General features: G+C 31.5%; 2 protein-coding genes across 7 annotated transcripts; one reads left to right on the forward strand and one right to left on the reverse strand.

Annotated features, from left to right (window-relative positions):
- Positions 1–7,561: 7,561 nt before the first annotated feature.
- Positions 7,562–14,442, forward strand: LOC139516932 (uncharacterized). Its single transcript, XM_071307405.1, has 3 exons — positions 7,562–9,025; positions 13,742–13,803; positions 14,224–14,442. The coding sequence occupies exon 1, from the start codon at positions 7,686–7,688 to the stop codon at positions 9,012–9,014; it is 1,329 nt and encodes a 442-aa protein (XP_071163506.1). The 5' UTR covers positions 7,562–7,685; the 3' UTR covers positions 9,015–9,025; positions 13,742–13,803; positions 14,224–14,442.
- Positions 14,443–33,457: 19,015 nt separating this feature from the next.
- LOC139514400 (anaphase-promoting complex subunit 1-like) lies at positions 33,458–120,306 on the reverse strand. Of its 6 annotated transcripts, none has more exons than XM_071303580.1 (55): positions 120,109–120,306; positions 116,531–116,735; positions 115,694–115,861; positions 115,293–115,365; positions 114,925–115,019; positions 114,256–114,335; positions 113,899–113,978; positions 111,867–112,012; positions 111,272–111,510; positions 110,732–110,950; positions 110,117–110,215; positions 109,660–109,750; positions 108,601–108,666; positions 107,768–107,920; positions 107,298–107,414; positions 106,822–106,882; positions 106,386–106,573; positions 106,007–106,081; positions 105,030–105,221; positions 103,139–103,209; positions 101,828–101,919; positions 100,783–100,931; positions 100,290–100,368; positions 99,225–99,242; positions 96,775–96,891; positions 96,118–96,240; positions 95,632–95,768; positions 95,279–95,385; positions 94,033–94,110; positions 93,362–93,451; positions 92,467–92,575; positions 91,894–92,034; positions 91,331–91,380; positions 90,643–90,827; positions 90,147–90,238; positions 89,521–89,607; positions 89,019–89,066; positions 88,453–88,535; positions 88,053–88,131; positions 82,607–82,681; positions 82,037–82,119; positions 80,873–80,963; positions 79,440–79,553; positions 78,670–78,818; positions 75,727–75,813; positions 75,318–75,435; positions 74,746–74,823; positions 74,143–74,210; positions 73,398–73,473; positions 72,877–72,939; positions 70,778–70,858; positions 49,822–49,917; positions 48,267–48,456; positions 38,107–38,238; positions 33,458–33,965 (listed from the first exon to the last, which is right to left on the reverse strand). In XM_071303580.1, the coding sequence occupies exons 2-55, from the start codon at positions 116,693–116,695 to the stop codon at positions 33,871–33,873; spliced, it is 5,838 nt and encodes a 1,945-aa protein (XP_071159681.1). In that variant the 5' UTR covers positions 116,696–116,735; positions 120,109–120,306; the 3' UTR covers positions 33,458–33,870. The 6 variants fall into 6 exon arrangements, with proteins under 6 accessions (XP_071159681.1, XP_071159682.1, XP_071159683.1 ...); XM_071303581.1 differs by lacking the exon at positions 113,899–113,978 and adding an exon at positions 113,711–113,790 and having other exon boundaries at positions 120,109–120,278; XM_071303582.1 differs by lacking the exon at positions 99,225–99,242.
- Between the last annotated feature and the right edge of the window lie 1,590 nt (positions 120,307–121,896).

Here is a 121,896-nt window from a genome sequence, read left to right on the forward strand (position 1 = left end):
GAAAAAAAATTTTGGAGGAAAAAAAAATTCAGTTTGGACTTGTAATATTTTTCAAAATTTGAATATCGAAAAAGGAAAAAGGAAAAAGGAACCAACTTGTGTCTGGTCATTATTACATCAAATTTAAGTTTTGAAAAAGAAAGAAAAACCTCGAATTTGAAGGAAGGTAATATATGATAATGTGTTTGTTTTATACATTTAAAACTACTCGAACAGGACCAAAAAGGGAATTTGAAAATCTTTGAATAAAATTCTTATAATTGTGCTGACTAGATATTTTTACATTCAACCTGGCATCTCAAAAAGTCAGAACTGTATCAAACTTTCTTTGCATGGTAAGGTTGTTGCCTATTTTCCGGATTTATTTTCAAAATACTATTGCCGGGGCTTACCTACACAATAATAATTTTACGTTGATTGGTTTTTAATCGCATTTATTTATTTGCGTTTTCAAGATATACATCATTTTTAACCTACCGAATTTTGTTGGTTAATGATTATTAATAGAAAGACCAGACAGAGGCGAAAGTTATCAAATGTATCCTTCATCTTGAATTCGAAAACAAACTGATATCGATATGGCCTAAACGAAAAAGATCAAAGACGAATACCATGATACAAAACACAACATTGAAATCGAAAGCCTGACCAACATAAACCTTACTTACAACAAACCCCGCCTAAAAAGAAAATAATTTGGTGAATGAAGAATAGGGTTTAATTTTCTGGATTCGCTATTTTCAATACAATGCCATGCAAAAACAAAGAAAAATAAAAACCAGCACAAACGAAAAGATACAAAAATGTACAAATAAGAAATGTAAAAAAACCAATGTTCTTACTAGAATCTTAATACTATTTAATTGCGTACTAGACACACATATAGATACAACAATAAGCAATCAATATTTGTACATGTACTACATATAATGCAGTTCGTCCTTGTATATGAAATGAAAAGAGCTTTTAAGTATATGTTAATAAGCCAATGAATATGTAAATATCTTAAACTTTTTATTATATAAAAATTTGGATATTTTATAGAAATTGCTTACATTTTTTAAGAATCAAACACAATTATCAAGAAATCGTATTCTCCATTGATAAATGTTACTACAGAATCCCTCTAAGATCTTATGTTACTTTATATTAAAATTGAGAATGGTAATGGGGAATATGTCAAAGAGACAACAACCGGACCAAAGAGCAGACAACAACCGAGTGCCACCAATAGGTCATCAACGCAGCGAGAGAAAAAACGCATCCGGAGGTAGTCCTCAGCTGGTCCCCAGATCAGTGAAAATGGACGTCACATAAGACTCCAAAACATATAAAGGAATTAAAATAAAACAATATACAATACTAACAAAGTCAAGAGTCGCCTTGCTTGGGACAGGTGCAAAAATGCGGCGGGTTTTAATATGTTTTGTGAGATCTCAACCCTCTACCTATACATCTAGTCAATGTAGAATAAAGAAACCCATAGCAATACGCACAGTAAAACTCAGTTTAAAAGAAGTCATAGTCTGATGTCAGAAAAAGTAACAAAAGAAACTAAGCAAAATGACAATTAACTGTTACAAAGATTTGACAATAGTCATATTTGCCAAACAAAACTCCATGTTATATCATTAATAAGATTAAGAAGGTTTCTTTATAATAATTATTTGATGAATACAGGTTTTTTTTTCATTATTCATACTTAGTACCTTGGTTTTTTTTTCTATACATCTTGAAATGAATCAATAAAAAGAAAAAGAATAAAAACCCAGAAACAAGACAAGAAATTTATCTCAGTGCTTGTTTCACCAGTCAACGAACTAAACTTTTATCCATCGAAAGACTAAAACCATAATTATAACAATAACAATTGATAAATACATACATAAAGAAAAAAAGTAAAGAGATAATGAACTATTATCAATGAATAATGCTGCATTATACATTTGCAAATAAACGAAGTTTGTGAGAGAACTAAAAATCAATATTCTTTTTAAGCCGATTTCTAATAAATGAATTCAAGATTTTTGTCAAATCGATATGATACAAATGTACATATATAAGCAATTTTATTTATACTATTGGTAAATTGATAATGCATTCTTCGTTAATGGTGGAACTTTATAGTGTTCGTTTCCAAATTACGATATTTTGATTGTGAATTCTTTTGACGGGTGATGAATTCATAGCAGGAGACATTTATCCTGTCGACAAATCCTTTTTGGGTGCAAGAATTATATTTCAAACTTTCAAGTTAATTAGTCACTTTCAGACGATTGGACGATACCATCCATAACCGAATATGTCCTCGTTTTCGTAATAGACAAACTTTTTAACAGTAATATTTATTTTTCTGTTTCCTCTATGATGATTGTCATAAAGCTATTATAAAAAGCTTTAGTAACAATTAAACGAAGAGGAAGTTTAAACGGAAATGACTTCTTTTGTGACACCATCATCCCTTTCCTACTATAGTTATACAAATGAACGATTTTTTTCATTAACTGATTTCTCTTTGAAAAAATATTTGAATAATTGATTTAAATGGTAAAAGTTATCTAAGAGAGAGGAAACTGAATTTGTTTGCAAAACTTGTATCTGCATTACAGCGTATCTTTTCGACTGTCCGTTCATATTTCTCAGGAATGTTAACTGTTGAAATCAAAACTCTTAGGTGCTGGTATTTAAACTGTTTCAATTAAGCCGTTTTATAAGTATAACTCATTTAAAAACTACGAATAAGGTAACCGATATCGTCCTCCTGAGGAGTAGGGTATTTGAAAGCAATACGACGAACTTTGATTTTTTCTCACATCTTTTAATCTTTGGTCGTATATGTATCCTATAAAGTCCTTTTGGTGTTTAAACGTTGTGTTTTTTTCTTTTTAATGTTAATCACTTTGAAGTAGCTTACACATATAAGGTTGACAAATAGTAAGTCAAAGAAGATTACAAGTATGAAAAAGTAATTAACAAATAGTATGTTCACAAAATATATCATTTCCCTAAGCACAAAAAGGTTTATTGCTCTTTCTTGAAGTATCAACAAATTTCTATAAGCTATATTCTATTGTCTCATTATTGTGACTTGAATTCAATATTTAGCCTACATTATGGAGATAAATATATCCTGTATCACTAACATACTGTGTAATAATTGTAATTTCCCGCGTTTTAATATAATTATCACTCAAAACAAGCAGATTTGCTGTTGAATTATTAACCCCAAGATAGTTGTGCATATAAATGTTTAATCGATTTGTTAGAACAGATAAGTTTACTCTAGGTTCATTCAAGATTACAAACAAAATTGTTAATGATTCATATGTTGAACTACTACTGTCAAGTTTACTTTATGTGAGTACATTACATCATTCGATGACAAATAACTAAAAGGATATCTTCATTAAGAAATTATGAGTAAGAAAGTCATTCAGCAAACTGTGCTTCGGGGCATAATTCAATAAATACTTTTTTTTTCTACGTTCCCATTTTTGAACAACTACACTCTTTTGAATTCACAGGCATACTTAATTTGCCCTTAATAAGGTCCCTTTCTGTTTTGCAGCTCAAAATGGTGTCAACCTTCTTAATCTCTGTTCTTGTTTTTGTCCTTCCCGACTAAATGCGCATGGCGGTAGTTAACGTTTATGGCCATATAGAGCATGTATATAAATATTTCATTTTGACGAAATTGAAAATTTTAAGTATCTCTTTAAGAATTGAAACTCAGTTTGGAAAAAATAATTGCTCAACAGTTCTTTTAAAACTGTTTCAAGTCTTCTGTTTTCTTATATAACAGCTAACTTTTGACATTTCCATTTTTTTCATATTGATGGATTACCAGATTTCATTTCTTTTTAATTTGACGAATACATGATATCAGTTTTAATTTTGTCTTTAATACAAATAAATGAAAAGAGATTACTAATTCCTTAACTGTTTTTTTTTCAATTAAAGGTTGGTAATATCTCGATTCTTTTTTATGCTATGTCATCGGATATCTGGTCTCTCATTGACAATTGAACCACATCTTCTAATTTTTATATGTATCAATGGTTTTAAAGGATGCTATTGATACTTTTAACGTACTTAAAAAGGTTTATAAGCACTACAAAAAATAGATGTGGATGATTTATAATAAAAAAAGTAAAATGACAAAAATGCTGAACTCCCGAGGAAAATTCAAAACGGAAAGTCCATTATCAAATGGCAAAATCAAAAGCTAAAACACATCAATCAAATGGATAACAACTGTCATATTCCTAACTTGTAATAGGCATTTTCTTCTGTAGAAAACGGTGGATTAAACCTGGCTTATATAACTAGCTAAACCACTCACTTGTATGACAGTCACATTAAATTGCGTTATATTGAAAACGACGTGTGAACAAAAAAAAACCCACATAGTTTGGAAAAATGTAAAAAATAACGGTATAGCAGTCAACATTGTGTTATAATGTTAATATCTATAAAAACAAACAAATATGTAACAAAGAAGCAAAAAAGGTGTTACGTTTGCGCATTACCATTATATTTGCGCAAAAAAAATCATTATGAGTTCGCGCAGGTTTTGATTACATTTGTACGCAATTATTTGACAGGTACACTCAGGTAAATACAGGTTATAATACTTATTTATTCTTTAATTTATTCAAATATTTACAAGTACAAACACCCCTTCTGATAGTCTTAGTTCTCTGCTTACCAACGAAAATTCGAACTAGGAATTTGAGGCAGGATAAGTCTGTTTTATTATGCACAAGTACTAAATACTAGAAACATAAACAGATAAAAATGTTAAATGTTAAAAACATAACTAATCTAAAAGGTAAAGAAAAGTACTGATAGTAAAGGAGGGGCGAAAAATACCAAAGGGACAGTAAAACTTATAGGTGAAAATAAACTGAAAACGCCATGACTTTAAATGTCGGTACGTGCAGACAATGCATCTGCCAAACTATCACCAACTGTTGTAGGATCAAGAAATGTCAACCCAAAATATTTTGTCAACCACAATCCAATTTCGCATTCTTGGTTAGTATACTGAACACATAGCCCAAGTTTCTGAATTTTGCGCCATCAATTTTAGCAATAATGGGATTTATCATGAATTCTATATTGTAATTTAAATTAACAAATATTTTTAAAATTAATAATTTATAGTCAGATCTAATATGGCAATTAACAAAGAATAGTCATTTATATCTTTCTGTAAGAATATTTATATTAACTTCATGTTTTACCCTGTGCTTACCTGTAAAAAAAATACACGCAATTGTAATCAAAAGCTGCGCGCAAACGCAAGTTTTTTTTTATCCCCAAATGCACGCAAACGTAATGCACCCTAAAAAGGCATACATGCAAATGTACAGTACTTGTCGTTTGTTTATGAAATTTATACGTGTTTCTCTGTTTTTTTATACAGATTAGACCGTTGGTTTTCCCGTTTGAATGGTTTTACACTAGTAATTTTGGGGCCCTTAATAGCTTGTTGTTCGGTGTGAGCCAGGGCTCCGTGCTGAAGGCCGTACATTGACCTATAATGGTTTACTTTAATAAATTATTATTTGGATGGAGAGTTGTCTCATTGGCACTCACACCACATTTTCGTATATCTATAAAGTACCTTAGCTAAAATTAAGGACAGGAATACAAAATTTGTGCATAGCACAATCAAAAGATGACGGGATGTATGAGGACAGAGCCACATCATATGTATCAAATAAACACAAAAAGGCATTTTGACAAAGCCCATTAGCAAAAATTAAAGACAAGAATACAAATGACCCCAACTATCCACCATGACGATAATATAAACAACTAAATATAACCGGACGGCTTTCAATAAAGAGTAAAACCTATACCATAAGGTGGCTTTAAACGGACCAGGCATAAAAAGGTGAAACAATCCGAAAGAGAAAACTAACAGTAAAGTATATACAAACAAGAATGTGTCCTCAGTACACGAATGCCCCACTCGCACTATCATTTTCTATGTTCAGTGGACCGTGAAATTGGGGTAAAATCTCTAATTTGGCATTAAAATTAGAAAGATCATATCATAGGGAACATGTGTACCAAGTTTGAAGTCGATTGGACTTCAACTTCATCAAAAACTACCTCGACCAAAAACTTTAACCTGAAGCGGGACAGACGGACGAACGAACGAACGGACGGACGAACGAACAAACGGACGAACGAACGAACGGACGAACGGACGCACAGACCAGAAAACATAATGCCCCTCTACTATCGTAGGTGGGGCATAAAAATAACAAATGAAAAACAAATATTGTAGATATTACCCAACGATAAATAAGGCAACAGTAGTATACCGCTGTTCAAAACTCATAAATCCATGGACAAAAAACAAAATCGGGATAACAAACTAAAACCGAGGGAAACGCATTAAATATAAGAGGAGAACAACGACATAACACTAAAATGTAACACACATAGACAAAATCCCACGAGAATAATATATATAACATCGAAACCAAATACATGAATTTGGGATAGACAAGTACCGTGACACGTCTTATCGCAATGAATTGCTGAATTGTAATCTCCAGACTTAAGGTTAATATTACACAGGAAGAAGATATTAAGGAATCAATCAAAATCCACAAGTCTAATAAACAAAAGCAACAACATGATTTACAAGTATAACAACCTAAAGTTAGACATGTAAGTAATAGTTCACAAGAAACTATAGATTGTATCCAGTTCAATTCATAGGTCGATACAAGTTACTGTTGAGAAGAAAGCAGTTTTTCCTCCATTTAAGACCTCCACTATCTTTATAGGACGAAATCGTGGCTACAACATGTGGAACATTTCTATGGTCATCTGGAACACATATATGCTATTGGTTAACAAAATCTTGATGGCGTCCAAAAAACATTCAATGATATCTTTCATCATAACCACATGTATCCTTGATCAGTTAACTTCATTGTAAGCAGCAACTCTTAAACGAGACATTTTGATAGGAACGCAAGCGCTAGAATAATAATTATTTACAATGAAACAAGACCACTCGCAAATTTGTCTAAAAACAATATGATACACGTTGTATTATTTTCTAAATACATTTAGGGTTAGACGTAGTCTGTTACTGGATTTGGTATGCAAATATTCATTTTCTTAGTTGTGATGTATAACATCTTTCACAACAACATGATGCTCTAAATCGGCTGTTTATAATGATATCTTAAAATAAAAATGTAAAGGATATTTTTGAAGGAGCTAATTTGAAAATGCATTTTCTCTTAAAATTCCATATTATGTCATTGTAAATAATATTTTTAGACTTGATGGCCATTGATAGCTCGTGGTATCTTTCCTCTTTTTTTTTAAACAAATGTTAAATAATTTGTATGGAAAAATGGAAAAATGCTTTTATACAAAGGTTTCATTGTTAAAATGTCTTAACATGTATGAGTAAGACCATTTATTCGAATTCACCATTTTTATGATTATACGTCAGAAAAGCTCATAAGATATAACATTGCAATTGCCTTCATTTATGAACTCTAATCGAGCTGTTTAAAGTAAAACCACTCAGGTGAGAAAAACAGCTCACCTGTGTACTATATAAACATGCGTGTTACTTAAATACTCGCTTTCAATTTTAGCTCGCAGTCGAGATGTTCGGTAAGATTTAATGTTGAAAAAATAATATGGCTCAAACTCAATTAAACTCGCCCAGTTCTAGAGGGAAACATACTCCTTCTCGAGATTTGTTAGAAGATTTAGACTACTTGTCTGATGTTCTATCTCAAGATGAAGTTGAACTGTTTGACGATGGTCAGTTTAGTGACCTTAGTGACTTTGAACATACCAATGAGGGTGATGTTTCTAATGCCGATGAGGGCAATACTTATATGGGCAATTCAAGTGCCACAAAAGACAAACACAATGCCAAACAGGGCAAACAAAGTGCCAATAAGGGCAAACTTAGTGCCAATAAGGGCAAATTGAGTGCCAATAAGGGCAAAACTCATCCACAATCAGACGATGGGGCGTCTGGGTTAGATGGTGAAAGTGACGAGAGGGCCACACGTAACTGGTTGCCGGATAAAAGAAATCCAGTCGAATCATCTTCTTCCGGTAAACGAAAACATGTGGAGGTGAACACAGATTCTGGTGATGAATCGGAACAGGAGACCGAGAATTCCTCCTCGGATAGTGGGGAAAGTTCAGATAATGATAATCTTTTTGATCCGTCTGAAATTTTGAAGAAAGGTACCAAGGTACCGGGTAAAATTTCAAAATACATTGAGAAGTATGCCAATCAGGGCATCACAAAGAATGTTAGGTTAGAAGTCACAAAGAACTGTAACATACCTATAAGTAAAAAGCTCGCTTCCAAAGAAACGGATAGATATATAAAGAAACTATTTCGTAAGAAATTTAATCAAACTTTGAATGCCAAGAAAGAACGTTCTATTATTAACTCTGAAAACAGAATTTTAGATGCTACTGGTCCCTTAGCAATTTTATGGACAGAAGCAGAGAAAGCTAAGAAACGTGATCGTGGCTTGAATCCAGTAGATGTCATTGACATTGTACAGAGAGCATTAGTTTTGATTGGGAACGCTCACTATGTATACTTAACTGATCGTCGTAGGTCTATGCTTGGTAGAGTATTACCAGAATGTTTAGATTTATTAACGGATAAAGATGGCAAGAAAGCGTTGTTAAAAAGCTCTAATGAACTATTTTGCCGTAAGTTCAGAAAATTGCTCACCGAAGAAAGCAAAGACAACAGGGAATTGTTTAGCTTGCTGCAAACAGTACGCCGTTCCAAAAACAAAGCATCTAGATTTGGAAATGGTAACTTCAGTGGTGGTCATGGAAATGGTGGCCGTGGCAATAACCAGTATTTTCGGCTCGAGCCCCCAAACAACCAGAATCAGCAGTTTGGGGGCCGAGGCAGGGGCAGAGGCAGAGGTCAGTCAAGATCGACACCAGGGATCCCAAGGAAGGGGTTCAATCCCAAGAATTAGGCATACAACAGGTAAAGGTTCAAGAATTAGATTTTTTCCCCATTTCAACAGACCGTTTTGCTCATTTTCCTGTAGGGGGGAGAACAAAACTTTTTGTCCAGAACTGGGGTTGTTTGACATCAGATCCTTGGGTCTTAGATACAGTTCAGGGTCTAAAACTAGAATTCTGTCAAATACCGCCAAGACAAATTCAGTGCCCAAAACTATTTTTCGACAAAGAGAAAACAGCATTGATCAATCAAGAAATTCTATCATTGTTAGACAAAAAAGCAATATGTCAGGTATCCCAAAGTCAGAGGTATTTTCTAAGTCATCTTTTCTTGGTCGAGAAAAAAGGGGGAGGACACCGTCCTGTAATAAATTTAAAGCAGTTGAACAATTATTTGATATACAATCATTTCAAAATGGAAGGGATTCATTCGGTAAAAGATTTAATCCAAAAATCAGACTGGATGATAAAAATAGATCTGACGGATGCATATTTGACCGTCCCAGTGTTAAAACAACATCAAAAATATGTCCAGTTTCAATGGCAGGGAAAGACCTATCAATTTCAGGTACTTTCCTTTGGAATTTCAGTCGCCCCACTAGTATTCACAAAATTAATTAAAGTCCCATCAAGTTTTCTAAGACGACTGGGTATACGTCTAGTGGTTTACTTGGACGATATCTTAATATTGAACCAATCAAAAGAGAAATGTCAGTTAGAAGCACAACTTACAGTAAGGCTTCTTCAAAGTTTAGGATTTCTAATAAACGAAAAGAAATCAATTTTTGTCCCATCTCAACAAATGCTTTTTCTAGGATTTCTAGTGAACTCGGTAGATATGAGTCTGTCCCTTCCAACCCCAAAAATTCAAAAAATACAAAAATTATGCAAGGAGGTAAAAAATTCAGTAAAAATTAAAAACCAATTGTTCAGAGAACCATTGATGGTCTTTCCACCACTTACAACATATTTTGATGTGAAAATATTAAAAATTCAGTTGATATGTCAGTTCCTATGACTTTATGATGTCTAAATATGAATTTGGAGCAAAGGTCAAAATCTAGAACGTCCAATTAACCTATGACCTTGACCTCAATTTCAAGGTCATAGACTAAGGATCTCAAACCTAAAGACACTAGTTCCTTAATATGTATGGTTCATGAGTAATATCACTTTACGCATAATTCTAAACATAAGAGGGGCGAAAACTCCCATTTATTGTCTACGCACCCTTTCAACCAAAATTTATAAGTTACCACATGTCGCAACTAACAATTTAGTAAAAATAATTTGTCGATAAGTTATACGGCTTTTGAAAATGAGTGAAAATCAGCCAAAATCAAAATTTATAATATGACCTTGACCTTTGACCTTGACCTTATTTTCATTTTTTTGGACCAAGGACCTCAAATCAAAAGACCCTAGGTCTCTATCACTTATGGTTTACCAGTTAGAAATGCAAATTCTTATATCAAACATAAAAGGGGGGATAACTCTCATATGGAATCCATATACGGCTTCGGTCAAAATAAAACAGAACATCCTGAGGATATAACGAGCAATTTGGAAAAATAAATTTGTCGGTTTCTTATACGGTTGCGAAGCCTTAGAGATAACAAGAGAAACAGTGTTCGGGGAGATAACTCTTATTTGGGAAAGTATTCGGTAAAAACGAGTTGGTTTCAAAAGCGTATAAACTGTTCGATATCATATTTCAAAAATCTAATCGACAACTTGCGAAACAAAAAAACAGCGAAGGAAAAAAATTAGGCGGAAGAAAAAAAAAAAAATAATAATAATAATAATAATTAAAAACCAATTGTTCAGAGAACAATTGAAGGTCTTTCAACTAATAAAGATCTATTTTGATATGAAAATATTAAAATTCAGTTGAAAATGTCAGTTCCTATGGCTTTATGATGTATAAATATGAATTTAAAGCAAAGGTCAAAATCTAGAACGTCCAATTAACCTTTGACCTTGACCTCAATTTGAAGGTCATAGACTAAACATCTCGAATCAAAAGACACTAGTTCCTTAATATGTATGGTTCATGAGTAATATCACTTTACGCATAGTTCTAAATATAAGAGGGGCCAAAACTCCCATTTATTGTCTACGCACCCTTGCAACCAAAATTTATAAGTTACGACATGTCGCAACAAACAATTTAGTAAAAATAATTTGTCAATATCTTATAAGGTTAATGAAAATAAGTGAAAATAAGCCAAAATCAAAATTTAGAATTTGACCTTGACCTTTGACCTTGACCTAATTTTCATTTTTTTGGACCAAGGATCTTAAATCAAAAGACCCTAGGTCTCTATCACTTATGGTTCACCAGTAAGAAATGCATCTCACTTATATCATATACAAAAGGGGGGATACCTCTCATATGGAGTCTCCGGATAGCTTCGGTCAAAATAAAACACAACATCCTGAGAATATAACGAGCAATCTGGAAAAATAAATTTGTCGGTTTCTTATACGGTTGCGAAGCCTTAGAGATAACAAGAAAAACAGTGTTCGGGGAGATAACTCTTATTTGGGAAAGTATTCGGTTAAGCAGAGTTGGTTTCAAAAGCGTATAAACTGTTCGATATCATATACCATATATCTAAGCGACATCTTGCGAAACAAAAAAACAGCGAAGGTAAAAAAAGTTGGCGGAAGAAAAAAAAAATAATAATAATAATAATAATAATCAGAACAAAACCTATAGGTCTTTCAACTGAAAGGTTGAAAGACCTAATAATAATCAGAAGAAATCCAATAGGTCTTTCCACGGAAAAGTGGAAAGACCTAATAACAGTGAAAAAACTATCAGAATTAATAGGAAATCTGACAGCTTCAATTCAAGCAATTTTTCCAGCCCCACTACATTACAGACATTTACAAGTAGAAAAAAATCAAAGGCTCAACCAGACTCTCAGTTACAATTCAGAACTAGTCCTATCTCAAAAAGCTCAAAACGAATTAAACTGGTGGATACACCAGTTAATTCATTGGAATGGGAGGTCTCTAATTTCCATCCAACCATCTGTAATCATCCAAACAGATGCAAGCAATGTGGGATGGGGAGCAGTAATGAACAAAGTATCAATAGGGGGTCCTTGGTTACAATCAGAAAAAAAGTTTCCATATAAATGCCCTAGAATTAATAGCAGTCAAATCTTTCTTAAAAGACAGACACAATTTACAGGTGTTGATTCAGACGGACAACATAACAACAATGACTTATATCAACAAAATGGGAGGGACTGTGTCCAAAGTTTGCAACAAACTAGCCCTAGAGCTTTGGACATGGTGTCTCCAGAAAGACATAGTGCTAAAAGCAGATTTCATCCCAGGTCGAGAGAATCTAATTGCAGATTGGGAGTCCAGACATCATTCAGACTCCAGCAATTGGAAACTTCATTCAAAGGTTTTCAATTCTTTAATGAAGCAGACAATGACCTGCAACATAGATCTTTTCGCAGATCGGTCCAACAATCAACTTCAAACATACATAAGCTGGCTTCCCGATCCAGGAGCATTAGCGTTCAATGCTCTCCTACATCCTTGGACGAGTTTCAAGGCTTACGCCTTCCCCCCCTTTCTGCTTGATAGCTCAATGTCTGAAAAAAATAAAAGCAGAGAACTGTAGTTCTGATAACTCCTGCTTGGATGGCACAGCCATGGTATGCAATATTGCTGGAAATGTCAATACAACATCCAATTCTGTTGCCGACATTTCCAGGTCTACTACAGTCGTATCAAGGGGAACCTCTCCCAATGATTCAAAACAAATCGCTTCAACTAGTCGGGTGGCTTGTCTCAGGAGATCATATCAAACAATGTCAATATCAGAGGAAGTTAAAAAACTTTTGCTCAGCTCCTGGGGGAAAGGAACTCAGAAATCTTACGATTCGGCCTGGAATAAGTGGGTTAGCTGGTGTTTGGAACGGGAAGTTGATCCCTTTTCAGCACCTCTAACTGCTGTTCTAGACTTCTTGGCATGGGTGTTTCAAAAGGGTTTTCAATACAGAACAGTTAATGTCCATAGATCTGCAATATCCTCTATTCTTCCTCATATTGATGGGTAACCAGTGGGACAGACACAATTAGTTAAGAAATTAATGAAGGGCATTTTGAGGGAAAATCCACCTTTACCTAAATATCAAGAAATGTTGGACATTGATATTGTTCTGAAGTTTCTCCTTTCTCAATCTGTTAACCCTGATTTGGATCTTAAAACATTAACCAAGAAATTAACAATTCTTTTAGCGATAGCTGCTCCGAAAAGATCTTCTGAAATTGCTAGACTTGATATAAGATTCATGCAAATAAACAATGAAGGGGCTAAATTTCAGCTCCCAGGTTTATCAAAAACTCAATCTGATTGTAATTCAAAAGAAATATTTTATCCGAAATTTGAGGACAATCTTAAATTATGTGTAGTTGATTGTTTACAAGCTTATTTGAAACGTTCTGTAGATTTTCGAGAGGTGGATATGTCTAAGCCAAATTCATTACTTAGAACTTTAGTTAAGCCACATAAAGGGGCCTCGTCTAATACTATAGCTAACTGGATTAAGGATATTATGAAGTTAGCCGGTATTGATACAACTAAGTTTAAGGCTCATTCAACTAGAGGGTCCTCAACTAGTAAAGCTAAAGGTCAAGGAGTTTCTATATCAGAGATTTTGAAAATAGCTGATTAGTCAAATGCTTTAACTTTTAAAAAATTCTATTTCAGACCATTGCAGGAGGATAGTTCAAATGATCAGTTTTCAAAGAAAGTCTTGAGTTTACCTTCAGGTATGTTAATAATTATGTTTAACGCTTTGAACGCGCAATGTTATATCTTATGAGTTTTTCTGACGTATAATTATAGATTTCATGAGGACGCGAAGCGTCCAATATGAAATATAGATTATACTAAGAAAATGATTAAGATATAACATTGCAATTTCCCTCCCACCCAATACCCATTTAGATAATATTTGACGTGGATTAGTACAAAGAGTCAATGTATAAGAGACTACTCATGACCAGAACTATATAAAATTATATACAAGATACACTATATATCATATATATATACACACACACACACACACACACACACACACAAATCAAGATCCTTATATGAAATTGTGTAGTAATGATGATGTAACAATTGAATTGATAATATTAATTATGAAGAACAAGTTTATTATCATTCAACTTTATTTTCAGATACATCATCCATGGAGTCCTAGCAGTCAGAGAGATTGTGGTGATTGACTTTTGAACTGTAATTTTACCCATGCGGGATATAATGTGGAAGAAACACTATGTTAAATTTCTTGTCAACAGAACTTTTATAGATTGCAATAGAGACATGCTAAAGTTTTGCAATACATTTTTTATATGTTAAAGATATATATTGTTGACATATTAAATGGTGAAACAGTATTCTTTTTATTAATCATATATAAGAGGAAAGGAAATTTGTACCAGCACTGGTAGTAGCAGCATAATTATACATTTCTTGTTTCAATATCTATGGTTTAGAGTTGTCATGGCTTATTATTGTTTTTGGTACATGTATGTTGATGTTTATAAAGGAGATCCTTATGTTTAGAAGTTCTGCTCGCAATTGAAAGCGAGTATTTAAGTGACACGCATGTTTATATAGTACACAGGTGAGCTGTTTTTCTCACCTGAGTGGTTTTACTTTAAACAGCTCGATTAGAGTTCATAAATGAAGGCAATTGCAATGTTATATCTTAATCATTTTCTTAGTATAATCTATATTTCATATTGGACGCTTCGCGTCCTCATGAAATCTATAATTTTGCTCTCATTGCATCGTTGTTTAACTTACGAAAAAAACGTCGTTTTAATAACTGCAAAGTTTTGTTTAAGAACATAGATTTCACATTGTATTTTGAAATCTGAGAATGTCGACAAAAATTTGATTTTAAGGAAATTACTGAATTGTATTGTGTTCCTTTTGTGAAACCGTACCGAATTAAAGGGTCATAAAATTGTCGTGATGTTAAACTGTAAGAAAGACATTTATAGATTTTTATTATTCCCTTTTAACCAATTTTGTATCACACCCTGAATGCCTTAATGTTCATATATTCCGCAAGACATTATTGTTTACTTGTCAATGAAATAAACATTGAAAACCGACCAAAATCTCTTAATATGTGAAGTCCGATATCAATCCAATTTCTATCTATCTCAGGCAAACTTAACATAAAGAGAGTTATGATATTCTTTTTTTGTCCCTTTTGGTTATAGACTCACCGCCGTATTCGTGAGCTAAAACTTTTTGATTTATCTCGTCTTTTTATTATTTTGTTGTTAATCCCCATCTTCTACATAGAATACTCTGAAAGAAATTCAAACAAACATAATTATGTGTATTGGTTTACAATATCTCCATACAGCTCTTTATTTATGACTGGCAAGCTGAAAACAAGATTTCTGCAATATTAAAAGTATTTTTAGATATTTTATTCCCATACGATGTTTTATATCAATTGTACAAATCATCTTTATGTGACGAAATGGATACCTTTTACTTTGGTGGGTGTCATTTTAGTTTACTTTTTATTCTTATTCAATCATAGTTTTTGCCTTAGTGCCAGATATTGTCCCCAACAGACATCCCACACGCTGACATTTGTATGTTCAGTTTCGTTTTGTTTCTCGACAACTGAAAATAAACACCTTTTCCTTTACATATCATTCGGTTATGAAATGTCATTTCTCTCTGAGAAATGTTGTCATTGACTCTTTGCTATACTTTCGACATTTAAACACTTTCATTAAAATACAATTAACATCTGTTTGATTATAAAATGAAAATTAAAGCATATTATTTTATATTACCGGAATACTTTTTGTTCAAAATGTTTTTTAAAGTCCACATTGATAAAAGAACGCTAATTGTACTAATGCCATTTCGTATTTTGAAATCTAAAATTACACAATCTGTATCTAAATGAAATAATCTTATCGTTCAGTATTTTTGTACTTTTAATCGTACAGAACAAAATAGTATACTAATATGTATATTAATTTTATATTATCTCACTAAAAGTGTATAATATCTTTATGTTCAGTTGCAATTTGTATAAAGCTCAGTTTTGATATCAGATTGCCACATTTAAAGGTTCCATTGATCATTCTAAAAGAGTTCGAAACAATGTTTTCACAGAAGATAACCTTAGACAAACAAATCTCAATAGCACGTTTTATTACAAAACATAGATGTAAAAATGGCTTGATAGATTAGCCTAATCAGAACAAATTGTCATAGAAATATGTCTTGTCATTGCTTTATCTTTATTTCTGTTGGGAATTGTTCGGCTGCTACTTGCTAATAATTCTTATTTTGTCTGACAGTGCTTCCATTCCTATTTATTTTTTCTGGAAGTCAGGTAAAATTGATTTATGTATTTTCCTTACTTAGGTATTCCTTTTTTCTTCACTTCTATGTTAAAATTAAACTGACCAATTTATTTAAGAAAACGTCTGAAGTATTCAACAAAAAACAAGATAAACTTGACAGATAATATTAGGATCTAAACAATGAAATAAAAATTGCAGAGACTACGCTGAAGTACTATAGTCAAACAATGTACTCCAATGTTAAGGTCAATGATATATATGGAAACATATTGACGTTAAATACTTCGCTTTTCGATAGAAACTGGTACTCTGAATATCATTTTGGGAGGGGAAAAAAGTATGAGATTTGAACATCTGTAAATAATTGTTGCCTCAATTTGTGTTCTGATGATAACCTTTTCCCGAAAGTACATCTTTTAAATCATCGTTAAGAGAGACAGATTATTTTTCATACGAGAGAGCACATCTTAGAACAAGTCAGTTTTGATAATCAGATCTGATTTCATTCACTGTGTTTAATGTATTTAAATATCTATATGAACAATCTGTCAATGTTGCTACTATGAATGACCACAGAAGTCAAAACAATGATTTAAATAAGATTTAAAGACGAATTATCGTCCAAACGAAACTATTTTATTTCCGCAATATACCTTATTGCGTTAGAATTTCATATATCATTACGTCACAAACTTGTTTATCTTACGATAACGAGGCAAACTTTATTTCCTGAAAAGTAGATATCAGAATTAATTAATTCTAGATTTAGATAATCAAATAGGAGTCATCTATAGTTATTTTCTAATACGTCTTTCTTCAAAATCTTGTCTACAAATCTAAAGTACATTCGTCATTCTTAGTACAAGGTGATTTGCTAAAATACAAAACAACTCAAAAGTATATCTTCTTTTACGACGAAGGTGCGTCTTATGACGTAACGCATTGTTTCCAATCTATTTTAAATGGAAGACATTATTTTGGTACTTTTTTTCAAAATATTCTTTTATCTCAATTTTTTATTGCGGTCTTCAATATGATACGGATTGTTGTGGAAATTGAAAGCATAAATGCTGAATTTCAAACCGGTTACATCCAGTTTTGTCGAAACTAGATTATTGCCTCTATATTTCACATCAAGAAGTATTATCTTCAATTTTCCTTCATTAATGCACAAATTTTAAACATGTGTTGTGCATAATTTATTACCAGAATTTATTAGCCATCATCACTTCGGTCTTACTTCTCTCAGGTTAAAATGGGCCCCATCCATATTTGGGAAGTTTGGAACTTAATTTTCAAATGGTCTTTAACTTCGCATTTGGTATGATCTTCAACGTTTTTATTCGAGTCTTATGTTACCCGGATTGTGAGTAAAATCGATTTATGACTAATGTACATCGGCATAGTACTATTGTCTTTACCTATGTAGACAAAAGGCGCTTCTGCCTTAACAAAAAATTATCCTGGTATCTATTTTTAGTTTAAAAAAAGAATGTGAAATGATATACATTTGAACTTATATTAGATATGATCTTATAACTTTCTCGAACGTTTTTGAAGATTTATGGAATTTTTTGCAAGAACAAAATCAAATTCCTGATGATTCAGTGATGATACTGAAATATGAGTAGGATGAACAGAGAGTTTCAACCTGTGGTAGAGCGTTTAACTCAAGTCGTGTTTCTTAGGAAAGTGACCCTGGTGAAGAATTGTTGGTATACATTAATTAAGTCATTACTTCATGTTTGCGTATCCATCTCCAGTTTACAGGTTTATTGATCGGAAAGACAGGAAATACCACCTTAATTAGACACTTATGGTTTACAGCTACATGTAGCAACGTCTCATGAGCTAGATCTAACCTTCCGAACATTGACAATTACGCCGAAAGTTTACCAAACGTAATAACTTGCCAAAGGAATCTTATCATCCTCGAATAACTTTATTGCAGACCATTTATCCTGAATTAATATACTTGAAGCGTTTATATGTTTAGAGATAAAGAATAAGTAAGTAAATAACCAAATACATTTATACCATATGAAAATGCAGTAGAGAGCGACATAATTTATGTATGCTGTTGTATGTTGGCGTTTGTTTTTGTTGCACTTCAGTGTTTCTGTTGTTCCACTTTTCTCTTATAGTTGATGTGTTTCCATCGGTTTTAGTTTGAAACCCGGATTTGTTTTCTCTCAATCGATTTATGAATTTTGAGCAACGGTATACTACATGTGTACTTTATTTACCCATCTACAAAAGATAATCAACAGTAACGCTAGCGCTCTGTCCAGCTTTTAATATTAAGATCACATTAAAACTTCAAGGTTATAGTTCTGTTTTTTTTTGTTCATTGGTATATTTTGTCTTGGAATGAGTTCGGGGATACATTATTTCAGATATATTCGGAACTCACGATAATGAAATTGAATTCAGTAGGCCCAAAATAGTATTGATTAAACTTCATTATAAAAAAAAAGTTGCTGTGCTAAGATATTTAATGAGACAATAACTCACTCAAGACAAGAGACAAGGGTGTTAACAATTATAGGTCTTGTTTGGCCTTCAACAAGTAGAAACATTCATATAATTATGAATGTTCGAGAATGAATAATAAGGGAACCAAACATAAACAAACAATAGCTAACAAGGTTAACAAAACCATCATTTATAGACTTTGTAGAAGGACGCCGAAAACTCAATGCTGCTTTAAAAGGATATGCCAAAAAAACAAAGAAGTATAAAATTAACATTAGCATAGCAGCACATACTGTAATGTTATTCTATTGTCTGTTGTCCCAATAATGTTACAAAAGTTATATAAAAAAAAGATATAGAAGGAAATCTCAGCAGTTCTCTTCATTAAATCCTTTATTACAGCAATGCATCACTTTAAATCTAGTTAAAATACAGATCACCGACAACTGGCAGATAGATATGCTACAAATATGTGTTGATTTAAAGTTTGTAGGAGTCAACAGATCAGAAAATACTTCAAATTGTTTTTTGTTTTCTTATTATTGACAAATAAATCTACCTAGAGTATTTAGCTTAAACTGTAAAAAGTGCCCCACCTAAACTGTACAAGGCTTCTTTTGTATATTTTGCAATTTGCTCATTAATACACCCATTTTTGACAATTGATGTTTCAAGATTACGTGTCTTAAAGAATATAAATCTTTATTGTACGGAGATTGTTGATAAATATAGCGAAATGCGATTAAGTAATGCCTTTAATTAAAAAATAATTAAGCGACAGACTCTCTTATTTCAATCGTTGTAGGAACCAAGTAATCCTATAAGTTCTTAATGTATAACGCGTTGCTTTTTTTAAACACTATGCAATATCTTTGTTCTTGGTATTCCATCTATCTTTTTCACATAATGAGAGTGTGTGTATGAAATTCATGAATATACATCAAAACCATATTTCATTTCAGACATAGTTGTTCTTTAATATGTGTTATGTTGTTCACCTCTGTCACGTCCGGTTTTTTTTTCTCCAGAAAACATTATAGACTTATTTGTAATGAATCCTTTGTAAATCTGTTAGTTTTTGAATCAAATTTAAATATTATCAATCCTTTTTAAATAATAGGAAAAATATCTATAATTTACGAGCGTTACCGATTTAAAAGTCAAATATCCGTGAGAATATTTTTTCTTACAAAGAAAAAATATTTTGCACTGAAATTTTACATACCAAAAGGTAATGAACGTAAACACAGTAACTGTTTAATGCATTTAGAAAAATAAAGGAAGACATAAGGTACGTATTTCCGCTTATTTCAATGCACTCATTTCGAAAAACTACCTTAATGACTTTGAAATGCTTGCTAATGTATAAACACATGACTGACCATGTTAAATCACATTTATTGACCCTAGTGCTTATTTTAGCTGCAACATGTTGTACTGAGCTGTATTACGAAATGGTTTTCTGCCAATAAAAGAGAAAGAAGTGAAACGTAACTAAAATGATTACAGAAACTAGTAAGTATTTATCGGAAAGTTGTTTCGTCAAGGGATACTTTATGGTTGACAGGCGTGAAAAAATGAGTATAGATGATTATTATGTGAGAGTTTTCCGAATAAAAGCCTTCGTTTATTAAGAATGGTTGTCGGATCTGCCAGAATACATTTGATTACGTATTCTTCATCACGAGCACGTGGGGATAAAATGACAATTTATTACAAGGAATTGAATTACAAAAGATTTATATAAAAATGAAGATAGTCAGTTTTATTTATCTTTATTCCCCGATTTTCTAAATATTCCTTTAATTGGATAACAAAAAAATATGAAATTTAGTAGAACATACAAATGATTGATTTTGTTTGCAAATAATGTGCGACCATCAAAAGTGATTATAAAAATATCTAGGGTTTTGCGGTTTTCTGCTCATTTATTTGTACAACTGCAAGAAAATGAAAATAACAACTGAAACATTTCGTGCGTCGAAAGAAATAGAGGTGAAAGATACCAAGCGACATCATATCTCATAATTCGAGAATAACCTGACAACGCCATAATACTATTCAAATGCGCACTTAAATAGCCGATTTCAATCATATTACTTCCAATGGAATCATTGCGCTAAAATAAAATCAGTCCGACAGCTAAATTGGGAATCACGGTTAATCAAACTAAACGTATGATATGTAATATTTAGATGATTTCATATAAATAACATTTGATCATCATCCAACTTTCTTATATGTTCCCAAATCACGCACATTTATGAAGAGATGTCTACACTTTTCTTATCTAATGTAAATCAATCGACCAATGATATTCCCGATGGAAAATTACAAAAAGTGTTTCATAACTTCAAAAGCATCGATCAAAACAAATCCGTACAGGAAGGTTTCCCATGTGACTTTTGGTCAGATTAGATATACTGGATAACAGACAGTATAAAGGGTAAATAGAAATATACAATTATTGAAGATGACGTGTTAAATTTGGCAAAAGTGATGTCTTTCAATATCACCTTGGATGTTTTGATATATTTTGTCTTAATTGAAAAAGGCACAATGTCAAAACTATCAGTCATCTTTATTTACATATATATTAAGATATTTTTTTTAGAGTTCCAGGCACTGTCGTTTAACTGGATTGTCATTTAACGTGAAAACAAATGACAATAGCAATTTATTTGTATGAATTGATGATCAAGACAAACTCCATGTGTAACCTGTTTATTATGATTACCTTGGTTATAAATAAGTATACATCAAAACACATACTACACAGTTTTAATTTCAGCCATTCGGAATTCAACTTTTCGTCATTTTTGAGGTGAGAAAACAAATAGTGTCTCTCCTCTCGATAGCCAAGCTTCCTCGGTGGTTCACTGTTTAACCAAGCATCCCGAGTATATGATAACAAAAATCAAATCAAAGTGCAACGTTAATATTCATAGAATTTGAAGACTACCCACCTACACTTTCTGCTCATATTATGAATTAAGGTGACAAAGTTTATTGATGTTCAAATCGATTAGGAAGAGAGAAATCGAGGTAACAATTAGAAACTAAAGGAACTATTAAAGGAGAGATAATTAATGCGTCTACAAGGTCACGGCTAGTAATCTACACACGCAGAACATTTGGTTCTGCAATGAAAACCGTGAGAGGATTTTCCGGTTGTGCTTGAGTGGAGCAATTGTCACCGCTTCAAAAGGTATATACATTTCTAAATCACAATTTTCTTATTCGACTGATCAAAATATTGAAAATCGGAGAATGCTATGCTGTGGTGAATACTTTTACGAAGAGATAGATGTATCATTTCTTGTTGTACGTGGAGTTGAACTATAAAATCAGTTGCCGCACGAGATTTTGCCTAGAAAAGTGACATTTAAATTTTGAAATGGTTCTAATTACAGACCGTCAAGTTCAAATTTACTTTTTATTCGGTCAATGGGTATGAATGTCGATTTGGGCGGCGTGTACGCTGTCCTGTGTTGATCGACATCTTAATATTTTTATCATGTCATGCGTGAGGGGATCGGTTCTGATTGAGGACATCGTGAATGCGTGAGGGGACGTGAAATCATAATATTATATCCAAACTATGAGTCTTTGAAAGTTGCCTAAATGTGGTCAGATTGTTCATGAAAAAACACATTTGTGTGCATAAACAAAATTAATGAGATAGAATTTTGAAATACATTGTAGGAAGATAGGTTTAACGAACAACAAAAGGAAAAAAATTGTCAACGATTTGTTTCTAGCTACAAAAAAAAGTTGAAAAATTTCATATCAGCCCATCAGCCCAGTAAATATTTTTTACGAAAAGAGTTAACTCCCCTTATATTGCGTATTTAAAAAAAAATGGATTGCAAAAACACAAATTTTGATATTTATGTGAATATTTTGATTTATACAATACATCACAAAGTTTTCTGTATATGAATTAACAGTCTAACCTTAAATAAATTGCAAATATGTCTCCAATAAAGGCAACAGTAGTAAACCGCTGTTCGAAATTCATAAATTGATTGAGAAAAACAAATTCGGACTACAAACTAAAACTTAGGGATACACATCAAATATCAGAGGAAAACTACGACACAACATTAAACTTTAACACACACAGAAACGAATTACAATTTAACAATGGCCATTTTCCTGACTTGGCACAGGGCATTTTAAGAAAAAATGGTGGGATGAAACCGGTTTTGTGGCATGCCAAACCTCCTGATTCTATGGCAATGATAAATATATCATTTAAAGACAACATTACATGACAGGACTACAATACAAGTAAATGAATGAACATATAGGACAGAGAAACACTCCAGTTATAGCTAACAAAAGGTACCAGGTTTCTAAAAAAAACTTATACGACAGACGCGTCTTTCGTCCACACAAGGCTTACCAGTGACGCTCTGATGAAAAAAGTTCGAAAGCCAAGACAAGTACATTGAGAAACAAAAGTTCCAAAAAGTTGTGCCTAATACGGCTAGGGTATCTGCCTGGAATAAGAACATCCTTGTTATTTCGAATAATTCATAATTTTGCAACCAGTGATGTTTTATAAAATGACTATATAATAGATATTCATGATAAAATCGAAGTGGTGACTAACTTCACAATTAAAACGGATACATAAAACAACCTTAACCAGCACATAAAAATTCACAGCCGATTTAGCCAAAACCATCAACGCACAAAGTGACGTCACATGAATTTCTTAAACAATATCCCAAAAATAGGATAGACAGAATTCAGGATAAGATTTGCAATACTGATATAACATTTAACAATGAAAATTACAATATTAATTAATATCAAATTGTGGTAGTAAACTATACCGATTATTTGCCCAAATTCACAAATTTGAAGACATATTTGAAATTTATTGGTTAGACTTTTATTCATAAAAAGAAAACTTGGTGATTTATTGTTATTTCAAAATTCTATATCATAATTTTATCTATGCACAAATTTTTTTTTTCATAAACAATCTGACCATATTAAGGCAACTTTCAACGACTAATAGCTTGTATATAAAGATGCGATTTCAAGTCCCCTTACGCATCCACGATGTCCTCAATCAGAACTGATCCCCTCACGCATGCCAAACTGAAAATATGAGGTTTTTAGATTTGTTCAGATGTCTATCAACACCTGACAGCGTCCACGCCGCCCAAAACAACATTCATACCCATTAACCGAATAAAAAGTAAATTTTAACTTGTAGGTCTGTTAATAGAACCATTTCAAAATCTAAATGTCACCTTTTTAGGCAAATTCTCGTGGGGCAACTGATTTTGTAGGAGTTCAACTCCACGTACAACAGTAAATGATACATGAATCTCTTCGTTAAAGTATTCACCACAGCATAGCATTCTCCGATTTTCAATATTTTGATCAGTCGAATAAGAAAATTGCGATTTAGAAATGTACATACCATTTGAAGCGGTGACAATTACTCCACTCAAGCACAACCGGAAAATGCTCTCACGGTTTTCTTTGCAGGACCAAATGTTGTGCGTGTGTAGATTACCAGCCGTGAAGGTCTTGGTCTTGTCATTCAAATTCACACTCAGTAAAACTGTCACAATAGGTAAAATTACAGATCAGACTACAATAGTAGTATCTGACGATGTAAGACTGAGAACACTAATAATATAATTTAATGTAATTTTTACCCGAACAAATATTCAGTGGAAAAAAACTGTGACATGATTACCGTGCAACATATTGCGAGACAAGTATTGCTGTCCTATTTTCAATATAGTTATCAACTTAACACAAACTGCAATACATCAAACTACTTTAGAATATTTTCAGTATGTTCAAATATTGGTCATAGGTAGTATCTTTATATCTTTATATCTCAATCACCAATATTGTTAACATTTCTAAAGTTGTTGCTTGTTATATATTTCTTGCAGGAAAGGAATATATATATTCGATATATAATGCATAAAGTGCCAAATTAAATGACTAATCCAGCATCATAAAACAATATTGCGAAACTTTCATTTGGTATGCTGTGCCCATATTTTCACTATTTTACCTATTATGTCTGTTTTGTTCACACATCGTTGTAAATATAAAGGATTTGATGCGACTTCATACAAGTGAGAGGTTTAGTGTTATAAAACCAGTTTCAATCCACCATTTTCTATATTTGAAAATGCCTGTACCAAGTCAGGAATATGACAGTTGTTGTCCATTCGTTTGATGTGTTTTATCATTTAATTTGGAACTTTCTGTTTTGAATTTCCCTCGGAGGTCAGTATTTTTGTGATTTTACCTTTTTCAAATGTTCAAGTTTTCGCCATGGCAACGGAGACGGGATTTCTATTACATTCAGAAGAGTACAAAAAGGTACAAAGGGTCTTTTGTTACAATTTGACCGAGGAAGAGGACATATGACGTCGTACTGATATGTGCAAAAGACTAGACCATCGAGTCGCGATCTTTCCTGTTTTACACTAAGATCATATTTTTCATACGAAAATAGGTTTAAGAACTCGTGAAATTGAATATCGTTTGATTCTCATGGATTATTTTAAATAGTAATAATAAACTTCCCATAGGCATGTTTATTATCATAATGAAATTACATAATGAAAGGTTATATCAAACAATATCAAGTTCTCGCTCGTTATGAAACCAATTATTATTTTAACATGTCAATTCATATTGTTTTTAATTGTACTTTTATGGTAATCCTTGGCTTTAACTGATACTTTCATCATGGTCTTATGTTCTCATTTTCAAACGCGTCGATTGTAACCAGGTGAATGTGACCTGTATATATACGTAAGAACGCTGTTTGTGATTTCATCAGTATGACAAAATTTAGTTTCTTTTTAGTGTTATATTTAAAATTGCCATAAAAGTGCGAGAGATTAAGCTAGCCACAAAACCAGGTTCAACCCACCTCTTTATCTTAAAACGTCCTGTACCAAGTAGAAAACGGCAGTTGTTATGTTATAGTTCGTTTCTGTACATTGCATGTCATTTGTTTTTTGTTCACTTCATTGTTCCTGTTGTAACGTTGGTTTCGTGTTTTAGTTGATATGTTTCCCTCGGTTTAAGTTTGTAATCCGGATTTGTTTGTTTTTTTCTCAATCGATTTATGACTTTCAACTACTGTTGTCTTTACTTTTTTGACCAGTTGATAATATGAAAGTTGCATAGCAAGCATTAGATGCTTTCATCTTATTTAGTGGTTGTAAACGAGTTCGTATTGCTTCGAGTAAAAGCTATAATAAACGTAGTCTCTTTGTTATCCATTTAACTTACTTTCTGTTTTTGATAATTTCTGGTTTGTTCATTGTCAGCTTTAATCTAATTATTTTAATTTTGATTAACAATTGGTAAGATGTCTCATGCCTACTATTTAGAAACTAACATATAAACAGTTGTATCAAGTAAGCTAAGCATATTGCTGTTTTGATTATCTTTAACTATAGAAACTCGTATTTGTTTAGTTATTACACCCGTTTCTGTGGCTTTCTTCAACCACTAGATTGATGTGTTTCGTTAGACATACATTACACAAGCTGTTATTGTGGTTCTTACTTCAGAGTTTTATAGCATAACTTCTCTAGCTCGTTTTACTCAGACCAGAATATGTGTCTATTATTCCGTTACACTGCGTAGGTGGGTATTTTATGACAGAAAACGTAATATTTAGTCGCAATAATCTTGAAATATTTCTAAACATGATTTTATTTCGACTTAGGCGATTTTGCACTGGCAAAAAAATACGAAGTTGACGGCAAAGTATGTGTCTACTCCATAATATTCATTTCGTTTAATATCACTATACATTAACGGAGGTCCCGCAAACTGCAATTTTTTTCTACTGTGTTGTCTTACTTCAAAGGGTAATTTGTTGATAATAATGGGTAAAAGTTATGTCCTGTATGTGTCCCGTGTCTGACCCATAGCTTCCTTACTTCTAATGTAGAATTTCGAATGGTCGTAAAAACTTCGAAAGCTTATCAGCTGATTTCTGGGTGATTGAATATTTATAATGACTGCATGTTTGCATCTATAATTGTATAATTGTATAATGTTAACCGATTATGTCTTTGAACAAATTTAATGATTCATCTTAATTTCAATCTGTAAGAATGAAATGTGCAATAATTCCTAATTCCTCATGTGCTTGCTGTGCTTTAAAATGATATAGGTTGATTATATAAAAGAGGGACGAAAGATACCAAAGGGACAGTCAAACTCATACATCTAAAACAAACTGACAACGCCATGGCTAAAAATGAAAAAGACAAACAGAAAAACAATAGTACACACGACACAACATAGAAAACTAAAGAATAAACAACACGAACCCCACCAAAAACTATGGGTGATCTCAGGTGCTCCGGAAGGGTAAGCAGATCCTGCTCCACATGTGGCACCCGTCGTGTTGCTTATGTGATTACAAATCCGGTAAATAGTCTAATTCGGTAGGTCATATTCATGAAAGGGAAGGGGATTGTAGTTACGACGTAAGGAACATATCCGATATCATTTGTGAAACGGTTATTCCATAACGGTCAACCAACTCGTGATGGCGTCCGTAAAATTTACGAAGGGATGATTTCAACTTCACCATTTGGAACTCTTGGTTTAATAGCTTCCTTATGATTATATGTTGTGTCAAGTGTACTATTGTTTGTCTGTTTGTCTTTTTCTTTTTTAGCCATGGTGTTGTCAGTTTATTTTCGATTTATGAGTTTGACTGTCCCTCTGATATCTTTCGTTCCTCTTTTGGTAGTATAAGTTTTGAAAGGCAATTACTGTACTTATTGGCTGCCGGAAATGCTCTTTTTTTCGTGTTAAATTTAACACTGGCTTGGACTAACAGATTTCCAAAGGACTGTGTGGTGGATGAATTTTCAATGTTTTTTTTAATGTGAAAGTTGTAGAATTTTGCGATTATTCAATCTAATAGGACTGTAACGAATATTTTGAGTCTTCGTCTCAATCAATAATTTCATTTTCCGCTTCTTTCGAATTAAGAATATTACCTGCTACATACTCAAAAAATCTTTTCCCACAAGTTTTCCTGATATTTTCCTGACTTCTTGATTCGGACATCAAATTCCGTGTGCGCATTTGTTAATTTTGTCTAATTCGCAAAATAGTTTGAAAGCAGCGCTTCTGCTTCAAGATCTAGCTGATTCAATTTTTCAAGATCATGGTAATGGCACCATAAAAGACATATTGGCTGAATTATTCACATCTTCATTAATAAATCGGTTTCCTTCTTTTTCATTGAAAATAAGTTCAGTGCATTTCATGTATGTATAAAAAAAAGAAGATGTGGTATGTTTGTCAATGAGACAACTCTCCGCAAGAGACCAAAATGACACAGAAATTAACAACTATAGGTTACCGTACGGCCTTCAACAATGAGCAAAGCTCATACCGCATAGTCAGCATGCGCCTGTTCAAATTAAGGAGCCTGTAATACAGTAGTTGTCATTTATTCACGTCTGTTATAGTTGATTTTCTTTAATTGTTTTGGTATGAATAAGACCGTTTATTTTCTCGTTTAAACTGTTTTAAAGTTTTCATGTTAGGTTTTATAAAGCCGATTATAAGGTAATCTTTTTCTAAAGAAGGTATCAAGACCTTGTTGATAAATATTCTGTATGAACTTCCCAAATACACGATGGTCTTGATGTATAGATTCTGGATACTGGTGTTGTTAATCATCTTAATTACGTGTTATAGTGTTCTTTTGTTAGTCTTTGTGAATATTTCTTTTGAACCTTGATCGGTTTTTGGTGATATCCATTCGACGTGACTGTACATGTGCATCCCGTCATTGTGTTTTTGTATTCTTGTCCTTCATTTTTGTTAATGGGCTTTGACTATATGCCTTTGTGTGTTTCTTTGATACAAATGACGTTGCTTGGTACTTATACATTCCGTCATTGTGTTATTATTTTTATAGTTTTTTGTATTCTTGTCTAAATGTGCTTTGTCTATCAGCCTTTCTGTGTTTCTTTGATACATATGACGTGACATCCCGTCATTGTGTTATTGTGCCATTGTAATTTTTTGTATTCTTGTCTTTCATTTTTGCTAAAGTTCTTTATCTATATGCCTTTTTGTGTTTCTTTGTTCTTATAGTGATAATAAATATTACAATGTTGACTGCTGTACCTCTGTTTTTTAACATATTTATACTTATGTAGACGAAATACACGTCTGGCGTATTAAATTATAAACCTACTAGCATGTCGTAATGTTCTATAATTGTATTGGTAATTTGTGTATTTCTGTGTCCTGAAATTATTTGTATTGAAGTCCTGCCATGTAATGTTGACATTTCACAAAACCACCATATTTTCTTAAAATGTCCAGGACCAAGTCAGGAAAATAGCAATTGTTATCTTATAGTTCATTTCTGTGTGTGTTGCATTATCGTTTGTTTTTAGTTGCGTTTTAGTGTTTCTGTTGTTTCATTGTTTTCCTCTTATGGGGGTGGTAAAGGGTTATTTTCGTGCAACGTTTTCGGCCTTTTTATTTCACGTATTTTCGTGTTTTGACGTTTTATTTCTCGTTTTCTCGTGTTTGCCTCGATTTGCGTGCTTCGTGTTTCCTTATTTATTTTCCGTGTTTCGTGTCGGTGTTCTCGTGCATGCCACGAATTTGATTAAAAAGTCAGTGTGTTGTAATACCTTCTGAAACCAGTGTAAACTTATAGAAATTGATGTATATTGTTACCATTCTACTTTTGCAATATAATCCATCTAATTGCTATGAATACAATTTTTTTATCAAATAAGATGCAATTTAAGTAGCGGACGCTAAAAGATGACTGCAAGGTCTTCATCTTCATTACTTATAGCTGCATGATCTCCAAGAACGGCTGAGTATAACTTCTGGTACTTGTTTCCTTAATATTTACGATCTTATTTATCGTGCTTCGTTTTTCCCGATTTTTAATTTTCGTGCTACGTTTTTGCGTTTTTAATTTCACGTGTTTCCGTGTTCAGTACCCCCTCTCTTATATTTGATGTGTTTCCCTAAGTTTTAGTTTGTAACCTGGATTTGTTTTCTCCCAATCGATCAATGACTTTCGAACAGCGGAATACTACTGTTGCCTTTATTTACCTATTATGTCTGTTTGTTTTGTTCATACATCGTTGTCAATTTAATGGAATTTTAGGCGACTGTCATACAAGTTAGAGGTTTAGCTAGCTTTAAAACAAGGTTTTATCAACCATTTTCTACATAGATAATGCCTCTAACAATGCAAGTATGACAGTTGTTATTCATTCGTTTGATGTGTTTAGAGATTTTTTTCCATTTGATTAAGGACTTTCCGTTTTGAATTTTCCTCTGAGTTCAGTATTATTTGTGATTTTACTTTTTACTAACCACTCTATTGTTAATCTCATACCAAGTATATGCGTTTGAGCTTTTGATTGTGCCATTTAATAAAAGAGTTTCCGTACACTTATCTAATTAACCAATTGCTTACCGTACCTGAAATCAGACATAGAAAAAGAAACTTTGACCAATTAACTATTCATCACTGGAACTATAGCGTTCGAGGTCTACAAGCTGTAAAACACGAATTCTAATCAATAAGAAAACAACTGCTTATATTACCTTGTGTGGGATAGGGTACCATTTGACGTCGTTTAAACACAGACACTCGTCATAATTACTGCCTACAGTTTCTTTAATATCTATTACTGAAATGAACATGTAAACAGTTCTGCATGGTAACTCTCGACATTACCTTTCTTGTATAGCACATAAAAAATGATTACTTACCAATTAATCGCCATTTTATGGGTACCAATAACTACAAGTCACTGGTGCTTTCAACTTTTCTCAGAATTATGTCTTTCTAATCCGATTTCTTAAGAATAATACGAGGAGAAGAAAAATCATATGGGATTTAGATTCATTAGATGGAGAAAAACCTTGATCTTAAAAAGGTCAGATTGGACTTAATTTCTATTGACAGTTTCGTTTAGACTTTTAAAATGATGTCCTTGTGTTCAATAAGTAACGGGCACAAAGAGTTTTAAGGCCAAACATTAAAGCCGATTTCATCTCAAATAACTAGCACGGTGCTTTTGAGAGGAATGTCCCAAGGGAAATATTTCAAAATTGGTAAAACGCTTTTGGAAACGACTTGAATAATACTACAGATGGCAGATGATAAAACAACAAATAGTTAAGTGGTGGTCATGGCTAAAGTTGCCATTTGATTAGGGAATTTCCGTTTTAAATTTTTCTCAGAGTTTAGTATTTTTGTGATTTTACTCTTTTTTGTATGCTTTAGTTTTATACATTTATATTTTCATGGAATAAGTAAGATTTACCTCTTTTTCGTTATTTACTTGATAGAAGAAAATGAGCGAAAAAAATAAATTAAAGAAAGAAGAGTTAATGCGTCAGATACAGATAAACTCCTTATATATTTATATTCCATGTCAGAACTTGGCATGCAAAATAGAATTAAGAATCCATTGGAATTTTCCAGTTTTCAACAGATAATTGCTGCTCGCTATGTACAATGATTTTAAAAATCAGGAGTTACGAATGCTATATCATTCTTGTGTTCAGTCAATAGTTAAAACAAGAAGTGACTCTGCAATACCTCTGTCATGTTCTTAATAGTAAGGCAATGATTGAATTAAGGTGGTAACTAACACTACAGGGAGATAACTCTGTAAAATCAGCTAAACGTTTTAATTAAGTTGTGTTGTTAAGGGAATATCAAGCTTCTCAATGATCAAAATAAGTGTTTGTCAAACTGCTATATAACCAGTGTAATTTTTCTGATAAAACGGTTGGTTCAAATTTTTTGGAATTTTTATATTTTTGTAAAAGGTCAAAGTAAATACTTTGTCAAAATTTTAAGAAAATTAAACGAGCCAAATTAATTTAAGTTAAAGTGTTGGGTACCACCTTAAATAAATTATGTATACTTTAAAAAAAAAATCATACAAGTTGTGGGTTCAGCGAGCTATAAAAAAGAACAGTTTATTGCCTTTATTTAAGTCACCATTTTCTTTGAACCATGCCTGTACCAAGTTTGTAGTACGGCATGTTTTCACTTGTTCCATTGATTAAGATTGTTTGATTTATGGATTACCCCTTTTGGGATTTGTCTTTGAGTTCAGTACTTTTGATATACTTTATTTTCTTTCACATGTAATTAACATTTCTCTGAACAAGTTTTATGTGTAAAGTTTATTGTGTTTCGTCAATGAGAGTTCAACCAAACACTTCAACCAAAGGTTTGAACAGTAATCTAAAATATCAACAAACAACGTAGTACATTTAAAACATGCTTTGAAAGAATTTTTAAATTTCAGTATGTATTACTTACTACTAAAATTGTCAAAAAGAATGTTCTAGTACATGTCTATTGTACTTTCCCAACCATTTATAGTACACCTGTTAAAGATACATCCCGAAAAGCGCTTTGGACAAAAGAAATTTAATAGGCACCAATTTAATAACAAATCAGAAAACTCGCTAATAATTTTCTTCAGATTATACAAAAGTAATTTAATTCCTTACTTTACCAAATGTTTCCTATTCCTATGTCATATTAACTGAGTGTGTATTTGCATTGCGGCTAATGCATGCAAACCAGATGACGATTATGGGGTCGACTCATCTCTTTAATTCAAGACTTTCCCTCAGCAGTGTTTGTCACTTTGAATTATCCAAGGATTTGTATAGTTACTAGACTTGATTTATCTTGTTCATAGATTAATAAGATAGAAACATCAGTAAAATACTGTTGCCTTAACTGTTAATAAGATGCGATAGACAGCACTGAAGATACCAAGGTGCAATACAAAATAAAGTAAAGACATACAAGTTTTGCAGTATTATAAATATCATAAGGTCACAAAGGAAACTTGGACTTTTGAGTTAGCTAAGGGACTTCATTTTTGAACAGTAAAAGTCAAAACCATAAAAGCGGATGTATCCTGTATTTTCTGGTACATGACAACTGCTTCTATATTTTTTTGTTCATTATTCTATTTTTTTCTGTTTTCTGTTTTTTTTTGTTTTCTGTTTTAGTATTTTTTCCTGTTTTGGATAGTTTTACCTTTTTTCTTCTGTCATTTTGTTTTGGTATTGAATGATATTGTGCTTGTTACTTACATATATTCACTTAATTTCTGATCCTGTTTTAAATTTCTACCTTCAGTTCTCCTTGTTCAGTATATCATTGATATTTCCTTTTTTTTTTTTAATATTTCTTCCTTTGTAAAGTATTTCAATTTGTCTTTATCTAATTTTTCTTTTTTCCTAGTATAATATTTCTCTGACTTTGTTCAATATTTGGAATCTCATTTCTTCTATTTGCATTTGTTATTTTGTTGAACATTATTTCTACTTTCTTTGTTCAGTTTTTGTTAACTCTTTTTTCTTCCTCATAATTTTATAATTTTTTTTTTGTATGGAAAAAGAAAAGATATGCAATCCTAAGAAATGAAAATAAAATGTTCATAATGCATAACAATTCATCTCAAGAATTCTTTTACAACTGTTTTTCATCTTGACAGTTGCAGGTAGGTATACAATAATGTTGTTTTATATGGTTTTTTTCTTGTCTGTTTCTTTCAATATAACATTAGATTTTCAGAACCATTTGTTTCATCAATTTCTTGACATCATTTATTTATGCAACATTTGATAAACTTTTTGCATTTTTGTTTTGATAACTCATATAAATATACTAAAATTTCCTTCTTCTTTTTCACTTCTTTGTTTCTCTTATAACATCAGTTGTTAATAGACCATTCTGTCTGATGAAAACATATGGTATAACTCAGTAATACTTAAGTGGTGATGACATGGTAGGAATACTTATTTTTCAATGCTTAAATTTGCTGCCATTATTAGTTTCAATAGGTCATTAACCGTTTCAATACAATCTTGATAGGTTATTTTCAACTTCTTTTACTTTAAATCCATGTTAACAATGAATACAGCACCATAGTATCACACAGCAGCTTTCCATGCAGTCAGAATTCTCTTTAATGTAGACACTGACAAATATGGCAAGTTTGAACACAATACTGGTAGGGTTGGAGAACCTGCAAGTATTAAAATATTTAAAGTTTCAGTAGATTTTACAGATATCAGTCATGGTTGCACTCACTTTATCAAACCCCTAATCTGTTTTCCGTCATGACATTGAAAAACATCTATTTTAGGTATATGATAAAGTGTATATTATGATAAAGGCTCTTTCTATACTACACATCATATCAACTCTCAACCAATATTATCCTTTGTGTTGAACTCTTGGGATTATATTGATGTCTCAGATTGATAAATATGTAATATTGAAAAAGCCATATAATATTCTCTATGTATCAACAGACTGATCAAAAGGTGATTTAAAGCATATAGTCTTGCTATTTCTGTTTTTTCTAATACAGTTCAAACATAACAAACAGAAATCTCATCACCTTATTGCAATCTGTGTCATCGACTGGTGATATGTAATTGAAAACCAAACGTAATTAATGCAGCTACGACTTAATACGAGGCAGGCATTACCTGTGAAATGGGGACAAGTCTGTATGGTTTTTTGAAAAAAATCAAACAAGTTAAAAAGAGAAACGGAAATACCGTAACGTTTCTGATTTTGGTTCTGTTGTTAGGGATTTAGTTGTGACGTTATGACGTCATATTCAATGTAAACAAAGAAACGCTGTCATTAGGTAACGTCTTTTTTATTGAGTTCCTTTCTTAGACTGATAAATATACATTTTATTCAAAGTCTCATGCAAACAAGACCGCAAATGGAAGTAGATTTCTGCGCATATCCGGAAATTCAAAAACGCAACATTCCGGATCCGACATTTTTTGGAACGATTAGTTCATTAGTACAATAAAAAAATTCGGGAAAATTTCCCAATTTTTTTTTTTTTTTTTTTTATTGAATTTTCTACTGTGATAGGGGACTTCGTCCCCATATTATTAAATTTTTAAAACAACAGGCTCTAAAGAAAATGAATCTCCCATCTAGTAATAAAGTACCATTATGATATCTATTTTACTTTTATTTTGATCTGTTATATTTCTTATTTCTAACCATATTTAATGTGAATTCCTTCATGTTCTGCTATTTACATGTAAGATTGTTCAACTGTATACAAATCTAGAATGTTCTATTGTATACAATGTTTGAATACTCCACTGTATTAAAATGCAGAGTTTACCATTGTTCTTAACAAAAGTCTAAAGTTTTGAATATATTTGACAGTGACTATGTACCAAAGATCTGCTATCAATCTCAAAGTAAAAAAAGAACCAAAATAACTAAAACTGAACAAAGACAAACAAGCATGTTAACATCTCGCAGCCCAGGGTTAACTTAGTTTTTTTGAGTACTCAACATCCCCCCTTTTTTCATCTTGATCTATCGAAAAATTAAAGAAACAGATAAATGTATAATAGTGCTATTTTTTTGGTTGTACGTCATCAAATAAATTTATATTATGCAGCATTTTTTTCCAGTATTCCTACTGGGCAAGAAACTATGAGGGAATTTTTTTAATCTGTGTTATAAATCATTTTTAATAATGTTATCGTAACAATCTATTCTGTTTTTTGTGATGATTGAATATTGTTCCTGTTATAGAGTTTTCCACCTGGAATTACATAGTCTTGATTTATTTTTCTATTGGAACACATTGTATTGGGACATTTTATTGTTCTTCATAAAGCAATGACTTTTACTGCGATGTGTTGTATCTGTTTATTAAATTGGATTTGAAAATATGCATAAATCAGTCAATTGTTTGTGCCAAATATGCTAGCATGCTTCAAACCTTTGAGAATCAAACGGACCCAAAAGAGGGTGAAAACATAATGTTTATCTAATTAAATATGAATAGTTAGATATGGAAAAATCATATAGCAGACAAATACAATAATTAATAAATTTCCTTAAATAATTTTTTAGCATAAAATCAATAACAAAAAAATTAAACTGTTTCTGGAAGATTATTTTTTTATCAACTTCTGGTTTTAATGATATAAAGAGCTATTTCATACCAATATTCATTGAAATGTTTTATCACACAAGTCATCATAATGTAAAGCGAAAAGTTGTTAGGAAAAAACAAAGACAAATCAAGCTGGATTGACTTGTAATTACAATGTGTGTTCATTCCACTAGGTACAGCCATAAAACAACAATTTGCTATCAATTTGACAGAATTTTGATTACTGTTAAATGATAAATATTTTTATCAGGCATTCTGCTCTATTGGTTTAATTGTTGATCACATGATAAGTTATGTTTTATTTGGTTAATTGTGATTTTTTTATTTATGTGTAGGTATTATAGGGTGGGTGTTGGTTCATGTTGAATGATTACAGTTCAGTTAAATGTCACTTTATATCAGATTTTGTAACTTCAAAATTACAAACCAAGTTGAATCTCTTCATTGATTTTGAGATGATTTGCAATGGTTTTTCAATATTCATAACATATGATTTGAAGATATAGTAACTAAACTTAAGAGAAACAAGAATGTGTCCCCAGTACACGAATGCCCCACTCGCACTATCATTTTCTATGTTCAGTGGACCGTGAAATTGGGGTAAACCCTCTAATTTGGCATTAAAATTAAAAAGATCATATCATAGGGAACATTTATACTAAGTTTGAAGTCGATTGGACTTCAACTTCATCAAAAACTACCTTGACCAAAAACTTTAACCTGAAGCGGGACAGATGGACGAACGAACAGACGGACGGACGAACGGACGCACAGACCAGAAAACATAATGCCCCTCTACTATCGTAGGTGGGGCATAAAAAAATATGTTTAGGATGTTTCATTTTGGGGCATCACATGAATTGAAGGAAAAATGAATTAGAAATTAAACTATTAAGACAAACTTAATTAATTTAATATATACATGCATAATATTTTTTGAAATAAGCATGAATGTGAAATCATGGTTTTTAACCATCAGTTTTTGGAATACATTCAGGAGTACTTAAGGTCAACCCCATTTTGCTTTATTTAAAATGAGCATCCCTTTAAAATTTTGGCCCAAGGATACACCTGAGCCTGGCTAACCATCATCTGATGGCATGCCTTATAACATTCCTAATAAACTAATATATTTGCATTGTCCCCTGCTCTGCAGATATTTTATCTATCCAGGGCCGGGGCAGTAACTAACTAAAAAAACATCTTTTTTTGTTGTTCTTTAAAACAATCTATAAATAAAAAGCGTGTGCTGGGGACAAAAAAAATTATGAAAAGGCCATTTTCCATATATTTAATATTTCCACGGGTCATAAGTCTTTTCGAAAAAGACTATTGTCCACCTAAATAAAATTTGTCCGAGATAGCGCTATTATTAACCTATAGTATAAGTTTTATGGCAAGAATTTACCTGTGAGAGGCTGACAAGGTCATTTTCCATAGATTTTATATTTCCAAGGGGCATAAATCTTTTAAAATTAAAGAACCTTAGTGAGCACACTCACATACCCCACGTCCCTACATTGTCACTGGAGAAATAAAATTACTGTAAGAAAAAAAAATTGAATCATAATTTCCTGTCGATATGCACATCTCCATAGTATGTCCTAATTATCTAAAAGGTTTTATGAAATTCTGCTTCGTTGCATGGGGTATAAAAAGTGATTGACCACCATTATAGAACTTGTCCAAGATATTGACGATATTAAGGTATAGTACAAGTTTTATAAAAATCAGGCAAGAATTGTACCCGTGAGAGGGCTGACAAGGTCATTTTCCATAAATTTAATATTTTCAAGGGGCATAAATCTTTTTAAAAAAGTGAAAGGCACCCATTATAGAACTTATCAAAAATATTGCTGATATTAAGCTATAGTATAAGTTTTATAGCAAGAATTGTACCCATGAAAGTGTTAACAAAACCAGATGGATACACTGACTATTTTTATCTTTCTTTTGAACTAATATGGTATACATAATTGTTTAGGGGATTTTCTTTAAAGACCTATTGGTGGCTTTGGGCTGTTTTAGCTCTTTGGTCTAGTTGTAAGCTCTTTGACACATTCCCGGTTTCCATTATCTATTATATTCAAAAAGTTAACAAAGAATCCCCAAAGGGAAAATACTGAGACAATGGACAAAACTTGACAGAAATATATCCCTGTCTTTTGAGCCAGTGAGATCAGATTAAGCTTGTATTGGTTGTAATGTTTGTACTCACCTTCTACGATTATATTTGAGATATTTGTTGGGGTTGGAATATCAAACCAGGTCAGATATGGGGTCAACTGTAAAAGTTCATAACCTTTTAAAACTTCTCCTTGTAAATATTTAACCAGCAATTCCATGTGATCTGAAAAATATTTGAAAAAGTAGTAACTGGAGTGAAGAAATTATCGCAATGTTTTTATTATTGCGAAAAATGCGACAGAGTTATAATTGGAATAATTTAAACTCACATATTGAACAGGATTTTTCTTAATATTGCAAAAATTCAAATTGCATTTTAGTCTAAAATAACAAAATCACAATAATAAATGCTCGCAATAGTCTCTGAATTAATAGTAGAAGTGGAGTAAAGAAATATTCTAATAATTCAGCTGAAGATTTTGATTAATTTTTATCACACTTGTTTGATTAGTTTTGGAAGTGCTATTTAATTGTATTTTCATTACAATTATAGAGAACAATGAACTTAAAACAATTATAAAGCAAAACTGCTTCTGTACCAATTACCAAACTCAAACATAATGAAGAATTGCTATTTCAAGAATTGGAAAATGGCCAATTAATAAGGTTAACTAGGCCTGTCATTTTTTCTTTTGTATAAATGACAAACAAAGAACAAATATAAACTTAAAGTAATCACAATTAATGATACCATGTCAAAGAATAAGAGAAACGTCAAGAAATTGGACGATTCATCTATCAAACAGATGAATCGAGTCTGAGAATAACACCTGGTATACCATGTGATACAATAAAAGTACAAGACCCTTATATAACATGCTGACATAGGTACTGACATATGACATTCTTTTACTCAATTATTTGATTTCCAGGGGAGTATTCTTCCTTGGTCTCATAATAATATAATATGCTATAATGAGAACACGTTTCTTCCCAATTTACCAAGTTAACATTTCATTCTAAAAATAAATAAACAGGGAAGGCATCACAAATAAAATTAATAGATACAAATTTAAATCGATCAACTTTTCAAATATTTGAAGATAGAAAAACCAATTATTTTCCAGGGAAATCATCCATTTCCTATCTGCACATAAAACCACAGTAACCAGTGTAATTAAAAAGTACAACAACAAGGAATAACGTTCATCAATTCCCTCTTTAGTCCAACTTTAAAATAGCTGACTCTTTGTAGCTTATAACTTAATTACTAGTCCTTTTATCAGGCATTTTAGTTATAAAAAAAAAGATATTAGTTTAAGTCATCTGCTATCTCTATTTATTATTAAATCGAAAACATGCAATAAACTGCATCACAAAGTAATAATAAAGTTTCATGTGATTAGGTATTATATAAAATGGTTCATTAAAGATACTATAAAATACCTAACGGTTTACTGAAAATATTTATCAGAATATTATATAACATTTTGATTTACAGATAATTCCTAATTTCCCCAAAGCTGACTGCCATAAAATACTTCTGCTCCATTTGCAATTTTGAAAATATGAATAGCTGGAAAATTTATAATAAAGTTGTTTATTAAGATTAACAAAATAAAAAAAAGATTAAAGTTATAAATATTTAGTGCAAAAGTACTAAAAATCTATATGTATTAACTAAATGAATCTGAAATCAATATCCTTCATTGTCAAAACAATATATTTATTGTCACTTTGCATTCATTTTTTTTCTTAATAAGACCTATATAATTCACTAGGTCTTCATCAAAAATATATATTTTATGCAAAATTTAATGTACACTAGCAGTAATCATAATTGTGAAACTAAGACACTTTCTTTAGATTGTTTTTGCATTTAATTCCTTTATTAATTATGAAACAAGGACATGTATCTAAAGTTTAAATGAAGTGGATGTAAGCAATCATAGGCAACCATACAGCCTTCTACAATGAGCAAAACCCATACTGTATAGTGGCCTATTAAAAGCCCACACATTATTATTTTCTAACAAAACAATTTACTAATACAAGTTATACGGTATAATAGACCATTGGACCTTATGGTTACAAATTAGGAATTTTAACAAATATTTCTGTGGATCATTTTTTAATGCTTTTAGATGTTTCATAAAATATTTTTAATGAATTGTTCTTCTAGGCTCTCACAAAACCCCAAAGAAACATTATTCATTTTTCAATTTTATATAATTACATTAAATGTATGTTTCATTATAATACATTATTCTGTTCGACTAACTGCACTTCTTGCGTTATTCCTTAATCAATTGCATTACACAACAAAATTTATCATTCATGATGATACGAGGTCCCACATTAAAGTACACAGGTGAATTAAATAAAAACTTGATAAAAATCATGTTTTCATGATCCTAGCTAACAAATGTATTTATAAGTATTGAATGCTTCTTTTTGTAACTTCATAGGGTTGTAAAAGCGTTGACCGTGCGCACATTTTTAGAACTAGAGGCTCTTAAGAGACTGTGTCGCTCACCTTGGTCTATGTGCATATTAAACAAAGGACACAGATGGATTCATGACAAAATTGTGTTTTGGTGATGGTGATGCATTTAAAGTTCTTACTTTACTGCACGTTCTTGCTACTTACAATTATCTCTATCTATAATGATCTTTGCCCATTAGTAACAGAGGAAATTATTTTGTTTAAACATATTTATTTATAGTGGATTGGGAAACAAGTTTTGCAACTTATATTAATCCCTTTCCACTTTGCAGGTGCGAGTGCTGCCTTGTAGCGGCATTAGCCTACTATTTTTCGAAATCTACAAGGATGTCTTTAACGTGCAAGAGATATGGCTCTCTCTTAACACGGGTAAGCCATTTATCTTCCCCTTCCGACGGACTATCGTTGTTTCCTCAAGACCATACTCCCAGATGGTGTCAAGGGAGAGCCGAAAATTGAGTTCCGGAAATTTTCATCCCAAACAGAAATTGAACCAGGAACCTTTGTGTTAGTAGTCCGATGCACTAACCACTACACCACGTCTCTCTCTAGATGTGTCAAAGCAACACGAATGGCCCCATCTCAAAATTTCAAGAGCCAGTGTCGCTCACCTTGGTCCTATGTGCATATTTAACAAAGGACACAGATGGATTCATGACAAAATTGTGTTTTGGTGATGGTGATGCATTTGAAGTTCTTACTTTACTGCACGTTCTTGCTACTTACAATTATCTCTATCTATAATGATCTTTGCCCATTAGTAACAGAGGAAATTATTTTGTTTAAACATATTTATTTATAGTGGATTGGGAAACAAGTTTTGCAACTTATATTAATCCCTTTCCACTTTGCGGGTGCGAGTGCTGCCTTGTAGCGGCATTAGCCTACTATTTTTCAATATCTACAAAGGTGTCTTTAACGTGCAAGAGATATGGCTCTCTCTTAACACGGGTAAGCCATTTATCTTCCGCTTCTGACGGACTATCATCGTTTCCTCAAGACCATACTCCCAGATGGTGTCAAGGGAGAGCCGAAAATTGAGTTCCTGAAATTTTCATCCCAAACAGAAATCGAACCAGGAACCTTTGTGTTAGTAGTCCGATGCACTAACCACTACACCACGTCTCTCTCTAGATGTGTCAAAGCAATACGAATGGCCCCATCTCAAAATTTCAAAAAATCTGCAATTTCAATAACACATGTGGACACAAACATGATGGTAGTCTCACATGTCAAAAATCAGCTGAAAATCTGGAGGCGTATAGAAAAAAGGTCTGTATAACTGTGATTTTCAACAATTTTCAAAGTTGTTAACCCTTAGTTTTGGCAAAAATTAGCGGAGCAAAACAAATTTTAAACTTGATCTGCAACTCATCATAGTCATCAAAAAGTCTGTATAAATGCGATTTTTCAAAAAATTATCAAAGTCCAAAGCCAAAATTACAGCAAAAAATAGTCGATTGAATCAAAACATAAACTTGATCTATAACTCATCATGGGTAACTCACATACCAAAAATCAGCCAAATATCTGAAAGCGTTTAGAAAAAAAGTCTGTATAACTGTGATTTTCAACAATTTATCAAAGTCCATAGCCTGTAATTTCGGCAAAAATTAGCCAAGTACAACAAAACTTTAACTCATCTTGATTAACTCACATGCCAAAAATTATCCCAATATCTGAAAGCGTTTAGAAAAAAAGTCTGTATAACTGAGCTTTTTAACAATTTATCAAAGTCCAAAGCCCATAATTTCGGTAAAAATTAGCGGAGCGGAATGAAACTTAAACTTAATCTGTAACTTATCATGGTTAATTCACATACAAAAAATCAGCCCAATATGTAAAGGCGTTTAGAAAAAAACCTCTGTATAATGGTTTGTTGCGGAATGATGGAATGACGGAATTACGGAATTTTGGGATTACAGAATTACGGAATTACAGAATTTCGGAATTTTAGAATCTCAGACAAGGATAAAACTATATGGCACCAACAACTTTGTTGCAGGGCCATAAAAATTTACAAAAATTTACCAAATTAATGAAAATTGTTAAAAATTGACTATAAAGGGCAATTACTCCTTATGGGGTCAACTGACCATTTTGGTCATGCTGACTTATTTGTAGATTTTACTTTACTGAACATTATTGCTGTTTTCAGTTTATCCCTATCTATAATAGTATTCAAGATATTAACCAAAAACAGCAAAATTTCTTTAAAAATTACTAATTGGGGGGCAGCAAACCAACAACCAGTTGTCCATTTTTTATGAAAATTTCAAAGCAGATAGATATTGACTGGATAAACAATTTAACGTCAGATTTTCTCTGAATGCTTTGGTTTCAGAGGTATAAGCCAAAATCTACAGTTTACCCCTATGTTCTATTTTTAGCCATGGCGGCCATCTTGGTTGGTTGGCTGGGTCACCGCACACATTTTTTAAACTAGATACCCCAATGATGATTGTGGCCAAGTTTAGTTAAAGTTGGCCATGCAGTTTCAGAGGAGAAGATTTTTGTAAAAGATTACAAAAAAAATGAAAAATTGGTAAAAAATTACTATAAAGGGCAATAACTTCTTAAGGATCAACTGATCTTTTTGGTCATGTTGACTTATTTGTAGATCTTACTTTGCTGAACATTATTGCTATTACAGTTCATCTCTATCTATAATAGGATTCAAGATAATAACCAAAAACGACAAAATTTCTTTAAAATTACCAATTTAGGGGCTGCAACCCAACAACCGGTTGTCCGATTCATCTGAAAATTTTGTAAAAGTAAACAACGACGGACAACGGATGCCAAGTGATGAGAAAAGCTCACTTGGACCTTTGGGCCAGGTGGGCTAAAAATGTACTTCGCTCAACGCTTTTACACCCCAATGAAGTTACAAAAAGAAGCATTCAATTCTTAAATAATTTTTAAATTCTGCGGTTTATCCACTGGTTATAATTCAATTACCACAACATTTCAATTCTACTAACAGAAACTGAATGTGATTAGTTATACTTTCATGTCTTGAAAATAGTTCTAAGATAAGATTTCATGTCTTTTTATTCAGAAATTTCAATCATATAGAGCATTTAACCCTTAAACTAGTAAGTGTGTATATGACACAGATGCCTCAACCACACTATCCTTTTCTATGTTCAATGGTTCTTGAAATTGGGGTTAAAACTCATAATATAGGGAACATGTAATTGGACTTGAAATTCATCAAACTAAAAACTTAAACCTGAAGCGTGACAGATAGGTGAACTGACAGACAAACGATTAAATGCATAGACCGAAGAACATAAGGCCCCAAGGGCATAAATAGAAAATAAACCAGCATTCTGAGAGTATTGCATGGCAACACATAGTCCCTTACTGGTTAAAGATTATTTGTACTGGAACAAAATGCCAACTTGATGTACAAATTGTCATAGTGTTATAACTATATAAGATAATCATTAAGCAAGACGAAAAAAAAGTGTGAAAAACTAATTATTTTTAAGTGTGAATGTTTCAAGTCCACAAGGACCACAATTCTGCACAAAAGCATCAAACCAAAACAAAATTCAAACTTGCTCTGAAACCTGTCATAAAACTTTATACGATTTATAAAATAAATATCTTAAAGCATGACGAAACTAGAGGGTCCAAGGACCCTGTGTCGCTCACCTGATATTTTTATTTACAATTGTTACATGATAAATGCAACTGTTGTACTGTCGTTTAGTTTCAGAGATATAATACTAAAAAGTGCATTTGAAACCTATGCTTTATTTCAGCCATGTGGGCAGGCAGGGTCATCATACACAGTGGTCCCTGGATATCCTAGTGGTGATTTAAACCAAGTTTGTTTAAATTCAACAGTTGTTTAAGGGGAGAATTTTTGTAAAATTTATCTAACAAGAAATGCAAAGTAATGAGAAAGTTGTGAAGTAGTTTTGTTGTTGCGCAACACCCCCCCCCCCCCCACTTTGCCAAAAAAAACAAAAAGGTAATAAAAAATTATCATATAAGGGCAATCTATCCTATTAATGATTTCTGCAAAATTCAGTTGATTGTGCAAGGGTTGTATAGCCAGCTGAGGTCGTTAAAAACTCTCTTTCTTTTGTTGTTGCAGATAGATCTTGACCTGATAAGCAATTTTACCACATGTCAGATTTGCTCTAAATGCTTTGGTTTTTGAGTGATAAGCCAAAAACTGCATTTTACCCCTATGTTCTATTTTTAGCCATGGCGGCCATCTTGATTGGTTGGCCGGGTCACCGGACACAATTTTTAAACTAGATACCCCAATGATGATTGTGGCCAAGTTTGGTTTAATTTGGTCCAGTTGTTTCAAAGGAGAAGATTTTTGTAAAAGATAACTAAGATTTACGAAAAATGGTTAAAAATTGACTATAAAGGGCAATAACTCCTAAAGGGGTCAACAGACCATTTTGGTCATGCTGACTTATTTGTAGATCTTACTTAGCTGAACATTTTTGCTGTTTACAGTTTATCTCTATCTATAATAATATTCAAGATAATAACCAAAAACAGCAAAATTTCCTTAAAATTACCAATTCAGGGGCAGCAACCTATCAACGAGTTGTCCGATTCATCTCAAAATTTCAGGGCAGATAGATCTTGACCTGATAAACAATTTTACTACATGTCAGATTTGCTCTAAATGCTTCGGTTTTTGAGTGATAAGCCAAAAACTGCATTTTACCCCCTATGTTCTATTTTTAGCCATGGCGGCCATCTTGGTTGGTTGGCCGGATCACCGGACACAATTTTTAATTTAGATACCCTAATGATGATTGTGGCCAAGTTTGGTTTAATTTGGTCCAGTATTTTCAGAGGAGAAGATTTTTGTAAAAGATAACTAAGATTTACGAAAAATGGTTAAAAATTGACTATAAAGGGCAATAACTTCTAAAGAGGTCAACAGACCATTTTGGTCAGGTTGACTTATTTGTAGATCTTACTTTGTTGAACATTTTTGCTGTTCACAGTTTATCTCTATCTATAATAATATTCAAGATAATAACCAAAAACAGCAAAATTTTCTCAAAATTACCAATTCAGGGGCAGCAACCTACCAACGGGTTGTCTGATTCATCTGAAAATTTCAGGGCAGATAGATCTTAACCTGATGAACAATTTTACCCCATGTCAGATTTGCTCTAAATGCTTTGGTTTTTGAGTTATAAGCCAAAAACTGCATTTTACCCCTATGTTCTATTTTTAGCCATGGCGGCCATCTTGGTTGGTTGGGCGGGTCACCGGACACAATTTTTAAACTAGATACCCCAATGATGATTGTGGCCAAGTTTGGTTTAATTTGGTCCAGTAGTTTCAGAGGAGAAGATTTTTGTAAAAGTTAACGACGGACGACGACGGACGACGGACGACGGACGCCAAGTGATGAGAAAAGCTCACTTGGCCCTTCGGGCCAGGTGAGCTAAAAAGTGTGGAAAACTGAACTTTTCTAAGTCAAAGGACCATTACTCTGCACAAAATCATTAACTGGAATCAAATTTGAACTTGATCTATAACTATTCATGATAAAACAAAGCAACAATTATTAAATCAATATCTTTAACCATGACAAAAAAAAGTGCAGAAAACTGATCATTTGAGTGAATTTTTTATATAAGTCCAAGGACCATAACTCTGCACAAAATCATCAGACCTGAACAAAATTCTAACTTAATCTGTAACTTGTCATGATAAAACAAATGTACCAATCATCAAATCAATATTTTCAAGCATGACAAAGAAAAGTGTGGAAATCTAATTAGTTTGGTGTTAAGGACCATAACTCGGCACAAAATCATTAGACCGGTACAGATTCAAACTTGATCTGAAATTGGATAAAATGCGTGCTAGACGGTGTTCCTGGAAACAACACACCAACGTTTTGCTTTTTGGTCAAGGTGACACAAAAAACAATCCAAATTTAATAACAGTGACCTTGAACTTTGACCTTTTGACCCCAATAGCTATAAGCTTCATCTTTTTAAAATTTTTCATTGGTATTAGTTTCTGTTCAATAATTGAAGAAATCTCAAAATATTATCCAAAAAGCCTTTTTATAATGAATTCGTTAATGAATTCGTTGAAGCTTTCTAGTAATTCCAAGGTATTGATAGACATCTATTTGTAAGTGAGAAAACAAATCTATCTACCAGATCAATTTTGAATACTTGTTTCATTATAGATATTTGACATCTGCAGAGGTAGAAATGAGAGAGTATTTTATTTCTTTTATCATTTCTTTGGAACGTGACAAATAGTCTTTACTTGATGAAGATTATATAACATAGTCATTTGTTTAACATCAATTTACGATATTAAATTTATCCGTTCAGTGTACATTTCCTAATCATAAAAACGATACACAATTACTTTATGAAATTGTATGACGTTAGATATAGTAATCATTTTTTGTTATTTACACGATGACTGTGTTGGGCCATGCCAGACAACAATTATCATGGCTCCTTAACCCCAGTGACTATTCCTACTGATGCATTTAGACATACGATCTTACAGTAATCAATTACTTCTTACATAATACAAATATAATCATACGATTCATTTGATTTCTGACACGCTTCAAAGATCAACTGTTTTAAAAAGTCATAACTATCATGCAATATAATTTATCAACATTCTATATCGCAAATAAACATTTATTCTTTCTCTTGCGAATGATACTTGTTGCAATTAAAAGATGTTTTTTTGCTTTGCTAGGAACAGTGATCATAAATATCAATTGACACTTTATCAAATAAAAATATATTAATAGCAAAGACCATCAAGCTTTGAAGAAATAGTAAAATAAACAAAATATGGGAGTTTTAATAACACTAATTACACAATCACGAAATCTTAATTAACGTAAAATTTATAGAACCAAGGTACTTGGGAGTTAACGTCCAAAATCACAACATAAATCTATCATAGAAGAGTACACACCACCTAATGGAGACAGACTTATTTAAACATTATTACTCATAATTAGCCATTGTAATTGTATGAAGCCTAACATAAATAAATATCTATAAAGATTACTTGTACTTAGCCCAAAGAAAATCCATACAAATGTATAACTTTAATACTGTAAGTGCAATATAAGTTGTTTTTGCATCATAGGCGAAAGATAAAAAGATTAAAATAATTTCAAGCGTTATTAGAAAAAAAAACCTGCAAATTTATAGGTGAGGTATGATGGTTCTATAGAAGTAATTGCTTGTCATAATTATTTCTGAGCAGGAAGGAAACAATAATAGATTTAGTGTTAATATCTTTTAGTGTTTTAGAAAAATAATCAAATTTTCATTTCACACCTACTTGTTATATGCTAGTTCATTGATTTCCCTGTCAGAGTCATTTTACTTTAGCTTACAAATTCTATATGATAGAATTTCAAAGATGAATATTGCATTAACAATATCTAACCTGCTTGCTTGAACAATCACCTTAGAAATTGCCCTGCAATCCCACTGGAATTCATTAAAATCACATTGGAAATTGTCCAGAAATTCCACTGGGATTTCATTGAATCCCACTGGGATTTAAAAAATATCACTGAGATATCACAGAGATTCCACTGGAATTCCGAAGTGGGATTTGTATGGGATTCCAGTGGAATTTCACTGACCATTTTTAGAATGGTAACCTGTAAGCTGTTTGTCAAGAACATTTTTCTAGTTTATGTGATAGAATTTTTAAAGATAAACATCCCATTAACAATATCTAACCTGATTGCCATTTGTCTAGAACATTTTCTAGTTTGGCTTTTAGAGACAACAGAAACTCCATCTTTAACAGCTGATTTTTGTGGTCTACATCCTGACTGAGTATCTGATGGTTACTTCTATAGTACGCAAGAGCAAGCTTCAGTTGTGTTACACCCTCCGACTTCAAATCAAAATCTGGTTTGTCTAAAATCTAAAATAAATTAAATAAATGTAACACCATCTGCTCTACAGTCAAAGTTTTTTTTGTCTAGAATCTTAATTAAATAAATAAATCAACGAGCCTTGAGAACAAATGTATCATTTTCTGTATTTAATTTAAAAAGAGAATTAGAAGATGATATATCATTGCCAATAAAACAACTATCTGTTACAGACAAAATGAAAAAGATGTGAACAATAACAGGTCATTATATGACCTTCAACAATGATCAAAACAAATACAGTATATTTAGCACAACATAGGCCATTGGATGACAAAATGTAAAAATTTAAAAGGGAAAACCAACAACCTGATATACACAAACAATAAACAAAAAACAGTTTTGGCAGACAACAACTATAACTTTCAATTTAGAAACTTACAGATGACAGGTCATGTATTAGTTTAAATAAAATAAGTCCTGAAAATTTTTTTTCTTTCATAAAAAAAATTAGATCCTGAAACTCAAATTCCTCAAATGAAACACAGATAAATCAAAGGAAAGTAAACAAAACCATGACATTGAACTAGAATGAAATTATTTTCCATTACTAACCAATTTTTACATAGCTCTTAAAAAGTAATCAATAATGAAAAAAAAATGGTTCCAGTTCAATTCAGTTCAGTTGGCAGATTTATGCTGTATGACATATTTAATTTCCATTTTTGATAAACATGGGGAATACATTTTGATTTATGACGTACCTTTATGTCGCAAGGTTCAGATAATGAAAAATCAACTAGACACATTTGAAACTAAGGGATAATCTTACTTATACAGTCAGAAATCCCAGGAACAACCAAGGTGTCTTTAGTAGTGTAAAGATTAAGATGGACTCATTTCTCTATTTTTCTTTTTTACATATTTTTTTAATCTTTTGGGGAAATATTTAACAAAATGCTCTTCCATCAATATGTTATATTTATGTAGTCAGTAATATGTTAAGTTAAGTGATCCTGAAAAAATAAAAACAAAATGCAACTTGAAATTAAGTTCTTCCCCTGGCAGCCATTTTTTTAAATCTAGCTGGAATAAATGTGGAATTCATAAAGAACCTACATTTTTTAACATTGATAAGAAACATCTTAACCAAATTTGTCAACAATAAGCAAAAAAAAATACAACACAAGCGAAATTAATGTCTCAAAATAATAATTTGATATTCACTTCCTACAAATAAAGTTACACTGTTCTAAGACTTATATATCCCAAGGTGTTCTAATGATTGTCACTGCCAACTATTCAATTTTCATAACAAATTAAATTCAAATTTTCTTCTCTCAAAGGGAATCTATTTCAATTTCATCTTACACAATATCTAGAAGTTTTTTCTCAACTGATAGTAAAAGTTTTACCTGATTAAGTCCCAGCAAGGACATTATAGCTTCTGGTTTTTCCCTGGTGACACATTCGTATAACACTGCTGACAGTATCTGAAGAATAGCACAATCCTGAAAAAAAGACATTTTTGGTTATTATGTCACTAAATAAAACCTAAATAAATGTATTTGTATTGTCTTAGGGGGATTCAAAACTGTTGATTTTTACTTAACTAGACTCTTCCTGTTCTGCTAGGATAAATGCAGTTTTAAGCAGGAAGTTGTTCATAAAACAACTTTAATTTTTCATTCCTTTTGTAGAAAAAATCTTTTAGGATTACAATCTCTTATAAAAAAAAAGTTATAAGGATTCTCTGCCATTTTACTTTCCTTTTCAATTTTTTATCCTGGTTTTTTTCTTTCTTTTTTACAAATTGGATGTTGTTGAGTTACATGATTATTCTATTGAGTGTATATCATTGTGAAAATGTAAGTACTATTTCTTCTATTGAGTGTATATCATTGTGTACATGTAGGTACTATTTCTTCTATTGAGGTGTATATCATTGTGTACATGTAAGTACTATTTCTTCTATTGAGTGTATAGAATTGTGTACATGTAAGTACTATTTCTTCTATTGAGGTGTATATCATTGTGTACATACATGTAAGTACTATTTCTTCTATTGAGTGTATATCATTGTGTACATGTAAGTACTATATCTTCTATTGAGTGTATATCATTGTGGACATGTAAGTACTATTTCTTCTATTCAGTGTATATCATTGTGGACATGTAAGTACTATTTCTTCTATTGAGTGTATATCATTGTGGACATGTAAGTACTATTTCTTCTATTGAGGTGTATATCATTGTGTACATACATGTAAGTACTATTTCTTCATGTAAGTACTATTTCTTCTATTGAGTGTATATCATTGTGGACATGTAAGTACTATTTCTTCTATTGAGTATATATCATTGTGGACATGTAAGTACTATTTCTTCTATTGAGTGTATATCATTGTGGACATGTAAGTACTATTTCTTCTATTGAGTGTATATCATTGTGGACATGTAAGTACTATTTCTTCTATTGAGTGTATATCATTGTGGACATGTAAGTACTATTTCTTCTATTGAGTGTATATCATTGTGGACATGTAAGTACTATTTCTTCTATTGAGTGTATATCATTGTGTACATGTAAGTACTATTTCTTCTATTGAGTGTATATCATTGTGTACATGTAAGTACTATTTCTTCTATTGAGTGTATATCATTGTGGACATGTAAGTACTATTTCTTCTATTGAGTGTATATCATTGTGGACATGTAAGTACTATTTCTTCTATTGAGGTGTATATCATTGTGTACATACATGTAAGTACTATGTACATGTAAGTACTATTTCTTCTATTCAGTATATATCATTGTGGACATGTAAGTACTATTTCTTCTATTGAGTGTATATCATTGTGGACATGTAAGTACTATTTCTTCTATTGAGTGTATATCATTGTGGACATGTAAGTACTATTTCTTCTATTGAGGTGTATATCATTGTGTACATACATGTAAGTACTATTTCTTCATGTAAGTACTATTTCTTCTATTGAGTGTATATCATTGTGGACATGTAAGTACTATTTCTTCTATTGAGTATATATCATTGTGGACATGTAAGTACTATTTCTTCTATTGAGTGTATATCATTGTGGACATGTAAGTACTATTTCTTCTATTGAGTATATATCATTGTGGACATGTAAGTACTATTTCTTCTATTGAGTGTATATCATTGTGGACATGTAAGTACTATTTCTTCTATTGAGTGTATATCATTGTGTACATGTAAGTACTATTTCTTCTATTGAGTGTATATCATTGTGTACATGTAAGTACTATTTCTTCTATTGAGTGTATAGAATTGTGTACATGTAAGTACTATTTCTTCTATTGAGGTGTATATCATTGTGTACATACATGTAAGTACTATTTCTTCTATTGAGTGTATATCATTGTGGACATGTAAGTACTATTTCTTCTATTGAGGTGTATATCATTGTGTACATACATGTAAGTACTATTTCTTCTATTGAGTGTATATTATTGTGGACATGTAAGTACTATTTCTTCTATTGAGTGTATATCATTGTGGACATGTAAGTACTATTTCTTCTATTGAGTGTATATCATTGTGGACATGTAAGTACTATTTCTTCTATTGAGTGTATATCATTGTGGACATGTAAGTACTATTTCTTCTATTGAGTGTATATCATTGTGTACATGTCAGTACTATTTCTTCTATTGAGTGTATATCATTGTGTACATGTAAGTACTATTTCTTCTATTGAGTGTATATCATTGTGGACATGTAAGTACTATTTCTTCTATTGAGTATATATCATTGTGTACATGTAGGTACTATTTCTTCTATTGAGTGTATATTATTGTGGACATGTAAGTACTATTTCTTCTATTGAGTGTATATCATTGTGGACATGTAAGTACTATTTCTTCTATTGAGTGTATATCATTGTGTACATGTAAGTACTATTTCTTCTATTGAGTGTATATCATTGTGGACATGTAAGTACTATTTCTTCTATTGAGTGTATATCATTGTGGACATGTAAGTACTATTTCTTCTATTGAGTGTATATTATTGTGGACATGTAAGTACTATTTCTTCTATTGAGTGTATATCATTGTGGACATGTAAGTACTATTTCTTCTATTGAGTATATATCATTGTGGACATGTAAGTACTATTTCTTCTATTGAGTGTATATCATTGTGGACATGTAAGTACTATTTCTTCTATTGAGTGTATATTATTGTGGACATGTAAGTACTATTTCTTCTATTGAGTGTATATCATTGTGGACATGTAAGTACTATTTCTTCTATTGAGTATATATCATTGTGGACATGTAAGTACTATTTCTTCTATTGAGTATATATCATTGTGGACATGTAAGTACTATTTCTTCTATTGAGTGTATATCATTGTGTACATGTAAGTACTATTTCTTCTATTGAGTGTATATCATTGTGTACATGTAAGTACTATTTCTTCTATTGAGTGTATAGAATTGTGTACATGTAAGTACTATTTCTTCTATTGAGGTGTATATCATTGTGTACAAACATGTTAGTACTATTTCTTCTATTGAGTGTATATCATTGTGGACATGTAAGTACTATTTCTTCTATTGAGTGTATATTATTGTGGACATGTCAGTACTATTTCTTCTATTGAGTGTATATCATTGTGTACATGTAGGTACTATTTCTTCTATTGAGTGTATATCATTGTGGACATGTAAGTACTATTTCTTCTATTGAGTGTATATCATTGTGGACATGTAAGTACTATTTCTTCTATTGAGTGTATATTATTGTGGACATGTAAGTACTATTTCTTCTATTGAGTGTATATCATTGTGTACATGTAAGTACTATTTCTTCTATTGAGTGTATATCATTGTGGACATGTAAGTACTATTTCTTCTATTGAGTATATATCATTGTGGACATGTAAGTACTATTTCTTCTATTGAGTGTATATCATTGTGTACATGTAAGTACTATTTCTTCTATTGAGTATATATCATTGTGGACATGTAAGTACTATTTCTTCTATTGAGTATATATCATTGTGGACATGTAAGTACTATTTCTTCTATTGAGTGTATATCATTGTGTACATGTAAGTACTATTTCTTCTATTGAGTGTATATCATTGTGGACATGTAAGTACTATTTCTTCATGTAAGTACTATTTCTTCTATTGAGTGTATATCATTGTGGACATGTAAGTACTATTTCTTCTATTGAGTGTATATCATTGTGGACATGTAAGTACTATTTCTTCTATTGAGTGTATATTATTGTGGACATGTAAGTACTATTTCTTCTATTGAGTGTATATCATTGTGGACATGTAAGTACTATTTCTTCTATTGAGTATATATCATTGTGGACATGTAAGTACTATTTCTTCTATTGAGTGTATATCATTGTGGACATGTAAGTACTATTTCTTCTATTGAGTGTATATTATTGTGGACATGTAAGTACTATTTCTTCTATTGAGTGTATATCATTGTGGACATGTAAGTACTATTTCTTCTATTGAGTATATATCATTGTGGACATGTAAGTACTATTTCTTCTATTGAGTATATATCATTGTGGACATGTAAGTACTATTTCTTCTATTGAGTGTATATCATTGTGTACATGTAAGTACTATTTCTTCTATTGAGTGTATATCATTGTGTACATGTAAGTACTATTTCTTCTATTGAGTGTATAGAATTGTGTACATGTAAGTACTATTTCTTCTATTGAGGTGTATATCATTGTGTACATACATGTAAGTACTATTTCTTCTATTGAGTGTATATCATTGTGGACATGTAAGTACTATTTCTTCTATTGAGTGTATATTATTGTGGACATGTAAGTACTATTTCTTCTATTGAGTGTATATCATTGTGGACATGTAAGTACTATTTCTTCTATTGAGTGTATATCATTGTGTACATGTAAGTACTATTTCTTCTATTGAGTGTATATCATTGTGGACATGTAAGTACTATTTCTTCTATTGAGTATATATCATTGTGTACATGTAAGTACTATTTCTTCTATTGAGTGTATATCATTGTGTACATGTAAGTACTATATCTTCTATTGAGTGTATATCATTGTGTACATGTAAGTACTATTTCTTCTATTGAGTGTATATCATTGTGGACATGTAAGTACTATTTCTTCTATTGAGTGTATATCATTGTGGACATGTAAGTACTATTTCTTCTATTGAGTATATATCATTGTGGACATGTAAGTACTATTTCTTCTATTGAGTGTATATCATTGTGGACATGTAAGTACTATTTCTTCTATTGAGTGTATATCATTGTGGACATGTAAGTACTATTTCTTCATGTAAGTACTATTTCTTCTATTGAGTGTATATCATTGTGGACATGTAAGTACTATTTCTTCTATTGAGTATATATCATTGTGGACATGTAGGTACTATTTCTTCTATTGAGTGTATATCATTGTGTACATGTAAGTACTATTTCTTCTATTGAGTGTATATCATTGTGTACATGTAAGTACTATTTCTTCTATTGAGTGTATAGAATTGTGTACATGTAAGTACTATTTCTTCTATTGAGGTGTATATCATTGTGTACATACATGTAAGTACTATTTCTTCTATTGAGTGTATATCATTGTGGACATGTAAGTACTATTTCTTCTATTGAGTGTATATCATTGTGTACATGTAAGTACTATTTCTTCTATTGAGTGTATATCATTGTGTACATGTAAGTACTATTTCTTCTATTGAGTGTATAGAATTGTGTACATGTAAGTACTATTTCTTCTATTGAGGTGTATATCATTGTGTACATACATGTAAGTACTATTTCTTCTATTGAGTGTATATCATTGTGGACATGTAAGTACTATTTCTTCTATTGAGTGTATATTATTGTGGACATGTAAGTACTATTTCTTCTATTGAGTGTATATCATTGTGTACATGTAAGTACTATTTCTTCTATTGAGTGTATATCATTGTGGACATGTAAGTACTATTTCTTCTATTGAGTGTATATCATTGTGTACATGTAAGTACTATTTCTTCTATTGAGTGTATATCATTGTGGACATGTAAGTACTATTTCTTCATGTAAGTACTATTTCTTCTATTGAGTGTATATTATTGTGGACATGTAAGTACTATTTCTTCTATTGAGTGTATATCATTGTGTACATGTAAGTACTATTTCTTCTATTGAGTGTATAGAATTGTGGACATGTAAGTACTATTTCTTCTATTGAGTGTATATCATTGTGTACATGTAAGTACTATTTCTTCTATTGAGTGTATATCATTGTGGACATGTAAGTACTATTTCTTCTATTGAGTATATATCATTGTGGACATGTAAGTACTATTTCTTCTATTGAGTGTATATCATTGTGGACATGTAAGTACTATTTCTTCTATTGAGTATATATCATTGTGGACATGTAAGTACTATTTCTTCTATTGAGTGTATATCATTGTGTACATGTAAGTACTATTTCTTCTATTGAGTGTATATCATTGTGTACATGTAAGTACTATTTCTTCTATTGAGTGTATATCATTGTGGACATGTAAGTACTATTTCTTCTATTGAGTGTATATTATTGTGGACATGTAAGTACTATTTCTTCTATTGAGTGTATATCATTGTGTACATGTAAGTACTATTTCTTCTATTGAGGTGTATATCATTGTGTACATACATGTAAGTACTATTTCTTCATGTAAGTACTATTTCTTCTATTGAGTGTATATCATTGTGGACATGTAAGTACTATTTCTTCTATTGAGTATATATCATTGTGGACATGTAAGTACTATTTCTTCTATTGAGTGTGTATCATTGTGTACATGTAAGTACTATTTCTTCTATTGAGTGTATATCATTGTGTACATGTAAGTACTATTTCTTCTATTGAGTGTAAATCATTGTGTACATGTAAGTACTATTTCTTCTATTGAGGTGTATATCATTGTGTACATACATGTAAGTACTATTTCTTCTATTGAGTGTATATCATTGTGGACATGTAAGTACTATTTCTTCTATTGAGTATATATCATTGTGGACATGTAAGTACTATTTCTTCTATTGAGTGTATATCATTGTGGACATGTAAGTACTATTTCTTCTATTGAGTACATTGTGTACATGTAAGTACTATTTCTTCTATTGAGTGTATATCATTGTGGACATGTAAGTACTATCTCTTCTATTGAGTACATTGTGTACATGTAAGTACTATTTCTTCTATTGAGTGTATATCATTGTGGACATGTAAGTACTATTTCTTCTATTGAGTGTATATTATTGTGTACATGTAAGTACTATTTCTTCTATTGAGTGTATATCATTGTGGACATGTAAGTACTATTTCTTCTATTGAGTGTATATCATTGTGGACATGTAAGTACAATTTCTTCTATTGAGTGTATATCATTGTGGACATGTAAGTACTATTTCTTCTATTGAGTGTATATCATTGTGTACATGTAAGTACTATTTCTTCTATTGAGTGTATAGAATTGTGTACATGTAAGTACTATTTCTTCTATTGAGTGTATAGAATTGTGTACATGTAAGTACATACATGTAAGTACTATTTCTTCTATTGAGTGTATATCATTGTGTACATGTGAGTACTATTTCTTCTATTGAGTGTATATCATTGTGTACATGTAAGTACTATTTCTTCTATTGAGTGTATATCATTGTGTACATGTAAGTACTATTTCTTCTATTGAGTGTATATCATTGTGGACATGTAAGTACTATCTTGTAAGTACTATGTACATGTAAGTACTATTTCTTCTATTGAGTGTATATCATTGTGGACATGTAAGTACTATTTCTTCTATTGAGTGTATATCATTGTGTACATACATGTAAGTACTATTTCTTCTATTGAGTGTATATTATTGTGGACATGTAAGTACTATTTCTTCTATTGAGTGTATATCATTGTGGACATGTAAGTACTATTTCTTCTATTGAGTGTATATCATTGTGTACATGTAAGTACTATTTCTTCTATTGAGGTGTATATCATTGTGTACATACATGTAAGTACTATTTCTTCTATTGAGTGTATATCATTGTGTACATACATGTAAGTACTATTTCTTCTATTGAGTGTATATTATTGTGGACATGTAAGTACTATTTCTTCTATTGAGTGTATATCATTGTGGACATGTAAGTACTATTTCTTCTATTGAGTGTATATCATTGTGTACATACATGTAAGTACTATTTCTTCTATTGAGTGTATATCATTGTGGACATGTAAGTACTATTTCTTCTATTGAGTGTATATTATTGTGGACATGTAAGTACTATTTCTTCTATTGAGTGTATATCATTGTGTACATGTAAGTACTATTTCTTCTATTGAGGTGTATATCATTGTGTACATACATGTAAGTACTATTTCTTCTATTGAGTGTATATTATTGTGGACATGTAAGTACTATTTCTTCTATTGAGTGTATATCATTGTGGACATGTAAGTACTATTTCTTCTATTGAGTATATATCATTGTGGACATGTAAGTACTATTTCTTCTATTGAGTGTATATCATTGTGGACATGTAAGTACTATTTCTTCTATTGAGTGTATAGAATTGTGTACATGTAAGTACTATTTCAGTCAAAGTGGTTTATTTCAGTGCAAAGAACTTTTGTTTTTGATGAACACGATTAAGCAGGATTATTTTAATCCTGGTCATTAGTTATTTTCTAAATCAGAAGATGAAACCTCTCAGATGGACAGGTCACAAAACATATAGTACTTTATCAAAGAAAAGTAACACCTCAGAAAATTACAAACTTGATAAGCTTGAAACTTGAAGTCTTATTCTTCTGCAGTAAAATGGCTTGCTATTGCATATATAAAATTTTAAAGTGGCATTAAAACCAGTCCATCAAGTTTTCCTAAATGTCAACAAAATGAATCTATGTTATTTTCATTAGTGTGCTCTACCATTGATAAGAAACAGTGACTTATTCAGGTGGTAGTGAGGGCATGGCTGACACACTGCTTTTTAGATCAGATTTTTTTAATAATTTTATCTCTTTAGCATACAACTGTCTAAAATTTTGTTTCACCTTGTATAAGGTTAGCTTTTTTTTTTACCATGTCAAACAGACAATTAACTCCTCTATCTCAATAGACCTGGGATTTTCTCCTTTGAAATACCAGAATACCAGAAAATAGTTGACATTAGACTAATGAACTAACTGGCAAGATATCTTATAAAGTTAAGATATTTTAAGCAGTAGGCAGAAGATGAACTTATAGATGAAGTTTCTACTTTGTACATTGGTATAATGTTTTGTTTAATGTTTCAGTGTAGATCGCACCTTGATAAATTAAAAGTTTCATTAATCATAGTGCGACATCTTTCCGACTAGTTTACATGCAATAACCTTTAAAATAACTCGGGAAAATTTACAAAATATCTAATTTGATCACAACGTATCTTAAAACAAATAATGACTATATTACATGTCATTTTAGCCATAATTTTACGGAAAATAGTGTGCATGCTATTTATTTAGCAATCCTATTAAGTATTAGTCTGATTAAAATGTACCAGAGTGAGACATGCACAACAACACAAATAGTACTTGTCATGCCACAGGCAAAAAATACAATTTTACAGCTCCCTTGATATAGCATTATCTAGAAAATTGTGCCATTTTTATCTGTAAATATTCCATCATGTAAATCCTAGCAGATAATATCTCTGTTTCAATAATTATAAAAAAAATTATGTTTAATTATAATTTTATGTGATATTGATTTGCTTTTATATTGTATGCATATTATTTGAATTTTTAATGTAATTTAATATGAAAATTGTCTTGTGTAAACATTGTAAAACAGACAAATTTCATACCAATTTATTATCAGTGGATACTAATAATAGCTGTTAACTAAATGAACCATGTAAGAGTTTATGGTATCATTAATAAACATCACTTTCTGCATTACAGAACAAATTCAACTTTTTTAACTGCATAAAATGAGCAAATAGCTTCAAAATCTTTCTGACCCATATCATAGCAAGAAGCTCAATATGTAAACAACATTTTGTTTCAAGAACTTAAATCAAATTCAATTAATTTCTGTAAATACATTTTTCACTTGTTGACTGGTTTGTGTTGGCTTAAAAGGTAGTCAATGACTGTGGTCATACATAACTCACAAATTGAGTGCACCTGCAATACAAAATTCACAAATTGAGTGCACCTGCAATACAAAACTCACAAATTGAGTGCACCTGCAATACAAAACTCACAAATTGAGTGCACCTGCAATACATAACTCACAAATTAAGTGCACCTGCAGTACAAGCTCACAAATTGAGTGGACTTGCAATACAATGCTCACAAATTGAGTGCATCTGCTGTTCAAAACTCACAAATTGAGTGAACCTGTGCTGCAAACCTTACGAATCTTTTTTGTTATGGGAAAAAACATTAATTCAACCTTGATCAAAAAAAAATATGGAGTTACACAACTAAACAAGAATGTGTCCCTAGTACACGGATGCCTCCACACTATCATTTTCTATGTTCAGTGGACTGTGAAAAAAGGGTGTAATCTCTATTTATTTTGGCATTAAAATAAGAAAGATCATATCATGGGGAACATGTTTACTAAGTTTCAAGTTGATTGGATTTCAATTTCATCAAAAACTACCTCGACCAAAAGCTTTAACCTGAAGCAGGACAAATGGACGAAAGGACACACAGACCAGAAAACATAAATGGGGCATAAAAATATATAAAGTATCAAGTACAACTCTTATGTAAACTATAGGAAACTAAGCATAATCTACACTTTTGTGACAGATACATGTGAATGGATAGAAGAAAAACAATATATATCTCTGCATATGTGAGAGAGAGACATAATTCAAGTAATACAATCCCCAGATATTTCCTAATGATAATACATACACCAAAGTTATCTTAATCAAACTGAGTTAATGTCAGATTACCACATCAAAAAGCAGTAGTTTCATTTATTTAGCAATGTCTAACAAAGTAAAGTTCATTGTCAGTTAGCTTTTGATGTCCATATACCCCATTAAAGAACATTAAAGAAGTTTATTTACTTTCATGTCTGTATCAATGATTCCTCCAAACTCCCACTATTGGCTTTCTAATCACACGATATCGAGTGTCAACTCTTTTTCTAAGATCTTAATTACTTTAACATAGACATGTCACTTAAAAGTATCATCTAAGTGTTTGTGTAAGAGCTATCGAGAATGTAGGAGGATGTAGAATAGGTTAGTTTACACATACTAGAACAAGCCTCCTTTTCAAACAAAACTCATATAGGTAATTGTGAAAGTCTTATTGAAGTAATGTCCCTGACTGTACAATAGAACAGAATAATGGCATAGAAATGATTCAGTGTTATTGTTTGGTATTTTCACTTTTAAATGTTTTGTTGTTAACTTTTCCTCAATTATAAAGTACATTGACTTTAACTCACTATTATGAATAACAAAAACAAAAATATTCTGAAACAAAAATTTTAAATTTGTTTCTAAGAGACAAAATGATTCACTATTGCAAGTCCTGTTTATCCTCAGGAATTGATCTTATGGCTAAATCAACTTGTTTATATTCATGGCTAATTTAATTCAATCTATCAGTTTTTATCATTGATATGTGTGTGATGGCTGCTCCTTTAATCATGTCTAGATTTGATATTATTGGTAATATTCATCCTCAAGTTATCACATATCAACCTAACCATGCAAAGAAGATCAAGTTACAGTGAATATGATCTAGTTATGATTAATTACAGTTATACATGACATAAACTAATATTCCTAAATCGTCTATTCATGAAATCATCAACAATATTTCATATTTTCATTTCATCTGCAAAACATAATCAATAAACAAATGTCCAAAGAACCTAATAACTTCATATTAAGAAGATTAAAAAATGACTATTTATGTGTATAGATTTACCATCTTGAAGACAGTGATATGATTGAGACACGGACAGAGAATTTATGGATACTTTCAAGCTTTATCACATGAAATCATTTTTTTTGTTAGCCTTGTATGAATACGTGATTATTTAACTTAAAATCAGAAGTTTTGCAACATCTATTTTAGTCTTAGTTCTTATTTTCTTTTAATTAGATATTTTAAATCTTCTTTATCAATAAAAACATTTGTAATCTCTTATTATTATTATGTTTCTTCATTCGTTATATTTTAAGTGCAAGGCAAATTAAAAACTACACATAACGTTAATTCCATTGATCTTTGATGATGTTTTCACATTATACACTGTACTATCTCAGATAATTATTTCATGAATAAGGAAGTTTCTTTCAATAATAAATTTATATAATCATTGTAGGATTACATTCCTTATTGCACTTAAAAACACTAGAACTTTCTGATGCACTTTTTATAAGACCCGGTTAATTCATAAATACTAATAAATGTCTATGTGCAAAGGGGCATAACTCTTGAATTTGCCAATATATGCATCTCTCACGTTTGTTAGAAAATGTTGTACTTACATACCCCATGTGGGGGCTTTAGTAAAATAAAATGTCTTAATAGTTTACAAATTACAAAGTTCATGAACATCTGATGATGCACATAGGAGGGGTTGATTTTACTTACTGCATATTGAACAATAAAAGAAGTTCAAAGTTCAAAGGCACATTACTCTAAGATTTGTCAATGGACTAATATGACCTGCTATATGGGTATCATCAGACTTATTTTCAGGAGCATTGGAATAGGCAGATAGTAGGAGTTGATTTTGCAAAGAGCACAATGATAACTTAACAGGAGTTGAGTGCACAAAGAGCTCAATGATCACTTAACAGGAGTTGAGTGCACAAAGAGCACAATGATAATTAAACAAGAGTTGAGTGCACAAAGAGCACAATGATAACTAAACAGAAGTTGAGTGCACAAAGAGCACAATGATAATTAAACAGGAGTTGAGTGCACAAAGAGCACATTGATAACTAAACAGGACATGAGTGCACAAAGGGTACAATGATAACTAAACAGGAGTTGAGTGCACAAAGAGCACAATGATAACTTAACAGGAGTTGAGTGCACAAAGAGCTCAATGATAATTAAACAGGAGTTGAGTGCACAAAGAGCACAATGATAACTAAACAGAAGTTGAGTGCACAAAGAGCACAATGATAATAAAACAGGAGTTGAGTGCACAAAGAGCACAATGATAACTTAACAGGAGTTGAGTGCACAAAGAACACAATGATAATTAAACAGGAGTTGAGTGCACAAAGAGCTCAATGATAATTTAACAGGAGTTGAGTGCACAAAGAGCACAATGATAATTAAACAGGAGTTGAGTGCACAAAGAGTACAATGATAACTAAGCAGGAGTTGAGTGCACAAAGAGTACAATGATAACTAAACAGAAGTTGAGTGCACAAAGAGCACAATGATAACTTAACAGGAGTTGAGTGCACAAAAAGCACAATGATAATTAAACAGGAGTTGAGTGCACAAAGAGCACAATGATAACTAAACAGAAGTTGAGTGCACAAAGAGCACAATGATAACTAAACAGAAGTTGGGTGCACAAAGAGCACAATGATAATTAAACAGGAGTTGAGTGCACAAAGAGCACAATGATAACTCAACAGAAGTTGAGTGCACAAAGAGCACAATGATAACTCAACAGAAGTTGAGTGCACAGACAGCACAATGATAATTAAACAGGAGTTGAGTGCACAAAAAGCACAATGATAACTAAACAGAAGTTGAGTGCACAAAGAGCACAATGATAACTTAACAGGAGTTGAGTGCACAAACAGCACAATGATAACTACACAGGAGTTGAGTACATAAAGAGCACAATGATAACTTAAGGGGGATCGCGGGTCTAAATGAAATTTTTTATTTTATATAGGATTTCTCTATATTTTTCTATAAATGAACTTTATCTTATACTTAATAGAAAAATGAAATAAAAAAATGGGGTCACCGTTCATTTACGCTCACAATCTGCCTTCGAATGGAGCATACATTTTTGTTAATGTCCTTTTTTTCTGTTGAACTAATAGGAGAAATAGCGGTAATATCGAAATAAAAAAAGAACTAAATTACAGAAATCGCTAAAATTTTACAATTATTTAGTCTATGTACATCTTATTCGAAAACAACAATAAAAAGTATAGGTCACCGATGAGTTAAAAAAGATATTTCAATTTTTATGCCAAAAAATGACATTTTTGCACCAAAGGGAGATAATTTGAAGCTTTTTCAATGATATCTACATTTTAAAAGTCCGCTGGGGCCAACACGAATTGATTTTTTGGAATGACTTTTGTACAATATGATAAAGTAACAGCTACTTAAGGTAATCAATAAAATTTGTAATGAAAAATTAATGTTTATTTTTTTCTGAAAATCTTATACCCGCGAGCCTCCTTAACAGGAGTTGAGTACACAAAGAGCTCAATGATAACTTAACAGTTGAGTGCACAAAGAGCCCAATGATAATTAAACAGAAGTTGAGTGCACAGATAGCTCAATGATAACTAAGCAGGAGTTGAGTGCACAAAGAGCACAATGATAACTTAACAGGAGTTGAGTACACAAATAGCACAATGATAACTTAACAGTTGAGTGCACAAAGAGCCCAATGATAATTAAACAGGAGTTGAGTGCACAAAGAGCACATTGATAACTAAACAGGACATGAGTGCACAAAGAGCACAATGATAACTAAACAGGACTTGAGTGTAAAGCAGAACTGACATTTTTCAAAGGAATAAAAATTCCTCAATAATATGTGCAAGTATCCATGTAAGGACTTGATACAACTAACATCATTTTATGGCCATCTGTAGAAATAAAATTTGCAGCCACAATCTACATTCTAAATAACTTGTAAGCACTGTGGAGGAAAATAAGACAGCAAACTTAATATTTATAGTCTGGTTTAAATACTTCTTAACACATTTATGTCGTAGATTTGATATTTGAAAGAGGTAAAATTTCCACAGACTTAGAAAGCCTGATTAAGAGGATGAAGCCTCACACATCCATAAATACTAAAAATATCAATGTGTATGCAATACCATACAATATTTCAATGATATCTCATAAATATTCCTTCATAATAACACCTACTAAAAAAGGTAATTTCTTAAGTCATTGGAGCAGTACTGAAGCCAGAAGGACTCATACTTTAAATATCAATAATGTTATAACTGATAGTTTATGTACTCTAAGAGAACAATCAACAATGTCTCCCATCCCATAAAATTTGCTGCAGGAAGAATTAACATTGGCTGAACATCTTGAAAGACAACTGAATAGTGGAAAACTTTATATTAACAATATTTTTTTCTTCAAAGTCTAGGTCACTGTATGTCAGCTAGAACAAAACATTATTATATTAGTTATGTATTCGTAAATAACTATTAACCAAGGTCAGCTATACTGTATGGTTATATATAAATTTATCTTTATACCTAATATATAAAAGATACAGGGCCTTTTTAACTCAGCCAAAGAAAAACATATAACATTAGTTTGAATTAGAACCCTTTAGGATTAAAAATCCATGTTGCACTAAAACTGATTTCAGATTTACATCACAAATCTTTTGAAAAAAATACAAATGGCAGAAGATAGGAGCTGACATTGACCCATTCTGACCAGGTGAGCTGAGGTTTGACAATGTGAGTTCTGGTCTGTAGCAGTTTTTAGACTTTCTATTCTACTCTGAGATGTATCTGCATATTCATTGTGCTTCTATTTACCTATACCAACTAACTCATTGATCCTTAATTTTCATATGAAGGCTTTGAGATGTAAGCAGAACTTATCAATGATATCGCAATGTCTGAAGAGAAGTTATCAGCGATGTCCTAATACATGAGGAGACATCATCATACATACTTATACGAGCTTTAAACGGTCTTATTGAGGGAAGAAAGGAGAGAAATAGCATGTTAAACAAGTTAATTAATGGGTTTTCTGTGTATAGATACCATCTTATTCTGTCTATGAGTTTGACTGTCCCTCTGGTATCTTTCGCCCCTCTGTTTCTCTGTTTAACACAACATCACTTTTTTTTTGGTTCTTTTAGCAAAAAAAATGTGCAGAAAACCTAATAATCTTCATATATCAAGCTGCAAAGTCATTTATCTATTAGTAATGATATGTATGGCTCTTTTAGCAAAAAAAATGTGCAGAAAACCTAATAATCTTCATATATCAAGCTGCAAAGTCATTTATCTATTAGTAATGATATGTATGGCTCTTTTAGCAAAAAAAATGTGCAGAAAACCTAATAATCTTCATATATCAAGCTGCAAAGTCATTTATCTATTAGTAATGATATGTAACATATAGATAGAGATACACCTACATATGCATTAACATTACTTTAAGATGTGAGAAAAATTAGTATAAAGTTGCTTTAAACAATCAAAAAAATTAAAAAAATAAAGTACTGCTGTATTTTAATAAAAAATACAATGGGTATATAGTAACTATGTACATCAATTAAATTAGAAGAAAGTAATTTAGGTATCATTTTTAATGTAAAATGATTTTATTTGGTAAAAGTGAATCTACACCAATAAGATAAATTATACAACAAGATATCATATCTTGAACTAAAATATTGTAAAGTATGATGTACAATGATAGATTATCTAAATAAAATGCAAGGATACTTCATTATTGATACTAATTTTCCATTAATTTCTTTTGTTCACACAATAACGTAACAGAATTTTAATAACAAACACATAAAACAGCATTGCTATTAACACTGCAAGCATATAGATCACCAAGTGAAGGATTGTATTGAAAATTCCAACAAACACAATGCAGCTGTCAAATTTCATGTCAAATAGAAAATTTGCTCCAAAACCAAATCAAAAATTTATTAAGCTGTTATTAGTTTTCTAATACATGTAATACTATATACCATTTTTTTATGAATTTATTAGAGCTCCAATGACTCATGTTGTAGTTGCACGACCATAACAGTAACTTTTTATTACAAGCCTGATTCCAATCCTGTTAGATCCTATCTTGCCTCCAAGGATTCATGTCATAATACCACAATCTAATTTGTCATGCTATCAAATATTTAAAAGGCATTTGATGAGGTTTTTAAGGTGAAGATGCCTTTAATCTGACATTACTGTTTGGTTGAAGGGTAGATTTACTAGGTAATCTTTAAAGAAATGTCCCTTTAAAACATGAATAGTATCCTTTCATGTATTGATATTATCAGTAGTGAAATTAAAACTTAATGAAGTTAATTTAGTGTCAGAACACTTAAAAATTTGAAATATCTTTCAATTTCTTTTTAGGAAAAATGTAAGAACCTTTAGTGAACAATTTTTAGTTACTCCTAACACACACATGATATATATGGGATAATTTTTTATAGGTCCCCATCCTAAAAACATTGGTTATAATTATCTTACTGTTTTGATGGTTAGAACCCTCACACGAAGTGGAAAAGGATTTAAAAAAATTAAGACATTCTTCCAGCTACAAGAATTTTTCTGCGATACATTAAGGATGTTTGCTTGACATGTTTTGGGATTTTTGTCAGATTTTCGTATTCCTCTGGTTTTATCCATTTAAATGCCTTAACAATTTTTGCCCATTGACCCCCACTTTTCTGTATATAAATCTTTTACTTGGATTATTATAAGCCATCTGTAAAAGTTTTATAAAATCTTTGTTATTTTTAATAGTTTTTGAGAACTTAAACTTGTCAATGATAAATCTATGAAAAATCAAGAGAGAACATTTTCCTACCAAAATGTCAATGGCTAATATCTCGAAAACAAGCACATTGACCTATAATTTTTTTTTGGCTATTTTGGTTCCTTTATTAATTCCCTATCAATATATATGTACTAGTGTTTTGAAAAGCTTGGTTTTTTTTTGTATGCTCATGCATTCAACTATCTATATATATATTGTTGAATGTATTCATGATAGTTTAGGCTGAGGTTTTTCTTGCATCATTTTCAAATGTATTTTTTTCTTGCATCGTTTTCAAATGTATTTTTTTCTCATGTCATTTTCAAATTTAGTTTTTTCTTACATCCTTTTCAAATGTACTTCTGTAAAGTAATGACACACTTTAACTAATCTTTTCAATGTACAAAAATATTTCTTCAACAGTCTGTAAAAATATCCTTATATGTATCTTATTTACCTTAAATGTGTTTTCATTCGTAAAATTGCTTTATAAAAAGGCTTTGAAGGCCGTACCTTGACCTAAAATGGTTTACTTTTTATAAGTTGTTACTTGGATGGAGAGTTGTCTCATTGGCACTCATACCCCATCTTCCTATATCTATTTGATAATGACCTGTGATACAATCATTACAGTTTAGGATTAGGAATTTTAGTAGGTTTATAATCTCCTGTAATAAAACCCCAGCAGTTATTGGAATCTCTTCATGATGTAAAGGCCACTTATTTACAAAATAAGTTAATACTGTAACTACAGTAGCAGTTACCAGATTAGTACTACTGTGTCTCATATTGTGGTTGTTTTTCACAGGCAAAAAAAGGACGATGATGAAATACAAAATCAGCTACTACATATGCATCAAGATCTTTCATTATTTCATTTTTGAAGATATAAAGAAATGAAATTGGAAATAGAAAGCAGGGGGGATCCAGATTTAAAAAAAACAAGAGTGCACACGCTGAAATGTCTCGCCTTCTATACTAATCATTGATATTATGTTGATAGTCCTAAGTATAAAGCTAAGCTATAGTACAACTGTCACATAAACTTAACATTAACCAAGATAACTAAACAAAGACCAATGAACCTTGAAAATGAGGTCAAGGTCAGATGAACCATGCCAAGTAGACATGTACAGCTAACAATGCTTCTATACAACATATATAGTTGACCCATTACTTATAGTTTAAGAAAAATAGACCAAACACAAAAACTTAACACTGTGCAATGAACCGTGAAAATGAGGTCACGGTCAAATAAAACCTGCGCGAGTGACATAAAGATCATAAAATATTTCCATACACCAAATATAGTTGACCTATGGCATATAGTATTAGATAAAAAGACCAAAACTCAAAAACTTAACTTTGACCACTGAACCTAAAAATGAGGTCAAGGTCACATGACATCTGCCCGCTAGACATGTACACCTTACAATCATTCCATACAACAAATATAGTAGACCATTTGCATACAGTATGAGAAAAACAGACCAAAACACAAAAATTTAACTATAACCACTGAACCATGAAAATGTGGTCAAGGTCAGATGACACCTGCCAGTTGGACAAGTACACCTTACAGTCCTTCCATACACTGAATATACTAGCCCTAATGCATAAGGAACATTCAAGCTGTGTTTGGTTTCATTCCATTCAGTTGTTCTCTAGAAGAAGTTCAAAATGTAAAAAGTTAACGACGATGGACGCCAAGTGATGAGAAACACAATTTAAATGAAATATAACACAAGGAAAATTTACTATTTGAGATAAATTTTCACTCCATTACTTTTTTTCACACTTGAAAGTAACAACACTTTTAAACATAGCAAACACATCCAACTGGTTAAAACTTAATAATGCAAACACAAATTTCTAACAAACAGAAATTATGAAACTGCAAAATTCCATTTCATTAATAGTATATTTGTTCTAAAAATCTAATTATAAATTTTATCTGTAATGTTTGTCATAATACTATATAGCTTAGTTTCAAGTAATCTTATGTTTCATTGTTCCCAAAGCAGTCATATTTTCTGGATTTGTCCTTTTTACTAAACTCTTGATAGAAATTCTCTACAGCAACCAAAACAAAATAAAAATACTGATTAAGACAATCTTTTGGAAAGACTGTTTTCTCAAACACTGGCAAACTTTCTGGTCAAAACAGTGACATAGATGTTTGACCCAATTGTTATTTTCAAGATAGCTTGTTTGCACCAAATTACCTTTATCATTTTATTTATGTTTACCAGACAGATACATCAATTATCAGCAAATTGTGATACCTTAAGTACAATACTTTATGAAATAAATGAGTCTACTGTTGCATACAGTAGAATGAAGATTTAGAAGGTTGTTTCGTACAACAAGAGATTATAATATACAGATGAGCAGTGCATTGCTGTTCTTATTGGATATCTGTCATGTTATGTAGACGAAACGCACATCTGGCGTACTAAATTATAATCCTGGTACCTTTGATAACTATATCTACATGAGATTTAGTCACAGAAGACAAATTATCAAAAACTTTTTATATATGTATTTGCATCACTAGTTTATTCCTTTTTGTAATCAATGAAAGATTGTGATTTCCAGAAGAAATATAAAGATTCCATTGACTGAACTCAACAAAGAACAATTGATATTGTTATTATTGAATGGGACAGTTCACTTTGGAAAAAATCAAATGGCCAGGTAAACATCTACTGATTCTGGCGTAAGGTTTAATTTCCTTTGCAATAAGATAATACTAACAAGAATGTGTCCATAGTACACGGATGCCCTAATCGCACTATCAGTTTCTATATTCAGTGGACCATGAAATTGGGGTCAAAACTCTAATAAGGCATTAAAATTAGAAAGATCATACCATAAGGAACATGTGTACTAAGTTTCAAGAACTTCAACTTCATCAAAAACCACCTTGACCAAAAACTTCAACCTGAAGCGGGACAGACGAACAAATCGACGGACGGACTGACGAACGGACACACGGACCAGAAAACATAATGCCCATAAATGGAGCATAAAAACAACCAACATCAGGTTCCTGGTCTAGTGCAGAAACATGAGGGGAGGTCAAACTAGTCTTTGATCACTGAAATCTGCCAATTTACAGTCTTGACTAGTGGAATTACAAACCTTCAGTGCAATAACAATCAGTTAAGAAAGAGTCATTAAAACTTTTAAAAGACAACTAAAGCATAGGAAAAAGAAAAGCAATACAACATAATACCATTAAAAAAAGTACTGAACCTGATGATAAATACAACACTTCATTATAAATTTCTAATGGGTTTTGAGGTTGTAAACCATAGTTCTTATAAGATCATAAGTTTCCATTTACCAAAAGTTTGGCAGAAATCAGCATATTTTATTGTATTTTTATTCTTGTTCTTCTAATATCTATTTGTAATTCAAAGAGTGAAAATTTTTGATAATGTTTACAGATTAATGGCTGATGCCAAGTGAAAGCAACAACTCATTCTGTGCTTGAAGTTCCAGGAAGCTAAATGAATTAACAATTAATCAAATTTAACACATAATCAGACCCTTATATATGAAGACATAAAATACTACCTCTGTATACTTTGATCTTAGGAAGTATTCTGTCATGGCATGGATTCTTGTGTCACTAGTAAAGGCTTTTACCACATCTGGCTGTGAAAACAAAATGAAATTATTACATCTTTTTTATGGAATTTCATCAAGATTATGTGAAACATTATATGTATTGTTAATTGACAAAGAAGTATGTTTATGAGCTTTTTAATATTTGATAGAACATACAAATTCATTCTCCCTGGATGACAATCTATCTTGTACAGATAAAAATCAATCACCATTTATTACAAGATAACAATTCTCATTAAAATGACAGAAATCAATAGCTATAACACTTATGTGTCATTTTTCTTTAAAGATTTTAGTGTATACCATGAAACAGTTCAATCAGATTAAAACAACTGTATTCTTTAACACATTAAATTTTTGTATTAGGCTTAAATTAAAATATTGTTTGTTTGCAGTTTACCGACCGACCCTTGAAAATCCTCCCGACTGTGAAAATTTTATTGCTTTAAATTTGAATAAATTTTTTTTAATACTTCTATTGACGCGATCCGGAACTTTGGGTCCTTTCCGGAAATGATTTAAGTCTGGGTCAATTACGCATTTCAAGTTCGGTTTTTCTTAGCTTCCCGTCAAGCGTTCATGTGACCATTTAATGATAAAGCACATGGAAATTGTTTACAGGTATCCATGAAGTCACAGAGTACTTTACGCTGTCATCTCGTGTCAATTTTAAGACAAATAACAAACAAAAAAGTTTATTAGTAAACTGTTTATACAGATTCAGGCACATGTAATGATGTGTGATGATATCATTGACGATGATGCAGCGGATATTCATAACTGACATGATAACCATTCTGTCTCAAACTGATCGGGTACAGAATCTGTGGAGCCTGACTTTATGGAACCAATTTCAGTGGTTAAATAATTCGACAGCAGCTTGAAGTATGGCATATTTTCTACAAATCGTTGTGAAGACGACAAAGATGAAACCACTCCTCCGTGACTTAAATCTTAATGGATATCTGTAAACACGCCTATACAGAGGAAGGGCTCATTTGAAATGTAATGGATATAGATCATGCCAAATCAATAAGAAGCAACCCTAACTACACAAAGATGTAGAGAAAATGAATGGTTAGCTTGAAAAATAAATATACTCTCTCTATATTAAATCTATCTTTGATTGCAATGAGTATGCTCCTTTAGGATAAGGGGGCTGCCCCACTCATTGCAATTCTTCTCTTTCTTACAATATTAAATATACCCAAACTGTGTGGCCTGTGTGAGTTCAATTAAAACATGTCCTTAGGAGCTATGCTGCCAATTTTTGTTATGCATTAAAAACATTTCAGTACAGACCATTTACTTTTAATGGGGTGCTATGGATTTCACCCCAAACTTTTAGATTTCTTTGGTTTTCATTAAAGCCTGGCAAAAATATAACCTTATCACATATAATTAAATATTGTTAGAAATATGAAAACAGTCGAATGTCTTAATACTTTTTTTTCAAGTTGCCTTTTTTTCAATTGAGGAAGATTCAATGGTCATTTTTTTTTTATTAAAAATACACTCTTTAATACATTGTCTTATAAATCTTTAATATCTACATTTTTCTGATGAAAATACTCTACTCATGAAAACATTCTAGTCAAGAAGCATACATGTCCGAATATATTTTTTTTAAACAGTTCTAGTCATAATGACATTCCTTGTTTATAAGTGTTCCAGTATTTGATAATTATACCATATTTTATGTCATAAATTGGATAATGACACTATGTTAAAGTTTCAGTTTTGGTTAAAAAGTTTTTTATCTGAAAATGCCTGTTCATTTGATGTTGGTTTTCAGCATGTCCAGTGTTTGTTGTTTTAAAATGGGTTTTTTTTCTTCACAAGAAACTTGGTTTAGTGTAACTGCTTGTTTAAAACTGTATTTTGGCTGATAAAATAAAATATTTTTCCTACCTACCGACCCTTCAGTCTGAAGGTACAGTCGGAAAACTGCAAACAAACATGTTTTATATAAATATCTATAATTACCTTGTAATACATTATAAGCTAAGAAAGATAACTTATTTTTTATAATTATCAATAATTACCTTAACTAAACAATGACTAGAATGATCACTGGTTAAGGACTTAGCCAACATACTTCTATATCCCTACAATAAAAAAGTGAAGATAAAGGAACTACTTAGTAGTCAAATTACTTAAAATAAACAAATTTGCTATACATTTACTGTCAGAGTAACTCAGAAATAAACAAAATAACCATTTTGCCAATCTAAAATTTTCTACACAAGGTTATAGCGGATGCATTTTTTTTCTATTATAGAGGGATGGTGGCAATCCTCAATGAAATTTTAATATAACTTTGTTTGTTATTCGATCTTCATAGAAATTTCAGTTCCTTTCATCCATAATGGGTTTTTTTTTTAATGTGACAGCAGTCATGTTGTAGGTTTGTCTGCAGAAACACTGCATACAGTTCATGTATTCACTTTCACGAGATAGGGCCACAGCTCATTCCACAAGATTCTGTCGAACGATATTCTGCTTATTATATAAATAAGTTAAAAAACAAAAACAAAGCAAAAAGATTATAAGGTAATTAAGGTACCTTAGGGTCTTCTACATAAGATAAATGACCTGCTCTTTGTTTGACATATAACGTTCCCTGCTTTGATAACAGTATTCTGTAAATAAAAGTCAGATAATGTTTAAACAAATACACTATGCTTTGTCTGATATAAGCTAGATGAAACAACATAAAAAATAGATATAAACTGTAACACGTTTATATTAGTAGAAACATAAGACTTTTCAATTATGATAATTTAGATCTGTTTTTGAGTAGTCGTTCTTAATGTTTCTAAAATGATTTTTTTTAGAATTACCATTCTTTCAATGAAAGAGGGACGAAAGATACCAAAGGGACAGTCAAACTCATAAATCTAAAACAAACTGACAACTCCATGGCTTAAAATGAAAAAGACAAACAGAAAAACAATAGTACACACGACACAACATAGAAAACTAAAGAATAAACAACACGAACCCCACCAAAAACTAGGGGTGATCTCAGGTGCTCCGGAACGGGTAAGCAGATCCTGCTCCACATGTGGCACCCGTCGTGTTGCTTATATGATTACAAATCCAGTAAATAGTCTAATTCGGTAGGTCATATTCATGAAAGGGAAGGGGATTGTAGTTATGACGTCAGGAAAATATCCGATATCATTTGTGAAACGGTTATTCCATAAATGTTACATATAAAAAGATAAAATAAAATGAAATATTTCAATCAAATGAACACTTTTCCACAGTCAGAATTTATGAATGGGTTACTCAAATTGAGAACTTACTCTAGTATACTCCAGTTCTTATCTCTATGGAAGACAATTGGCCAGTACCTTGGTCCTAGAATATGTACCTAAAATAAAAGAGGAGCACATAATATTAACCAGTAGGATCATGAAGGGAAAATGTACACAAATTGCAGGTCAATGTTATACTTTGTTGTCAAAACAGTTAAATTGTATGTGTAATACAATCAGTGGCAATTATGTTGTACCAGCTTTCCATTATGATATCATTTCCAGTCACTCTATGGCATTACCATTCATGATTGGTTGGTGTTTAATGCCACTCTCAACACTATTGTCCTATTTTGTGGTGGTCAGTTTATAATTGGTGGAGGCAGCCTGAGTGCCTACAGAGAATCTCAATGACCTTTGCAGCTGAACGCACCATCATGTGTGTGAATTGAACTCACAAACTCAGTTTTTACAGGCTAATGATACGGTAGTTCTATTAGTTAGACCAATTGGCCACCAAGGACCCTTAGACATTACAATTTAAAATAATGGCCAAACAATGATACTAATATAAAAAAACAGTTAAATTTTATTTTTATTGAATTGCATTCAAACTATGTTAGTTTATAAATGACAATATAATATTTGTACCTCTTGAATGAGATGTAACTCTGGTAGAAGACATGGAGCTGTAGTCGTGAATGAAACATTTTGGTAAGCTTCAGTATCCTGCAATGTATGGACAAAATTAATAGCCATTATTTTCACTAACAGCAAAGTACTATTTTCAACAGCATGACAGCTTGTAATTCTTCTACTTTATCATCAACAACATATTCATACATTTCTAGACAAAACGATGAAAATAAATCTTTTCTTATAAAATACTATATAACAATAATTGATTACTTGCACAGATAAAAAAAATAATTTTAAGAACTGATTTCTTATCTATAGTTTATTCCAGTTATTCAAAAACATAAAAATAGGTACAAATATCTAGAAATAAACATTTGAACAATCCTGATTCTATCTTTTGTTAAAACACTGGGTATATAAATGGGTTATATCAAAACTTTCAAGGCAGAAACACCAGAAAATCCCAATGCTTAACATAAAATAGATGCTGGCTAACAACAATTTCACTGAATTCACTGAAATCAAATAAGTTTACAAAAATAAACATGAAGTATAAATGTTTAATATACAATAACTGAACTAACCTTGAACTTGACCTCCATTGGTACATAGCATGGCTGTCCTGTGTCTACATCTCTAGGTAAAACTACTCTCATCTCAGTAGCAAGGACATATAAATGTCTGAATGCTTGTAAATGGTATCTGTAATATAAAAAAAGGTCTCAATTTATTAGCTAGGGCAAACAAATACTCAAAGTTGTAAAGTCTACACAAGCTTTGTTGAACAAAACAAGTTTCCTTTAATTTTTTTGATGTCATAAAAATATTTGAACAAGATTGCACACTTTTTCATGCTAAACAAACCCCCACTATTTGAAGTATCAGAAAACATGATATAGGTGTTAACCATATTTGATTCTTCATAAAGGGGGTCCAGGACCCTCTAAATCTTCAAAAATTATATTTCTTTATTTAAAACCTACAAATTCTCACCTGTTATCATTACTGTGTATAGGAAACTTAGGAAACATAGCACACAATAAAACTGCTATAGATTCTGGAGCAGTCTTTAATGAATATCTGTAATAAAAAGAAAAGTTACCTTTTTAAACTATCTAAATTAAATATCATCTACAGATATAAGCCTCATGATTCCATGGTGTTAAAAAATAGAAATATTCAATGACTGCACTGCAGATCTGAAATATGGTAATAAATTTGTAAATTCACTTCAGTAAGTCCCTATTTTTTTTTATCTGCAGTGAAATAGTTCACTGGTTTAAATGAACCTAGTTCATATAGATTTTACACAATGACTTACCAATGAAATAAGATACAGGATTACAACAAAAATACACTTTAAGACACAGGTTGGGTATAGGTCAGTCAAAAACTAGAAGTGCCGAAACGACACAAATGGCCACCATCTCAAAAAGTTGAAATATCTGCAACTTCAACAACACATGTGGATACAAACATGATGGTAGTTTCACTTCTCAAAAATCAGCTCAAAATCTAAAGGCGTATAGAAAAAAGTCTGTATAACTGTGATTTTCAACAATTTTCAAATTCTTAAACCCTTAATTTCAGCAAAAAACATCGGAGCGGAACTAAACTTAAACTTGATCTGTAACTCAGCATGGTTAACTGACACATCAAAAATCAGCCCAATATCTAAAGGGGTTGAGAAAAAAAGTCCCTTTAACTGTGGTTTTCAACAATTTATCAAAGTTCAAAGCCTGTAATTTCGGCAAAAATTAGCGCTGCGAAATGAACTTAAACTTGATCTGTAACTCATTATATTTAACTGACATACCATAAATCAGCCCAATATCTCAAGGCATTCAGAAAAAAGTCTGTATAACTGTGATTTTCAACAATCTATCAAAGTCCAAAGCCCGTAATTTTGGCAAAAATTATCATAGCAGAACGAAATTTAAACTTGATCTGTAACTTATCATGGTTGACTCACATACCAAAAATCAACTAATTATCTGAAGGCGTTTAGAAAAAAGTCCATTTAATGGTTTGTTGTGGAATGACGGAATGACAGAATGACGGACAAGGGTAAAACTATATGGCACTGACAACATAGAAACAATTAAAGGCATAAGGTCTTCAATAATACTTTAATAGCTGTATAATGTCTACAGTAAATCAAAATAGCCACAAAGTCCACTTATTTCATGCCATATGATAGCTCTTTCTCTGTTACTGGCATTTATTACAATTATATCAAATACATGTTACATACCTACAACCTCCCAGGAATAGAAGTCCAATAGACATACTGATGGCCATGTGAGATCCATACATTACATACAAGTTATATATATGGGTTACATACCTACAACCTCCCAGGAATAGAAGTCCAATAGACATACTGATGGCCATGTGGGATCCATACATCACATACAAGTTATATATATGGGTTACATACCTACAACCTCCCAGGAATAGAAGTCCAATAGACATACGGATGGTCATGTGAGATCCATACATCACATACAAGTTATATATATGGGTTACATACCTACAACCTCCCAGGAATAGAAGTCCAATAGACATACTGATGGCCATGTGAGATCCATACATTACATACAAGTTATATATATGGGTTACATACTTACAACCTCCCAGGAATAGAAGTCCAATAGACATACTGATGGCCATGTGAGATCCATACATTACATACAAGTTATATATATGGGTTACATACCTACAACCTCCCAGGAATAGAAGTCCAATAGACATACTGATGGCCATGTGAGATCCATACATTGCATACAAGTTATATATATGGGTTACATACTTACAACCTCCCAGGAATAGAAGTCCAATAGACATACTGATGGCCATGTGGGATCCATACATCACATACAAGTTATATATATATGGGTTACATACCTACAACCTCCCAGGAATAGAAGTCCAATAGACATACGGATGGCCATGTGAGATCCATACATAACATTCAAGTTATATATATGGGTTACATACCTACAACCTCCCAGGAATAGAAGTCCAATAGACATACTGATGGCCATGTGAGATCCATACATTACATACAAGTTATATATATGGGTTACATACCTACAACCTCCCAGGAATAGAAGTCCAATAGACATACTGATGGCCATGTGAGATCCATACATTACATACAAGTTATATATATATGGGTTACATACCTACAACCTCCCAGGAATAGAAGTCCAATAGACATACTGATGGCCATGTGAGATCCATACATTACATACAAGTTATATATATGGGTTACATACCTACAACCTCCCAGGAATAGAAGTCCAATAGACATACTGATGGCCATGTGGGATCCATACATTACATACAAGTTATATATATATGGGTTACATACCTACAACCTCCCAGGAATAGAAGTCCAATAGACATACTGATGGCCATGTGAGATCCATACATTACATACAAGTTATATATATATGGGTTACATACCTACAACCTCCCAGGAATAGAAGTCCAGTAGACATACTGATGGCCATGTGAGATCCATACATAACATTCAAGTTATATATATGGGTTACATACCTACAACCTCCCAGGAATAGAAGTCCAATAGACATACTGATGGCCATGTGGGATCCATACATTACATACAAGTTATATATATGGGTTACATACTTACAACCTCCCAGGAATAGAAGTCCAATAGACATACTGATGGCCATGTGGGATCCATACATTACATACAAGTTATATATATGGGTTACATACTTACAACCTCCCAGGAATAGAAGTCCAATAGACATACTGATGGCCATGTGGGATCCATACATTACATACAAGTTATATATATGGGTTACATACCTACAACCTCCCAGGAATAGAAGTCCAATAGACATACTGATGGCCATGTGGGATCCATACATAACATTCAAGTTATATATATGGGTTACATACCTACAACCTCCCAGGAATAGAAGTCCAATAGACATACTGATGGCCATGTGAGATCCATACATTACATATAAATTGTATGGAGGTCCCACTCTAGATCTAAGGTATCTACAAATTCTCAAAACTTCTAAATTACCAGTACCAGCCATTACCTGAAAACAAAGTATTATGGCTGTATAGCTTTTGCAATCTTCTTTTATATCTGTTCACTAAAAAAAACCAGGGTTTGTTTCTTTTTGTCATCATATGTACAAGGTTTTATATAAACAAACCTACTATAAATCTACTATCACATTTTACAGGATTTCCAATGGATATTAATTATAATAAGGAAATAAAAGAGTTGCAGATGCTTATTTTTGTGATAAATTCTAAATATTTTGATAATAAATAATCAAACATATTTTACATTAGACATGTTCTATAATTTAAAGGTGGGAGAGGTAATAAGTGTCCAAAGCACTTTTTGAAAACTTGACCACACAACTACAAAAGTTTAAGTTCTACCTATTTTGTTACAATATTATTCAGGAAGTATGATCATTATTTATTTTCAGAGCTTCACCAATCCCTCATACTTACTTACTGAAACACACATCACTTGAAATTTAATTATAAAACAATTATTTTTTACCTTCCCTGATTTTGATATTTCGATGACATAGTAAATCCAAACAAGTGTATAATTTATGATTTAGAAAATAAAGCACTTTAGTCGTTAAACCCTAGTGATGTAATGATAATGAATAGAAGAATCTCAATAAAAAACTTACAAGTGCTATTGATACTAATACTGTCATCAAGCAACTCTCTACTGTACTTTTACCTGCTTGTTCAACCAGTCTGGGATTTGTTTGGAATGTCAAGAATAATTTGATGCTTCTCATCTGAATAGAAAACCATAAAACATGACTGCATAAAATAAAAAAATATTCGATTAAAATGCTTTTGAAACTTAATTTTATGATATTTCTTCTTTATTTTTGTACTATTCTTTTTGCAAAGTTTATAACAAGACAGTTTATTTGAGGGTTTTAGGAAGTTAAAAAAAAACTCGTACAAGATTATTTTTTACAAATAATTTGAATTACTATCTATATAATAGACATAAAATATTGATTGCATATTGAAATCTGTGGAATGCCAACAGGCTGCAAAGTATAGAAACTAACAATGCAATCTGATAAACATGAAACTGACATTTTTAGCATCTCCTTTGCTTAGATAAATTGCATCAAATAATGCATTTAAGATATCATACATATTTACAAACTGAAAATTGTGTTCCATTGTATTTGATAACAAGAGGCTGTCACAATGACAGCAAACCGGATTTATTAACATTTATTTGTGTCCTGGCAATATCACAAGAACCATTACTGATGAATGGTGAAAGTGAAAATTGTCAATATCAAATTTGACCTCCATTTTGTCATCAGTATCAACATATTAAAATTTGAAAAGCTTAGATTGAATGGTTCATGAGTAAATGCAACAACGTGAATGGAAACGCCATTTTACAATCTTTCAAGAACCATAACTCCTGAACGGTAAAAGTCAAAATCGTCATTATTGAACTTGACCTCTATTTTGTCATCAGTAACAACATATTAAAATTTCAAAAGCTTTGGTTGAATGGTTCATGAGAAAATGCACGGACACGACGGGAAACACCATTTTTCAATCTTTCAAGAACCATAACTCCTGAACGGTAAAAGTCAAAATCGTCGTAATTGAACTTGACCTCCATTTTGTCATCAGTAACAGCATATTAAAATTTCGAAAGCTTTGGTAGAACAGTTCATGCATAAATGCACGGACACGACTGGAAACTTCATTTTTCAATCTTTCAAGAACTGTAACTCCTGAACGGTAAAAGTCAAAATCGTCATTATTGAACTTGACCTCCATCATGTCATCAGTAACAACATATTAAAATTTGGGAAGCTTTGGTAGAACAGTTCATGCGTAAATGCACGGACCCGACTAGAAACTCCATTAAGAGTCAAAATCGCCATTATTGAACTTGACCTTCGTATAGTTGTCAGTAATAACATATTAAAATTTTAAAAGCTTTGGTTGAACGGTTCATGAGTTAATGCACGGACAACATTTGATTGCCGCCCGGCCGCCTGCCGTACATCCCCAAATCAATAACCGACATTTTTGTCACAAAAATCCGATTAAAAATTTGTAATATACTCACCAATGTTTCAAATGCAGACTGATTAGCTGTACCTGCAAACTTGAGACCTATCACCATACTAGCTCCAGCTAGAATATTACAGTAAGCTTGACTGAAATGTAAAAGGCAGCTTTAGTACTTCAAAACCCATCCTAATAATGGATAAAAAGGACTGATATCACACAAAACAACACTTATATCATACTCTTTTAAAAACTGTTTTTGTAGTGACTTATACTAATATTAACCCTTTCGCCGATGAGTCCCGGTTTACCGGGATTCACGCTTCAGACAGCTGACGATGAGTCCCGTTTTACCGGGATCGGAATACCTCTTTTATATTTCCCGCTCAAAACAGTGCAAACATGAGTTATCTTTCTTTGATGAATACCCGGATGAAAGTGTAAACATGGTGCTTCCGTTTGTTGAAAACCGTGTCAAAATCAGACGTAATTTACGAAATTTACGAGAATTTGAAATGAGGGAACAATTTTTTTTTTAAGAATATGGAAGAATTAAACCGAAACTAGTATACTTTTTTTACATAAAATGTCGTTTTATGTACAAAACACTTGGAATGGACATCCTTCAGTGTGAGAAATTTGTACAGCCTCATAAAATTTTTCAAAATTTTGCCGTTTTGGGTTAAAAAATTACGATTTGGGGTCTAAGAGCAGAATTTTGAGAATTTCTTGAAGATAATGCCAAAATTTTGAAAATTCGAATATTTTATGAGGAAAAAATTATCAAAACATGAACAAAACTGTGAACATGGTGTTAGTGAATGAAATAAATACACAAATAACTACAAACAAGTTTTTATTGACATTTATTATGAAGATCTCCCACTTGAGTAATAGTAGCCAGAGAAGCCATCGTCTCAGAGTAGCTTCTGTCTGGGCAGCAATCGGTGAAAGGGTTAAGGTAACTTTCATTATTTTTAAACAATATATATATACTGTAAATTCAGAAATTATTGAATGCATTTATTATTACGATTTTGTAATTTAAGACTTATATGTGTTTTAAATTTTAGCAATATTAAGAAAAATCATGTCTAATTCACATAAAAGATTTCAAAATGCGAGTTTAATTTATTGCAATTATAACCTTGTCACATTTTTCGCAATAATAAAAACACCGAAATAATTTCTGAATTAACAATATACTTGTTTTATATCTAACCTCTGTGTTTCAAAATCAGTCATATTATCATCCTCAGCTGATTCCTCAACATGACCTCTGTTAAAGGCATTCCTCTGTAAAATCTACAAGTAATTTTAGAAATAGCAAAAATAATGGACTTTAACCTTTAAAAAGGACAGAAATAATAAATAATTAAAAAACAATAAATTTCTATGCAATCTTTCATAAAAATGTTCCAGTTAAATTGAGAATGGGTCTTCAATGTAGCTAGAAACTCCTGCACCCAGAGGCATCCTTCAGCTGACCCCTTAATGTACCCTTAACATTGAGAATAGTATTGATAAAATATGAAATAAAAACTTAACAAAAAATGCATTGAGGTGTAAGAATAGTGTTTTTTCTAAAATATGAAAATGAAAATGAAGAATAAAATAACTTTTATTTTCATACATGTAGTAAAGATGGAAATAACACGAGCTGCTTTAATTGGATAAAATAAGTTTAAAAATTCTTTAATGGCTCTTGCAGCAACTGTCAAACATCTTATTCTAGAGGGGTTGGGAAATGAAATCATATATAAAATCTAACAAATATGTAAAAAATCAATACCTCAGGAACATTATTCTTCAGCCATTCAAATGTAGGTAGTACTGTATCCCACATCACTAATCCTTTACTTAATGTCTGAAATCAAAGTCAAACAGCATTAAAATCCCAAATATAAGTTTAAAGTTATACCATTAATAATAAAAGCATTTTCTAAATACATTAAACAACAGAAATCTAGTTTCAATATGAACTTCTGTAAGCCTACCATCAATTTAAGAATTTAGTCTTGTGTTCTAGGATAATTTTGTTTGTATTTATACATAACTTTTAATTTGCCTTGCTTCAAAAATAAGAACCCGAGCATTGTATAATTGTCTTAAAGCTTGTGTTTGTAAAAAAAAAATATTTGGTTTGTGGGGTAACAGATGAGAATTAATGTACAAAGCTATATTAACAACTCCAACATATGAACCCACAAAATAAACTGGTGTATTTACTTTACTCTACTAGTGGTGTATACCTACATTCAACATTAAAAAGTCTGGTCTCATATTACTTAACATTAATCTGTGGCACATTACTGGTGGTGTATGCCTGCACTAAACTAAAAGAAATCTATGATCACCTGTTATAACACAATAATACCTACCCTCAACATTAAGAAGTCTGGTCTGACATAGTCTAACATAAATTGTGTATCTGTTAATACCTTATCTCAAATTAAGAAGTCTGGTCTGACATGGTCTAACATAAATTGTGTATCTGTTATTACCTACCCTCAACATTAAGAAGTCTGGTCTGACAAGGTCTAACATAAATTGTGTATCTGTTAATACCTACCCTCAACATTAAGAAGTCTGGTCTGACATGGTCTAACATAAATTGTGTATCTGTTATTACCTACCCTCAACATTAAGAAGTCTGGTCTGACATGGTCTAACATAAATTGTGTATCTGTTAATACCTTATCTCAAATTAAGAAGTCTGGTCTGACATGGTCTAACATAAATTGTGTATCTGTTAATACCTACCCTCAACATTAAGAAGTCTGGTCTGACAAGGTCTAACATAAATTGTGTATCTGTTAATACCTACCCTCAACATTAAAAAGTCTGGTCTGACATGGTCTAACATAAATTGTGTATCTGTTAATACCTATCCTCAACATTAAGTCTGGTCTGACATGGTCTAACATAAATTGTGTATCTGTTAATACCTACCCTCAACATTAAAAAGTCTGGTCTGACATGGTCTAACATAAATTGTGTATCTGTTATTACCTACCCTCAACATTAAGAAGTCTGGTCTGACATGGTCTAACATAAATTGTGTATCTGTTAATACCTACCCTCAACATTAAAAAGTCTGGTCTGACATGGTCTAACATAAATTGTATATCTGTTAAAACCTACCCTCAACATTAAGAAGTCTGGTCTGACATGGTCTAACATAAATTGTGTATCTGTTATTACCTACCCTCAACATTAAGAAGTCTGGTCTGACATGGTCTAACATAAATTGTGTATCTGTTAATACCTACCCTCAACATTAAAAAGTCTGGTCTGACATGGTCTAACATAAATGGTGTATCTGTTAATACCTTATCTCAACATTAAGACGTCTGGTCTGACATGGTCTAACATAAATAATGTATCTGTTAATACCTAACCTCAACATTAAGTCTGGTCTGACATGGTCTAACATAAATTGTGTATCTGTTAATACCTTATCTCAACATTAAGAAGTCTGGTCTGACATGGTCTAACATAAATTGTGTAACTGTTAATACCTTCCCTCAACATTAAAGGGATAATTCGCGATTTTTCACTTTTCATCTTATTATGTTCATAATACCATAAAAAACATATTCACCAAGTTTTATTTCGATATGAAATCTAATAAAGAAGAAAATTGGGAATTATTAATTTTATTTTTTGAAACTTCCTGACTTATGTGACGTAGTTTAAGTCTTTGATGCATGCCGGGAGTGAAAATATCTCATTTAAGTCTTGTTCGTTAACCATCTAATAACGCGATTTAAAGCGCATCGACGACTTTTGGTGTAGCTATTAACCAACGAAAAATAAGTGATAGCCATGCAACTTTTAAAATAAGATCGTGTGGATTTTTTAAAACGAATTTTAATAAAAAAAAAAGTAAATCATACAATAGAACATTTTTATGATTTTTTTTCTAAAAATACTTTAAACAAACATACGAAACTGACATGATCGATAGTGTATTAAAAATACATGTTTGTATTCTGACCTTTTTGCTCAAGTTCATTCCAGCAATCATTTTCACTTGCTTGTACGGTGGAAACAATAAAATGTGTATTGTTTTGTGACACCTAAAGAATGTGGAATGCGTAGTTTAACTCAAGGTAATTAAAAGATTAGCATTATGTAATTCTAATCTTTTGATCCTCATTCAGTGAATTCTAGGCGTCACGGTTCACTGGCATTTCAGGTGTGAACAGCATTTCGTATCAATTGTAAACGGGAGTCAGACAAAGTTTCAGACACATGAATGTAAAAAAAAATAATTAAAATTAATTAACGGGAATAATAAGATCGCACAATAACTGGATAGCTGTATATTTTTATATTTTGCATAAGATCACTTTTAATGAATTATGACTTTTGATTACTTTAGTAACGATAAAATACTGAATTATTTTAATTGAAGAATTTATAAATAAAAATAGCCTTCTAAACACGAGTTTATGAACTAAAAATTGTACTATTTCAAATTAGGAACGGCAGCCTTAAATATTTCAAACAGATCATTAACAATTGCAAATATATAATTTAGTCCATCCAAAGTGATCTTTAATTACCTATTTAGGAATTAAACTGCTCATCAAAATATTTTAAATCTCACAACACATGAATACTTCAGATATTTGAAAAAAGATGTTTTAAAAGATTGACAGGAAATTAAAGGATCTAATTGGAATGGAATCAACAAATTACGAACAGATATGCTTTTCAAGTGTGAAAAACATCAACAAAATTTATACATAATCGGGAATGTCCTTCTTAAAATACTCTTTGTCTCACACCGTAACTATATATAATACTTTAGCTATTTGACCAACGATGTATTAAAAAAAAATGAACGAATTAAATGTCATCTTTCCCTATTTTTTAATGTAATTATAAGTCTGTTTCAACTGGCAAGAATACCACTAAAACGGACAAGCAGTTTATTCTTTAAATTGCTGTCATTGAATATCAAGAGAGAAAATAAATCCCGAAATTGATTTGAAACTTTGATACTCTATAGTTTTCCTGGAAAATATTCACATCCCTCGGTATTAGTGTACTTCCAGTTGCGTATATATTACATGCATGTCGGAACAATTGTGATGATGGCGAATTTCTTCCTTTTTTCGAGAACAATCTAATTGATATATAAATGTCCATAACTTCGATGAGCCAAATAAAGTTATATATCGACCTGTATTTAAATCTCTTCTTCTTCTTCTTTTGGTATACTATAGTCTATCGTCATTTGATGATTACATACTGTTGGCATACGTGGACTTGTCATTTTACAAAACTTTTACCCCAATTTACGCAAAATGTATGTTTCTTTCTTATGTTCTATGTATACATGTATATGTTTTAATTTGCTCTATAGGTCCGTAACTTATAATCCAGGCGTATATACGAATGGTCGACAAGTGTGTACATTTTTTTAAATCAATATTTCTGGCCTGCACCATTGACAACGGGTATATATTACATTTTACCAAATTTACCCTTGGAAAAAATACGTATATATATAGATTTTTATTTCATCAAATCTGTTTTTTTTTTTTTTTGGTATTATTTATATTTTTATAAATAATTTTCTTTTCACTAGAAATGTTATTCATAAACAAGCGTATGAGTTTAGTAATATCACTTTCGGACACGCAAGATAGAGATGTATATTATACACCTAATAGTTCAAAATGGAAAGTTATAAGTTATCGGCCGTGTACACTTATCAATACACTAAGAAGTGAAACGATGCATGAATTTGCAAACTCGACAGGAAATCGCTTGAATACCTGGACGTGTCACCTCACACCCCCTACAACTTATCTTTGGGAGTAATACCTTTAGCCATGCGGGTGATCAGTGGAGCGAAGATCCTAATTTATTTGAATAAAGTTCATTATATAAAAGAATTATGAACTAATAAGATTTCCGAAAACAATTCAAGATTCACGGAAGTCTTATTTATGATTTGAAATTTTGACTTTTTCACTATTAAATTCCTATATTATCAGTCTAAAAATAACAGATCATGGTTATTTAAAAAGAAAAGAAGAAAATTTTCCGTATCAAGTTAGTTAACTAGTTAACTAGTCGGATAAAACAACCGTACGATTGACGAGATATCGACACGCAATTACGACTACATCGGGTTACTGTAGTTTTGGTCCTTAGACATATCGTGACTGCAAATCGGAGAAGGTGACAAAATGGCTGACAGCGTAGAATTGATACTCTAAATTTAACATCGATGGTGATCTCTTATCTAGCAGAATAAAACTTTAATATCTATGAATTTGAGCATTTTTATACAGAATAAACATAATATCAATTTTTGATTTTTTTGCGAAGTTTCCCTTTAAGAAGTCTGGTCTGACATGGTCTAACAAAATTTGTGTATCTGTTAATACCTACCCTCAACATTAAGAAGTCTGGTCTGACATGGTCTAAAATAAATTGTGTATCTGTTAATACCTACCCTCAACATTAAGAAGTCTGGTCTGACATGGTCTAACATAAATTGTGTATCTGTTAATACCTATCCTCAACATTAAGAAGTCTGGTCTGACAAGGTCTAACATAAATTGTGTATCTGTTAATACCTACCCTCAACATTAAAAAGTCTGGTCTGACATGGTCTAACATAAATTGTGTATCTGTTAATACCTTATCTCAACATTAAGAAGTCTGGTCTGACAAGGTCTAACATAAATTGTGTATCTGTTAATACCTACCCTCAACATTAAGTCTGGTCTGACAAGGTCTAACATAAATTGTGTATCTGTTAATACCTTATCTCAACATTAAGAAGTCTGGTCTGACATGGTCTAACATAAATTGTGTAACTGTTAATACCTACCCTCAACATTAAGAAGTCTGGTCTGACATGGTCTAACATAAATTGTGTCTGTTAATACCTATCCTCAACATTAAGTCTGGTCTGACATGGTCTAACATAAATTGTGTATCTGTTAATACCTACCCTCAACATTAAGAAGTCTGGTCTGACATGGTCTAACATAAATTGTGTATCTGTTAATACCTACCCTCAACATTAAGAAGTCTGGTCTGACATGGTCTAACATAAATTGTGTATCTGTTAATACCTTATCTCAACATTAAGAAGTCTGGTCTGACATGGTCTAACATAAATTGTGTATCTGTTAATACCTACCCTCAACATTAAGAAGTCTGGTCTGACATGGTCTAACATAAATTGTGTATCTGTTAATACCTACCCTCAACATTAAGAAGTCTGGTCTGACATGGTCTAACATAAATTGTGTATCTGCTACACTTAACCATTCGGCTACAGCACTGAAATAAATATTTTTATACCTTTTAAAATTGAAAGTTTTATAAAATTATAAAACAGTAAATTTGAGAGAGGTTTAGGGTTAAAGCAGCTCATCAAATTGACTTTCTTTCTTAATATTGAAATGAAATATTAACTTTTACCCTAATTGTTTTCAAATAAAAGAAAATTAAGTTAAAAGGGGGTGAAATAAGACATCAGAGGACAAATATTATATTCAACATCATAGCAGAAAAAAGACGACATATGTAGATTTCAAATGTACATTTCTGTATCTCAGTAAACAATAGCTCTCTGAATACAACACATTAGTAAAGCCTTACCTGTTATTAGATTTGAAGTAGAGCATGCCCAAAGCCAAAGTAGCTCCAGGTGAAGTTACATCTACATTTACTGCATCTCCTTCCTGGGTAAAGATACATGATAAAATTAACATAAGATTGTATAGTCTTTTCAAACCAAACTTATCTTAACCAAGCTACTAGACTAATAAATAAAGTGATATTATGAAATATCAGTCCTTAATTTTCCAAATGTAATGTTAAAATTTCCTGGAATGTATGTCTATTAGACAGAAATCTACACCCAATAATTTTTTTTTAAGGAAGGTTAGGAATAAATGTACAAATATACAAAATCTCCCATAATTTACTTAAGAGGTTACATGCAGTCATCAGTTACATAATAAAAATTACTTGCCAAACAAACTTTTCTAGATGAAATAAAATCATGCATTCAACTATTTTAAAATACAGAAAGAACCAAAAACTATCGTAGTCTAACTATACATTACTCAATGACAAATAAAGCTATCAACTTCAACACACTAGAGTCTACTGAAAGAAATAACTAGACCCTAAACCAACATGATTATACAATATGACCATACCTTGATATGGTAACTTGGTGATTTGTATCTTTCTTTGTTAGGTCCAATCTGAAACAAAACCATAGGAACCCCTTCAATTCTCTTACTATCTAAAAAAAGCCTTAAACAAATTTTAAAGTACGAAAACATTAGATACACAAATATCCATAGTATATTTATGGCCATTTTAAAAGTTTAGTACATGACATCTAGCATGCAGGCATCTGCCGTTATTATCTATTTATTGAAGTCTTTTTTCTCTTCATGAAAAAAATTATTGCATACTGATATTGACAATGATAATACAAAAGTATTCAAAAAATATTCTGTCTAGAATATACTAATAATAAAAAGTCACGAATTCTGAAATAATAATTGACTACAGTTACTTTTACAACACTTAAAAATAACATTGATATCTTTAATTGTTTTTATTTTATTATCAAATAGTTTATGACTTACTGTTTATATAGAAATGACATGATACACATCATCAGTCAACACAGTATAAAACAAAGCTTACCAATGGTCTCTTATGTCCACCAATCATAAAATGACAAAGTGTGTCAGCCATGTTTAAATCAGACTTCACTACTTGTTCTCCACCCTTCTACAAAATAAATAATAAAATCACGATTTCATATCAAATACTGAGTGCATATTTCAACATTTACCTACATTACTTAAACATTAAATTTTTTTTTAAAACATTTAATTTGTTAATTGTGTGCAATAGAAAGACTTATTATGACAAAGAAAACAAGAATGTCTCCAAAGTACACCGATGCCGCACTCACACTATCATGTTCTATGTTCATTGGACTGTGGAAATGAAGTCAAAACTCTAAATGGTTTTAAAATTAGAAAGATTAAATTATAGGTAACATGTGTACTAAGTTTCAAGTTGATTGGACTTCAACTTCATCAACAACTACATTGACCAAAAAACTTTAACCTGAAGCAGGACAGATGGAAAATCGGACAGACAACCAAATGGAAGGAAAAACAAATGAAGGAGCAAAAAGATGCACAGACCAAAAATATAATGCCCCATGGTAAAGCATAAAAAAAACCTTTTCAGTTAATCATCTAGACAATTGAGCTATGAAAGCTGTTATATTTTTGCTGAATAAGAACTAGTTTACTAACCCCAAACATAACCAGTCCTAAAGCCAATCCAGCAGCTAATGAATAGGATTCTCTGTCATTACAATTCTCCATCTCTGGTCCTGGTGGTCGACCTACATGTAAATAAATCAAATCAATGCTACATATAAACACAAGTCCCTTTCTTTTCTCTCTTTTTTATTAGAAGATTAAAAATATTTAATTTGATTAATTTTTTATAAGACTGTAAGTGGCTATCAGAATATAAAACATTTAAAAAAAAAATGTTTAATTAAATGATTATTTTTCTAATTTCACAAGAAAAATTGATGAACACATCTATGGTTTGGATTGTAATTAATGTCTTTATAAAATAGAGTGATATGGTATGTTAGCAAATAAGACAACTATCCATTAAAGTCAAAGAGACAGACAAAGCTTGGGTTTAAGGAAATGTTCCATCCCTTAACGACATAAATCATAAAACTTCAAGGCACAATGACTATCAAAGAAAAGAAAAGTAAAGTACTAAACTCACCTATTTCAGCTAATAATACTTCGGCTGTATGTCTGTGGGCTGTCCCTTGGAATACTAGCCCCACCCCTAGTATAGCAGCAACCTGAACATTATGTGGCACATTAAGTTCTGTAGATGTAGGGGGCAGTAATGCTGGTACATGTATACTTAATACTTTGGTGGTTGATATATCCATTGTCCCTCTCCTGTAAATCAGTATTAAACATGTGTAATTGTGAATAAATATATATCCTAAATTATTAAACTTGTCATGAGCATTTACATCTTATCCTGTAGAAAATCTGTATGTCTGATTGAATTCTGTCAATCTGTTCACAAAAAGTAACAGATTAACAAGAAGTTTGATGTTGCAAGACAATACAAATGATCTCCAATCTGTTGCCACTTTGAAGCCAGTGCCAGACAGGCCTCACAATTATGATATTTATACACTATTCACTGTCAAAGCATACTTTTTAATATACAACTGGCTTATAAATTAATTCTTGAACAATTTTGGTTGTGTTTCAAAATGTTTAGTTTTTGTATTTTAGACGTCAACAGATATATATGATTTGGTACTTTTTTAGAAAATATTAAAATAAAAAAAAGTTTTTTTCCCTTTTATGTCATTTGATGCTGTCTTATTGATTAAAACTCAACATCTCGCTGTATTCATTTTAAAATTCGGATTGTACTTTTAACTTACTTTGCTGCAGCCATTCCTAATAACAGGCCAACTGTTGTCATTTCATGACCCTGTAAAAATAGTCATACAGTACAATTTACATAAGAAATCTACATAATTTAATGTCTTTTGTTGTAGCATTGTATTTTAAACTAATTTCAGTCTAAGAAACTTATATGCATCCATTATATTATTGAATATGCCATTAAAAACAATAAGATGATTTTATTATGTAGGGTTTACTTTTATTTAGCTCATGGCATTATATGATTGTTAAAGTGATATCAATTTTGCACAAACCTTCATATATCCCAGAATTGTTCACTGACCAAAATTCATGCAATTTTGACTTGTTGTTTCTAACAATTTCAACTAAAAACCCAAGACAAAAGATAGAGAGACAGGAAAACAGACAAAATTATATATCGCTTCCCTTAATTATATCGATTGAGGAGTTTGAAAGAAAATCATTATTGAAAAAATTAGGTTTTTATGGCTCTTATATGAGCAATACAGAAAATCTAAAGCATGTGACACAGAAACTATAAAAAAAAAAAAAAAAAAAAAAAATACAAAAGACATACCTTACTAAGATAATCATGAACATTTAGCATATGAAGATTAACAAGATGACCATTTAGTCCAAGGGCCATCAGAAATCCAGCATATTCATTGGTCAGGTCATTACTCTTTGGTTTGTTGTATATTATCCATGTAGAATCAACCTACAAAACAAATTAATTTAGAAAACAACCATATAACTTATTGAATATGAGTCCATTCATAGTACAAAAGAATTTAATCATTGAGATAGTAACTTACTGTTGGCAAGAAAACAACAACAATTTTAAGAAAGGCAAATAAAATTTATAAATTGTTGTTGTCTTTTCAATTAGAAGCATTTTGCTGTAAACTAGCTAGAGTCCATAGAAAAATCAACAAAATTTCTGTCCTTAAAGGCATTCCACCGAATGATTATGCAACCTATATTTCAATCCCTGTACTGTTAGATCTGAATTCAAGGACAATTTTGAAGCTAAAAACCTACCTGTAGCATATAAAAAAAAGATTTTTCACTACAAATAATTTTTTATACACCAAACTTAAAACTGATACTATTTTTAACTAATCCAGTAGCTATAATAGTAGTAGTTTACCTGTGATGAATTAGCCATTCTCAATCCAGCAGCCACACCATTGTGGAATTGTGGCCATGCAGACATATTAGGTGGGGTATCTATGTGGGTTAGATCTACAGTAGCATTTCTAGGAAAAAATAATCCATGTTTATAAATACAAATATTTGTTCATTTCATTTACTCCCATAGAAGTTTGTTCTCTGTTTTCTTTGGATGTGAATTAAAAAATACTTGTTAATCAGTAACAAATAAGGTTAATTGTGTGCAGATTTAAATTATGTGGCTTTTGACATAATAATATGCAAAATACAAGTATCAACAGATTGTAGATAATGACTGTTAATGACGTCTTTACACTAAATCCATTGGATGTTGAATGTGTTCTGATTCATATTTTAGTCTAAGACAGATGATTTTTTATTAGTTGTTTTTGGCTTTTAACTTACTGCAAGTACTATCAGATCTGTAAGCCCTTTTCAACCATTTTTATAGTTTGTTCTTTGCTTATTGTTGAAGGCTGTACAGTAACCTATAGTTGTTAACATCAGTGTCATTTAATTTTGTCTGTGGTGGAGAAATGTCTCATTGGCAGTCATACCACATCATTATATTTTTATACATGCATCAAAGAAATTTTTATTCACTTAAAATTAAATTGCAGTAAATTCTGGGTCTATAAACATTTTTACTTTTAGGAAATTAACCAAATACAAAAGAAAAATACAGAAATCTCAAATGATTCTATAAGAATAAATTATTAATTAATGAAAGGGCATAATTCATAAAACCTTTAATACAATTATGATCTGAACTAGGACAACATTAAACCCCTCATTCATCAAAATAAAAAACATACATTATGAATAGGTTATAATTGTTAACCTGTCATAATACTATGATTTGGAACACTAACCTTGGTGGGGCTCTTCCTGTCAGACATAATTTAGGTGTAGGTAAAGCTTCTGTAGGGAGTGGATGGTAAGAACACATCGTGAACATTCCTCTGCAAAGTAATCATATTTATTTTAGACAAATTGACATCATTATACATGTATCTATGTTTTATTATTGAACTTAAAGAAATAAATGTAAGGCACTCACAACAACTTTTACAAAATGAAACATTCTTTTCTACAACTAAAAGTTTTCATGATCTTAAATGGGATGGTAGTATTTTCATATCACAGTTTGTCAAAGTTTAGTTAGGACTTACAACACAGCATGACAAATATGCTTACTATGTATTTCATTGTTATAAACCCAACATAGCAATTTATTAAATTTTGTTGTTCTTATATCAGAGACATATCAAATTGTAAAATGTCCATGGTAACACATACTCACTACTAAGCTTTTTATTGTTGATTGGCTCTATATTCTTTTTCCCTCAATTTCATTCATATTCACATGTTCATATGTCACAAAAAATACCTAGCAGTTTTTAATGTTTGCAATAAACTTTTTAAAAAAACCTGATACAATTTAAATCCTACTATGAAGTTTTGAATTCTAATAGAGTATTGCCTTTGCATTAAATGTACATTTAACAAGCAGTCAATCAGTCAATCATAAAATATACTCCACCTTCCACATGGTAATGCCATTGTCCGGATACAAATAGAGTACAAATGTCTCTCCTGTTCTTCAATAAAATCATGGTCACTGAAATATCAAATTTCATAAATATGAGTTTATATCAACTTCTGTTTCACAATGTGACATAATTCCTAGAATAATAAAATGCAGTATATATATCTATAACGTGAGGGTACCCAAGTTGCACCTATTTTGACAGTTTTTTAACCTACGTTTATATATGCTTCACACAAAAGTTTTCAGTATGTGTTTATTTTGTAGATGTATCATTATTCACTATATGGTTTCTCCAATTTAATTTTGAGTTCATTTGGAATCATAGAAAAATTGGTCTGAACTTACCTCCAAACCATCAATGATTCTGTAATGAGGAGTACCCAAATTGCATCCATGCTTAAATTCGCATCATCAATAGTCTGAAAACCGAGCTTTTGTTTAATTTCTTAAAATATTCTCAATAATTAGATATAAGTCCATGCGTACTCTTCATTTTTTACGAAATGGATACTTGTAACATATTGTATTTGCTGATTTTAAAAAGATGACGTTTCCGTACATTTAGCTTTTTCAGTAAACAGTCCACCTGTTGATAAATACTGTGAACGTTTTGTGTATCTCTAAATATTTTAACCTATGTTGGAAGACGTGCATAGTATCAAATCATACTGAAAATACAAATGGTTTAGTCTCTAGGAAATCTGGGAAGATTTCCGTGGCTATTTTTGCTAAATAGGTGCAATTTGGGTACTCGGTGCAATTTGGGTACCCTCACGTTATATCTATCATATACATAATTTTCATTTAAAAATATTATGAAGGGAAAAAATCACAATGCAAGTCTTACAGTAAACTTTCAAAAAGCAAGATTTTAAAGATACAAAACAATACCAATACTGGATCTGGACTGGAGTCGATGTATACAGTTGCTTGAGGTTATATGTTTAATGGATCATAATTGATAATACCGTTTCACTGATGCTAAGAAAACTTGTTGATATACCTTCAATAGGAGCCAAAGAAAGTTTGTACAATAAGTGTTGTAAAGTGTCAAACTATAAGCAAACAGAAAGTTAATACACTTAAAATTGTTTACTCCCTATAACTCAACAGTATCAAGCTACAGACCAAGTATTTTAAATCATTCCCTTTCATAGAAAACCATGAAAAGTTTGACGAAAGTTTTCTTGTGGGTAGACGGATGGAGAGATAGATGGAAGCTTTCTATGGTATTTACCTAACTTCTGGTCTCTGCACAAGAGCTATCCTAGCAGGCCTTGATGATTGTAACAGTCTTCTTACTTCTTGGACTCGTAAATCTTCACTAAATCTCAGTTTTAGAAGCTGAAAGAAATAGAAGAAAATACAAATTGATAACATTTAGATGTTGACGTCTTTGTCTTATGGTCATTGTTAGTTATTTGTCTCAGGTATAACATCCACATCTAATTATACCCATGTCATTAACTTTTCTTAATCACAAAAAGTGAGGAAACCTGAGAAAGACCATTGAAATATGCTATAGTTAGCAAACTCCCTTGGCCATTTTACAGTATGAGTCGTATCAATGTAAACCATATTAACATTTACCTCTTCATCAGTATGTGCCATGCCATCCTCTTCTTCCTTTGTTTCCTTATTTTTAGACTGGTACCAATTATTTACACCTGGTCTTGGTTCTGGTTTAGCTTTAGTAAGTGATAACAGTTGAGATATATCTTGTCGACCTATAAAAGTACATAACAGAAGGTGCAGGATTATCTTAAACAATCTACTGCTACAACATTTGTAAAAAAAAAAATCTTTTTTAGAAATTAGGTGAAAACTTTTAGGATTTCTGTTTCTTATAAGTAACAATTGTTAGATGTACTTAAACCTTTTTTTAAATTTTGATAAAACAAATAACTTGAACAATATTGGTGTATAACCATTTATACAAGTGAAAATTTCCTGAAAAATTTAAGAGATCTCACTTGGTTGACAACTAAGAATTTTACCCCTGTCTCCCCCATACATTATCTAATTAGAAACACATTTCTACTCCAATAAAAAATGATATTCAAGGTTTAGTAATACCTATGAGTACATATGCCTCCTCTGGCCAATCAGAGGGTGGATTGCATCTACAGTGGAATATAGCTTCACGAAATGGTAAAGCTATTCCTATTGGAAGACGTTCTAAATCTCTCTTTGTCATACCTGAAAATATTTCAAACAGATCATTATAAGCCTTAAGGAAACCAAACTTATCATTATTGTATTAAGATTAGTAATATCGATCACTTTAAAATTTCAGTTCTTCTCAACTACTTTATCCCTTATTTACAGTTCCAATCTAAGATTTATATATAGTAGTCATTAAATATGACTTTAGTTGAATTATGCATAAAAAACTCAATTCATACATGTATTACAAGTCTGCATTTTCAGCAGATTTTTGTAAGAATAAAGAGAAAAAAGTTATCAACTTGCTCTATTTATAATAAATCATTTAGAACGACATCCATTTTCAGGACTTAGTACACATTTTTATTTAGGGGTCAGCTGAGACCCACATCCAGGTGCAGGATTTTCTCATTGCCTTGAAGACCCATTAGTGGCCTTTGGCTGATATCTCCCCTTTGATCGATTTGTTGTCTCTTTGACATATTCCCTATTTCTATTTTAAATTTTTATTATTATAAATTAAAAGAAAAAGTGTCAATAAAATAATGTAATAAGTTTAATAAATACCAAGTTCTGTCATATATAGAACCATCCTTTCTAATACACTAGCTGTAGGTACAGTGATAGAGAAACTCCTTGAGAAACTCCTGGACATAGATAAATCACAGGTAGGAGCTCTGTGGCCTGAAATATATATATGTAATTTAACAGTCTATATATATATATATACAAACAGCATGTCTATAATGTCTTAAATTATCATGTAATAAAAATAATAAAGAGAAAATAAATGAGAATTTTATAATAGACTTAATAAGTTGTCCTGTCTGAAATATTACTGTCAGAGAACTTCGTGTGATAATCACATTTTGCACAAAATACTGCAATTTTCAACTCTTGTAATAGTCAACATGATATATAGCAAGTATTTACATTTCTTAATAATTACATTCCATGTATGTTTCATTATGATACATTATTTTGATTGGCTAACAGCAATCTCACGTCCTTCTGAAATTGACATTCATTACACAATGAAATGTAACATTCATGATAACATGAGGTCCCACAATAATGTACACAGGTTAATCAAAGAAAAAGTTGATAGAAAATGTAATTACATGTATAAGTATTGAATACTTCTTTTTGTAACTTCATAGGGTTGTAAAAGTGTTTCTGCACTTCATACAAAATGTACTTCAGTCAACACTTTTACACCCCAATGAATTTACAAAAAACAAGAAGTGTCCAAAGAACATTTATGCCCCACTCGCACTATCATTTTCGTTGTTCAATGGACTGTGAAATTGGGTAAAAAATCTAATTTGGCATTAAAATTAGGAAGATCATATGATTCATATCATAGGGAACATGTGTACTAAGTTTCAAATTGATTGGAATTCAACTTCATCAAAAACTACCTTGACCAAAAACTTTAACCTGAAACTATCACTTTCATTTTCTATGTTCAGTGGACCATGAAATTGGGGTTAAAGTCTAATTTGGCTTTAAAATTAGAAAGATCATATCATAAGCAACTAGTGTACTAAGTTTCAAGTTGATTGGACTTCAGCTTCATCAAAAACTACCTTGACCAAGAACTTTAACCTGAAGCGGGACAGACGGACGAAGTGACGCACAGATGAACAAACTGACGGACGCACAGACCAGAAAACATAATGCCCCTCTGCTATTGTAGGTGGGGCATAAAAACACATTACAACATGTTCTATAACTTTTTTTATATAAATATCTTCCTACAATTAACTTGCAAAAATTGAGGAGAATCCAAACACCATTCAACCACATGCATCTTTCTCCATAAGTATTTGCTGCATAAATATATATATTCTCAATCCACTCATGACAAATAGAGCAAACGTGCAATTGATTCATATTCAACATATAGAATATGAAGATGAGGAGAAAATACATAATAACAAGATAAATAAATAAATTGGTACTACAGGGACAACACAAACAAATCTAACATATCTTAGGAATTTTATACCATACTAGACATAGTACATGGATGCCCCACTTGCAGTTTTTATGTTCAGTGGACTGTGAAATTTGGGTCAATAATCTAATTTGGTACTTAAACGAGAAAGATCATATCATAAGGAAAATGTGTACTAAGTTTCAAGCTTCAACTTTATCAAAAACTACCTTAACCAAAAACTTAAACCTGAAGCTGGACAGACAGACTGACGAACAAATGAAAACATAGGGACAAACAGACAAACTAATGGATGCACAAACCAGAAATATAATGCCCCTCTATTATTGTAGGTGGGGTATAAAAAATTGGAGAGTTATTATCACCCTCTTAACCCCTCCCCCATTTTCCTATTTGTATATTTGTCTCTTCAGCTGCCAAAAATATGCAGCAATTATTTATGAATACAAAAACTTGAGCTTCAGTCCATTCTTAATGCCATTGTTATATTACTACCTTCTTAGACAGAAAAATAAAATTGAAAAGAGCAATAATAGCATTGTCCATCCATCTGGTATTATCTATTTTACTGCTGTCTAGGTATCCTGGGATTTCTATGAGGTAAAAGGATTATTTCATTAACTGTTAAAGGAATGATTGTAAGGAAGCAAGGCAATCTTCACCAATAGAAAGGAAACTTGCTAGCTGCTAAGTATGCAAAGAATGCCCAACCAACCATATCTATTTTAATCAATCTGATTAAATACTTAGATTTAAAACAGCAGAAAAGCAACCATATATCTTTTTCTTTATCTGATTAAATTTTGAGATTTTAGACTGCATAAAAGCAATCATATCTCTTTTTCTCTATTTGAATAAATATTGAGATTTTAGACTGCAGATAAAGCAGAAGTTGCAGTGTTAGATGAATGAATTGAAGCCATTTGAAATAATGCACCATAGTCCATGCAATTTCTGCCATCTGTTCCTACTCATGGATGATATGAATAATACACTTTTGATAGATATAGAAGAATACAACACCAGAGCAGGAGAGGAAAAGTTAAATTACGAGTACCTGATTTAATCTTTGTACCTATCATTTATCATCAATAATAAAATTAAAACATCTGACATAAAAAAAAATCTATAAATGTAAGAGAACTAAATTGCTAACAGTACATATAATAAAAAGTCACCATATTTACACAACCTAACCAACATATAAAAACTCTAAATGTACGAGAACTAAATTTATTACATATAATAAAAATTACCATATTTACACCAAAACTGATCAAATAGAAATTTATTTAATATTTTGTGTTGTCAATAAGTCGCAAAAGTGGACTAAGATACATCACTCAGAATTAATCAATTATGTCAATACATTGTATTACATATATTCTGGTGTTCAGGTTATACTTAAGTTTTTTTTGTATACAAAAGAGTTCTGTTCTGTTATACTCGCTTCCATCCAAAAACAAATTGTTACAGGCTGTAATAGATCTGTTCTTATAATTTTCTTGATTCTCATATGATGAAGACATCTTTCAATCAATTTAATTGAGATCTGGAGCTTGCTTGTAAGTAACAGCTAGAAGTCCTTTGCTAATTTATGTATAAATGTCATTTTGCATAGTTTTTTTCTGGTATCCATTCTAACATCAGACTCTAACTTCTTTTAAAATGACATTGATACATAAATTGGCTAGAGGTATAAGGAGAGGGTTAAGATCCAACAAAACATGTTTAACTCTGTCACATTTTAAACTGAATTTTACTGAGTGCCTCGCTGTGTGTTTGTTTATTCTACATTGGCTAGAGGTATAAGGGGAGGGTTAAGATCTCACAAAACATGTTTAACCCTGTTACATTTATGAGCCTGTCCCAAGTCAGAAGCCTGACAGATCTACAAAAATTAGACATCCAGCAGCCACCATAAACAAGGCCTATCTAAAGCCACTAGTCCAGAGAAAAATGACAAATTCTCTCAAAATAACTGTTTTACTATATGAATATCATAGTATGGAGAGAAAACAATATATATCAATCATCCAGCAAACTCTTTATTTCTATTTCAATTATATATATTAATGCAGAATTATGTCTTGTTGTTTTAAATGGGTGAAATGTTACATACCTGCAGGCGCTACTCTTCTTAAGCATCTCTCAATAGCTTGTTCTGTGTTTAATTTTTTTTTCATCATCAATGCATACAACTGAAATATTATTATTATAGTAAATTGTGAGCAAACTTTCAGAAAAGATTACACAGTACCTTTTTGTCTCTACTACTCTTGGCATACAAGTGTATTAATTTGTAAAAAAAATATCAAAACAGTAATTTAAAATTTTTTTTTTAAAGTGAAGTATATCTCATATTAGGCATTAATGAAAAATGTTGTATCTGTCAAACCTCATTTTTCAATTTCATATTTGTATTAGTTGGCATAATGATATCAATATCAATACAAGGTTTCCTTTAACAACTTATTTCCGAAATTATTACTAAATAAGAGATAAATCTGAAAAAAAGAACTCATTATCCCCCACTAAAACATAAAATAAATAAATGATCTCTAAGGTGAATTTGTAAGTTTAACATAAATTCAAGTTATTCTGTGAGTACTTACTGAGATAACATTCCTGATATTGTTACACACTGCAGGTATAAAGGGAAATAACCCAGGATCTTCATTTCTCATATGTTTCAATACCCACTGGTAAACTGATGGTACATGCTCACTGTAAATACCTGGGTACTGCATCTTTGTTAAATTTTCTGAAGACAAATTATACTAAGAATCAGACTTGCTCATATTTTCATAAATAAAACTAGAATGCTTCCCAAAGGGGGGACAATAAACGCTGTAAAGCAGGGAAAAATATAAGATGTGGCTTTTAAGTTATTGTAATAATTACTTGTGATTTCGTAATAAACAAACCTGAACTGTGAAAACACATCCTACAGTCAATATTTATTACAATAAAGGATATAAAAATGCAGTACAAAGATATGATAGAATATGATTTTAATCACCAATAATGTCAGTTGTAAATATACCACCTAAAAAGTTGCATCCTGTTTATCATTCTAAAAAGTATATCCAAATCCAAAGTGGCAATTTTAGGAAGAGTTATTTCCCACAGCAGCTATGTTGTAGGTAAATGTGCACAAATTCCATTGTAAACAAGCTAAACTCAAACTATCCTACTGACCAATAGACATTTGGAGAAAAAAAATTCTGTTTACGCCTTGTGTGTTTCAAAAGTAAGATCTAATAAAGATCTCTTTTTAGATTTTAATTACCACATGTTTAAATATGGTTAGTCAATAAGAAAATCAACAAGTTTGTCCTTCAACATAATATGATTCAGAGGCGGATTTAGGGGGGGGCCCGGGCCCCCCCTTTTTGGGGAAAAATTTGGTTGCTTATATAGGAAATCACTGAAGCGTGACTGAAGCGGGCCCCCTCTTAGGTCAGTCAGTGGGCCCCTACTTATAAAAATTTCTGGATCCGCCACTGTGATTTCCAAGGGAATCAACACTCACTGAAATGATGTCCTACTGAAAATTAACTATTCAGATGAACACTTTTCCAATGGGGAAAAAGTGAACAGATCTTATCCCCAAACATTAAAACTAGTATGGAGACTGGTGACTTAAATAATACCTACCACTGTTTATCTGACTAATGTCATCAATTTGTTGAAACAAATGTGGATAATCTCTACAGTAATAATCTGTGTAGTTAGAACACTTCAAATCACTAAAATAAAAGAAAACATGTTATTCTATTTATGAGTCTACATATCAATATAAGTTTGAATGTGTTGAGGTTTTTTTTTCTATATCATGCAAGGAACTCAGTGCTCTAGCTAGAAATCAAAAGGGGCAGGGTGCCAGTGGAGGGCAGGGCACTTTTTATTATAAGAAAAGGCACTGCTAATTTTTTTGTCTACGTTTCTGTGTGTATCACGAGTTAACAAATCTTTTTTTTTTTTACTGTATATGTTGGTTTTTTTAAAATAAAGATGCATTTTAACTATAGTCTTTATTTCATTGTTTGTGTAGTTATGACTCTAAGTTAGTGTGTATTACTAATTTATCAATGTTTAGAACATGGATTGCTAAAAGTATAATTATCAAACAGAAATTGCAATATATTTTTTTTAATATGTTCAAAGACAGTTAATATCCTTAAGGTAACATTATTATGTTATTATATATTCAATTGATTCTTTATTCATTTTTTTGATACTAGATAATATTTTTAGAGCACAAATTTGTAATAAGCTAAAACAGGGGAAGTAACTCCAAAATTAATTTCCAACACGTTTGCGTTAATTAAAAACTGTGCTTGTCGCTAACAAGTTGAGATGGAAGGCATTTCTGTGAAGGCATAGTTTTATTTTGATGACTTAAATTCAATTCTAAAGTCATGAAAGTTTTCATTTATACACTCTTCCATTGTGACTTGGAAATCGAAAATACCGACCCAAGCTAAACACACTCGCTGACACATTCATCAAATGTATGACAAAAAGATACATTGTCCTAATTAAATTACCTAGATATTAACACCTTTGAAGTCTTTATCATTGTAATTGATTGTAATGACATGATTAACCTGGGGGCAATCACACAGGTGTCATATATGTAATTAACTTGGAGATCAGAAATCGATGAAACAAAAGGCAATTTTACCAAAACGGCACAAGAGAATTTTGGAAAAAGACATCAGGGCAGAAGGGCGCGGATAAAGGCACCCAGGGCGTGGCTGAGGGCACCCAGGGCGCGGCGCCCTTCTATTTTGGGCTAGCGAGACCACTGGAACTAAATACAAATACCGAACTATTATTGGTATTTTAAGGCATGTCTATACAATGTTTTTCTAAGGAGTTTAAACACCATATTTATAGTTTCCTAAACAAATCAGTCATGTAGCATTTAGTTTCAACACCAGTATACATAAGATTATTATTTACCTGGCTATCTGCAGCAAGATGGGAGCTAACTTAGAGAGTTCATCTGTTAGTAAAATGTTCAACTTCATATCCTGGTAAAAACAAAAACAATCAACACTTAAACATGATATTTTTATATGATACTTCTTCATTACATGATCACTTACATATATCTTAAACATCTTAAATATGAACAAAATATTTAAAGGTACATAAAACAAAGTAAAACTACAACTTAATTTTATCATGTACATGAACAAAAATTGAAATTATGAACCAAGGCTTCCAAAAAATATTTGAGCCAGCCGGACATTTCATATCTGATCCCAATTTTAATCCCTTAAGACTTAGTCACAAAAGGCAATAGTATGGTAATCAGACGGCCATTCCAATGATTGACATTACATTAAAAAAAAAACGATTTTAAACTTTACTGATATGATATGAATTTGATGTTCGGATGTTACTGTTAAATTGGCAGTGCATCATTCAAAGTGTGCACATCAGCGTGCTCCTATCTGCCTTAGACTTTTTATTTGTGAAAAATGACATTGTCAAAAACTTTACTTTCGTTTTCAACCGGATGTTGACTTGACAATGGTAAAACATGGACCATAAACGGATATGCAATATCCGTGTACGTTTTCAAAGCAAGACTGAGAGAAGAAGCTCTTTCCACGTTATTTCTTCAACAAAATACTTGAATTGAACGTTAGATACAGGTATCAATGATAATTTTAGCATTTTTAAAGAAATGTAGGATGCATTATTTAATTTCTCACCTGTGCACATGCGCACACGTGTTCTAGTTCATACGACGAAGTTCTGACGATTTTTTATTTAAAACCTTTTTATAAAATTTTTCATCAAATCATGTTGATAAACTAATTTCTAATAATTTTAATCTTTTGGACTAAATCAATTAGATACAAACCGCTGAAATGTAAGAAAATAATTGTGAATAAACCTATCAATTTATACGATGTCCGGTACTGAACATAGTTCACCTGTCACCTGAACAGGTAGATTTCAGCTGTTCAACTACTAATTAGCCTCGATTAAAATTAGAAAGTATTGAAGTAGGTGTTGTTTTGATAGTAATTAATCATCATGTCACATTTATGACCGGAAATGTGTTGATGTTATTAAAAGGCAAAAGGTTGGGTCAAAAAGATCGTGAATTATGTAAAAATGACCGAAAAAGCATTGAAACTAAAAAGTATATGACCGTTTCATGATTTGCCCAGCCGGACTTTTACCGGACATTATACAAATGACCGGAATATATGACCGTTTTGGAAGCCTTGTTATGAACACAGTTTTAATGCTGATCTGTAAATTGCACCTAAAACAACATCAGCATCATATTACATGTGTCATTCAATTCCAAAGGTGAATAACTTCTTGAAATTACAATTTATAACGTTGATAAATAAAACAGTATATCTAACAAAGATTTATTCAGACATGTGCAATTTACAAGTCATGAAAACGTCCAAAGGTAAACCTTATATCATATTTACTTGATAATTTGCATTATGGCTATTTTACCAAATTTTCCTTTGATCTTGAAGGCTGAAAATTTCCTTCCTCAGCGGAGTCAAGTGATATGAAAATTATAGCTAGAAACTAAGGGGGCATGTGGCATTGCTAATGAAATTGACATAAAATTGACGTCATGATAGGTAAAATAGCGATAAACAGATTATCATTGGTCATCTCAACTCGATAGCTTTTCTCGCTTTCGCCGTACCAGCTCAAGCGAGAAAACCAATCTCATTGAGATAATCAACAGTAATCTATAAATATAATTGGATATTTTGTCTTTCACTGAATTCAATTATGGTTTGTATAATGTAAACACAGTTCCTGTGTTAGACATTAATTTCAAGAATAAAACACCCTAGCTTACCTCATAAACCAGATGTAAAGCCATCAATATAGATGGTATGTGTGCAAACAATTGTGCAGATGTATTGATGCCACAAGGCTTGGAGTATGCTGTGGCATCAGGTAATGAGCTAGCATGACTTAGACCCAGTGATGATTCCATGGTAGCATTCATAAATTCATTGTGGTCAGAATTCACCAAAAAGTCCCAGTCCTGTAAAATACATGGTAGTTTTGAATATCTTTCTGATAAGTATTTTCTTTTACAATGTGAAATCAACATATGTCTTCTTTATACATACTTTTATATTGATATCAAATTTACGAATGTCTTTTACTAAAGAAAATAATCATGACTATAGTATAACAGTTTAGAAATAACTTTTATTTTTGTCATTGCCTTAGTCTTAGATGCATGATTTGGTTTATTAGTTGTTAGTGGCTTTGAACTAGCAGGAGCCCGTAATTCAGTGGTTGTCGATTGTTAATGTGTTACATGTTTGTTTTTTCATTCATTTTTTTATATAAATAAGGCCGTTAGTTTTCTCATTTGAATTGTTTTACATTGTCTTATTGGGGCCTTTTATAGCTGACTTTGCGGTATGGGCTTTGCTCATTGTTGAAGGCCATACGATGACCTATAGTTGTTCATGTCTGTGTCATTTTGGTCTCTTGTGGACAGTTGTCTCATTGGCAATCATACCACATCTTCTTTTTTATATTATTTATATTTATAAAAATATAACAAGCTGTAGCATTATAACATTTCTTTATAGTAAATAACATCAAAAGTTATTCCCTCTTAAATCATTTGTACCTAATAGCACTGGCAATATTGAATGAATTGCAATTTACAAATGGGAAATTTCTGCTTACTATAGATATCAAGATTTCCAGGTGTTAATTTTAACTTTTGTATATAATTCAAAATGTACATAATTCAACCATGCATTGGGGATTTCAACTCAAAAGTATGAACAGTTAAAAAAGGTCACTCACCTCTTCACAACCTTGATCAGACTGTTTAGGTTTCTTTTGAGCAACAACTGGTGACATAGAAACATCCAAATCTTGCTATAAAAAAATAAAATGGGAGTCATTTAAATGCATATATAAATGTCACTTTTATTTTGATATTCACATACTGCTTTCAGTTACGTATGGATAAATGATATCTTATAATAATAAAACATAGCAAAAACTTCACAATTTATAGTGGTTTAAAAAAATATCTGTAGTTTCAAAGGTATCTCAGCAAGTAGTTATAATTGCAACTTTATATAATAGTTGATATGTAATTCACTCAATCTTTAAATTTGTGATTTGCTTCTAGCAATGAATTCCAAGACATTAGCAGACATTCATGAATCCACATTACCTGACTTGTTAAGGCTAATCTGGTAGTATCATAGCCCATCAAATTAAGTAGACATCTTGTAAACAAGGCCCATTCAGACTGGTTCCCCAGGCCTCCTGGTGTATTTCTTGCTGTATACCATTTACCAAGTAACAGGATTGCAAGGTCTTTTGGCAACATATGTTTCAGTCCATTCAGGCAAGCTTCAACTGCAAATAAAAGATTACCATATTTATGAAATATTTGAAGTTGTTAAGTTTAACTAGAAATTTATACCCTTTTTCAGTTCATGATAATTTCAAGATAGCTAATCATTTATATCCCAACTTAAAACCAAAAAGAATATAATAGGTATTCAATAATTGATGCAACATTTAGATTACATTGTATGTACTTTAAAGTGAAAGTGTCTTTATGATTGATACTAGTTAAATGCTATGGTGTAAAACATACTTACTGCCTGGTGAATTAGTCTGGTTAGGCATAGCAGCTCTACATAGGTGACCATTCATTAATTCCTAAAATATCGTTATAGTTATATAGTTAGATATGCAATATCAATCTACAAAATATTTCAGAAAGTATATGACGAAGTAGATTGCAAATGCTTTGAATTATCTTGAAAACCATGCAAAAGATCATGTGTAAAATAATAAATGTATTTCAAGCTTAATCCACATTCAATCAAGATATAGTTTATAGGGTTTTCTTTATGGGTTTAACATTTATGTTAACTGTTGTTTTGATAAAAATCCCAAAGCTTAAAGTACTGAAATATCTGTAAAACTTTAATTAGAATTGATGAGGAGGGGATAAATGGACCAATATACTGACATAAATAACATTATCATATACCAGTAATTGCTTCGGAATTATAGAATGCTTTTACACATTGTTTACTATTTTACAGTAATATTCCCTGTCAATACTCACAATAGTAAACTTGACTCCTACATTATCCCTGAGACCTTGTACAAATCCAGTTGGAACTGGACAATCTTCAAAGTTAGCTGACTCGTCTGCATCAGATACTGGAGAAATATGGTTCAGCTATAATCATAAAAAAACAATTCAAAACTGGGAAAATTGATGGCTTCTATGCAGTGCAACTTTTAATTGAATATAATAGTTATTTATAAATAATAACATATTTGAATACATGATCAATCATAGTTTCTATTGAAATCCAATATTTCATCTTGATATTTATTGGAATTGCATGGTCAACAATTGATAAAATTGTAATCACTACTCTATCATGGATATAATCGCAATCACTAGTCCAGCATGGTATTTATTACAACCACTTGATCCATTATGGCCATAATTTTATCTAAATTATTAATTAAGGTACTGAGTAATCATTTATCAATGTGTTCATAGTTCAAAGTGGAATATCCTACCTCTTCATCATCAAATCTAGCATCCATAGCACTGGGAGGTCTACTGGAGGTAAATATTCTACCTCTGGTAGGACTGTTTAATGGTGTCACTGTCCTCAACATACTTATAGATCCTGTTCCTATAGGTAATGTTGGTACATGGAGCCTGTTGATCTATTTAAACAAAATTTATATGAATCCAGCATAAGTACATGTATTAGTTGAGGTCACATACATTTTGTTTTTCAATTTGATTTAATTAAAATAAGGCTGACAATTCATAAAACTAAAGGCTCCAAGGAATATGTACTCATCCTTATCTTAAGTATATACATCAGGGGTCATGCTACTGAGAAATTTGGGTTTATAAGTTGCTTACCACAACTGGCAAAACTGATATGTAGTCACCCAAATACATATAAGAAATATTGGTAACTATGTTTGATTGTGAAATTGTTCCATAGCTATTTCAATTTATCTAAAATGTTTTATTTTTCATAATGTTCCCTTCTTGACTACTTATAGTACCAGTTGTCTTGGCTATAAACTATCATACCCTTAATAAAATCAAGCCCAATTTTCATCTGAATACATACAGTTAGAACGTTTTGCATCTTAGAACATGGTAAGAGTTTTCATCTATAATTCCAGCTAAGGTGCACCAATATATCATATCACCATTATTTTGAAGCAATTGCTTCTTCTTAGAATTATGTTAAGCACTGTACTTTAGTTAGAAAACCTTTTTCTCTTGTTCATAGTTAAGTGAGATGTCAATTTATCATTTAGGACCTCAAGCTGAATTGAAGACACTTACTGATTGAAGACAAGCTGCCTTGTAAGTCAGATCTTACCTTTGTGCTCCCACTATAAACCCATAATACATTGGTAGGGTCAATAACTATCAAAAGATCTAATGTCTGAAAAATAAAATATGGTACTCAAGCATATATTTTTATTAGTATTTTAAATCTGCTTTATAAAATTTTATCCCATTCAAAACCAGAGGCAGATTTAGAGGGTTTTCAAGGGGGCCCGGGCCCCACCCTTTTGTGGGAAAAATTTTGTTGATTATAAAGGAAATCACTGAAGCATGACTGGAGCGGCCCCCTCTTATGCAGTCAGTGGGCCCTCCCTTATGAAAATTTCTGGATCCGTCACTGAAAACATATAAATGATGAAGCATGTACTCATGAGTCAATTCTAAATTCATTCTATTATACATTGTTTTTTCAGCATAAATACAAATATAAAAAAATTTGCAATTGAATTAAATAAACAATACTGTAAAATAAGAATACAATTTGTGTATTTACTACTGATAATCTATAATGACTAATAGTTTTGCCAGATTAATACATGCAACTTTTGTTCTAAATTATAACTAGCAAAAATCACAAAAATGTTTTAATTATAGTGTTTTCATTTTTTGTATTGATATTACATTTAAATAGTTCTCTTTTATTTATTCATGATTGCAGTTCATTTAGACTTGTGGTAATTTCATATAGACACCTGTCTACCATTTAAAAATGGGAACTCGGTGGCTGATTGATTTTGTTAGGGGATTTCATATACAGTTATCAATAGCCTGACAATTCATTGTAAGTTGGACTGTTTGTGATGTGAATTGTGTTGTTCTTTGATCTCAATAAGCAAGGATGGCTAGTTTTCCCAACTAAAGTAGTGGTTCTCTCTAGGAACTACAGCTTCACCTGCCAGCCAAGTGAGCTGAAACCAAAACTGGCATTAACCAAACAAACAAACAAACCGTTGAAAACAGTATGTTGAACTCTAGATTTAGTTTTTTACTTATTTGTGTCATCGGAATACTATTTCATTAAAACATACCCTTATCTACTTATATTCAAATTACACAAATATCTGTTTTTATAGAAAAAATGTATACTTACTTCAACTGGTAAAGCATCTTTTGCCTGTATTACAGATACTGAACCAAAAATCAGTTGACTGAGGTCATTGCTTTCTTCAAACTTTACACATCTGTGGAAAACACAAGTTAGCTGATTTTTTTCGTCGAATGTAGAAAGCAAAAATTGCCAGTTTGCTATGAACAGCATATAGACTGCAGGATTTTAAGCACTTCATTAACAGAAATCTGCTTTATGATTTATAATGAATCAAAATAAAATACAACTTCAACCTTCAATAGTATCATGATGATATTACCGTCCAGCAAAATCTTAACTGGTCATTTTTAAAGCATTTTATTCATTCACAGATCTAGAGTTGAATTTTTATATATTGAAAGTCAGCTTTAAGTTTAACAAATAAAAGTGATCAAAACAACCAAATTAAATTAAAAAAAAAAACTCTCAATAAAAAATTGAGTTGAAAATAATAGGTTACCTTAGTTGTTGTCTGTATGATATAAGATAGCACATGTATTGTTGTCCACATAGATCTCTGGTCAGGAAGGCTTTAGATGACTTTCCTAAAGATCCATCTCTACAAATCATTCAGTTTAGTTATTCTTAGAAAAAAAACTAATCTTCATCCCTTAGAAACAATTTATATATAAAATCTATAACTGGAAATTAATTGTTCACTCAAAGAACTCCTTAGTCCAATCATTGATATTTCTATACATTCAGTTATTTGTGATGTAAACCAATATCTTTTGTGTTTTTGTTTCAATTAAATGTTCTAGCATCATTTACAACCATTTTACACTTTTTTCCTTTTCTTTTTAATTATCATGATGAAAAAAGGGCATGCAGATTCATCTACAAAAATATTTTTTTTACAATAATTTAAATAAAATCTCAGTTCATGTTTATTGGAACAGTTTATACATTACTCTTCTAATTTTCTTTTTCACTGGCATGACAGTCATGGTTGTGTCTCAATTTTTTAATGTATTTAATTTGGCAAAAAAATACTTAAGACACAATTCAAATATGTTTTTTCAAAGAAAGAAGAGCACACTGTGTATCCATTAAACTGAAACAGTACAATGATTACCTAATGGCTGGTGCAGGTTCTGTCCACAGATGTTCAAAGCATACTTCTGGTTTGAGTGGTTCTACCCATTCAGAGTAGCTCTCATTGATTAATGATACATTATAGGAACCTACAGGTGGTGTCCTGAAGAATCCAGCAGGACTTCTGGCTACACTAGGGGACGGACTCTGGAACCTGATCACTGATGCTGTACCCACAACTGCAGGTGACTGAGCTCGACTGTCAAATATAAGACAATTGGATATTACAAGTTTTAAATGACAACATGTTTGGCACATGCATGTGTATATTTTACTCAATGTTGTTTTCTTTCTTTTGGGTCTGGTTTTTTTTTTTCAGACTTTTTCTAATTTTAATGATCTATCTAGTTTTCGTTATTCATTCAATGTTCTGCATTTAAATTTGAATTAGTTCTTAGATATTTTTTTCATTTGCACTTGTCCTTCCATTGGATTTTCTAATCTAGATGAGAGTCATAATTTTATCAGAATATAATGTTTTTTTGTTTTTTTTTAAAAAGTAACTACAACCACAAAATACCTGACGGCAGCCATAGTATTAACAGCAGGACTGAGACTTTGTGATCTGATAAATCCACCACCAGGAGAACTGATTCTACCAGAGAAGTTTCTCATTGGAGATACACTTGGTGACTGTGCTGACAAATTACTGATGAAACGAGAATGGCTACTTGCTGACATGTTCAGTCCAATGGAAGTGGTGTTACCAGGCGGTTGTAGGAAACTGGTTTCAAAAGTGGCACATACTGAACTGCATTCCTGTACATATACATTAATAAAATTTATCATAAAAAAGTCGAAATATAATCTTGGACTATAACATAATTATTTAAATGAGTATGTAAGAATAAAAATACATAATTTCTATATTCTACCATACTATATAATTTTAGATAAATTTCCATAACTTTTTGAACAATTTTTCACAAATACACAATGTAGTATCTGTATCATATAAATTCAAGCTTGTTGAAGTATTTTTTGTTTGACACCTCTTTGTCTGTAAACAAATACATTGTACCATGGAATGACTTTTTTTAAACTAGATATTCAGGTGTTTTTTTTTAACTTTGATTCAATAGATAGTATTATGAACTGTAAATATCATTTCTTACATCTGCTCTGGCTTTTCTGACCCTCCAAACAGTATGTACTCCAATCATTGTATCATATGTAAATACAAGGGATGGTTCTACACTGGTAAACACTATGTGCTGAGTATTATCTGTTAAGTAGGAAATCTTAGGGTAGCCACTTACACCTATGGTATAAAAAAAAATACTGATATATTCTAACAGACAAAATTAGTTAAAATTGAGTAATAAAACATGCATATTTATTTTAAAACTAAGGTTTAACTCCTCAATACATCCATTAAGTTAAATGTAGATGGTGGATGTTTATCTGGTTTGTTTTGTTTTGGTATCATTTAAGAATAGGTTTATCTAAAGAAGAAATACGCATAAAATTAAGTATTTTTTCAATATATCCCAGGGTTTCCCCTGGGTCAATTATTTTTTTCGCCACCTCTTTCGCCAAAACAATATATTTTTCGCCACTTTATTATTTTTTTCGCCAAGTAACACAAATATATTTTTCTTTTAAAATATTCCTTTTTTTCCAGCCCCCCCCCCCCCCCCCCCTCAATAAGAAGAGGTTTTTACAACAAAACAAAAAACATTTTATCACTTGGAATTGATCCCTTGTGTAAGGTGTAGTCATTACATTGAAGGGTTACTCTCATGCCAACCGTTTGAATAGATTTCTTCATAACAACAGTTTTCTTTCATGAAACATGTGTGTCACTGAAACGACTTTAAAGTACCCACTCAAATCAATTATCTATATCAAAGTTAAATAATAATGTTCAGAGACCTTTCTTGCTTTTGAACCTTTTTCGGCATAATAACAGGTTTTTTTCTGGACTATAATTAAAAGAAGGATCGAGAGGAAGCGTCAAAATTTTGCTTCAAACACATGCGTCGCAAATTAAAGTTGTAATAATAAATCCCTTTTGTGACATGTTACGGACGCCATTTAACCATATCATTTTGTCATATAATACCTTAATTAGTCCTTTGATGTCGATAGCTATATATATGCAATCAGCTGATTATTGATTTTCTGTCAAATCCCTTAACGAGTTCAAGGTGAATTCCGAGTATTACAATACAATACAATACAATATTTTTATTTTCCAAATTAAAGGGCCCATTAAGAGCATAACATTAATTACAACATGACATAAACATTACAGAGTGATTAAAGAAACATAAAATAATAATTGAAATTCAAATGTATTGTCTGATCTGGTAAAGTCTGAGAAACCCGAAATAAGTAAATAAACAAGATGGCTGAAAATAAATCGTTATATATATTTCTTTCGCCAAATTCTTTCGCCAATGACAAATTTAAATCGCCACAATTATTATTTTTTCGCAAATTGCGAAAATGGCGACCGCCAGCGGAAACCCTGTATCCATCTGTAAAATACTGTATATTTCAATGTAAAACATTAAAAAGTATTATGTAACAATAACAGGGAATAAGCTGTCAAATTCACAGCAAATCTGAATTTTAGACCTGCCACATCCTATGCCTATTTTTCGAAATTATTTACTTTCTACAAAAGTTTTATTTTTTATTTATGCAAAATGTTTATTCCATTATTACATACCTGATATTTTAGTAATAACAGGAGCTACTTCATCAAGTGGATGTAACATACTGAATACTGTTGTCTGATTGGGAGAATTTCTGTAATAACATACCTGATGTTTTAGTAATAACAGGAGCTACTTCATCAAGTGGATGCAACATACTGAATACTGTTGTCTGATTGGGAGAATTTGTGTTATAACATACCTGATGTTTTAGTAATGACAGGAGCTACTTCATCTAGTGGATGTAACATACTGAATACTGTTGTCTGATTGGGAGAATTTGTGTTATAACATACCTGATGTTTTAGTAATGACAGGAGCTACTTCATCTAGTGGATGTAACATACTGAATACTGTTGTCTGATTGGGAGAATTTCTGTAATAACATACCTGATGTTTTAGTAATAACAGGAGCTACTTCATCCAGTGGATGTAACATACTGAATACTGTCGTCTGATTGGGAGAATTTCTGTAATAACATACCTGACGTTTTAGTAATGACAGGAGCTACTTCATCCAGTGGATGTAACATACTGAATACTGTCGTCTGATTGGGAGAATTTCTGTAATAAAGTTACAAACTTTAGAAACCGGTAAAAAAAATCTAAATAATACAAATTACTTGACAAATTTTGATAATATACTATCATTTTGCAATACAAGAAAATGATAATTCAAGAATGATATGATAGTTTTGTGATTAAATGGACAGAAACTAAAAACTTAAATTGATTTAAGAATGAAGTGTAGGTTATAGTGAGTCATCAATAAATGATACATAACAGGTTATTCACAAAAAGCAAAAACAGAATCAACTCTATGGTTTCCAAGTAGGATTACCTTTTACCACTTGTCATCTCTGTTGGTGACACTGTTCTCTCAAATAATAAACCATTCTTAATTACCCAGGAATTAGCAACCTGTAAGACAAAAAGTTAGTGTTTGTTTTGAAAAATTCAATTCTTCAGTTTTGTTTTTAAATATTTAAGATTTGATAGATTTGTTTCCCAAGAAGGAATAACGCTTAATTTTTTTTTTTTTTTTTTTTTAAATATTAAGATATTAGTAATCATAAAAGTTTGGTTTCAAACCATGAGACATTCTTAAAACTCTACATACACTTTTCCTTAAAACCATGAAAATTGCTATCCATGATAAAGACCGTTCCATAAAAACATGCATGCAGCCCAGGACAGGTACATGTACTTCCAAATATCAACTATGGTAGACATATGTAGGTGTTTCTATTGAAAATGTATGATAAATACAATTCCATCACAAAGTATCTCCATTTTTAAAGAACCCTGGGAACCATGTAAGTTTTGATGAAATAGCTCTTAAAAAGATTTTCTTTTTTTTCTTTTGTTCATTGAAAATTGAAAATAAAAAGCATAAAAATGAACTCTGTAGATGGTTGATGATTTTAATCTTTAAAAGCCAATAAAATGACTTAAGAGAAAACCATAGAGTACTCAAGATATAATTGTTGTATACATTTTTTTAACAAACCTGAAATGGTAAAGCTGTGTTGAATTCTCCCCCTTTTTCCATAAAACAACTGACAGATCCTGATTCCACTACACATATTCCCTTCTGTAGATCACCTGTAAATATCAAGTGTGCATTTCTAAATCTAAAACTTACATGCATTGAAACTAATCAAATCAACTTAACTTCTATATGCTTTGATACATATACTAAATTACTTATCAAAGAGCGATGAAATTCCCTGTCTAAGAGATGTTAAAAGTCAGGCATGAAACAAAGTTTTACAGAAATCTGCATACAGTTTTTCAGCTTTCTACTTACAACTGGTAAAAGAGCGAGTCTGATGTTCAATAGAAATTTCAATTTATAAAACAAACTTATGAACATACCCTGAATATCAGTTGTAGGTATGGAATTAACAGGAATCTCACTTTTTGGCAAAATAAAACTACACCAGAGTGCCTGTAAAAAACAAATAATTATAAAACTATTATAAAATAAAACTTGTTTGATTTTCAACATAATTTTAATTCAGATATTCACTATGGTAAAACATTGCTTTGAAATTATCACAACTGTCAAGAAACAGTACCTATAAACATTTTTTTTTTAAATCTTATAGATAAATGTCATTTTGAAATGCAGGTACTGCTCACAATGTAATACCACATCCCCTGCAATTTCCATGATTTGATGAGTGAAACATTAGAATTTGGATTAAAAACAAAATAGCAGGTTCCCAATAGCATTATGGTTAAGATTATGAGAAAGTTACTATTGTTGTTCTCACCTGTAACACCTGAGATTCTACAGTAAAAGTTTTCATCACTGATCTGGCCCCATTCTGTCCTCCTTTGCTCCATACTACAGTGGAACCACTCACATACAGTTCTTCATCAAATTCCTCTTCTGTTGCAATTGGGTCATCTATATGATGTCGGAAATGCCACTGCTCCTTCTGAATATATATAAAAAAAAAAAAATTACCGTCTTAATATAACAGTTTACTTTTTGTCTTGTAAATAACAAGTTTATAAATGACAAATAGTGTGAACAAATAAATGTCAATGTTCTCCCAAATTGTTGTTCACTAGATTGTGAAGGTTGGTTATATACTGGCTTGTGTTTAAAACCATGAGTTGCTGCAGTGTGAATTGATTTTCATTTGTTGTTCACTAACTTTGGACAGTTACAGGAAATCACAAATGTATTTGTTCAGCGAAATATAACCAATTAACTTTTTCTCAGATTTGAAAGTAATAAAGGTCTGTGTTATCCCGGATTCAGCCTTCACAAGCATTGGCTGGTAATTTGACATTGATGGCAAAATGTTTCTACATTTTGTTTCAAGAGAGAAACATCTCAGTTATTTTCAAATATTAATTAGACAATAAAATTTAACAAATTAATGAACAATAAACATTAATCATGTTTGCAGTACAAAATCCCCCCCCCCCCACCCGAAAAAAAAACAGCAACACTTCATCATGTTCATAAAGAAATGAAAAGCCCCAAAATTAGGAATGTTTACATGTACATAATTGTTTTTAACTTAATATATTTTAAAACTCACAATGTGCTTATAAGGGTATTTTGTTCTGCATTATTCTATTAACATTTTTCTTACCTTGTTATTTTCCTGTATAGATATATCTCTGAATGATTTAAGTAGTGGTAGGCCATGCTCAGCCTGTACTGCATTCTGCACCTGCAGCTGAAACTTCCCAGGATGACGTCGGCAAAATTCCCGGCCAAATGGGACAAAGTCCTGGGTGTCACAGGCCGCTATCATATCATCGACATCCAGGTTGACAGGTTATATATATCTCAAACTGAAATGCAAATAAAACTAATTAATTTGATTTTGTTGTGAGTCTAACACTAAACATGCTATCAAACATGGTACAGACATGACAGACCACCAGAAGAAATAGAAAAGTTAAACATGATATCGATGTGCAAAAAAGATTCACTGACAAGTGAACTAGGTCGTAAAAATTGAAAATCTTTCATTCAAATCTGTTTGACAATTCAGTTTGCAGTTACATGTACATGTATCTACAGAATGTATGTTTCTTTTTTACACTGCCACTTGGTTGAGACAAAGACTTTTTTCTTGTTGTGGTTGACATATCAGAACTGAATTTCAATTACTTTCAAATAGAACATAAAAAGTACTGATCAAAGTTTTCATTAGATCACAGATTGTTTATTTATTTTTATTAAAGAACAAAGTAATGAAAAAGTCAAGAGATTTAAGACAAAAGTTATTCGAGTTCAAAATACCCTAAAGCGGATGATTTTATACTACCGTGCAGGAGTGTTATGGGAAGAGGGAGATTTCCTGAATTTCGTTCTTTGCACAGGAGTCTCCTGCTCTAAACAGGAGGGTTGGCAGGAATGATGTAGTACAAACTGTGCATTGTCAATGATTCTGCATTTGTGTAGTTGAGATTTATTTGTTACTGGGCAGGGCTCACACTACTTCAGAATTATAGGGAGAAGTGACTTCTCTTTTTGAAACTGATAGGGAGAAGTGGTGAGATTTGAAAGAGAAGTGCTCATTCGCGCGGGTGCGCTACAATCTGTTTGGATTTTACAATAGTATAAAGGGCCATATGTAAATAATGTTCTTTTTATGTTGATCAATTCATATGAGTAAAAAATTACAATTAAAGTAACATTTGAAATTAAAAGTTGTTAAAGTTTTACTAAGGTTCTTGTGAGAAACTACCAACTAAATATCTAGCACTAAAAAAAAAATTTATTTTAAAAAATGTAAAGAAATTATATCAATTACAATTTAATTAAAAATTATCTTGTGTATGAAATTCAGTGTTTCTCATAAAAAAAAAATATAAAAGTTATTAAGCTGGGCCATAATATATTGATATTAGTATAACAGTCTCAGAGTTAAGCAACTTTAATCAATAGTTTGAAACATTCATAAAAAATATAGGGAATTATATACACCAATCAATTAGATGTAACCAAAAGTCTCTTAATGCGTGTGGGATGCGTAATTTTTCCCTTTGGGATCAATATTCTTCTGTCAGCTGTTCCATCCGTGCGTCCGTAGTAATTATTGTAAAAGTACGGATTTCGGTCATAGCTGGTCCGGTTCAGATGTGTAGTTTAGAAATCGGTCAATGGCGGACGAATGCAAGAAAATTTACAAAAATAAACGATGTTTGACAAGTTATTTGGAAAGGAACATGACGGTTTTAATGCAATAAATGGATTAAACATTTACTGGAGGCAACTTTTATCACGTTTAAATGAAGTAACAAACTTATTTTGCTGCCGAAATTTAGGTTGATGTACGTTTTTTCTAGTAACAAGCACCGGAACTTGCGAAAATGCACGAAGTGATAAAAAGTTGTATTTTTATCAAATAACCTGATACACACTGCGAAGACAATGCTTCAACCTCTTTTCTAAAGATAATGAATAGTTTATGTCTGAATTTCTTTAATTATCAGTAAAAAATTGAAAATGTCCGATGACGGAAGCGACTAAAAGCGACTTTCGTCAAGAACAGGGCGACTTGTTATCGCTTTTGGGGGTCGGGGAAAGCGAAGTGACGGTCGGGAAGGCGACTTCTTCGCCCAAGTCGCCTGGTAGCGTGAGCCCTGACTGGGTCATGTAAGTGATCCTTTTGGTTGGTGTAGTAATTAGTACATATAAAATTGAACATCGTTTTCAGTCAGATTGATAACACTTTCTGCAGGTTGGTCAACAGATGGCAATCAGTCAGGGGACTTACTGAAATAAGTGATTTTTAAATCACTTATTTGAGTAGCAAATTCGAGGTTTTGTCACAAATGGGATTTTGTAGTTTTTTCAAACTTTTAAACACATAGGTTTAAATAACATCTTTAAATTAGTAAAATTAAAAAATATGAACTTTTTGCTTCTTTTGAGTAGCAAGGTTTATGTCTTTGATGCTATCATTTACCTGAAAATTCTATTTTAGTTGAAAAAATGCTATAATAATGGCTTTACATAATGAACTGATACTTTCTTAAAAGATTTTTCACAGCAGTGGGAGTAATTTTCCTGTGAAGTTCAAGGTAATAAAATTCTACTGTTCGCGATAAAAATTTCACTGTTCGGGGGTGTTGAAATTAGTTGGGGTTATTAAAAGAATGATACTTAAAGAAGTGATTTTTGGGAAGGAAATTGAGGTCTGATACTTAAACAAGTGATTTTTATGTCATTATCCTAGATTCAGTACAAGGTCATCACCTGAAATGACCTGGTCATCCTAGACAACACAGATGTTGGTTCTGATAAGTTTAGAAACATAATTAGTCCCTGGATTATTAGTATTCTATATTTAAAGCTCCACTAATATTAAATCACTTCTTCTAGTGATTAATTTGTACTACTTAAATAGGTGATTATTAAAGAAAGACAACTCTAACTTCCAACCTTTATGGAAATAATGTTACTTGAATCAGTGATTTAGAAAATCACTTTTTTAAGTAAGTCCCCTGACTGGCAATAAAATTGAGAAAGGAAATGGGGAATGTGTCAAAGCGACAACAACCCGACCATAGAGCAGACAACAACCGAAGGACACCAATGGGTCTTCAATGTAGCGAGAATTCCCGCACCCGTAGGTGTCCTTCATCTGGCCCCTAAAAATATGTGTACTAGTAAAGTGATAATGGACGTCATACTAAACTCTGAATTATACACAAGAAACTAAAATTGAAAATCATACAAGACGAACAAAGGCCAGAGGATCCTAACTTGGGACAGGCGCAAAATTGCGGCGGGGTTAAACATATTTATGAGATCTCAACCCTCCCCCTATACCTCTAGCCAATGTAGAAAAGTAAACGCATAACAATACACACATTAAAATTCAGTTCAAGAGAATTCAGGGTCCGATGTCAAAAGATGTAACAAAAGAAAATAAATAAAATGACAATAATACATAAATAACAACAGACTACTAGCAGTTAACTGACATGCTAGCTCCAGACCTCAATTAAACTGATTGAAAGATTATGTCTTCATCATGCCTATTGCGATTGCTCCCACAGTCTTGCAAAGTTCACTTGTACAGTTGTGTGCTTCATTGTTTAGTTTGTAATGGTCTTTTTTAAGTTCTATTTTTTTGTAGTATTATTATAAAGTTGGTTAGCCTGTCTATTTTATTATTGAACATGGTAAACATTATATTCATAAATTTACCAGTAAAAAAGCATTGGTTTTCAATTCGTCTTTATACATCCAGCCACAGTTCCTTTATAGTGGTTTGATTTTACTTGTGCTTTATATAAACACTATTTTATAGGCGATAAGCACTAATGTATCATGCTCAGATGAAATTCTTTGCTGTTCGAAAAATTCTGCCAAATTATTAAACCGGAAAACACAAATGTAATATACAAAAACAAATCCCGATCAACTATGCAACACATCCGGATTTAGCTGTAAAATATAAAGGGCGAAATAGTCGAAATAAGCGCTACGAATTTTGACGATATGGTCAGTAATTTTAATAAAATGGAATCTATCAGTGAACAAACATGCCTTGTTTGGTTCTCATGCATGTTAGTAATAATAATAAACTTGAGGCTCTAAACAGCATGGGTCGCTCACCTTGGTCTATGCAGAGACATATATACATGTGTATATATGTCTCTGGTCTATGTCATTGTGATCCAGTGCATATTAAACAAAGGCCGGACACTCTATAGCATTAATATAGAGACAAGAATAGAATTCATAACAATATTCTCTATTTTGGTGATGGTGACTTGATTCTGCCTTGTTTGTAGATCTTACTTTACTGAACAGTGTTGCTGTAAGTTACAGTTATCTCCATCTATAGACACAATAAATGATAAGGATAAACAATTACATTGAATGCACATTTTCAAAAAGGATTCGGCAAATCAATCAACTGTTCTCTATTAAAAGTGGGCAACCCAGACTGACACCTGTTGATTTATGTTGATTGTCTTAAATTCTGTTATATACGTTTTTACAGAGACATATAATACATATTGTATTATATATGTCTCTGGTTTTTAATATAACTATACACAATAATCTTGAAAACTTGTAATGAAAACATAATCAACCTAGTTGTTTTATACTCATGTAATTAAAAGACAATTAATATTTCAAAGGCCTTTTTTACCGTACTGCAGTTCACCTTTTACATTATAACAAAATTCATAAACATTTATGAAATTACAATTAATATATATCTTTATTTTTATACCTTATAAAAATATTTTTCTTGGGGCCAGATCGACGTTTGGCCGGATCGACGTGGGGCCGGATCAACATGAAAGCCACTTGGCCAAGTAGTTTCAGAGGGAAAGATTATTGTAAAAGATAGCAAAAATTTACGATAAATTGTGAAAAATTGACTTTAAAGGGACCAATTAACAATTTGATAATTCCGACTTATTTGTAGAGCTTACTTTACTGGACATTTTGTATGTTTGCTGCATGGCCAGGTGAGCTAAAAACAATCTGGTGGATAACTGGACATTTTATGTGTTTTAATTTTTTTAACATATATTCCTTAATCTCATCTTCACGTATTTCGTGTGTTCTATGTCTTATCTATACGGTTTTACATCAAATACAAATAGTGTAATTGTAAAATCGTATAGATACGAGTCAGGAAACATCTAATACGCGAAAATAAGTCAAATTATCAAGGAATATTAACTTTAGAAAACATTAAAAAAAAAAACAAAAAAAAAACACAGATGTATATACATGGAAAAAGGAAGTTCCTTTCCAAAAGTGCTTGGGTAAAAAAAATGGAAGCAGCTCGAGAAAAGGGCCGCTTTCAGTCTGCATTGAACTACCGTGAAACTTTGGTCATTTAAAATTCCAGCATCAGAATAACACCAGCTCTTAGTCAATTGAAAATTCAGCTTTTCATCGAAATTATCTATGGCACATAAAAAGAGATATGCTGATCAAGTAATGCATACAGATGTATGGTTCCTGCCA

Source organism: Mytilus edulis, chromosome 3, assembly GCF_963676685.1.
Source record: "Mytilus edulis chromosome 3, xbMytEdul2.2, whole genome shotgun sequence".
In the NCBI taxonomy this organism is placed as follows: Eukaryota; Metazoa; Mollusca; class Bivalvia; order Mytilida; family Mytilidae; genus Mytilus; species Mytilus edulis.

Bases quoted from the DNA above. Each gene is read 5' to 3' on its own strand.
- LOC139514400 (XM_071303580.1), bottom strand. From the start codon at position 116,695: ATGATAGCGGCCTGTGACACCCAGGACTTTGTCCCATTTGGCCGGGAA. The intron at 106,082-106,385 runs GTAATGTGGATT...ATTTTTTTATAG, and splicing joins GATTAGCCTTAACAAGTCAG to CAAGATTTGGATGTTTCTAT. The intron at 80,964-82,036 runs GTTAGATATAAA...TTTACATTTCAG, and splicing joins ACTGATTTTGAAACACAGAG to TCAAGCTTACTGTAATATTC.
- LOC139516932 (XM_071307405.1), top strand. From the start codon at position 7,686: ATGGCTCAAACTCAATTAAACTCGCCCAGTTCTAGAGGGAAACATACT.